Source organism: Pungitius pungitius, chromosome 21 (genome assembly GCF_949316345.1).
Source record: "Pungitius pungitius chromosome 21, fPunPun2.1, whole genome shotgun sequence".
Classification (NCBI taxonomy): Eukaryota; Metazoa; Chordata; class Actinopteri; order Perciformes; family Gasterosteidae; genus Pungitius; species Pungitius pungitius.
Genome location: NC_084920.1, coordinates 7,209,265 through 7,353,443, shown reverse-complemented (window position 1 = coordinate 7,353,443; position 144,179 = coordinate 7,209,265). Strand labels below are relative to the sequence as shown.

Genomic DNA, 144,179 nt, shown 5'->3' with positions numbered 1-144,179 from the left:
TTACTTTCAAAGCTTTTGCAGAAGGAGAAAACAGCTAAAACGGACTGTATGAAGATTGCTTTAGCTTACACTGTTTCTATCAAGCAAATGACCTTTTTTCATCACTTTCATTACGGTATGAAGGATTAGGTATAGTTTTAGAACCTGACTCACTCAACTACGTTTTGACCATTATTGTTACTTTCAAAGCTTTCGCAGAAGGAGAAAACAGCTATAACGGACTCTAATGAAGAATACATTAGCTTACACTGTTTCTATCAAGCATATTACCTTTTTTCTTCATTTTCATTACGGTATGAAGGAATAGATATAGTTTTAGAACCTGATTCACTCAACTACGTTGTGACCATTATTGTTACTTTCAAAGCTTTTGCAGAAGGAGAAAACAGCTAAAACGGACTGTATGAAGAATGTTTTAGCTTACACTGTTTCTTTTAAACAAATGACCTTTTTTCATCACTTTCATTACGGTATGAAGGAATAGGTATAGTTTTAGAACCTGATTCACTCAACTACGTTGTGACCATTATTGTTACTTTCAAAGCTTTTGCAGAAGGAGAAAACAGCTAAAACGGACTGTATGAAGAATGTTTTAGCTTACACTGTTTCTTTTAAACAAATGACCTTTTTTCATCACTTTCATTACGGTATGAAGGAATAGGTATAGTTTTAGAACCTGAATCACTCAACTACGTTGTGACCATTATTGTTACTTTCAAAGCTTTTGCAGAAGAAGGATACATCTAAAACGGACTCTAATGAAGAATACAGTAGCTTACACTGTTTCTATCAAGCATATTACCTTTTTTCTTCATTTTCATTATGGTATAATGGATTAGGTATAGTTGTAGAATCTGACTCACACAACTACGTTTTGACCATTATTGTTACTTTCAAAGCTTTCGCAGAAGGAGAAAACAGCTAAAACGGACTGTATGAAGATTGCTTTAGCTTACACTGTTTCTATCAAGCAAATGAACTCTTTCATCATTTTCATTATTGTATGAAGGATTAGGTATAGTTTTAGAACCTGACTCACTCAACTACGTTTTGACCATTATTGTTACTTTCAAAGCTTTCGCAGAAGGAGAAAACAGCTATAACGGACTCTAATGAAGAATACATTAGCTTACACTGTTTCTATCAAGCAAATGACCTTTTTTCATCACTTTCATTACGGTATGAAGGATTAGGTATAGTTTTAGAACCTGACTCACTCAACTACGTTTTGACCATTATTGTTATTTTCAAAGCTTTTGCAGAAGGAGAAAACAGCTAAAACGGACTGTATGAAGAATGTTTTAGCTTACACTGTTTCTTTTAAACAAATGACCTTTTTTCATCACTTTCATTACGGTATGAAGGAATAGGTATAGTTTTAGAACCTGATTCACTCAACTACGTTTTGACCATTATTGTTACTTTCAAAGCTTTCGCAGAAGGAGAAAACAGCTAAAACGGACTCTAATGAAGAATACATTAGCTTACACTGTTTCTATCAAGCATATTACCTTTTTTCTTCATTTTCATTACGGTATGAAGGAATAGGTATAGTTTTAGAACCTGATTGACTCAACTACGTTTTGACCATTAATGTTACTTTCAAAGCTTTTGCAGAAGGAGAAAACAGCTAAAACGGACTGTATGAAGATTGCTTTAGCTTACACTGTTTCTATCAAGCAAATGACCTTTTTTCATCACTTTCATTACGGTATGAAGGATTAGGTATAGTTTTAGAACCTGATTGACTCAACTACGTTTTGACCATTAATGTTACTTTCAAAGCTTTTGCAGAATGAGAAAACAGCTAAAAAGGACTGTATGAAGTTTGCTTTAGCTTACACTGTTTCTATCAAGCAAATGAACTCTTTCATCATTTTCATTATTGTATGAAGGATTAGGTATAGTTTTAGAACCTGACTCACTCAACTACGTTTTGACCATTATTGTTACTTTCAAAGCTTTCGCAGAAGGAGAAAACAGCTATAACGGACTCTAATGAAGAATACATTAGCTTACACTGTTTCTATCAAGCAAATGACCTTTTTTCATCACTTTCATTACGGTATGAAGGATTAGGTATAGTTTTAGAACCTGACTCACTCAACTACGTTTTGACCATTAATGTTACTTTCAAAGCTTTTGCAGAAGGAGAAAACAGCTAAAACGGACTGTATGAAGATTGCTTTAGCTTACACTGTTTCTATCAAGCAAATGACCTTTTTTCATCACTTTCATTACGGTATGAAGGATTAGGTATAGTTTTAGAACCTGATTTACTCAACTACGTTTTGACCATTAATGTTACTTTCAAAGCTTTTGCAGAAGGAGAAAACAGCTAAAACGGACTGTATGAAGATTGCTTTAGCTTACACTGTTTCTTTTAAACAAATGACCTTTTTTCATCACTTTCATTACGGTATGAAGGAATAGGTATAGTTTTAGAACCTGATTCACTCAACTACGTTGTGACCATTATTGTTACTTTCAAAGCTTTTGCAGAAGGAGAAAACAGCTAAAACGGACTGTATGAAGAATGTTTTAGCTTACACTGTTTCTTTTAAACAAATGACCTTTTTTCATCACTTTCATTACGGTATGAAGGAATAGGTATAGTTTTAGAACCTGATTCACTCAACTACGTTGTGACCATTATTGTTACTTTCAAAGCTTTTGCAGAAGAAGGATACATCTAAAACGGACTCTAATGAAGAATACAGTAGCTTACACTGTTTCTATCAAGCATATTACCTTTTTTCTTCATTTTCATTATGGTATAATGGATTAGGTATAGTTGTAGAATCTGACTCACACAACTACGTTTTGACCATTATTGTTACTTTCAAAGCTTTCGCAGAAGGAGAAAACAGCTAAAACGGACTGTATGAAGATTGCTTTAGCTTACACTGTTTCTATCAAGCAAATGAACTCTTTCATCATTTTCATTATTGTATGAAGGATTAGGTATAGTTTTAGAACCTGACTCACTCAACTACGTTTTGACCATTATTGTTACTTTCAAAGCTTTCGCAGAAGGAGAAAACAGCTATAACGGACTCTAATGAAGAATACATTAGCTTACACTGTTTCTATCAAGCAAATGACCTTTTTTCATCACTTTCATTACGGTATGAAGGATTAGGTATAGTTTTAGAACCTGACTCACTCAACTACGTTTTGACCATTATTGTTATTTTCAAAGCTTTTGCAGAAGGAGAAAACAGCTAAAACGGACTGTATGAAGAATGTTTTAGCTTACACTGTTTCTTTTAAACAAATGACCTTTTTTCATCACTTTCATTACGGTATGAAGGAATAGGTATAGTTTTAGAACCTGATTCACTCAACTACGTTTTGACCATTATTGTTACTTTCAAAGCTTTCGCAGAAGGAGAAAACAGCTAAAACGGACTCTAATGAAGAATACATTAGCTTACACTGTTTCTATCAAGCATATTACCTTTTTTCTTCATTTTCATTACGGTATGAAGGAATAGGTATAGTTTTAGAACCTGATTGACTCAACTACGTTTTGACCATTAATGTTACTTTCAAAGCTTTTGCAGAAGGAGAAAACAGCTAAAACGGACTGTATGAAGATTGCTTTAGCTTACACTGTTTCTATCAAGCAAATGACCTTTTTTCATCACTTTCATTACGGTATGAAGGATTAGGTATAGTTTTAGAACCTGATTGACTCAACTACGTTTTGACCATTAATGTTACTTTCAAAGCTTTTGCAGAATGAGAAAACAGCTAAAAAGGACTGTATGAAGTTTGCTTTAGCTTACACTGTTTCTATCAAGCAAATGAACTCTTTCATCATTTTCATTATTGTATGAAGGATTAGGTATAGTTTTAGAACCTGACTCACTCAACTACGTTTTGACCATTATTGTTACTTTCAAAGCTTTCGCAGAAGGAGAAAACAGCTATAACGGACTCTAATGAAGAATACATTAGCTTACACTGTTTCTATCAAGCAAATGACCTTTTTTCATCACTTTCATTACGGTATGAAGGATTAGGTATAGTTTTAGAACCTGACTCACTCAACTACGTTTTGACCATTAATGTTACTTTCAAAGCTTTTGCAGAAGGAGAAAACAGCTAAAACGGACTGTATGAAGATTGCTTTAGCTTACACTGTTTCTATCAAGCAAATGACCTTTTTTCATCACTTTCATTACGGTATGAAGGATTAGGTATAGTTTTAGAACCTGATTTACTCAACTACGTTTTGACCATTAATGTTACTTTCAAAGCTTTTGCAGAAGGAGAAAACAGCTAAAACGGACTGTATGAAGATTGCTTTAGCTTACACTGTTTCTTTTAAACAAATGACCTTTTTTCATCACTTTCATTACGGTATGAAGGAATAGGTATAGTTTTAGAACCTGATTCACTCAACTACGTTGTGACCATTATTGTTACTTTCAAAGCTTTTGCAGAAGGAGAAAACAGCTAAAACGGACTGTATGAAGAATGTTTTAGCTTACACTGTTTCTTTTAAACAAATGACCTTTTTTCATCACTTTCATTACGGTATGAAGGAATAGGTATAGTTTTAGAACCTGATTCACTCAACTACGTTGTGACCATTATTGTTACTTTCAAAGCTTTTGCAGAAGAAGGATACATCTAAAACGGACTCTAATGAAGAATACAGTAGCTTACACTGTTTCTATCAAGCATATTACCTTTTTTCTTCATTTTCATTATGGTATAATGGATTAGGTATAGTTGTAGAATCTGACTCACACAACTACGTTTTGACCATTATTGTTACTTTCAAAGCTTTCGCAGAAGGAGAAAACAGCTAAAACGGACTGTATGAAGATTGCTTTAGCTTACACTGTTTCTATCAAGCAAATTACCTTGACCATTATTGTTAGTTTTAAAGCTTTCGCAGAAGGAGAAAACAGCTAAAACGGACTGTATGAAGAATACATTAGCTTACACTGTTTCTATCAAGCATATTACCTTTTTTCTTCATTTTCATTACGGTATGAAGGAATAGGTATAGTTTTAGAACCTGATTCACTCAACTACGTTGTGACCATTATTGATATTTTCAAAGCTTTTGCAGAAGGAGAAAACAGCTAAAAAGGACTGTATGAAGTTTGCTTTAGCTTACACTGTTTCTATCAAGCAAATGACCTCTTTCATCATTTTCATTATTGTATGAAGGATTAGGTATAGTTTTAGAACCTGACTCACTCAACTACGTTTTGACCATTATTGTTACTTTCAAAGCTTTCGCAGAAGGAGAAAACAGCTAAAACGGACTCTAATGAAGAATACATTAGCTTACACTGTTTCTATCAAGCATATTACCTTTTTTCTTCATTTTCATTACGGTATGAAGGAATAGGTATAGTTTTAGAACCTGATTGACTCAACTACGTTTTGACCATTAATGTTACTTTCAAAGCTTTTGCAGAAGGAGAAAACAGCTAAAACGGACTGTATGAAGATTGCTTTAGCTTACACTGTTTCTATCAAGCAAATGACCTTTTTTCATCACTTTCATTACGGTATGAAGGATTAGGTATAGTTTTAGAACCTGATTGACTCAACTACGTTTTGACCATTAATGTTACTTTCAAAGCTTTTGCAGAATGAGAAAACAGCTAAAAAGGACTGTATGAAGTTTGCTTTAGCTTACACTGTTTCTATCAAGCAAATGAACTCTTTCATCATTTTCATTATTGTATGAAGGATTAGGTATAGTTTTAGAACCTGACTCACTCAACTACGTTTTGACCATTATTGTTACTTTCAAAGCTTTCGCAGAAGGAGAAAACAGCTATAACGGACTCTAATGAAGAATACATTAGCTTACACTGTTTCTATCAAGCAAATGACCTTTTTTCATCACTTTCATTACGGTATGAAGGATTAGGTATAGTTTTAGAACCTGACTCACTCAACTACGTTTTGACCATTATTGTTATTTTCAAAGCTTTTGCAGAAGGAGAAAACAGCTAAAACGGACTGTATGAAGAATGTTTTAGCTTACACTGTTTCTTTTAAACAAATGACCTTTTTTCATCACTTTCATTACGGTATGAAGGAATAGGTATAGTTTTAGAACCTGATTCACTCAACTACGTTGTGACCATTATTGTTACTTTCAAAGCTTTTGCAGAAGGAGAAAACAGCTAAAACGGACTGTATGAAGAATACATTAGCTTACACTGTTTCTATCAAGCATATTACCTTTTTTCTTCATTTTCATTACGGTATGAAGGAATAGGTATAGTTTTAGAACCTGATTCACTCAACTACGTTGTGACCATTATTGTTATTTTCAAAGCTTTTGCAGAAGGAGAAAACAGCTAAAAAGGACTGTATGAAGTTTGCTTTAGCTTACACTGTTTCTATCAAGCAAATGACCTCTTTCATCATTTTCATTATTGTATGAAGGATTAGGTATAGTTTTAGAACCTGACTCACTCAACTACGTTTTGACCATTATTGTTACTTTCAAAGCTTTCGCAGAAGGAGAAAACAGCTAAAACGGACTCTAATGAAGAATACATTAGCTTACACTGTTTCTATCAAGCATATTACCTTTTTTCTTCATTTTCATTACGGTATGAAGGAATAGGTATAGTTTTAGAACCTGATTGACTCAACTACGTTTTGACCATTAATGTTACTTTCAAAGCTTTTGCAGAAGGAGAAAACAGCTAAAACGGACTGTATGAAGATTGCTTTAGCTTACACTGTTTCTATCAAGCAAATGACCTTTTTTCATCACTTTCATTACGGTATGAAGGATTAGGTATAGTTTTAGAACCTGATTTACTCAACTACGTTTTGACCATTAATGTTACTTTCAAAGCTTTTGCAGAAGGAGAAAACAGCTAAAACGGACTGTATGAAGATTGCTTTAGCTTACACTGTTTCTTTTAAACAAATGACCTTTTTTCATCACTTTCATTACGGTATGAAGGAATAGGTATAGTTTTAGAACCTAATTCACTCAACTACGTTGTGACCATTATTGTTACTTTCAAAGCTTTTGCAGAAGGAGAAAACAGCTAAAACGGACTGTATGAAGAATGTTTTAGCTTACACTGTTTCTTTTAAACAAATGACCTTTTTTCATCACTTTCATTACGGTATGAAGGAATAGGTATAGTTTTAGAACCTGATTCACTCAACTACGTTGTGACCATTATTGTTACTTTCAAAGCTTTTGCAGAAGAAGGATACATCTAAAACGGACTCTAATGAAGAATACAGTAGCTTACACTGTTTCTATCAAGCATATTACCTTTTTTCTTCATTTTCATTATGGTATAATGGATTAGGTATAGTTGTAGAATCTGACTCACACAACTACGTTTTGACCATTATTGTTACTTTCAAAGCTTTCGCAGAAGGAGAAAACAGCTAAAACGGACTGTATGAAGATTGCTTTAGCTTACACTGTTTCTATCAAGCAAATTACCTTGACCATTATTGTTAGTTTTAAAGCTTTCGCAGAAGGAGAAAACAGCTAAAACGGACTGTATGAAGAATACATTAGCTTACACTGTTTCTATCAAGCATATTACCTTTTTTCTTCATTTTCATTACGGTATGAAGGAATAGGTATAGTTTTAGAACCTGATTCACTCAACTACGTTGTGACCATTATTGATATTTTCAAAGCTTTTGCAGAAGGAGAAAACAGCTAAAAAGGACTGTATGAAGTTTGCTTTAGCTTACACTGTTTCTATCAAGCAAATGACCTCTTTCATCATTTTCATTATTGTATGAAGGATTAGGTATAGTTTTAGAACCTGACTCACTCAACTACGTTTTGACCATTATTGTTACTTTCAAAGCTTTCGCAGAAGGAGAAAACAGCTAAAACGGACTCTAATGAAGAATACATTAGCTTACACTGTTTCTATCAAGCATATTACCTTTTTTCTTCATTTTCATTACGGTATGAAGGAATAGGTATAGTTTTAGAACCTGATTGACTCAACTACGTTTTGACCATTAATGTTACTTTCAAAGCTTTTGCAGAAGGAGAAAACAGCTAAAACGGACTGTATGAAGATTGCTTTAGCTTACACTGTTTCTATCAAGCAAATGACCTTTTTTCATCACTTTCATTACGGTATGAAGGATTAGGTATAGTTTTAGAACCTGATTTACTCAACTACGTTTTGACCATTAATGTTACTTTCAAAGCTTTTGCAGAAGGAGAAAACAGCTAAAACGGACTGTATGAAGATTGCTTTAGCTTACACTGTTTCTTTTAAACAAATGACCTTTTTTCATCACTTTCATTACGGTATGAAGGAATAGGTATAGTTTTAGAACCTGATTCACTCAACTACGTTGTGACCATTATTGTTACTTTCAAAGCTTTTGCAGAAGGAGAAAACAGCTAAAACGGACTGTATGAAGAATGTTTTAGCTTACACTGTTTCTTTTAAACAAATGACCTTTTTTCATCACTTTCATTACGGTATGAAGGAATAGGTATAGTTTTAGAACCTGACTCACTCAACTACGTTTTGACCATTATTGTTACTTTCAAAGCTTTCGCAGAAGGAGAAAACAGCTATAACGGACTCTAATGAAGAATACATTAGCTTACACTGTTTCTATCAAGCATATTACCTTTTTTCTTCATTTTCATTACGGTATGAAGGAATAGATATAGTTTTAGAACCTGATTCACTCAACTACGTTGTGACCATTATTGTTACTTTCAAAGCTTTTGCAGAAGGAGAAAACAGCTAAAACGGACTGTATGAAGAATGTTTTAGCTTACACTGTTTCTTTTAAACAAATGACCTTTTTTCATCACTTTCATTACGGTATGAAGGAATAGGTATAGTTTTAGAACCTGATTCACTCAACTACGTTGTGACCATTATTGTTACTTTCAAAGCTTTTGCAGAAGAAGGATACATCTAAAACGGACTCTAATGAAGAATACAGTAGCTTACACTGTTTCTATCAAGCATATTACCTTTTTTCTTCATTTTCATTATGGTATAATGGATTAGGTATAGTTGTAGAATCTGACTCACACAACTACGTTTTGACCATTATTGTTACTTTCAACGCTTTCGCAGAAGGAGAAAACAGCTAAAACGGACTGTATGAAGATTGCTTTAGCTTACACTGTTTCTATCAAGCAAATGAACTCTTTCATCATTTTCATTATTGTATGAAGGATTAGGTATAGTTTTAGAACCTGACTCACTCAACTACGTTTTGACCATTATTGTTACTTTCAAAGCTTTCGCAGAAGGAGAAAACAGCTATAACGGACTCTAATGAAGAATACATTAGCTTACACTGTTTCTATCAAGCAAATGACCTTTTTTCATCACTTTCATTACGGTATGAAGGATTAGGTATAGTTTTAGAACCTGACTCACTCAACTACGTTTTGACCATTATTGTTATTTTCAAAGCTTTTGCAGAAGGAGAAAACAGCTAAAACGGACTGTATGAAGAATGTTTTAGCTTACACTGTTTCTTTTAAACAAATGACCTTTTTTCATCACTTTCATTACGGTATGAAGGAATAGGTATAGTTTTAGAACCTGATTCACTCAACTACGTTTTGACCATTAATGTTACTTTCAAAGCTTTTGCAGAAGGAGAAAACAGCTAAAACGGACTGTATGAAGATTGCTTTAGCTTACACTGTTTCTATCAAGCAAATGACCTTTTTTCATCACTTTCATTACGGTATGAAGGATTAGGTATAGTTTTAGAACCTGATTGACTCAACTACGTTTTGACCATTAATGTTACTTTCAAAGCTTTTGCAGAATGAGAAAACAGCTAAAAAGGACTGTATGAAGTTTGCTTTAGCTTACACTGTTTCTATCAAGCAAATGAACTCTTTCATCATTTTCATTATTGTATGAAGGATTAGGTATAGTTTTAGAACCTGACTCACTCAACTACGTTTTGACCATTATTGTTACTTTCAAAGCTTTCGCAGAAGGAGAAAACAGCTATAACGGACTCTAATGAAGAATACATTAGCTTACACTGTTTCTATCAAGCAAATGACCTTTTTTCATCACTTTCATTACGGTATGAAGGATTAGGTATAGTTTTAGAACCTGACTCACTCAACTACGTTTTGACCATTATTGTTATTTTCAAAGCTTTTGCAGAAGGAGAAAACAGCTAAAACGGACTGTATGAAGAATGTTTTAGCTTACACTGTTTCTTTTAAACAAATGACCTTTTTTCATCACTTTCATTACGGTATGAAGGAATAGGTATAGTTTTAGAACCTGATTCACTCAACTACGTTGTGACCATTATTGTTACTTTCAAAGCTTTTGCAGAAGGAGAAAACAGCTAAAACGGACTGTATGAAGAATACATTAGCTTACACTGTTTCTATCAAGCATATTACCTTTTTTCTTCATTTTCATTACGGTATGAAGGAATAGGTATAGTTTTAGAACCTGATTCACTCAACTACGTTGTGACCATTATTGTTATTTTCAAAGCTTTTGCAGAAGGAGAAAACAGCTAAAAAGGACTGTATGAAGTTTGCTTTAGCTTACACTGTTTCTATCAAGCAAATGACCTCTTTCATCATTTTCATTATTGTATGAAGGATTAGGTATAGTTTTAGAACCTGACTCACTCAACTACGTTTTGACCATTATTGTTACTTTCAAAGCTTTCGCAGAAGGAGAAAACAGCTAAAACGGACTCTAATGAAGAATACATTAGCTTACACTGTTTCTATCAAGCATATTACCTTTTTTCTTCATTTTCATTACGGTATGAAGGAATAGGTATAGTTTTAGAACCTGATTGACTCAACTACGTTTTGACCATTAATGTTACTTTCAAAGCTTTTGCAGAAGGAGAAAACAGCTAAAACGGACTGTATGAAGATTGCTTTAGCTTACACTGTTTCTTTTAAACAAATGACCTTTTTTCATCACTTTCATTACGGTATGAAGGAATAGGTATAGTTTTAGAACCTAATTCACTCAACTACGTTGTGACCATTATTGTTACTTTCAAAGCTTTTGCAGAAGGAGAAAACAGCTAAAACGGACTGTATGAAGAATGTTTTAGCTTACACTGTTTCTTTTAAACAAATGACCTTTTTTCATCACTTTCATTACGGTATGAAGGAATAGGTATAGTTTTAGAACCTGATTCACTCAACTACGTTGTGACCATTATTGTTACTTTCAAAGCTTTTGCAGAAGAAGGATACATCTAAAACGGACTCTAATGAAGAATACAGTAGCTTACACTGTTTCTATCAAGCATATTACCTTTTTTCTTCATTTTCATTATGGTATAATGGATTAGGTATAGTTGTAGAATCTGACTCACACAACTACGTTTTGACCATTATTGTTACTTTCAAAGCTTTCGCAGAAGGAGAAAACAGCTAAAACGGACTGTATGAAGATTGCTTTAGCTTACACTGTTTCTATCAAGCAAATTACCTTGACCATTATTGTTAGTTTTAAAGCTTTCGCAGAAGGAGAAAACAGCTAAAACGGACTGTATGAAGAATACATTAGCTTACACTGTTTCTATCAAGCATATTACCTTTTTTCTTCATTTTCATTACGGTATGAAGGAATAGGTATAGTTTTAGAACCTGATTCACTCAACTACGTTGTGACCATTATTGATATTTTCAAAGCTTTTGCAGAAGGAGAAAACAGCTAAAAAGGACTGTATGAAGTTTGCTTTAGCTTACACTGTTTCTATCAAGCAAATGACCTCTTTCATCATTTTCATTATTGTATGAAGGATTAGGTATAGTTTTAGAACCTGACTCACTCAACTACGTTTTGACCATTATTGTTACTTTCAAAGCTTTCGCAGAAGGAGAAAACAGCTAAAACGGACTCTAATGAAGAATACATTAGCTTACACTGTTTCTATCAAGCATATTACCTTTTTTCTTCATTTTCATTACGGTATGAAGGAATAGGTATAGTTTTAGAACCTGATTGACTCAACTACGTTTTGACCATTAATGTTACTTTCAAAGCTTTTGCAGAAGGAGAAAACAGCTAAAACGGACTGTATGAAGATTGCTTTAGCTTACACTGTTTCTATCAAGCAAATGACCTTTTTTCATCACTTTCATTACGGTATGAAGGATTAGGTATAGTTTTAGAACCTGATTTACTCAACTACGTTTTGACCATTAATGTTACTTTCAAAGCTTTTGCAGAAGGAGAAAACAGCTAAAACGGACTGTATGAAGATTGCTTTAGCTTACACTGTTTCTTTTAAACAAATGACCTTTTTTCATCACTTTCATTACGGTATGAAGGAATAGGTATAGTTTTAGAACCTGATTCACTCAACTACGTTGTGACCATTATTGTTACTTTCAAAGCTTTTGCAGAAGGAGAAAACAGCTAAAACGGACTGTATGAAGAATGTTTTAGCTTACACTGTTTCTTTTAAACAAATGACCTTTTTTCATCACTTTCATTACGGTATGAAGGAATAGGTATAGTTTTAGAACCTGACTCACTCAACTACGTTTTGACCATTATTGTTACTTTCAAAGCTTTCGCAGAAGGAGAAAACAGCTATAACGGACTCTAATGAAGAATACATTAGCTTACACTGTTTCTATCAAGCATATTACCTTTTTTCTTCATTTTCATTACGGTATGAAGGAATAGATATAGTTTTAGAACCTGATTCACTCAACTACGTTGTGACCATTATTGTTACTTTCAAAGCTTTTGCAGAAGGAGAAAACAGCTAAAACGGACTGTATGAAGAATGTTTTAGCTTACACTGTTTCTTTTAAACAAATGACCTTTTTTCATCACTTTCATTACGGTATGAAGGAATAGGTATAGTTTTAGAACCTGATTCACTCAACTACGTTGTGACCATTATTGTTACTTTCAAAGCTTTTGCAGAAGAAGGATACATCTAAAACGGACTCTAATGAAGAATACAGTAGCTTACACTGTTTCTATCAAGCATATTACCTTTTTTCTTCATTTTCATTATGGTATAATGGATTAGGTATAGTTGTAGAATCTGACTCACACAACTACGTTTTGACCATTATTGTTACTTTCAACGCTTTCGCAGAAGGAGAAAACAGCTAAAACGGACTGTATGAAGATTGCTTTAGCTTACACTGTTTCTATCAAGCAAATGAACTCTTTCATCATTTTCATTATTGTATGAAGGATTAGGTATAGTTTTAGAACCTGACTCACTCAACTACGTTTTGACCATTATTGTTACTTTCAAAGCTTTCGCAGAAGGAGAAAACAGCTATAACGGACTCTAATGAAGAATACATTAGCTTACACTGTTTCTATCAAGCAAATGACCTTTTTTCATCACTTTCATTACGGTATGAAGGATTAGGTATAGTTTTAGAACCTGACTCACTCAACTACGTTTTGACCATTATTGTTATTTTCAAAGCTTTTGCAGAAGGAGAAAACAGCTAAAACGGACTGTATGAAGAATGTTTTAGCTTACACTGTTTCTTTTAAACAAATGACCTTTTTTCATCACTTTCATTACGGTATGAAGGAATAGGTATAGTTTTAGAACCTGATTCACTCAACTACGTTTTGACCATTATTGTTACTTTCAAAGCTTTCGCAGAAGGAGAAAACAGCTAAAACGGACTCTAATGAAGAATACATTAGCTTACACTGTTTCTATCAAGCATATTACCTTTTTTCTTCATTTTCATTACGGTATGAAGGAATAGGTATAGTTTTAGAACCTGATTGACTCAACTACGTTTTGACCATTAATGTTACTTTCAAAGCTTTTGCAGAAGGAGAAAACAGCTAAAACGGACTGTATGAAGATTGCTTTAGCTTACACTGTTTCTATCAAGCAAATGACCTTTTTTCATCACTTTCATTACGGTATGAAGGATTAGGTATAGTTTTAGAACCTGATTGACTCAACTACGTTTTGACCATTAATGTTACTTTCAAAGCTTTTGCAGAAGGAGAAAACAGCTAAAAAGGACTGTATGAAGTTTGCTTTAGCTTACACTGTTTCTATCAAGCAAATGAACTCTTTCATCATTTTCATTATTGTATGAAGGATTAGGTATAGTTTTAGAACCTGACTCACTCAACTACGTTTTGACCATTATTGTTACTTTCAAAGCTTTCGCAGAAGGAGAAAACAGCTATAACGGACTCTAATGAAGAATACATTAGCTTACACTGTTTCTATCAAGCAAATGACCTTTTTTCATCACTTTCATTACGGTATGAAGGATTAGGTATAGTTTTAGAACCTGACTCACTCAACTACGTTTTGACCATTATTGTTATTTTCAAAGCTTTTGCAGAAGGAGAAAACAGCTAAAACGGACTGTATGAAGAATACATTAGCTTACACTGTTTCTATTAAGCATATTACCTTTTTTCTTCATTTTCATTACGGTATGAAGGAATAGGTATAGTTTTAGAACCTGATTCACTCAACTACGTTGTGACCATTATTGTTATTTTCAAAGCTTTTGCAGAAGGAGAAAACAGCTAAAAAGGACTGTATGAAGTTTGCTTTAGCTTACACTGTTTCTATCAAGCAAATGACCTCTTTCATCATTTTCATTATTGTATGAAGGATTAGGTATAGTTTTAGAACCTGACTCACTCAACTACGTTTTGACCATTATTGTTACTTTCAAAGCTTTCGCAGAAGGAGAAAACAGCTAAAACGGACTCTAATGAAGAATACATTAGCTTACACTGTTTCTATCAAGCATATTACCTTTTTTCTTCATTTTCATTACGGTATGAAGGATTAGGTATAGTTTTAGAACCTGATTTACTCAACTACGTTTTGACCATTATTGTTATTTTCAAAGCTTTTGCAGAAGGAGAAAACAGCTAAAAAGGACTGTATGAAGTTTGCTTTAGCTTACACTGTTTCTATCAAGCAAATGACCTCTTTCATCATTTTCATTATTGTATGAAGGATTAGGTATAGTTTTAGAACCTGACTCACTCAACTACGTTTTGACCATTAATGTTACTTTCAAAGCTTTTGCAGAAGGAGAAAACAGCTAAAACGGACTGTATGAAGATTGCTTTAGCTTACACTGTTTCTATCAAGCAAATGACCTTTTTTCATCACTTTCATTACGGTATGAAGGATTAGGTATAGTTTTAGAACCTGATTTACTCAACTACGTTTTGACCATTAATGTTACTTTCAAAGCTTTTGCAGAAGGAGAAAACAGCTAAAACGGACTGTATGAAGATTGCTTTAGCTTACACTGTTTCTTTTAAACAAATGACCTTTTTTCATCACTTTCATTACGGTATGAAGGAATAGGTATAGTTCTAGAACCTGACTCACTCAACTACGTTTTGACCATTATTGTTACTTTCAAAGCTTTCGCAGAAGGAGAAAACAGCTATAACGGACTCTAATGAAGAATACATTAGCTTACACTGTTTCTATCAAGCATATTACCTTTTTTCTTCATTTTCATTACGGTATGAAGGAATAGATATAGTTTTAGAACCTGATTCACTCAACTACGTTGTGACCATTATTGTTACTTTCAAAGCTTTTGCAGAAGGAGAAAACAGCTAAAACGGACTGTATGAAGAATGTTTTAGCTTACACTGTTTCTTTTAAACAAATGACCTTTTTTCATCACTTTCATTACGGTATGAAGGAATAGGTATAGTTTTAGAACCTGATTCACTCAACTACGTTGTGACCATTATTGTTACTTTCAAAGCTTTTGCAGAAGAAGGATACATCTAAAACGGACTCTAATGAAGAATACAGTAGCTTACACTGTTTCTATCAAGCATATTACCTTTTTTCTTCATTTTCATTATGGTATAATGGATTAGGTATAGTTGTAGAATCTGACTCACACAACTACGTTTTGACCATTATTGTTACTTTCAAAGCTTTCGCAGAAGGAGAAAACAGCTAAAACGGACTGTATGAAGATTGCTTTAGCTTACACTGTTTCTATCAAGCAAATGAACTCTTTCATCATTTTCATTATTGTATGAAGGATTAGGTATAGTTTTAGAACCTGATTGACTCAACTACGTTTTGACCATTAATGTTACTTTCAAAGCTTTTGCAGAAGGAGAAAACAGCTAAAAAGGACTGTATGAAGTTTGCTTTAGCTTACACTGTTTCTATCAAGCAAATGAACTCTTTCATCATTTTCATTATTGTATGAAGGATTAGGTATAGTTTTAGAACCTGACTCACTCAACTACGTTTTGACCATTATTGTTACTTTCAAAGCTTTCGCAGAAGGAGAAAACAGCTATAACGGACTCTAATGAAGAATACATTAGCTTACACTGTTTCTATCAAGCAAATGACCTTTTTTCATCACTTTCATTACGGTATGAAGGATTAGGTATAGTTTTAGAACCTGACTCACTCAACTACGTTTTGACCATTATTGTTATTTTCAAAGCTTTTGCAGAAGGAGAAAACAGCTAAAACGGACTGTATGAAGAATGTTTTAGCTTACACTGTTTCTTTTAAACAAATGACCTTTTTTCATCACTTTCATTACGGTATGAAGGAATAGGTATAGTTTTAGAACCTGATTCACTCAACTACGTTTTGACCATTATTGTTACTTTCAAAGCTTTCGCAGAAGGAGAAAACAGCTAAAACGGACTCTAATGAAGAATACATTAGCTTACACTGTTTCTATCAAGCATATTACCTTTTTTCTTCATTTTCATTACGGTATGAAGGAATAGGTATAGTTTTAGAACCTGATTGACTCAACTACGTTTTGACCATTAATGTTACTTTCAAAGCTTTTGCAGAAGGAGAAAACAGCTAAAACGGACTGTATGAAGATTGCTTTAGCTTACACTGTTTCTATCAAGCAAATGACCTTTTTTCATCACTTTCATTACGGTATGAAGGATTAGGTATAGTTTTAGAACCTGATTGACTCAACTACGTTTTGACCATTAATGTTACTTTCAAAGCTTTTGCAGAAGGAGAAAACAGCTAAAAAGGACTGTATGAAGTTTGCTTTAGCTTACACTGTTTCTATCAAGCAAATGAACTCTTTCATCATTTTCATTATTGTATGAAGGATTAGGTATAGTTTTAGAACCTGACTCACTCAACTACGTTTTGACCATTATTGTTACTTTCAAAGCTTTCGCAGAAGGAGAAAACAGCTATAACGGACTCTAATGAAGAATACATTAGCTTACACTGTTTCTATCAAGCAAATGACCTTTTTTCATCACTTTCATTACGGTATGAAGGATTAGGTATAGTTTTAGAACCTGACTCACTCAACTACGTTTTGACCATTATTGTTATTTTCAAAGCTTTTGCAGAAGGAGAAAACAGCTAAAACGGACTGTATGAAGAATACATTAGCTTACACTGTTTCTATCAAGCATATTACCTTTTTTCTTCATTTTCATTACGGTATGAAGGAATAGGTATAGTTTTAGAACCTGATTCACTCAACTACGTTGTGACCATTATTGTTATTTTCAAAGCTTTTGCAGAAGGAGAAAACAGCTAAAAAGGACTGTATGAAGTTTGCTTTAGCTTACACTGTTTCTATCAAGCAAATGACCTCTTTCATCATTTTCATTATTGTATGAAGGATTAGGTATAGTTTTAGAACCTGACTCACTCAACTACGTTTTGACCATTATTGTTACTTTCAAAGCTTTCGCAGAAGGAGAAAACAGCTAAAACGGACTCTAATGAAGAATACATTAGCTTACACTGTTTCTATCAAGCATATTACCTTTTTTCTTCATTTTCATTACGGTATGAAGGAATAGGTATAGTTTTAGAACCTGATTGACTCAACTACGTTTTGACCATTAATGTTACTTTCAAAGCTTTTGCAGAAGGAGAAAACAGCTAAAACGGACTGTATGAAGATTGCTTTAGCTTACACTGTTTCTATCAAGCAAATGACCTTTTTTCATCACTTTCATTACGGTATGAAGGATTAGGTATAGTTTTAGAACCTGATTTACTCAACTACGTTTTGACCATTAATGTTACTTTCAAAGCTTTTGCAGAAGGAGAAAACAGCTAAAACGGACTGTATGAAGATTGCTTTAGCTTACACTGTTTCTTTTAAACAAATGACCTTTTTTCATCACTTTCATTACGGTATGAAGGAATAGGTATAGTTTTAGAACCTGATTCACTCAACTACGTTGTGACCATTATTGTTACTTTCAAAGCTTTTGCAGAAGAAGGATACATCTAAAACAGACTCTAATGAAGAATACATTAGCTTACACTGTTTCTATCAAGCATATTACCTTTTTTCTTCATTCTCATTATGGTATAATGGAGTAGGTATAGTTGTAGAATCTGACTCACAAAACTACGTTTTGACCATTATTGTTATTTTCAAAGCTTTTGCAGAAGGAGAAAACAGCTAAAAAGGACTGTATGAAGTTTGCTTTAGCTTACACTGTTTCTATCAAGCAAATGACCTCTTTCATCATTTTCATTATTGTATGAAGGATTAGGTATAGTTTTAGAACCTGACTCACTCAACTACGTTTTGACCATTATTGTTATTTTCAAAGCTTTTGCAGACGGAGAAAACAGCTAAAAAGGACTGTATGAAGATTGCTTTAGCTTACACTGTTTCTATCAGGCAAATTACCTTGACCATTATTGTTAGTTTTAAAGCTTTCGCAGAAGGAGAAAACAGCTAAAACGGACTGTATGAAGAATGTTTTAGCTTACACTGTTTCTATCAGGCAAATTACCTTGACCATTATTGTTAGTTTCAAAGCTTTCGCAGAAGGAGAAAACAGCTAAAACGGACTCTAATGAAGAATACATTAGCTTACACTGTTTCTATCAAGCATATTACCTTTTTTCTTCATTGTCATTACGGTATGAAGGAATGGGTATAGTTTTAGAACCTGATTCACTCAACTACGTTGTGACCATTATTGTTACTTTCAAAGCTTTTGCAGAAGGAGAAAACAGCTAAAACGGACTGTATGAAGAATGTTTTAGCTTACACTGTTTCTTTTAAACAAATGACCTTTTTTCATCACTTTCATTACGGTATGAAGGAATAGGTATAGTTTTAGAACCTGATTCACTCAACTACGTTGTGACCATTATTGTTACTTTCAAAGCTTTTGCAGAAGGAGAAAACAGCTAAAACGGACTGTATGAAGATGGCTTTAGCTTACACTGTTTCTATCAAGCAAATGACCTTTTTTCATCACTTTCATTACGGTATGAAGGAATAGGTATAGTTTTAGAACCTGATTCACTCAACTACGTGACCATTATTGTTACTTTCAAAGCTTTTGCAGAAGAAGGATACATCTAAAACGGACTCTAATGAAGAATACATTAGCTTACACTGTTTCTATCAAGCATATTACCTTTTTTCTTCATTTTCATTATGGTATAATGGATTAGGTATAGTTGTAGAATCTGACTCACAAAACTACGTTTTGACCATTATTGTTATTTTCAAAGCTTTTGCAGAAGGAGAAAACAGCTAAAAAGGACTGTATGAAGATTGCTTTAGCTTACACTGTTTCTATCAAGCAAATTACCTTGACCATTATTGTTAGTTTTAAAGCTTTCGCAGAAGGAGAAAACAGCTAAAACGGACTGTATGAAGAATGTTTTAGCTTACACTGTTTCTATCAAGCAAATGACCTTTTTTCATCACTTTCATTACGGTATGAAGGATTAGGTATAGTTTTAGAACCTGATTGACTCAACTACGTTTTGACCATTAATGTTACTTTCAAAGCTTTTGCAGAAGGAGAAAACAGCTAAAACGGACTGTATGAAGATTGCTTTAGCTTACACTGTTTCTATCAAGCAAATGACCTCTTTCATCATTTTCATTATTGTATGAAGGATTAGGTATAGTTTTAGAACCTGACTCACTCAACTACGTTGTGACCATTATTGTTACTTTCAAAGCTTTTGCAGAAGGAGAAAACAGCTAAAACGGACTGTATGAAGAATGTTTTAGCTTACACTGTTTCTTTTAAACAAATGACCTTTTTTCATCACTTTCATTACGGTATGAAGGAATAGGTATAGTTTTAGAACCTGATTCACTCAACTACGTTGTGACCATTATTGTTACTTTCAAAGCTTTTGCAGAAGAAGGATACATCTAAAACAGACTCTAATGAAGAATACATTAGCTTACACTGTTTCTATCAAGCATATTACCTTTTTTCTTCATTCTCATTATGGTATAATGGAGTAGGTATAGTTGTAGAATCTGACTCACAAAACTACGTTTTGACCATTATTGTTATTTTCAAAGCTTTTGCAGAAGGAGAAAACAGCTAAAAAGGACTGTATGAAGTTTGCTTTAGCTTACACTGTTTCTATCAAGCAAATGACCTCTTTCATCATTTTCATTATTGTATGAAGGATTAGGTATAGTTTTAGAACCTGACTCACTCAACTACGTTTTGACCATTATTGTTATTTTCAAAGCTTTTGCAGACGGAGAAAACAGCTAAAAAGGACTGTATGAAGATTGCTTTAGCTTACACTGTTTCTATCAGGCAAATTACCTTGACCATTATTGTTAGTTTTAAAGCTTTCGCAGAAGGAGAAAACAGCTAAAACGGACTGTATGAAGAATGTTTTAGCTTACACTGTTTCTATCAAGCAAATGACCTTTTTTCATCACTTTCATTACGGTATGAAGGATTAGGTATAGTTTTAGAACCTGATTGACTCAACTACGTTTTGACCATTATTGTTACTTTCAAAGCTTTCGCAGAAGGAGAAAACAGCTAAAACGGACTCTAATGAAGAATACATTAGCTTACACTGTTTCTATCAAGCATATTACCTTTTTTCTTCATTGTCATTACGGTATGAAGGAATGGGTATAGTTTTAGAACCTGATTCACTCAACTACGTTGTGACCATTATTGTTACTTTCAAAGCTTTTGCAGAAGGAGAAAACAGCTAAAACGGACTGTATGAAGAATGTTTTAGCTTACACTGTTTCTTTTAAACAAATGACCTTTTTTCATCACTTTCATTACGGTATGAAGGAATAGGTATAGTTTTAGAACCTGATTCACTCAACTACGTTGTGACCATTATTGTTACTTTCAAAGCTTTTGCAGAAGGAGAAAACAGCTAAAACGGACTGTATGAAGATGGCTTTAGCTTACACTGTTTCTATCAAGCAAATGACCTTTTTTCATCACTTTCATTACGGTATGAAGGATTAGGTATAGTTTTAGAACCTGATTGACTCAACTACGTTTTGACCATTAATGTTACTTTCAAAGCTTTTGCAGAAGGAGAAAACAGCTAAAACGGACTGTATGAAGATTGCTTTAGCTTACACTGTTTCTATCAAGCAAATGACCTTTTTTCATCACTTTCATTACGGTATGAAGGATTAGGTATAGTTTTAGAACCTGATTGACTCAACTACGTTTTGACCATTATTGTTACTTTCAAAGCTTTCGCAGAAGGAGAAAACAGCTAAAACGGACTCTAATGAAGAATACATTAGCTTACACTGTTTCTATCAAGCATATTACCTTTTTTCTTCATTTTCATTACGGTATGAAGGAATAGGTATAGTTTTAGAACCTGATTCACTCAACTACGTTGTGACCATTATTGTTACTTTCAAAGCTTTTGCAGAAGGAGAAAACAGCTAAAAAGGACTGTATGAAGATTGCTTTAGCTTACACTGTTTCTATCAAGCAAATTACCTTGACCATTATTGTTAGTTTTAAAGCTTTCGCAGAAGGAGAAAACAGCTAAAACGGACTGTATGAAGAATGTTTTAGCTTACACTGTTTCTATCAAGCAAATGACCTTTTTTCATCACTTTCATTACGGTATGAAGGATTAGGTATAGTTTTAGAACCTGATTGACTCAACTACGTTTTGACCATTAATGTTACTTTCAAAGCTTTTGCAGAAGGAGAAAACAGCTAAAACGGACTGTATGAAGATTGCTTTAGCTTACACTGTTTCTATCAAGCAAATGACCTCTTTCATCATTTTCATTATTGTATGAAGGATTAGGTATAGTTTTAGAACCTGACTCACTCAACTACGTTGTGACCATTATTGTTACTTTCAAAGCTTTTGCAGAAGGAGAAAACAGCTAAAACGGACTGTATGAAGAATGTTTTAGCTTACACTGTTTCTTTTAAACAAATGACCTTTTTTCATCACTTTCATTACGGTATGAAGGAATAGGTATAGTTTTAGAACCTGATTCACTCAACTACGTTGTGACCATTATTGTTACTTTCAAAGCTTTTGCAGAAGAAGGATACATCTAAAACAGACTCTAATGAAGAATACATTAGCTTACACTGTTTCTATCAAGCATATTACCTTTTTTCTTTATTCTCATTATGGTATAATGGAGTAGGTATAGTTGTAGAATCTGACTCACAAAACTACGTTTTGACCATTATTGTTATTTTCAAAGCTTTTGCAGAAGGAGAAAACAGCTAAAAAGGACTGTATGAAGTTTGCTTTAGCTTACACTGTTTCTATCAAGCAAATGACCTCTTTCATCATTTTCATTATTGTATGAAGGATTAGGTATAGTTTTAGAACCTGACTCACTCAACTACGTTTTGACCATTATTGTTATTTTCAAAGCTTTTGCAGACGGAGAAAACAGCTAAAAAGGACTGTATGAAGATTGCTTTAGCTTACACTGTTTCTATCAGGCAAATTACCTTGACCATTATTGTTAGTTTTAAAGCTTTCGCAGAAGGAGAAAACAGCTAAAACGGACTGTATGAAGAATGTTTTAGCTTACACTGTTTCTATCAAGCAAATGACCTTTTTTCATCACTTTCATTACGGTATGAAGGATTAGGTATAGTTTTAGAACCTGATTGACTCAACTACGTTTTGACCATTATTGTTACTTTCAAAGCTTTCGCAGAAGGAGAAAACAGCTAAAACGGACTCTAATGAAGAATACATTAGCTTACACTGTTTCTATCAAGCATATTACCTTTTTTCTTCATTTTCATTACGGTATGAAGGAATGGGTATAGTTTTAGAACCTGATTCACTCAACTACGTTGTGACCATTATTGTTACTTTCAAAGCTTTTGCAGAAGGAGAAAACAGCTAAAACGGACTGTATGAAGAATGTTTTAGCTTACACTGTTTCTTTTAAACAAATGACCTTTTTTCATCACTTTCATTACGGTATGAAGGAATAGGTATAGTTTTAGAACCTGATTCACTCAACTACGTTGTGACCATTATTGTTACTTTCAAAGCTTTTGCAGAAGGAGAAAACAGCTAAAACGGACTGTATGAAGATTGCTTTAGCTTACACTGTTTCTATCAAGCAAATGACCTTTTTTCATCACTTTCATTACGGTATGAAGGATTAGGTATAGTTTTAGAACCTGATTGACTCAACTACGTTTTGACCATTAATGTTACTTTCAAAGCTTTTGCAGAAGGAGAAAACAGCTAAAACGGACTGTATGAAGATTGCTTTAGCTTACACTGTTTCTATCAAGCAAATGACCTTTTTTCATCACTTTCATTACGGTATGAAGGATTAGGTATAGTTTTAGAACCTGATTGACTCAACTACGTTTTGACCATTATTGTTACTTTCAAAGCTTTCGCAGAAGGAGAAAACAGCTAAAACGGACTCTAATGAAGAATACATTAGCTTACACTGTTTCTATCAAGCATATTACCTTTTTTCTTCATTTTCATTACGGTATGAAGGAATAGGTATAGTTTTAGAACCTGATTCACTCAACTACGTTGTGACCATTATTGTTACTTTCAAAGCTTTTGCAGAAGAAGGATACATCTAAAACGGACTCTAATGAAGAATACATTAGCTTACACTGTTTCTATCAAGCATATTACCTTTTTTCTTCATTCTCATTATGGTATAATGGCGTAGGTATAGTTGTAGAATCTGACTCACAAAACTACGTTTTGACCATTATTGTTATTTTCAAAGCTTTTGCAGAAGGAGAAAACAGCTAAAAAGGACTGTATGAAGTTTGCTTTAGCTTACACTGTTTCTATCAAGCAAATGACCTCTTTCATCATTTTCATTATTGTATGAAGGATTAGGTATAGTTTTAGAACCTGACTCACTCAACTACGTTTTGACCATTATTGTTATTTTCAAAGCTTTTGCAGACGGAGAAAACAGCTAAAACGGACTGTATGAAGAATGTTTTAGCTTACACTGTTTCTATCAAGCAAATGACCTTTTTTCATCACTTTCATTACGGTATGAAGGATTAGGTATAGTTTTAGAACCTGATTGACTCAACTACGTTTTGACCATTATTGTTACTTTCAAAGCTTTCGCAGAAGGAGAAAACAGCTAAAACGGACTCTAATGAAGAATACATTAGCTTACACTGTTTCTATCAAGCATATTACCTTTTTTCTTCATTTTCATTATGGTATAATGGATTAGGTATAGTTGTAGAACCTGATTCACTCAACTACGTGTGACCATTATTGTTACTTTCAAAGCTTTCGCAGAAGGAGAAAACAGCTTAAACGGACTGTATGAAGAATGTTTTAGCTTACACTGTTTCTTTCAAACAAATGACCTCTTTCATCACTTTCATTACGGTATGAAGGAATAGGTATAGTTTTAGAACCTGATTCACTCAACTACGTGACCATTATTGTTACTTTCAAAGCTTTTGCAGAAGAAGGATACATCTAAAACGGACTCTAATGAAGAATACATTAGCTTACACTGTTTCTATCAAGCATATTACCTTTTTTCTTCATTTTCATTATGGTATAATGGATTAGGTATAGTTGTAGAATCTGACTCACAAAACTACGTTTTGACCATTATTGTTATTTTCAAAGCTTTTGCAGAAGGAGAAAACAGCTAAAAAGGACTGTATGAAGATTGCTTTAGCTTACACTGTTTCTATCAAGCAAATTACCTTGACCATTATTGTTAGTTTTAAAGCTTTCGCAGAAGGAGAAAACAGCTAAAACGGACTGTATGAAGAATGTTTTAGCTTACACTGTTTCTATCAAGCAAATGACCTTTTTTCATCACTTTCATTACGGTATGAAGGATTAGGTATAGTTTTAGAACCTGATTGACTCAACTACGTTTTGACCATTATTGTTACTTTCAAAGCTTTCGCAGAAGGAGAAAACAGCTAAAACGGACTCTAATGAAGAATACATTAGCTTACACTGTTTCTATCAAGCATATTACCTTTTTTCTTCAATTTCATTACGGTATGAAGGAATGGGTATAGTTTTAGAACCTGATTCACTCAACTACGTTGTGACCATTATTGTTACTTTCAAAGCTTTTGCAGAAGGAGAAAACAGCTAAAACGGACTGTATGAAGATTGCTTTAGCTTACACTGTTTCTATCAAGCAAATGACCTCTTTCATCATTTTCATTATTGTATGAAGGATTAGGTATAGTTTTAGAACCTGACTCACTCAACTACGTTGTGACCATTATTGTTACTTTCAAAGCTTTTGCAGAAGGAGAAAACAGCTAAAACGGACTGTATGAAGAATGTTTTAGCTTACACTGTTTCTTTTAAACAAATGACCTTTTTTCATCACTTTCATTACGGTATGAAGGAATAGGTATAGTTTTAGAACCTGATTCACTCAACTACGTTGTGACCATTATTGTTACTTTCAAAGCTTTTGCAGAAGAAGGATACATCTAAAACAGACTCTAATGAAGAATACATTAGCTTACACTGTTTCTATCAAGCATATTACCTTTTTTCTTCATTCTCATTATGGTATAATGGAGTAGGTATAGTTGTAGAATCTGACTCACAAAACTACGTTTTGACCATTATTGTTATTTTCAAAGCTTTTGCAGAAGGAGAAAACAGCTAAAAAGGACTGTATGAAGTTTGCTTTAGCTTACACTGTTTCTATCAAGCAAATGACCTCTTTCATCATTTTCATTATTGTATGAAGGATTAGGTATAGTTTTAGAACCTGACTCACTCAACTACGTTTTGACCATTATTGTTATTTTCAAAGCTTTTGCAGACGGAGAAAACAGCTAAAACGGACTGTATGAAGAATGTTTTAGCTTACACTGTTTCTATCAAGCAAATGACCTTTTTTCATCACTTTCATTACGGTATGAAGGATTAGGTATAGTTTTAGAACCTGATTGACTCAACTACGTTTTGACCATTATTGTTACTTTCAAAGCTTTCGCAGAAGGAGAAAACAGCTAAAACGGACTCTAATGAAGAATACATTAGCTTACACTGTTTCTATCAAGCATATTACCTTTTTTCTTCATTTTCATTATGGTATAATGGATTAGGTATAGTTGTAGAACCTGATTCACTCAACTACGTGTGACCATTATTGTTACTTTCAAAGCTTTCGCAGAAGGAGAAAACAGCTTAAACGGACTGTATGAAGAATGTTTTAGCTTACACTGTTTCTTTCAAACAAATGACCTCTTTCATCACTTTCATTACGGTATGAAGGAATAGGTATAGTTTTAGAACCTGATTCACTCAACTACGTGACCATTATTGTTACTTTCAAAGCTTTTGCAGAAGAAGGATACATCTAAAACGGACTCTAATGAAGAATACATTAGCTTACACTGTTTCTATCAAGCATATTACCTTTTTTCTTCATTTTCATTATGGTATAATGGATTAGGTATAGTTGTAGAATCTGACTCACAAAACTACGTTTTGACCATTATTGTTATTTTCAAAGCTTTTGCAGAAGGAGAAAACAGCTAAAAAGGACTGTATGAAGATTGCTTTAGCTTACACTGTTTCTATCAAGCAAATTACCTTGACCATTATTGTTAGTTTTAAAGCTTTCGCAGAAGGAGAAAACAGCTAAAACGGACTGTATGAAGAATGTTTTAGCTTACACTGTTTCTATCAAGCAAATGACCTTTTTTCATCACTTTCATTACGGTATGAAGGATTAGGTATAGTTTTAGAACCTGATTGACTCAACTACGTTTTGACCATTATTGTTACTTTCAAAGCTTTCGCAGAAGGAGAAAACAGCTAAAACGGACTCTAATGAAGAATACATTAGCTTACACTGTTTCTATCAAGCATATTACCTTTTTTCTTCAATTTCATTACGGTATGAAGGAATGGGTATAGTTTTAGAACCTGATTCACTCAACTACGTTGTGACCATTATTGTTACTTTCAAAGCTTTTGCAGAAGGAGAAAACAGCTAAAACGGACTGTATGAAGATTGCTTTAGCTTACACTGTTTCTATCAAGCAAATGACCTCTTTCATCATTTTCATTATTGTATGAAGGATTAGGTATAGTTTTAGAACCTGACTCACTCAACTACGTTGTGACCATTATTGTTACTTTCAAAGCTTTTGCAGAAGGAGAAAACAGCTAAAACGGACTGTATGAAGAATGTTTTAGCTTACACTGTTTCTTTTAAACAAATGACCTTTTTTCATCACTTTCATTACGGTATGAAGGAATAGGTATAGTTTTAGAACCTGATTCACTCAACTACGTTGTGACCATTATTGTTACTTTCAAAGCTTTTGCAGAAGAAGGATACATCTAAAACAGACTCTAATGAAGAATACATTAGCTTACACTGTTTCTATCAAGCATATTACCTTTTTTCTTCATTCTCATTATGGTATAATGGAGTAGGTATAGTTGTAGAATCTGACTCACAAAACTACGTTTTGACCATTATTGTTATTTTCAAAGCTTTTGCAGAAGGAGAAAACAGCTAAAAAGGACTGTATGAAGTTTGCTTTAGCTTACACTGTTTCTATCAAGCAAATGACCTCTTTCATCATTTTCATTATTGTATGAAGGATTAGGTATAGTTTTAGAACCTGACTCACTCAACTACGTTTTGACCATTATTGTTATTTTCAAAGCTTTTGCAGACGGAGAAAACAGCTAAAAAGGACTGTATGAAGATTGCTTTAGCTTACACTGTTTCTATCAGGCAAATTACCTTGACCATTATTGTTAGTTTTAAAGCTTTCGCAGAAGGAGAAAACAGCTAAAACGGACTGTATGAAGAATGTTTTAGCTTACACTGTTTCTATCAAGCAAATGACCTTTTTTCATCACTTTCATTACGGTATGAAGGATTAGGTATAGTTTTAGAACCTGATTGACTCAACTACGTTTTGACCATTATTGTTACTTTCAAAGCTTTCGCAGAAGGAGAAAACAGCTAAAACGGACTCTAATGAAGAATACATTAGCTTACACTGTTTCTATCAAGCATATTACCTTTTTTCTTCATTTTCATTACGGTATGAAGGAATGGGTATAGTTTTAGAACCTGATTCACTCAACTACGTTGTGACCATTATTGTTACTTTCAAAGCTTTTGCAGAAGGAGAAAACAGCTAAAACGGACTGTATGAAGAATGTTTTAGCTTACACTGTTTCTTTTAAACAAATGACCTTTTTTCATCACTTTCATTACGGTATGAAGGAATAGGTATAGTTTTAGAACCTGATTCACTCAACTACGTTGTGACCATTATTGTTACTTTCAAAGCTTTTGCAGAAGGAGAAAACAGCTAAAACGGACTGTATGAAGATTGCTTTAGCTTACACTGTTTCTATCAAGCAAATGACCTTTTTTCATCACTTTCATTACGGTATGAAGGATTAGGTATAGTTTTAGAACCTGATTGACTCAACTACGTTTTGACCATTAATGTTACTTTCAAAGCTTTTGCAGAAGGAGAAAACAGCTAAAACGGACTGTATGAAGATTGCTTTAGCTTACACTGTTTCTATCAAGCAAATGACCTTTTTTCATCACTTTCATTACGGTATGAAGGATTAGGTATAGTTTTAGAACCTGATTGACTCAACTACGTTTTGACCATTATTGTTACTTTCAAAGCTTTCGCAGAAGGAGAAAACAGCTAAAACGGACTCTAATGAAGAATACATTAGCTTACACTGTTTCTATCAAGCATATTACCTTTTTTCTTCATTTTCATTACGGTATGAAGGAATAGGTATAGTTTTAGAACCTGATTCACTCAACTACGTTGTGACCATTATTGTTACTTTCAAAGCTTTTGCAGAAGAAGGATACATCTAAAACGGACTCTAATGAAGAATACATTAGCTTACACTGTTTCTATCAAGCATATTACCTTTTTTCTTCATTCTCATTATGGTATAATGGCGTAGGTATAGTTGTAGAATCTGACTCACAAAACTACGTTTTGACCATTATTGTTATTTTCAAAGCTTTTGCAGAAGGAGAAAACAGCTAAAAAGGACTGTATGAAGTTTGCTTTAGCTTACACTGTTTCTATCAAGCAAATGACCTCTTTCATCATTTTCATTATTGTATGAAGGATTAGGTATAGTTTTAGAACCTGACTCACTCAACTACGTTTTGACCATTATTGTTATTTTCAAAGCTTTTGCAGACGGAGAAAACAGCTAAAACGGACTGTATGAAGAATGTTTTAGCTTACACTGTTTCTATCAAGCAAATGACCTTTTTTCATCACTTTCATTACGGTATGAAGGATTAGGTATAGTTTTAGAACCTGATTGACTCAACTACGTTTTGACCATTATTGTTACTTTCAAAGCTTTCGCAGAAGGAGAAAACAGCTAAAACGGACTCTAATGAAGAATACATTAGCTTACACTGTTTCTATCAAGCATATTACCTTTTTTCTTCATTTTCATTATGGTATAATGGATTAGGTATAGTTGTAGAACCTGATTCACTCAACTACGTGTGACCATTATTGTTACTTTCAAAGCTTTCGCAGAAGGAGAAAACAGCTTAAACGGACTGTATGAAGAATGTTTTAGCTTACACTGTTTCTTTCAAACAAATGACCTCTTTCATCACTTTCATTACGGTATGAAGGAATAGGTATAGTTTTAGAACCTGATTCACTCAACTACGTGACCATTATTGTTACTTTCAAAGCTTTTGCAGAAGAAGGATACATCTAAAACGGACTCTAATGAAGAATACATTAGCTTACACTGTTTCTATCAAGCATATTACCTTTTTTCTTCATTTTCATTATGGTATAATGGATTAGGTATAGTTGTAGAATCTGACTCACAAAACTACGTTTTGACCATTATTGTTATTTTCAAAGCTTTTGCAGAAGGAGAAAACAGCTAAAAAGGACTGTATGAAGATTGCTTTAGCTTACACTGTTTCTATCAAGCAAATTACCTTGACCATTATTGTTAGTTTTAAAGCTTTCGCAGAAGGAGAAAACAGCTAAAACGGACTGTATGAAGAATGTTTTAGCTTACACTGTTTCTATCAAGCAAATGACCTTTTTTCATCACTTTCATTACGGTATGAAGGATTAGGTATAGTTTTAGAACCTGATTGACTCAACTACGTTTTGACCATTATTGTTACTTTCAAAGCTTTCGCAGAAGGAGAAAACAGCTAAAACGGACTCTAATGAAGAATACATTAGCTTACACTGTTTCTATCAAGCATATTACCTTTTTTCTTCAATTTCATTACGGTATGAAGGAATGGGTATAGTTTTAGAACCTGATTCACTCAACTACGTTGTGACCATTATTGTTACTTTCAAAGCTTTTGCAGAAGGAGAAAACAGCTAAAACGGACTGTATGAAGATTGCTTTAGCTTACACTGTTTCTATCAAGCAAATGACCTCTTTCATCATTTTCATTATTGTATGAAGGATTAGGTATAGTTTTAGAACCTGACTCACTCAACTACGTTGTGACCATTATTGTTACTTTCAAAGCTTTTGCAGAAGGAGAAAACAGCTAAAACGGACTGTATGAAGAATGTTTTAGCTTACACTGTTTCTTTTAAACAAATGACCTTTTTTCATCACTTTCATTACGGTATGAAGGAATAGGTATAGTTTTAGAACCTGATTCACTCAACTACGTTGTGACCATTATTGTTACTTTCAAAGCTTTTGCAGAAGAAGGATACATCTAAAACAGACTCTAATGAAGAATACATTAGCTTACACTGTTTCTATCAAGCATATTACCTTTTTTCTTCATTCTCATTATGGTATAATGGAGTAGGTATAGTTGTAGAATCTGACTCACAAAACTACGTTTTGACCATTATTGTTATTTTCAAAGCTTTTGCAGAAGGAGAAAACAGCTAAAAAGGACTGTATGAAGTTTGCTTTAGCTTACACTGTTTCTATCAAGCAAATGACCTCTTTCATCATTTTCATTATTGTATGAAGGATTAGGTATAGTTTTAGAACCTGACTCACTCAACTACGTTTTTAACATTATTGTTATTTTCAAAGCTTTTGCAGACGGAGAAAACAGCTAAAACGGACTGTATGAAGAATGTTTTAGCTTACACTGTTTCTATCAAGCAAATGACCTTTTTTCATCACTTTCATTACGGTATGAAGGATTAGGTATAGTTTTAGAACCTGATTGACTCAACTACGTTTTGACCATTATTGTTACTTTCAAAGCTTTCGCAGAAGGAGAAAACAGCTAAAACGGACTCTAATGAAGAATACATTAGCTTACACTGTTTCTATCAAGCATATTACCTTTTTTCTTCATTTTCATTATGGTATAATGGATTAGGTATAGTTGTAGAACCTGATTCACTCAACTACGTGTGACCATTATTGTTACTTTCAAAGCTTTCGCAGAAGGAGAAAACAGCTTAAACGGACTGTATGAAGAATGTTTTAGCTTACACTGTTTCTTTCAAACAAATGACCTCTTTCATCACTTTCATTACGGTATGAAGGAATAGGTATAGTTTTAGAACCTGATTCACTCAACTACGTGACCATTATTGTTACTTTCAAAGCTTTTGCAGAAGAAGGATACATCTAAAACGGACTCTAATGAAGAATACATTAGCTTACACTGTTTCTATCAAGCATATTACCTTTTTTCTTCATTTTCATTATGGTATAATGGATTAGGTATAGTTGTAGAATCTGACTCACAAAACTACGTTTTGACCATTATTGTTATTTTCAAAGCTTTTGCAGAAGGAGAAAACAGCTAAAAAGGACTGTATGAAGATTGCTTTAGCTTACACTGTTTCTATCAAGCAAATTACCTTGACCATTATTGTTAGTTTTAAAGCTTTCGCAGAAGGAGAAAACAGCTAAAACGGACTGTATGAAGAATGTTTTAGCTTACACTGTTTCTATCAAGCAAATGACCTTTTTTCATCACTTTCATTACGGTATGAAGGATTAGGTATAGTTTTAGAACCTGATTGACTCAACTACGTTTTGACCATTATTGTTACTTTCAAAGCTTTCGCAGAAGGAGAAAACAGCTAAAACGGACTCTAATGAAGAATACATTAGCTTACACTGTTTCTATCAAGCATATTACCTTTTTTCTTCAATTTCATTACGGTATGAAGGAATGGGTATAGTTTTAGAACCTGATTCACTCAACTACGTTGTGACCATTATTGTTACTTTCAAAGCTTTTGCAGAAGGAGAAAACAGCTAAAACGGACTGTATGAAGATTGCTTTAGCTTACACTGTTTCTATCAAGCAAATGACCTCTTTCATCATTTTCATTATTGTATGAAGGATTAGGTATAGTTTTAGAACCTGACTCACTCAACTACGTTGTGACCATTATTGTTACTTTCAAAGCTTTTGCAGAAGGAGAAAACAGCTAAAACGGACTGTATGAAGAATGTTTTAGCTTACACTGTTTCTTTTAAACAAATGACCTTTTTTCATCACTTTCATTACGGTATGAAGGAATAGGTATAGTTTTAGAACCTGATTCACTCAACTACGTTGTGACCATTATTGTTACTTTCAAAGCTTTTGCAGAAGAAGGATACATCTAAAACAGACTCTAATGAAGAATACATTAGCTTACACTGTTTCTATCAAGCATATTACCTTTTTTCTTCATTCTCATTATGGTATAATGGAGTAGGTATAGTTGTAGAATCTGACTCACAAAACTACGTTTTGACCATTATTGTTATTTTCAAAGCTTTTGCAGAAGGAGAAAACAGCTAAAAAGGACTGTATGAAGTTTGCTTTAGCTTACACTGTTTCTATCAAGCAAATGACCTCTTTCATCATTTTCATTATTGTATGAAGGATTAGGTATAGTTTTAGAACCTGACTCACTCAACTACGTTTTGACCATTATTGTTATTTTCAAAGCTTTTGCAGACGGAGAAAACAGCTAAAAAGGACTGTATGAAGATTGCTTTAGCTTACACTGTTTCTATCAGGCAAATTACCTTGACCATTATTGTTAGTTTTAAAGCTTTCGCAGAAGGAGAAAACAGCTAAAACGGACTGTATGAAGAATGTTTTAGCTTACACTGTTTCTATCAAGCAAATGACCTTTTTTCATCACTTTCATTACGGTATGAAGGATTAGGTATAGTTTTAGAACCTGATTGACTCAACTACGTTTTGACCATTATTGTTACTTTCAAAGCTTTCGCAGAAGGAGAAAACAGCTAAAACGGACTCTAATGAAGAATACATTAGCTTACACTGTTTCTATCAAGCATATTACCTTTTTTCTTCATTTTCATTACGGTATGAAGGAATGGGTATAGTTTTAGAACCTGATTCACTCAACTACGTTGTGACCATTATTGTTACTTTCAAAGCTTTTGCAGAAGGAGAAAACAGCTAAAACGGACTGTATGAAGAATGTTTTAGCTTACACTGTTTCTTTTAAACAAATGACCTTTTTTCATCACTTTCATTACGGTATGAAGGAATAGGTATAGTTTTAGAACCTGATTCACTCAACTACGTTGTGACCATTATTGTTACTTTCAAAGCTTTTGCAGAAGAAGGATACATCTAAAACGGACTCTAATGAAGAATACATTAGCTTACACTGTTTCTATCAAGCATATTACCTTTTTTCTTCATTCTCATTATGGTATAATGGCGTAGGTATAGTTGTAGAATCTGACTCACAAAACTACGTTTTGACCATTATTGTTATTTTCAAAGCTTTTGCAGAAGGAGAAAACAGCTAAAACGGACTGTATGAAGTTTGCTTTAGCTTACACTGTTTCTATCAAGCAAATGACCTCTTTCATCATTTTCATTATTGTATGAAGGATTAGGTATAGTTTTAGAACCTGACTCACTCAACTACGTTTTGACCATTATTGTTATTTTCAAAGCTTTTGCAGACGGAGAAAACAGCTAAAACGGACTGTATGAAGAATGTTTTAGCTTACACTGTTTCTATCAAGCAAATGACCTTTTTTCATCACTTTCATTACGGTATGAAGGAATAGGTATAGTTTTAGAACCTGATTCACTCAACTACGTTTTGACCATTATTGTTACTTTCAAAGCTTTCGCAGAAGGAGAAAACAGCTAAAACGGACTGTATGAAGATTGATTTAGCAAATTACCTTTTTTCTTCATTTTCATTATGGTATGAAGGAATAGGTATAGTTTTAGAACCTGATTCACTTAACTACGTTGTGACCATCATTGTTACTTTCAAAGCTTTTGCAGAAGGGGAAAACAGTTAAAACGGACTGTATGAAGAATGCTTTAGCTTACACTGTTTCTATCAAGCAAATTACCTTGACCATTATTGTTACTTTCAAAGTTTTTGCAGAAGGAGAAAACGGCTAAAACGGACTGTATGAAGATTGCTTTAGCTTACACTGTTTCTATCAAGCAAATGACTTAGAATGCTTTAGCTTACACTGTTTCTATCAAGCAAATTACCTTTTTTCTTCATTTTCATTATGGTATAATGGATTAGGTATAGTTTTAGAACCTGATTCACTCAACTACGTTGTGACCATTATTGTTACTTTCAAAGCTTTCGTAGAAGAAGGAAACATCTAAAACGGACTCTAATGAAGAATACATTAGCTTACACTGTTTCTATCAAGCAAATTACCTTGACCATTATTGTTACTTTCAAAGCTTTTGCAGAAGGAGAAAACGGCTAAAACGGACTGTATGAAGAATGCTTTAGCTTACACTGTTTCTATCAAGCAAATTACCTTTTTTCTTCATTTTCATTATGGTATAATGGATTAGGTATAGTTTTAGAACCTGATTCACTCAACTACGTTGTGACCATTATTGTTACTTTCAAAGCTTTTGCAGAAGGAGAAAACAGCTTAAACGGACTGTATGAAGAATGTTTTAGCTTACACTGTTTCTATCAAGCAAATGACCTTTTTTCATCACTTTCATTACGGTATGAAGGAATAGGTATAGTTTTAGAACCTGATTCACTCAACTACGTTTTGACCATTATTGTTACTTTCAAAGCTTTCGCAGAAGGAGAAAACAGCTAAAACGGACTGTATGAAGATTGATTTAGCAAATTACCTTTTTTCTTCATTTTCATTATGGTATGAAGGAATAGGTATAGTTTTAGAACCTGATTCACTTAACTACGTTGTGACCATCATTGTTACTTTCAAAGCTTTTGCAGAAGAAGGATACATCTAAAACGGACTCTAATGAAGAATACATTAGCTTACACTGTTTCTATCAAGCATATTACCTTTTTTCTTCATTTTCATTATGGTATAATGGATTAGGTATAGTTGTAGAATCTGACTCACAAAACTACGTTTTGACCATTATTGTTATTTTCAAAGCTTTTGCAGAAGGAGAAAACAGCTAAAAAGGACTGTATGAAGATTGCTTTAGCTTACACTGTTTCTATCAAGCAAATTACCTTGACCATTATTGTTAGTTTTAAAGCTTTCGCAGAAGGAGAAAACAGCTAAAACGGACTGTATGAAGAATGTTTTAGCTTACACTGTTTCTATCAAGCAAATGACCTTTTTTCATCACTTTCATTACGGTATGAAGGATTAGGTATAGTTTTAGAACCTGATTGACTCAACTACGTTTTGACCATTATTGTTACTTTTAAAGCTTTCGCAGAAGGAGAAAACAGCTAAAACGGACTCTAATGAAGAATACATTAGCTTACACTGTTTCTATCAAGCATATTACCTTTTTTCTTCATTTTCATTACGGTATGAAGGACCATTATTGTTACTTTCAAAGCTTTTGCAGAAGAAGGATACATCTAAAACGGACTCTAATGAAGAATACATTAGCTTACACTGTTTCTATCAAGCATATTACCTTTTTTCTTCATTTTCATTATGGTATAATGGATTAGGTATAGTTGTAGAATCTGACTCACAAAACTACGTTTTGACCATTATTGTTATTTTCAAAGCTTTTGCAGAAGGAGAAAACAGCTAAAAAGGACTGTATGAAGATTGCTTTAGCTTACACTGTTTCTATCAAGCAAATTACCTTGACCATTATTGTTAGTTTTAAAGCTTTCGCAGAAGGAGAAAACAGCTAAAACGGACTGTATGAAGAATGTTTTAGCTTACACTGTTTCTATCAAGCAAATGACCTTTTTTCATCACTTTCATTACGGTATGAAGGATTAGGTATAGTTTTAGAACCTGATTGACTCAACTACGTTTTGACCATTATTGTTACTTTCAAAGCTTTCGCAGAAGGAGAAAACAGCTAAAACGGACTCTAATGAAGAATACATTAGCTTACACTGTTTCTATCAAGCATATTACCTTTTTTCTTCATTTTCATTACGGTATGAAGGAATGGGTATAGTTTTAGAACCTGATTCACTCAACTACGTTGTGACCATTATTGTTACTTTCAAAGCTTTTGCAGAAGGAGAAAACAGCTAAAACGGACTGTATGAAGAATGTTTTAGCTTACACTGTTTCTTTTAAACAAATGACCTTTTTTCATCACTTTCATTACGGTATGAAGGATTAGGTATAGTTTTAGAACCTGATTGACTCAACTACGTTTTGACCATTATTGTTACTTTCAAAGCTTTCGCAGAAGGAGAAAACAGCTAAAACGGACTCTAATGAAGAATACATTAGCTTACACTGTTTCTATCAAGCATATTACCTTTTTTCTTCATTTTCATTATGGTATAATGGATTAGGTATAGTTGTAGAACCTGATTCACTCAACTACGTGTGACCATTATTGTTACTTTCAAAGCTTTCGCAGAAGGAGAAAACAGCTTAAACGGACTGTATGAAGAATGTTTTAGCTTACACTGTTTCTTTCAAACAAATGACCTCTTTCATCACTTTCATTACGGTATGAAGGAATAGGTATAGTTTTAGAACCTGATTCACTCAACTACGTGACCATTATTGTTACTTTCAAAGCTTTTGCAGAAGAAGGATACATCTAAAACGGACTCTAATGAAGAATACATTAGCTTACACTGTTTCTATCAAGCATATTACCTTTTTTCTTCATTTTCATTATGGTATAATGGATTAGGTATAGTTGTAGAATCTGACTCACAAAACTACGTTTTGACCATTATTGTTATTTTCAAAGCTTTTGCAGAAGGAGAAAACAGCTAAAAAGGACTGTATGAAGATTGCTTTAGCTTACACTGTTTCTATCAAGCAAATTACCTTGACCATTATTGTTAGTTTTAAAGCTTTCGCAGAAGGAGAAAACAGCTAAAACGGACTGTATGAAGAATGTTTTAGCTTACACTGTTTCTATCAAGCAAATGACCTTTTTTCATCACTTTCATTACGGTATGAAGGATTAGGTATAGTTTTAGAACCTGATTGACTCAACTACGTTTTGACCATTATTGTTACTTTCAAAGCTTTCGCAGAAGGAGAAAACAGCTAAAACGGACTCTAATGAAGAATACATTAGCTTACACTGTTTCTATCAAGCATATTACCTTTTTTCTTCAATTTCATTACGGTATGAAGGAATGGGTATAGTTTTAGAACCTGATTCACTCAACTACGTTGTGACCATTATTGTTACTTTCAAAGCTTTTGCAGAAGGAGAAAACAGCTAAAACGGACTGTATGAAGATTGCTTTAGCTTACACTGTTTCTATCAAGCAAATGACCTCTTTCATCATTTTCATTATTGTATGAAGGATTAGGTATAGTTTTAGAACCTGACTCACTCAACTACGTTGTGACCATTATTGTTACTTTCAAAGCTTTTGCAGAAGGAGAAAACAGCTAAAACGGACTGTATGAAGAATGTTTTAGCTTACACTGTTTCTTTTAAACAAATGACCTTTTTTCATCACTTTCATTACGGTAGGAAAGGAATAGGTATAGTTTTAGAACCTGATTCACTCAACTACGTTGTGACCATTATTGTTACTTTCAAAGCTTTTGCAGAAGAAGGATACATCTAAAACAGACTCTAATGAAGAATACATTAGCTTACACTGTTTCTATCAAGCATATTACCTTTTTTCTTCATTCTCATTATGGTATAATGGAGTAGGTATAGTTGTAGAATCTGACTCACAAAACTACGTTTTGACCATTATTGTTATTTTCAAAGCTTTTGCAGAAGGAGAAAACAGCTAAAAAGGACTGTATGAAGTTTGCTTTAGCTTACACTGTTTCTATCAAGCAAATGACCTCTTTCATCATTTTCATTATTGTATGAAGGATTAGGTATAGTTTTAGAACCTGACTCACTCAACTACGTTTTGACCATTATTGTTATTTTCAAAGCTTTTGCAGACGGAGAAAACAGCTAAAAAGGACTGTATGAAGATTGCTTTAGCTTACACTGTTTCTATCAGGCAAATTACCTTGACCATTATTGTTAGTTTTAAAGCTTTCGCAGAAGGAGAAAACAGCTAAAACGGACTGTATGAAGAATGTTTTAGCTTACACTGTTTCTATCAAGCAAATGACCTTTTTTCATCACTTTCATTACGGTATGAAGGATTAGGTATAGTTTTAGAACCTGATTGACTCAACTACGTTTTGACCATTATTGTTACTTTCAAAGCTTTCGCAGAAGGAGAAAACAGCTAAAACGGACTCTAATGAAGAATACATTAGCTTACACTGTTTCTATCAAGCATATTACCTTTTTTCTTCATTTTCATTACGGTATGAAGGAATGGGTATAGTTTTAGAACCTGATTCACTCAACTACGTTGTGACCATTATTGTTACTTTCAAAGCTTTTGCAGAAGGAGAAAACAGCTAAAACGGACTGTATGAAGAATGTTTTAGCTTACACTGTTTCTTTTAAACAAATGACCTTTTTTCATCACTTTCATTACGGTATGAAGGAATAGGTATAGTTTTAGAACCTGATTCACTCAACTACGTTGTGACCATTATTGTTACTTTCAAAGCTTTTGCAGAAGAAGGATACATCTAAAACGGACTCTAATGAAGAATACATTAGCTTACACTGTTTCTATCAAGCATATTACCTTTTTTCTTCATTCTCATTATGGTATAATGGCGTAGGTATAGTTGTAGAATCTGACTCACAAAACTACGTTTTGACCATTATTGTTATTTTCAAAGCTTTTGCAGAAGGAGAAAACAGCTAAAAGGGACTGTATGAAGTTTGCTTTAGCTTACACTGTTTCTATCAAGCAAATGACCTCTTTCATCATTTTCATTATTGTATGAAGGATTAGGTATAGTTTTAGAACCTGACTCACTCAACTACGTTTTGACCATTATTGTTATTTTCAAAGCTTTTGCAGACGGAGAAAACAGCTAAAACGGACTGTATGAAGAATGTTTTAGCTTACACTGTTTCTATCAAGCAAATGACCTTTTTTCATCACTTTCATTACGGTATGAAGGATTAGGTATAGTTTTAGAACCTGATTCACTCAACTACGTTTTGACCATTATTGTTACTTTCAAAGCTTTCGCAGAAGGAGAAAACAGCTAAAACGGACTGTATGAAGATTGATTTAGCAAATTACCTTTTTTCTTCATTTTCATTATGGTATGAAGGAATAGGTATAGTTTTAGAACCTGATTCACTTAACTACGTTGTGACCATCATTGTTACTTTCAAAGCTTTTGCAGAAGGGGAAAACAGTTAAAACGGACTGTATGAAGAATGCTTTAGCTTACACTGTTTCTATCAAGCAAATTACCTTGACCATTATTGTTACTTTCAAAGTTTTTGCAGAAGGAGAAAACGGCTAAAACGGACTGTATGAAGATTGCTTTAGCTTACACTGTTTCTATCAAGCAAATGACTTAGAATGCTTTAGCTTACACTGTTTCTATCAAGCAAATTACCTTTTTTCTTCATTTTCATTATGGTATAATGGATTAGGTATAGTTTTAGAACCTGATTCACTCAACTACGTTGTGACCATTATTGTTACTTTCAAAGCTTTCGTAGAAGAAGGAAACATCTAAAACGGACTCTAATGAAGAATACATTAGCTTACACTGTTTCTATCAAGCAAATTACCTTGACCATTATTGTTACTTTCAAAGCTTTTGCAGAAGGAGAAAACGGCTAAAACGGACTGTATGAAGAATGCTTTAGCTTACACTGTTTCTATCAAGCAAATTACCTTTTTTCTTCATTTTCATTATGGTATAATGGATTAGGTATAGTTTTAGAACCTGATTCACTCAACTACGTTGTGACCATTATTGTTACTTTCAAAGCTTTTGCAGAAGGAGAAAACAGCTTAAACGGACTGTATGAAGAATGTTTTAGCTTACACTGTTTCTTTCAAACAAATGACCTCTTTCATCACTTTCATTACGGTATGAAGGAATAGGTATAGTTTTAGAACCTGATTCACTCAACTACGTGACCATTATTGTTACTTTCAAAGCTTTTGCAGAAGAAGGATACATCTAAAACGGACTCTAATGAAGAATACATTAGCTTACACTGTTTCTATCAAGCATATTACCTTTTTTCTTCATTTTCATTATGGTATAATGGATTAGGTATAGTTGTAGAATCTGACTCACAAAACTACGTTTTGACCATTATTGTTATTTTCAAAGCTTTTGCAGAAGGAGAAAACAGCTAAAAAGGACTGTATGAAGATTGCTTTAGCTTACACTGTTTCTATCAAGCAAATTACCTTGACCATTATTGTTAGTTTTAAAGCTTTCGCAGAAGGAGAAAACAGCTAAAACGGACTGTATGAAGAATGTTTTAGCTTACACTGTTTCTATCAAGCAAATGACCTTTTTTCATCACTTTCATTACGGTATGAAGGATTAGGTATAGTTTTAGAACCTGATTGACTCAACTACGTTTTGACCATTATTGTTACTTTTAAAGCTTTCGCAGAAGGAGAAAACAGCTAAAACGGACTCTAATGAAGAATACATTAGCTTACACTGTTTCTATCAAGCATATTACCTTTTTTCTTCATTTTCATTACGGTATGAAGGACCATTATTGTTACTTTCAAAGCTTTTGCAGAAGAAGGATACATCTAAAACGGACTCTAATGAAGAATACATTAGCTTACACTGTTTCTATCAAGCATATTACCTTTTTTCTTCATTTTCATTATGGTATAATGGATTAGGTATAGTTGTAGAATCTGACTCACAAAACTACGTTTTGACCATTATTGTTATTTTCAAAGCTTTTGCAGAAGGAGAAAACAGCTAAAAAGGACTGTATGAAGATTGCTTTAGCTTACACTGTTTCTATCAAGCAAATTACCTTGACCATTATTGTTAGTTTTAAAGCTTTCGCAGAAGGAGAAAACAGCTAAAACGGACTGTATGAAGAATGTTTTAGCTTACACTGTTTCTATCAAGCAAATGACCTTTTTTCATCACTTTCATTACGGTATGAAGGATTAGGTATAGTTTTAGAACCTGATTGACTCAACTACGTTTTGACCATTAATGTTACTTTCAAAGCTTTTGCAGAAGGAGAAAACAGCTAAAACGGACTGTATGAAGATTGCTTTAGCTTACACTGTTTCTATCAAGCAAATGACCTCTTTCATCATTTTCATTATTGTATGAAGGATTAGGTATAGTTTTAGAACCTGACTCACTCAACTACGTTGTGACCATTATTGTTACTTTCAAAGCTTTTGCAGAAGGAGAAAACAGCTAAAACGGACTGTATGAAGAATGTTTTAGCTTACACTGTTTCTTTTAAACAAATGACCTTTTTTCATCACTTTCATTACGGTATGAAGGAATAGGTATAGTTTTAGAACCTGATTCACTCAACTACGTTGTGACCATTATTGTTACTTTCAAAGCTTTTGCAGAAGAAGGATACATCTAAAACAGACTCTAATGAAGAATACATTAGCTTACACTGTTTCTATCAAGCATATTACCTTTTTTCTTCATTCTCATTATGGTATAATGGAGTAGGTATAGTTGTAGAATCTGACTCACAAAACTACGTTTTGACCATTATTGTTATTTTCAAAGCTTTTGCAGAAGGAGAAAACAGCTAAAAAGGACTGTATGAAGTTTGCTTTAGCTTACACTGTTTCTATCAAGCAAATGACCTCTTTCATCATTTTCATTATTGTATGAAGGATTAGGTATAGTTTTAGAACCTGACTCACTCAACTACGTTTTGACCATTATTGTTATTTTCAAAGCTTTTGCAGACGGAGAAAACAGCTAAAAAGGACTGTATGAAGATTGCTTTAGCTTACACTGTTTCTATCAGGCAAATTACCTTGACCATTATTGTTAGTTTTAAAGCTTTCGCAGAAGGAGAAAACAGCTAAAACGGACTCTAATGAAGAATACATTAGCTTACACTGTTTCTATCAAGCATATTACCTTTTTTCTTCATTTTCATTACGGTATGAAGGAATGGGTATAGTTTTAGAACCTGATTCACTCAACTACGTTGTGACCATTATTGTTACTTTCAAAGCTTTTGCAGAAGGAGAAAACAGCTAAAACGGACTGTATGAAGAATGTTTTAGCTTACACTGTTTCTTTTAAACAAATGACCTTTTTTCATCACTTTCATTACGGTATGAAGGAATAGGTATAGTTTTAGAACCTGATTCACTCAACTACGTTGTGACCATTATTGTTACTTTCAAAGCTTTTGCAGAAGAAGGATACATCTAAAACGGACTCTAATGAAGAATACATTAGCTTACACTGTTTCTATCAAGCATATTACCTTTTTTCTTCATTCTCATTATGGTATAATGGCGTAGGTATAGTTGTAGAATCTGACTCACAAAACTACGTTTTGACCATTATTGTTATTTTCAAAGCTTTTGCAGAAGGAGAAAACAGCTAAAAAGGACTGTATGAAGTTTGCTTTAGCTTACACTGTTTCTATCAAGCAAATGACCTCTTTCATCATTTTCATTATTGTATGAAGGATTAGGTATAGTTTTAGAACCTGACTCACTCAACTACGTTTTGACCATTATTGTTATTTTCAAAGCTTTTGCAGACGGAGAAAACAGCTAAAACGGACTGTATGAAGAATGTTTTAGCTTACACTGTTTCTATCAAGCAAATGACCTTTTTTCATCACTTTCATTACGGTATGAAGGAATAGGTATAGTTTTAGAACCTGATTCACTCAACTACGTTTTGACCATTATTGTTACTTTCAAAGCTTACGCAGAAGGAGAAAACAGCTAAAACGGACTGTATGAAGATTGATTTAGCAAATTACCTTTTTTCTTCATTTTCATTATGGTATGAAGGAATAGGTATAGTTTTAGAACCTGATTCACTTAACTACGTTGTGACCATCATTGTTACTTTCAAAGCTTTTGCAGAAGGGGAAAACAGTTAAAACGGACTGTATGAAGAATGCTTTAGCTTACACTGTTTCTATCAAGCAAATTACCTTGACCATTATTGTTACTTTCAAAGCTTTTGCAGAAGGAGAAAACGGCTAAAACGGACTGTATGAAGATTGCTTTAGCTTACACTGTTTCTATCAAGCAAATGACTTAGAATGCTTTAGCTTACACTGTTTCTATCAAGCAAATTACCTTTTTTCTTCATTTTCATTATGGTATAATGGATTAGGTATAGTTTTAGAACCTGATTCACTCAACTACGTTGTGACCATTATTGTTACTTTCAAAGCTTTCGTAGAAGAAGGAAACATCTAAAACGGACTCTAATGAAGAATACATTAGCTTACACTGTTTCTATCAAGCAAATTACCTTGACCATTATTGTTACTTTCAAAGCTTTTGCAGAAGGAGAAAACGGCTAAAACGGACTGTATGAAGAATGCTTTAGCTTACACTGTTTCTATCAAGCAAATTACCTTTTTTCTTCATTTTCATTATGGTATAATGGATTAGGTATAGTTTTAGAACCTGATTCACTCAACTACGTTGTGACCATTATTGTTACTTTCAAAGCTTTCGTAGAAGAAGGAAACATCTAAAACGGACTCTAATGAAGAATACATTAGCTTACACTGTTTCTATCAAGCAAATTACCTTTTTTCTTCATTTTCATTATGGTATAATGGATTAGGTATAGTTTTAGAACCTGATTCACTCAACTACGTTGTGACCATTATTGTTACTTTCAAAGTTTTTGCAGAAGCAGAAAAAAGCTAAAACGGACTGTATGAAGAATGCTTTAGCTTACACTGTTTCTATCAAGCAAATTACCTTGACCTTTATTGTTAGTTTTAAAGCTTTTGCAGAAGGAGAAAACAGCTAAAACGGACTCTAATGAAGAATACATTAGCTTACACTGTTTCTATCAAGCATATTACCTTTTTTCTTCATTTTCATTACGGTATGAAGGACCATTATTGTTACTTTCAAAGCTTTTGCAGAAGAAGGATACATCTAAAACGGACTCTAATGAAGAATACATTAGCTTACACTGTTTCTATCAAGCATATTACCTTTTTTCTTCATTTTCATTATGGTATAATGGATTAGGTATAGTTGTAGAATCTGACTCACAAAACTACGTTTTGACCATTATTGTTATTTTCAAAGCTTTCGCAGAAGGAGAAAACAGCTAAAACGGACTGTATGAAGAATGTTTTAGCTTACACTGTTTCTATCAAGCAAATGACCTTTTTTCATCACTTTCATTACGGTATGAAGGATTAGGTATAGTTTTAGAACCTGATTGACTCAACTACGTTTTGACCATTAATGTTACTTTCAAAGCTTTTGCAGAAGGAGAAAACAGCTAAAACGGACTGTATGAAGATTGCTTTAGCTTACACTGTTTCTATCAAGCAAATGACCTCTTTCATCATTTTCATTATTGTATGAAGGATTAGGTATAGTTTTAGAACCTGACTCACTCAACTACGTTGTGACCATTATTGTTACTTTCAAAGCTTTTGCAGAAGGAGAAAACAGCTAAAACGGACTGTATGAAGAATGTTTTAGCTTACACTGTTTCTTTTAAACAAATGACCTTTTTTCATCACTTTCATTACGGTATGAAGGAATAGGTATAGTTTTAGAACCTGATTCACTCAACTACGTTGTGACCATTATTGTTACTTTCAAAGCTTTTGCAGAAGAAGGATACATCTAAAACAGACTCTAATGAAGAATACATTAGCTTACACTGTTTCTATCAAGCATATTACCTTTTTTCTTCATTCTCATTATGGTATAATGGAGTAGGTATAGTTGTACAATCTGACTCACAAAACTACGTTTTGACCATTATTGTTATTTTCAAAGCTTTTGCAGAAGGAGAAAACAGCTAAAAAGGACTGTATGAAGTTTGCTTTAGCTTACACTGTTTCTATCAAGCAAATGACCTCTTTCATCATTTTCATTATTGTATGAAGGATTAGGTATAGTTTTAGAACCTGACTCACTCAACTACGTTTTGACCATTATTGTTATTTTCAAAGCTTTTGCAGACGGAGAAAACAGCTAAAAAGGACTGTATGAAGATTGCTTTAGCTTACACTGTTTCTATCAGGCAAATTACCTTGACCATTATTGTTAGTTTTAAAGCTTTCGCAGAAGGAGAAAACAGCTAAAACGGACTGTATGAAGAATGTTTTAGCTTACACTGTTTCTATCAAGCAAATGACCTTTTTTCATCACTTTCATTACGGTATGAAGGATTAGGTATAGTTTTAGAACCTGATTGACTCAACTACGTTTTGACCATTATTGTTACTTTCAAAGCTTTCGCAGAAGGAGAAAACAGCTAAAACGGACTCTAATGAAGAATACATTAGCTTACACTGTTTCTATCAAGCATATTACCTTTTTTCTTCATTTTCATTACGGTATGAAGGAATGGGTATAGTTTTAGAACCTGATTCACTCAACTACGTTGTGACCATTATTGTTACTTTCAAAGCTTTTGCAGAAGGAGAAAACAGCTAAAACGGACTGTATGAAGAATGTTTTAGCTTACACTGTTTCTTTTAAACAAATGACCTTTTTTCATCACTTTCATTACGGTATGAAGGAATAGGTATAGTTTTAGAACCTGATTCACTCAACTACGTTGTGACCATTATTGTTACTTTCAAAGCTTTTGCAGAAGAAGGATACATCTAAAACGGACTCTAATGAAGAATACATTAGCTTACACTGTTTCTATCAAGCATATTACCTTTTTTCTTCATTCTCATTATGGTATAATGGCGTAGGTATAGTTGTAGAATCTGACTCACAAAACTACGTTTTGACCATTATTGTTATTTTCAAAGCTTTTGCAGAAGGAGAAAACAGCTAAAAAGGACTGTATGAAGTTTCCTTTAGCTTACACTGTTTCTATCAAGCAAATGACCTCTTTCATCATTTTCATTATTGTATGAAGGATTAGGTATAGTTTTAGAACCTGACTCACTCAACTACGTTTTGACCATTATTGTTATTTTCAAAGCTTTTGCAGACGGAGAAAACAGCTAAAACGGACTGTATGAAGAATGTTTTAGCTTACACTGTTTCTATCAAGCAAATGACCTTTTTTCATCACTTTCATTACGGTATGAAGGAATAGGTATAGTTTTAGAACCTGATTCACTCAACTACGTTTTGACCATTATTGTTACTTTCAAAGCTTACGCAGAAGGAGAAAACAGCTAAAACGGACTGTATGAAGATTGATTTAGCAAATTACCTTTTTTCTTCATTTTCATTATGGTATGAAGGAATAGGTATAGTTTTAGAACCTGATTCACTTAACTACGTTGTGACCATCATTGTTACTTTCAAAGCTTTTGCAGAAGGGGAAAACAGTTAAAACGGACTGTATGAAGAATGCTTTAGCTTACACTGTTTCTATCAAGCAAATTACCTTGACCATTATTGTTACTTTCAAAGCTTTTGCAGAAGGAGAAAACGGCTAAAACGGACTGTATGAAGATTGCTTTAGCTTACACTGTTTCTATCAAGCAAATGACTTAGAATGCTTTAGCTTACACTGTTTCTATCAAGCAAATTACCTTTTTTCTTCATTTTCATTATGGTATAATGGATTAGGTATAGTTTTAGAACCTGATTCACTCAACTACGTTGTGACCATTATTGTTACTTTCAAAGCTTTCGTAGAAGAAGGAAACATCTAAAACGGACTCTAATGAAGAATACATTAGCTTACACTGTTTCTATCAAGCAAATTACCTTGACCATTATTGTTACTTTCAAAGCTTTTGCAGAAGGAGAAAACGGCTAAAACGGACTGTATGAAGAATGCTTTAGCTTACACTGTTTCTATCAAGCAAATTACCTTTTTTCTTCATTTTCATTATGGTATAATGGATTAGGTATAGTTTTAGAACCTGATTCACTCAACTACGTTGTGACCATTATTGTTACTTTCAAAGCTTTCGTAGAAGAAGGAAACATCTAAAACGGACTCTAATGAAGAATACATTAGCTTACACTGTTTCTATCAAGCAAATTACCTTTTTTCTTCATTTTCATTATGGTATAATGGATTAGGTATAGTTTTAGAACCTGATTCACTCAACTACGTTGTGACCATTATTGTTACTTTCAAAGTTTTTGCAGAAGCAGAAAAAAGCTAAAACGGACTGTATGAAGAATGCTTTAGCTTACACTGTTTCTATCAAGCAAATTACCTTGACCTTTATTGTTAGTTTTAAAGCTTTTGCAGAAGGAGAAAACAGCTAAAACGGACTGTATGAAGATTGCTTTAGCAAATGACCTTTTTTCATCATTTTTATTATGGAATGAAGGAATAGGTATAGTTTTAGAACCTGATTAACTCATCTACGTTTTGACCATTATTGTTACTTTCAAAGCTTTAGCAGAAGGAGAAGACAGCTAAAACGGACTGTATGAAGATTGCTTTAGCTTACACTGTTTCTATCAAGCAAATGACCTCTTTCATCATTTTCATTATTGTATGAAGGAATAGGTATAGTTTTAGATCCTGATTGACTCAACTACGTTTTGACCATTATTGTTACTTGCAAAGCTTTCGCAGAAGAAGGAAACATCTAAAACGGACTCTAATGAAGAATACATTAGCTTACAAGCAAATTACCTTGACCATTATTGTTAGTTTTAAAGTTTTTGCAGAAGGAGAAAACAGCTAAAACGGACTGTATGAAGAATGTTTTAGCTTACACTGTTTCCTTCAAACAAATGACCTTGTAAAAGCTGAGTTACTATAGGGGGGAACGTAATGACCCACAGACACTTGTTCACCGTTGGAAATAGTTTTTATTGTTATTTCTCCGGCTTGCTCTCGCCCCCACTCTCCCCTCACTCGCTCCAGTCTCTCTTAAATAGACAGGGAAGCATTTATTCAATTGTTCTCAGCTGGAGGTTCATTACCTCCAGCTGTCACCATTCCCCGAGCCACTCCCCCTCTCTCCCCCTCTGCAGCCGAGCCGAAACCACGCCCGCCACCACATACCCCCACCGCCCGACTTAGGCCGGGGAGCCGTCCGGCCTAGCTTACTCCCCCCCCCCTCCCTCCAGAGGGCGAGAGAGGAAGTCCGCCACGACCATCTGCGTCCCCGGCCTATGGACCACCTTGAAGTTAAAGGGCTGCATGGCCAGATACCACCGAGTGATCCGGGCGTTAGTATCCTTCATGCGGTGGAGCCATTGGAGCGGGGCGTGGTCCGAACAGAGGGTGAATGGGCGTCCCAGGAGGTAGTAGCGCAGGGAGTCCACCGCCCACCGGATGGCCAGGCACTCCTTCTCCACCGTGCTGTACCTGGCCTCCCTCTCTGACAGCTTCCGGCTGATGTAAACCACGGGGCGGTCGACCCCCCCCACCTCCTGGGACAAAACGGCCCCCAGCCCTCTGTCCGATGCGTCGGTCCGCAGGACAAAAGGGAGAGAAAAGTTAGGTGTGTGGAGGAGCGGCTCCCCACAGAGAGTCTGCTTCACAGTCTCAAACGCCCGCTGGCACTGCTCCGACCACTGGACCGGATCTGACGCACCTTTCCGGGTCAGGTCGGTCAAGGGGCTGGTGAGGTCCGCAAAGCCGGCGATGAACCGTCTGTAGTAACCTGCCAGCCCCAAAAACCGCCTCACCTCTTTTTTTGTCTTGGGGCGTGGGCAGGCCGCAATAGCTGCCGTCTTGTCCACCTGAGGGCGCACCTGCCCCCCCCCCAAGTGGTACCCCAGATACCGTACCTCCCTCCGTCCAACTGCACACTTCCCCGGGTTGGCGGTGAGCCCGGCCCGCCTCAGCGACGCCAGCACCGCGTCCACCCGCCGCACATGCTCCGCCCAGGTGGTGCTGTGGATGATTACATCGTCCAGGTACGCAGCTGCATATGCGGCGTGCGGACGCAGCACCCTGTCCATGAGGCGCTGGAATGTGGCCGGGGCACCGAACAAGCCAAAGGGAAGCATGGTAAATTGGTACAAACCATACGGAGTGGAGAAAGCCGTTTTCTCTTTGGACTCTGACGACAGGGGAATCTGCCAGTAGCCCTTAGTCAAATCCAGGGTCGTAAAGAAACGTGCAGTGCCCAGCCGGTCCAGGAGTTCGTCGACCCGGGGCATTGGGTAGGCATCGAATCGTGATACGTCATTCACCTTGCGATAGTCCACGCAGAACCGCACGGCCCCATCTTTCTTGGCCACCAGAACGATGGGGCTGCACCAGGCGCTGTTGGACTCTATTACTCCCATCTCCAACATAGCCGCCAATTCTTCCCGAACCACTTTTCTTTTGTGTTCGGGCAGTCTGTAGGGTCGTGACCTCACAGTAACACCCGGGGGAGTCTCGATTCTGTGCATTATCAGGTCGGTCCGGCCTGGCAGGGGGGAGAACACATCAGCAAACCGCTTCTGCAACTGGGCCACGTCTGCCCTCTGGTCCTCAGAGAGCCGGGCCTCACACGGGAGCGGGGTGGGATTGACCGCTTTTGGCACCTCCGGCCCCAGGTCCTCTCTTTCAGATACTGTGGAAATCAGAGAAACAGACTCCGCCTCCCTCCAGGCTTTCAGGAGGTTCAGGTGGTATATTTGTGTAGCACCGCCCCTGTCAGACCGCACCACCTCATAATCGACATCCCCCATCCGGCGTGTGACCTCGAAGGGCCCTTGCCACTTAGCCAGGAGTTTTGAGTTGGAAGAAGGAAGTAATACAAGTACCTTTTCTCCCGGTGTGAATTCTCGCAGCCTAGCTCCTCTGTCGTACAGCCGTTGTTGTCGTTCCTGGGCCTGGAGCAAATTCTCCCGTGACATCCTACCCAGTGTGTGGAGCTTCGCTCTCAGGTCCAGGACGTACTGGATCTCGTTCTTACCGGGGCTCGGACCTTCCTCCCAGCTTTCTTTAATAAGGTCCAGCACCCCTCTTGGTGATCTGCCAAACAAAAGTTCAAAGGGAGAAAACCCTGTGGAGGCCTGGGGGACCTCCCGGACTGCAAACAACAGAGGATCAAGCCATTGGTCCCAATTACGTTCATCTTCGCTAATAAATTTACGGATCATAGACTTCAGCGTCCTATTCATACGTTCCACCAACCCGTCAGTCTGGGGATGGTAAACGCTTGTGCGGACCGACTTAATGCCTAGTAACCCGTAAAGTTCTCTCAGTGTGCGCGACATGAACGAGGTGCCCTGGTCTGTTAGAATCTCTTTCGGGATTCCAACCCGGGAGATGACCTGAAACTGAGCCTGCGCGACGCTCTTTGCAGAGATATAGCGCAATGGCACTGCCTCCGGATATCGTGTTGCGTAATCCATGAGGACCAACACAAAGCGATATCCGCGTGAGCTCCGGTAAAATGGCCCGATTAAATCCATGCCGATTCGCTCGAACGGAACCTCCACCAAAGGCAGAGGCCGCAACGGGGCCCTCGGAATGGCTGGTGAATTGACTAACTGACATTCCGGGCAGGACGCACACCAGCGGCGCGCGTCGCCCCGGATGCCTGGCCAATAAAATCGGGTCATTATCCGGTCTAGTGTCTTCCCGTATCCCATGTGACCCGCCATCGGATTATAGTGAGCCGCCTGGAAAATCATTTCCCGGCGGCTTTTCGGCACCAGCAACTGGGTGTTTTCCTCCCCCGTCCGAGTGTCACGACTCACTCTATACAGGCTCTGATGGATCATAGACTGCGAACAGCCCGAATCAATCATCGCCTGGCGTATACCCCCCTGGATTCTTACCGGAACGCGGTACGTCGCTCCCGGGCCGGGGGAGGGTGCTGGGGCGCCGGCAACCCGGATCACCTGCCCCACCTCCATCAGCGGGCAATCTCTCCGGAGGTGTCCCGGCTGCCCGCACCTCCAGCACGCCTGCCCTGGCGTTTGAGACACTCCCCGTGGGTTGGGAATGGCGCCGCCGTCTGCTGCTGTCCGTGGGTAGTATGCCGGGGGGAACGCGGCCCGTCGCGGGGCCGGTGTGGGTCGCTCCGCTGGCCCCGGCTGTCTTCCTCCCCCGCTGGGATGCACCGCCAGATGGTCCTCGGCCAGGGTAACCGCTGCCTCCACGGTCGGGGGTCGGTGACACTGCACCCACGCCGCCGTCCGTTCCGGGAGCCCCGCCATAAGCTGCTCCAACACCACCTTTTCCATTACTCCCTGCGCCCCACCCGGCCCGTTCGGGAGCAACCATCTGGCCGCGGCGTCCTGGAGCCGCTGTCCGTATGAAAACGGCCTGTCCTCCGGCCCCAGCCTGGCCTCGCGAAACCGGCGGCGGTGGTCCTCCGGGAGCAGTCCCAGCCTGTCTACCACGGCCTTCCGGATGGCCGCATACTCCCGTCGTGCCGCCGGTGGGAGTCCCATGGCCGCCGTCTGCGCATCCCCCGTCAGGAGCGGTAACAGCCGCACCGGCCACTCGTCCTCCGGCCAGCCTCCGCCGTCGCCTCGAAGGCCTCCAGGTATGTCTGGACGTCATCCTCCGTTGTCAGCCGGTGGAGTGTCAGCCCGGCCAACGCCGCCATCCCAGGCGCCGGCGGGGGTGCGGCGGGCCGCCCCACGAGCTGCTCCAACGCCTGGGCTTGTCTCCCCACTTGGGCTTGGAGCGCCCCCAGGAACTGACGGTTGGCCTCCGCCTGGTCGCGCTGGATTGCCGCCAGCTCCCTGATCATCCGGCCCAGTGCCATAAACGGCTGGGTCGGTATCTCCTGCGTGTTGTCGTCCGGCAGGGAAGCATTTATTCAATTGTTCTCAGCTGGAGGTTCATTACCTCCAGCTGTCACCATTCCCCGAGCCACTCCCCCTCTCTCCCCCTCTGCAGCCGAGCCGAAACCACGCCCGCCACCACAGACCTTTTTTCATCACTATCATTACAGTATGAAGGAATAGGTATAGTTTTAGAACCTCATTCACTCAACTACGTTTTGACCATTATTGTTACTTTCAAAGCTTTTGCAGAAGGAGAAAACAGCTAAAACGGACTGTATGAAGAATGCTTTAGCTTAAACTGTTTCTGTCAGGAGACGAGGGTGGAGGTTGAAGGGAGGCAGGACTCAAGCGCAGGATCTTCCAAAACAAGTGCTCTTTATTCCAAAAAAAACAAAACCGGGGAAAAACGTGCACCAACGAGAACTTGACATATGACAATGACGCGACAAGGGACAACAGGCACACGGGGCTTAAATACACAAGGGAGGTGCAGGTGATTGGACACAGGTGGAAACACTCAGGCAATCACAGGACAAGGCAGGAAATGAAGTTAACCCAAGACCACAAGGAAAATGAAACTTCAAACTAAAACAGGAAGAGAGACCAAACCGTGACAGAACCCCCCCCTCAAGGACCGAATTCCAGACGGTCCTAAAGAGGAGCAGAACCGGAGAAAATCAGACAAGGGGAGGGAGGGTGGGGACCCGACGATCCTGGACCGCGCGCGGAACTCCGAGTGATGGGGGCCATGTGTCTGGTCCTTCGGGGGCCGGCCGGAACGGCGGCCGGGACCTCAGGGTCTCGGGGGGTCTGGCGGGGCGGCGGCCGGGCCTCAGGGTCTCGGGGGGCCGGGCGGGGCGGCGGCCGTGCCTCAGGGTCTCGGGGGGGCGGCCGCAACGGCGACCGGGCCTCAGTGTCTCGGGGAGCGCCGGGCGGTGAGAGCTTTTGCAGAAGGAGAAAACAGTTAAAACGGACTGTATGAAGAATGCTTTAGCTTACACTGTTTCTATCAAGCAAATTACCTTTTTTCTTCATTTTCATTATAGTATGAAGGAATAGGTATAGTTTTAGAACCTGATTCACTCAACTACGTTGTGACCATCATTGTTACTTTCAAAGCTTTTGCAGAAGGGGAAAACAGTTAAAACGGACTGTATGAAGAATGCTTTAGCTTACACTGTTTCTATCAAGCAAATGACCTCTTTCATCATTTTCATTATTGTATGAAGGATTAGGTATAGTTTTAGAACCTGATTCACTCAACTACGTTGTGACCATTATTGTTACTTTCAAAGCTTTTGCAGAAGAAGTATACATCTAAAACGGACTCTAATGAAGAATACATTAGCTTACACTGTTTCTATCAAGCAAATTACCTTAACCATTATTGTTACTTTCAAAGCTTTTGCAGAAGGAGAAAACAGCTAAAACGGACTGTATGAAGATTGCTTTAGCTTACACTGTTTCTATCAAGCAAATGACCTTTCATCATTTTCATTATTGTATGAAGGATTAGGTATAGTTTTAGAACCTGACTCACTCTACTAAGTTTTGACCATTATTGTTACTTTCAAAGCTTTTGCAGAAGGGGAAAACAGTTAAAACGGACTCTAATGAAGAATACATTAGCTTACACTGTTTCTATCAAGCAAATTACCTTTTTTCTTCATTTTCATTATGGTATAATGGATTAGGTATAGTTTTAGAACTGTCACACCGCCGTGAAATTGTCTGTTGTTTTACTCTGTTGGGCATTTTGTCTTGTCATTTACGGTTTTATTTTGAAATAATAACTCCTCTCGTTTCAGGTCACTTACCCTTCCTCATGTGTCACCAGTCTGATTGTCTTCCCTGATTCCTGATTGTGTCCACCTGTTCCCCATTCCCCTCCATGTGTATTAATAGTCTGTGTCTCCCTTTGTCCTGTGCCAGTGTGTTCGTCATTACCCATGAGTTCTACCTCGTTCTGCCACGTCACAGGTTCCTTTTTGTTGTTTATTCAGGATCTTCGATCGGCCCAGTGCCTTCACCTCCACGCAGGTTGTTTTTGGTTTTGCTTAAGTTTTGTATACCTAGGTTAGATGCAACATTAATCTTTCATAGTTCTTTGTTTTTCCTCCAGGAGTGATTTAGGTTTTGGGACGTTGCCTCCGTCTAAAGAGTGCGTTTGTTATTTTGATAAGATTAAAAGTTTTTTTGTTTTCCTCTATAAGGAGTGATTTTGTTTTTGAGACATTGCCTCCGTCAATAGAGTGCGTTTGTTATTTTGATAAATTTAAAAGCCTATTTGTTTTCCTCCTAGAGCGGAGTGATTTTGTTTTTTGATAGTTTTATAGCCACACTTCTTCCTGGTTTATTTTATCGGAAGAAGTGTGACCTAGGATAATTTCATAGCCCGCCTTAGACTCTGTCTGGAGGACCTTTGCTGCGTAAATAAAGATCTCCTTTCCTACCTGAGAACCCTGCGCCTGCTTCCTATTTTCCTCCCGGGCGTGACAGTACACACTGGCCAGTATGGAAGCAGCAGGGGAGGACCTTCTCGCGCAGGCCCCAGCCTCTCAGGGGGAGCGCCTCTTCCAGCAGGAAGAGCAGATGACTTCACTGAGCCAGGGACTCAGAGGCCTGGCCCGTAGTCAGGAGGACTTTAAGGATGCTGTTTTTGACCAGATAGGGGGTCTCGCGGGTCAGCTTCAGCAGCTTCTCAGAGGTTCTGAGAGGAGGGACCCGGCACCTCCTGCACCTGAACCTTCGCCCCCTCCCACCTTCCCCTACGCAGGAGCTGGGGTTCGGCTGGCACCTCCCGAGCGATATACGGGAGACCATGGACAATGTAAGGCATTTCTCATAGACTGTGACATGCATTTTGAACTCTCGCCTCAACACTTCCCCACAGATCGAGCCAAGGTGGCTTACGTAATCTCCCACCTGTCGGGAAGGGCGAAGGCGTGGGCCGTCGCAGAATGGGAAAGCGGATCCTCAATCTGCGACTCCATTCAGGATTTTAAAGAAGGGCTCCGAAAAACTTTTGATCCGGTCACAACAGAGCGAGAACGGGCAAGAGAGCTGAGTGGGCTGAAGCAGACAAGAGAATCCGTCTGTGATTACGCCATTCGCTTCAGGACTTTGGCGGTGCAGAGCGGCTGGAATACCACAGCGCTTTATGACGTCTTTCTTAAAGGATTGGCTGCGCCCATCCAAGAGCGATTGCTGCCTCTGGACCTTCCTCCAGACCTGGACTCCCTCATCGCCCTCGCTATCCGAACGGATAATCGGCTCCTGGAATTTAGGGCTCTCCAGGGACAACGCCTGGAAGCTCCACATCGCTCACAGCACTACCCCGCCTCCTCCGGGTGGGCTCCCGGCCGGGCGCCACCAGATCAGCGCCGGTCTTCTTCCCCGGCTGGCGGAGACGAACCTATGCAGCTGGGTGGTGCTCGGCTCACCCCGGAAGAACGGCAGCGCCGATTGAGGGAAGGTCGGTGTTTCTACTGCGGGGAGCTCGGCCACCTGGTAGCCGCATGTACGGCCAAGACGCCGTGGTTAGGCAACCAACCCACGGCTCCAGGCTCATCGACACGGGTTTTGACCTCCATTAAGGTACAACACAACACCACAGTCATGACGTTGGATGTTTTAATTGACTCAGGGGCTGACGAGAGCTTAATGGACTGGGGACTAGCAAACAGACTGGGGTTAAAGACAAAGACTCTCGCACGTCCCATCAGGGCTAGTGCTTTAAGTGGGGAAGCATTATTCACCATCACACATGTCACTGAGCCTGCTGTACTTTCCATAGACAATCACACAGAACTGATGAATTTTTTTTGTTTCACTCACCGACAAGCACCCTAGTACTGGGATTCCCATGGCTTGTTCGCCACAACCCCCACTTAGACTGGCCTACGGGCAAGATCATGGGATGGGGAAAAGACTGTGAAGGGAAGTGTTTGCGGGAGAAGCCTCACCGACCCATCACCACTGTAATAAACACTGTTTCTGCTCACCCCATCACAGAGCCCCAGTACCCAGATCTGACCTCCGTTCCCCCCTGCTACCATCATCTCAAGGAGGTCTTTAATAAAACAAAGGCCACGTCTCTCCCTCCACATTGACCGTATGACTGCGCCATCGAGCTCATCCCCGGCTCCACCATTCCTAAGGGTCGCTTGTATTCTGTGTCGGGACCCGAACGTCAGGCGATGACGGAGTACATTGATGCATCTCTGAAATCGGGGCTCATCCGGCCGTCATCGTCACCTGCGGGTGCCGGGTTCTTTTTTGTAAAAAAAAAGGATGGGTCTTTGAGCCCATGTATAGACTATAGTCCACTTAACGACATCACAATAAAGAATCGCTACCCACTTCCCTTGATGACCTCTGTTTTTGATCAGCTCCAGCAGGCCACAGTCTTCACAAAACTGGACTTGCGCAACGCGTACCATCTGGTCCGAATCAGAGAGGGAGACGAGTGGAAGACTGGGTTCAATACACCGAGCGGTCATTATGAATACTTAGTCATGCCTTTCGGCCTCACCAATGCTCCTGCCGTATTCCAAGCCATGATTAACGATGTCCTCAGAGATTTTCTTGACCACTTTGTTTATGTTTACCTCGACGACATTTTAATCTACTCACCAGATCTAGACACACACAGACGCCATGTACACCAAGTCCTTGAACGTCTTCTCTGCAATCACCTGTATGTGAAAGCAGAGAAGAGTGAGTTTCATGCCGACACCATCTCCTTCCTGGGTTTTATCGTAGCCCCTGGAAGAGTCCAGATGGATCCGGCTAAAGTCCGGCTAAAGGTTCAGCAATTCCTGGGGTTTGCAATTCAGCAATTCCTGGGGTTCAGCAATTCCTGGGGTTTGCTAACTTTTACAGGCGGTTTATCAGAGGCTTCAGCGCGATAGCTGGTCCCCTTCACGCCCTGACATCCCCCCAGGGGCGGTTCAACTGGTCCCCAGATGCAGAGGAGGTGTTTCAGAACCTCAAGTGTCGCTTCACCTCGGCGCCCATCCTTACTCTGCCAGACCCACAGCGCCAGTTCGTGGTAGAGGTTGACGCTTCCAATGAGGGGATCGGGGCCGTCTTATCGCAACGGTCAGCGGCCGATGGCAAGATGCACCCCTGCGCCTTCTTGTCCCGGCGACTAAACTCTGCACAGCGGAATTATGACGTGGGCAACCGGGAGCTGCTAGCGGTCAAGATGGCCTTGGAGGAGTGGAGACATTGGCTGGAGGGGGCACAACATCCGTTTATCGTGTGGACAGACCATAGGAACCTCGAGTACATCAAACAAGCGAAGAGACTAAATTCACGCCAGGCCAGGTGGGCATTGTTTTTCAACCGCTTTTGCTTCACCTTGTCTTACAGGCCGGGGTCCCGGAATGTTAAACCAGATGCCCTGTCACGCATCTACGACCCGGAACCAGTGGCCAAAAAACCAGAACCCATCCTTCCACGGAACTTTGTGGTTGGAACAGTTTCCTGGCCGATAGAACAAGTGGTGAAGCGTGCGAATGGAGGGGCACCTCCACCTCGTGGGTGCCCAGAGCATTGTTTGTTTGTTCCAGTGGAATTACGCCCAACGTGATTCGGTGGGCCCACACCTCGCTGCTCACCTGTCATCCAGGAGTCCGGAGAACAATGTTCGCCATATCTCAGCGGTTCTGGTGGCCATCCATGGAATCAGGGGTCCCGGGCGTGACAAGAACCTGATTCACTCAACTACGTTGTGATCATAATTGTTACTTTCAAAGCTTTTGCAGAAAGAGAAAACCGTTAAAACGGACTGTATGAAGAATGCTTTAGCTTACACTGTTTCTTTCAAGCAAATTACCTTTTTTCATCATTTTCATTGTGGTATGAAGGAATGGGTATAGTTTTAGAACGTCTCTCGGTTACGTATGTAACCTTCGTTCCCTGAGGGGAACGAGACGCTGCGTAAAACGCTGTGGGAACGCCCCTGCGTGACCGCGTCATGAAGCACGTGTGAAAGTTCAACCAATGGCGAGCTGGGACGCCGGACCAGGGCGCTACAAAGGGACCCGAAGGGCAGGACCATTAATCTCTGAAAAGGCCGAATCGAGTGCAACGGGCAGGCCGAGAGTATGGCAGAACGTTTACGCACTACTCGGGCCGGCCAGAACGGGGCTACTAACAGTAGGCTGACTGCGTCCTGACGGACCCTATCCAGAACCCCTAGTGGCTGGCCTAGTCTAGCCTGCTGAACAGCAGAGAGGATCGAAACTACCCGAGTGGGGGACAGGTGTGCCCGCATCGTGGTCGAATCCCAAATTACACCCAGGAAGGTGGTCCTACGTGCTGGGGACAGCACGCTTTTCCTGGTGTTGAGTCTCGGCCCCAGACGGTTGATATGGGCGAGCACAACATCACGGTGTTGGGCCGCCAGGCGCTCGGAGGGCGCTAAATCAACCAGTCGTTCAAGTAGTTCAAATACGGATGCCCTGGAGACGCAATGGCGCCAGAGCTGCATCCACGCATTTAGTGAACGTACGGGGCGAGAGGGCTAGGCCAAAAGGAAGGACCTTATATTGGTAAGCTTTATCCCCAAAAAGCGAACCTCAGGAACTTCCTGTGTCGAGGGAGGATGGGAATATGAAAGTAAGCGTCCTGGAGATCCACCGTGACAAACCAGTCCTCGGACCTGATTTGTGCCGCGATCTGTTTGAGAGTGAGCATTTTGAAGCTCAACTTCGCAACAGCGCGGTTCAAACGGCGTCCAGAACAGATCCAGAATGGGACGCAAACACCCATCCTTCTTTGGAACGATGAAGTAACGGCTATAATAGCCTGACTCTCTGTCTGGGGGGAGAACTCGTTCTACGGCTCCCTTCCGCAGCAGGGTCTGTACTTCCTGTTCCAACACCACAGCCTGCTGGGGGTCTACCACCGTAGGTAGTACGCCCCGAAATCGAGGCGGCCGCCACCTACACTGGATGGCGTAGCCGACATCGATTGTGTGCAGGACCCATTGAGATACGTTGGGGAGGGCTCGCCACTCACCCAAAAAGTTTCTCAGGGGCTCCGGCCCCTCGGGCCGGTCTCTGGAAGTCCCGGGTCTACAGACACCGCGCCCTGTAACAGTGTACTGTTACTGTGTAGACAGCGGCGGCGGGCCTCAGACCAGTCTGGCCGCGAGAGAACCTTGTCCGAGCGTGCCGTGCTGCGGCCCGGCCATGACGGGGGGGTGCGCGCAGCGCGACGCTCTCCTGCTGCACCAGGTGGTGAGAGTTCGTCGACGGCCGGGGCCGCCCTCGAGCAGCTCTGCGGACGTGGCGTCGTCGGGGAACGAAAGAATCGAGCGCCTCCGCCTGCCACCTCTCGGCGCGGAGTTTATCCACCACATCCCCAATGGCACCTCCGAAGAGGGTAGTGGGGGAGAGAGGGGCATCCAGGAGGAAGGACTCGTCCTTCTCCTGCAGTGCGGAGTGGCTCAGCCAAAGGTGCCGCTCCGTAGCCACCATGGCTGCCATGGAGCGGCCGACGGACTTCGCCGTCTCTTTGGTGGCTCGTAACGCGAGGTCAGCCGTGTGCCTCAGCTCACTCACTGCCTCCAGCGTTAGCTCCATCCCCTCGGCCACGTAGGCCAGCAGCTCTGTCTGATACGCTTGGATAAGCGCCATCATGTGCAGGCAGCACGCCGCTTGCCCCGCCGCAAAGTAAGCCCTGCCCACCAGAACCGAGGTAGTCCTCGAAGGCTTGGTGGGCAGTACCGGTGTCGTCAACGACACGTCCGCTCGCCAGGGCCCCCTCCGCGGCCGGCATCCTTCCGTAGCCATGTCGCTTAGCCTCAGCTAAAGACGAGTACAATGCCGTATGCGGGTTGTACACGCGAGCAGACACTGTCCTACTCCAGGACGCCGACACCTCAGTGTGGACGTCTGGGAAGAATGGCAGGCACCGGCGTGGAGGCACTCTGCGGGAATGTAAAAACCGCTCCTGCAGTCTACCGGGAGCAGACGGCTGCTGCTCACCCGCCGGCCAGCTGATATGTAATCTGTCAGCGGCTCGGGTGAGGACCTCCAACAATTCTTTTGCGGCAGCGGGGGAATGAGTCGCCTCGGCGTCAGCCTCCGCTGCCTCCACGCTCACCACGTCCAGCTCCTCGGAGCCAGAAAAACGTGAGAGCGGCATCTCGTCCGGGGTGGAGGAAGCCGCTGAGCGTGCCTCCGCCTCCGGAAACGTGCGCCTGGATCCCACGGTGAAGGGCCAGGGAAAAGGCATCAGCCGTCCCGGAATCCTCCGTTAGATCCATTTGTGATCCCCAGGAAGGCAACCGGCACTAGATGAAGGCACAGAGATGAATGGTCCTGCCCTTCGCGTCCCTTTGTAGTGCCCTGGTCCGGCGTCCCAGCTCGCCATTGGTTGAATTTTCACACGTGCTTCATGACGCGGTCACGCAAGGGCGTTCCCACAGCGTTTTACGCAGCTCGAGTTCCCTGATAGGGAACAGCATTTTCTCTGTACCTGTTTGAAATGTACTCTTTCCGTTTTTGCCTGAAGTCAGCATTGTCTCTTATACTATTTTTTCCTGGCGGCGGCGTCCCGGAGCCGCTGCCCGTAGGCGAACGGCCTGCCTCCCCACCTGGGCCTGGAGTGCCCCCAGGAACTGCCGGTTAGCCTCGGCTTGGTCCCGCTGGATCGCCGCTGTTGTATCTTGCTTACTCTTATAATAAGCGGACTGTGCTAGTGAACATTAAAAGTTCTTGAAACGTATATCACGCCTCGTCTGCTTATTATAAGAGTAAGCAAGATACAACATGGTGTCAGAAGTGGCCGTGAGCAGCTAATGAAGATTGAAGACGGGAGAACGACGAGAAAAAAAAAAAAAAACTCCGGTCGCGTGAGGTAACGTGCTAACAAGTCAACATGCTAAGAGAGTTTGCTACGTCGTGTGATGGCTACAAGTGGCAGTGGAAGTGAAGCGGGAGACGAAGGACAGATCGAACGTGTAGAAGAGGATCTTGTGCCTGAAGCAGAGGACAACCGGCAACGCGAGAGGGCTGGGGAAGTCCCTGTACCCCGACGTTCAGTAATGGAGAGGCTAAGTCCACCTACTTCCATGCAACTGACTGGTAATCTTGCTGATAACTGGAAGCGTTTTAAGCAACGATTCAATATATATTTAGCAGCAAGTGGAGCAGGGGCTGATGATGAAAAACTGAAAGCCCACATTCTTTTGCATGTTATGGGAGAAGATGCCTTGGACATATATAATAGCTTTCAGTTGGATGAAGCTAATATGACCTTAGCAGAACTAATGATGAAGTTTGAAGACTACTTTGTGCCTAGCCAGAACGTGACGTTTGAGAGGTACAAGTTTTTCACCCATGACCAGAAGCAAGGAATGCATTTTGATCAGTACTTAGCAGAGCTTCACACATTAAGCAAAACATGTGAATTTGGCACCCTGAGAGATTCGCTAGTGAGAGACAGGATTGTTTGTGGCACAGTGGATAATGCACTCAGAGAGAGACTGCTCAGAGAGGGTGGACTTACACTGTAAAAGTGTGTCACTATGTGCAGAGCAGCAGAAACCACTCGAGCACAAGCTAAAGAGCTTCGGAGAGGTGAAACTACAGTGCATGCTGTACATAAAGAACTGAGAAATAAGAAAACATTTACTAAACAAAAAGACCAGAAAGAGAAATCTGCAGAATTCAGATGTGGTAAATGTGGAGGCAGCCACAAGCCAAAGTCATGTCCTGCATATGGAAAATCCTGTAACAACTGTGGAAGGAACAATCACTATGCAAAATGTTGCAAGTCAGCTTTTAAGCAGAAGGTTCACGCAGTTGGTGAGGAAGAAGAGGATGATGAGGAGTTCCTTGTGGATGTGGTGCAGGCTCGTACAGATGAAAAAGAGGAATGGACTGTGCCAATAGAAGTGAACAAGACGGTAATACCATTCAAGTTAGATACAGGTGCCCATGTAAACCTGTTATCTTATGAGGATTACAAGACATTGGGAGTGAAAAGCAAAATTCATCCAATAAAAACAAAAGTGACAGGATACACTGGAGAAAGGGTTCCTGTTAAAGGCGGATGCATCGCAACCTTCAAATACAGAGACCAGCAGATAAGAGCATTGCTAATGATCGTGGATACGAGTGCACAACCAATCCTGGGACTCAAGGCATGTTCAAAGCTCAACCTGGTCAAAAGAGTGTTTGTAGTGACATCATCAGAAACTGCCAATGATCATGACTCACTGATGGAGGAGTATAAAGACTGCTTCGAAGGACTTGGATGTCTACCTGGAGAACACAAAATATGCATAGACAAAAGTGTGTCTCCTGTTGTGCATCCTTGTAGGAAAGTTCCTTTTGCACTGCGTGGAAAGCTGAAAGAGGAACTAGCGCGCATGGAAAAACTAAAGGTCATCAAGAAAATAGATGAGCCAACTGAATGGGTCAGCTCGCTGGTTGTAGTACAAAAGAAAACCGGTGCTCTGAGAACGTGCTTGGACCCAAGAGACTTAAACAAAGCGATAAAAAGAGAGCACTTTAAGTTACCAACCAGAGAAGAAATCATGGCGCAGTTTGCTGGAGCTAAATGGTTCAGCAAACTGGATGCTTCATCAGGTTTCTGGCAGCTGAGGCTGGACGAGGAGAGTTCGAAGCTGTGCACATTCAACACACCTGAGGGCAGATACAGGTTTCTTCGTCTGCCGTATGGTATTCTGTCAGCGCCTGAAGTCTACCATAAGACTATTCATATGATCTTCGAGCACATACCAGGAGTAGAGACAATGATGGATGACGTCATAGTCTGGGGGTCGACTCGAGAAGAACACGACGAAAGACTGAGACAAGTGCTAGACAAGACAAGGGAAGTGAATCTGAAGCTTAACAAAGACAAATGTGAGTTTGGAGTGAAAACACTTACCTTTGTGGGAGATGTTGTCAGTGAAGAGGGGGTGAAGCCCGACCCGAGAAAAACGTCAGCAATCAACAACATGGAAAGACCAAACAACAAAGACGAGGTCAGACATTTTCTGGGAATGGTCACCTATCTGGCTAAATTTGTCCCTCAGCTGTCGCGCAGTCAGCACCTCTCAGGAGTCTTCTTGAACAGAAGAATGAGTGGATCTGGTCCCATGAGCAGGAACAATGTTTTGTGAAACTGAAAGAGACTCTGACACAAGAGCCCGTGTTAAAGTTTTATGACCCAGAGAAGAAAACGAGGATTTCAGCAGATGCGTCACAGTACGGCTTAGGAGCGGTGCTGCTGCAGGAATACGATGAGCAGTGGCTACCTGTTGCTTATGCATCCAGAGCCTTGACAAGCGCTGAGTCCAGGTATGCTCAAATCGAGAAGGAGCTGTTAGCGAGCATGTATGCATGTGAACGTTTTCACCAATATGTCTACGGTCAAGCTTTTGAAGTGGAAACGGACCATAAACCTCTGGTGTCCATCATATCCAAACCTCTGAATGACTGTCCTGTACGGATACAGCGCATGCTAATCAGGCTGCAAAAATATGACATACACATGACATACACACAAGGGAAATACATGTACACCGCCGACACCTTGTCTAGAGCAGTGGATAAGGGGGAGCGTGCGGACAGCGAAGACACTGCAGAAATCCAGGCGTATGTGGATATGATTGTGCTGAATCTGCCGGTAACAGCTGACAGAACAGAACAAATACGCAGAGAGACAAATGCAGATGAAACGATGACAGAACTCAAACGCACAATACAAACAGGATACACGAAGGCCATCTCGGAGAAGTCAAGTGTAAACGGCGGGCAAGAGAAGTAATGTACTGGCCGAGAATCAATCAAGATATCAGCCAGACAACAGCGTCGTGTGAGCTATGTCGCATCTACAGGCCAAAACAACAAGCTGAGCCGCTGATGACTAATCCAGTGCCCCACAGACCGTACTACAAGGTTGGTACTGATCTATTTGACTGTGATGGAAAGAGTTACATAGTGGTCACCGACTACTTTTCAAATTATCCAGAAGTTGGAGCGCTGCAGTCAACATCAAGCAAAGCAGTCATCAGCTACCTCAAGACTGTCTTTGCCAGGCATGGAGTGCCATGTGAACTGTTTTCAGACAATGGGCCCCAGTTTTCCAGCTGTGAGTTTGCTGCCTTTGCCAGGGAATGGGGGTTTCAACACTCAACATCGAGTCCAACTTATCCAAAATCCAACGGCTTGGCAGAAAGCTCAGTGAAAACAGTAAAAAACCTGATGAGGAAAGCACAGGACAGAGATGACTTTCAGAAGAGCTTACTGATCTATAGGAGTGCACCTCTACAGAACGGACTGTCACCAGCTCAAATGCTGATGGGTAGACGCATTCGCTCTAACCTACCAATAACTGAGGATTTGCTTACGCCAAAGAACGCACACAAAGTCAGAAAAATAAAAGAGGAACAAAAAGCAAAGCAAAAACAGCTGTATGATCGAACGGCCAAACACCTGCCAAAGCTGAGTCCTGGAGACCTGGTGCGTCTCAGGGACGTCTCTGCAGGCACATGGGGACAAAAGGGACAGGTGGAGGAGGAAGTTGCTCCACGCTCCTACAGGATCCAGACGGAGAATGGAGTGTCTCTGAGGAGGAACCGCACAGATCTGCAACTTCAAGCGACTGAACAGGACAGTATAGTTCAAGAGACAGTTCAGGAGGATACAACGGAATCTACTGAGCTATCGGACAGTGGTCTGACAGCGACGTCTGCGTCAACGACTGAGGCGACACCTTTCAGATTGCTGAAATCGCCGGCTGCTGAAAGACAGGCTAGACCTAGGAGACATATTCAGCCACCTATGAGGTTGATCGAGAGTTGCTAGGCTATCTCTAGTTTGTTTTGATTGAAAGGAAGGAAAAAGCAATGTGTACCTTTTAAGTTTGTCTTGTTCGGAAAAAAAAAAAAAAAAAAAGAAAAAGGAAGTTGCAATTGTAGTAGTTGTTTACAGGTATAGTTCATATGTTACATTACGGCACCTAAAGCTGGCTATGTTTTTACAGGGGTAAATATTCTCATTGTAAGGGGAAAGATGATAAGTGTTAAGTTATTTATTCATGTAGCATTACAGCGGACTGTGCTAGTGAACATATGTTCACTAGCACAGTCCGCTGTAATGCTACCCCGGTTCTGCCGCGCTCCGCTCTGCGCATGTCCCCCAACCAGACCAGGGAATGCTGGGTGATGGAGTTCCCCACCTCAACAGCAACCAGTAACATCTAGTAACATCACAGCCGGAACCTCTCCGATCATCTGGCCCAGTGCCAGCACAGGTTGGGCCGTCAAAATTGGGGATGTTCTAAGACTCATTGTGAAGATTTCCTATAGATTTGGTGAGGACAGGCCTTATACTTTTGAAGTTATAGGTCTTTCCTTTCAGGCCACACCCCTTACAAATTTCATTGGTCCATAACTTTATTGAAAAATTAGATATCAACATTCTTTCAATAACTTTTGATGGCATTGATCCATGGAGACATCTTTACCTCTGCACTACTCTCAGGACCACCTGCTCCTTCAGTAGTTGTTGCACAGTGAGTGTCATTGGAACGCTGCCAGCGCAGGCTCTGAGCTTGTGACCTCTTACTTTTCCTTGGCATTGTTGTCGTTTCAAAAACCACAAATGTTGTACAAAACCAAGATATTAAATGAAATTTTGTAAAATATGACCTTTAACGAACCAGGATTTGAAGATGGATTAAACCGGTTTGCTGCGATTAAACAAAAACTAATAATGCTAATATGAATGAATAAACTGTTTAGGGTTACACTTTTCAAAACATGAATAAATAACTTAACACTTAAAGATATTAGTGTTTGTTACACAAATGTTTTGAACGTCAAATTCAGTGACAGCAACCTCAAGGATATTCTGGATTCTTTTGAGGTTTTAATCTAAAACCAAATTATCCAGTTGTTTGCCTTATTACAATATATGAGGCTCTGGACAAAGCACTTCTAAGATTTAAATACTGTAATCAGGTCTCAGTATGTCTATGTGAATCGCAGGGAAACGAGACGCTGTCTATGTTAATGAAGTAACATGTACTAAAGTGACCGATTGTATTTAATATGCTTAGATATTGCTTACCGAAACCTTGATTTATCTGTGAAAATAAATATTCAATGTAAAAACTGAAGTTTACCACAAACACACAACTTGGAACTGGTTAATTATACTGAAAGGCGCAGTCAGATTTCAAATGGCTCAATTTACTTGTAGAAATGATCCTAATACTTTATTAAGCTATTGTTTATATTCGGGAGCAGATGTTATGGGAGTGTGATGGCTGATGAATGCTTCTGAAGAACGTTTGATCAGCAGGAAACCACCACACCTGATGAATCCAATTCAGTATTAACAGGTTAAACAACAAAACACTGATATACACTGTAGGGTGTGGGTCGGTATGGCTCCGGACACAGGCGCTCGACACCAGGGTGGTGGGTTACAATATTTTATTATTTTTATTGGTTTGCTCCTGCCCACTGGAACACGCCGCTCGCTCGGTCGGTCTCTTTACCCGCTCGCTCGCCTTACTGCCTTCTTAAGTCGGGAGGAGACGCACACACACACATGTCAATCATTAATCACAATCAAATCAATCGTTCTCACCTGGCACTGTTCCCCGAGCCACTCCCCCTCTCTCCCACCTGCAGCCGAGCTGAAACCACGCCCGCTACCACATACACAATGTAAGTTTATAAGAAAAATATGTTTAATTAGGTATAATGCATGTAGCAGAATGAGGTTTCCTTGTACATAGACTAATCAAGTTAACAACAGTGTTAAGTGTGAAAATATATCGGCTCACCAAGTAAACCTCTTAAGTACAAACTAACAGAAGTCCACAGCAACAGAGATCAGGAGCAAATAACACTTCTCTGTAATATAGATTTGTAATAGTTCCTATGTATATTGACCAGAGTGCAGTTGTCTTAAATTATGTTAATTCCTCGCACTTTTGTAAATGGTTTATCAGGAAATCTACCAGATTAGATTATAAAGTGTAATTTCTTTTCACAATCCAATTCTTTGTATCAAAGTGTAGTTCAATTACAACAAAAATATTTGTGCTTGTGTTTTTTCAGCTTCTGAATTAACTTTTCAATTCTTTCTTTAGGCCAATTTTGTTAATCTCATTAGTAGTAAATTTCAAATGCTTTGTCAAATTAGTAAAAAGAGTAATAGCGTTGTATAAATATATGAGTTGATAGGAGATGGAAAGAGGTGAGAGTGAGAGAAGAGAATCTCTCAGATCATTCAAAAAGGTAGATCAGGTACCAATAACCCGGGTGAGAGTGTTCAGAGAAGAGACAGAGAGCGTGAGAGTGGAGACTCTCAGAGTTCTGTTCAGACAGACAGATATCAATGACCTTAGGTAACCAAAAATTGGGTTTCAGAGTTCAGGTTTCAAAATTCAGGTTTCAAAATATCAGAGTTCAGTATACAGATAGAGTGGGATACAAAGATAGAGTTTCCAAAATCAAAGACAGAGAGGTAGATTTGACAGGAAAGCTAGAGTAATCATATTGTAGACAGAGTGGATACAAGGTATAGGATAGACAGAGAGCCAATGGGATAGAGGAGAGATGCTGGACAACAGGACACCTGCAAGACACACAAAAAAAACATCCGTTAGACAATCTTTATATATATATAAAATAAATAATTCTTCTGGTAAATGTTGACAAAGGGACATCAAAACTGTAGCAGGCTAAAGCTGTTGGTTGTACATCAAGAACTGTCAACGATGATTCCTGAGCCGATGGGGGGCTCCCGTGACAGGGGATGCTGTAGGTGCCCACAGCAAATTTGTCTCAGGGTAAACCCCTGAGACAAATTTATGATTTTGGGCTCCAAAGAATTGATTGAAAATATTTTTTTACGCTCTGACTGTGAACCAAGCACAACCTGTAACATAATACAGTGTTCTTCCCTACTTTTATAACATTATATATGTTAAAAATATGTCACCAGAGTAGCAACAGCCCTCAAATCTCTGGAGAAGACACAGCTGACAAAGCCGGGCTACGCTGCTAACGTACGCGCCGAAAATAAAACCAAGAGGTTGAGTAACACACACATGCTGCTCACACAGGCAATGCAGCTCGGCCATCGGTGATTCATTACAACTTCACTAAATGTTTTAAGAAAGTACATTCAGTTGGCAATCATATGTGAAAACTTACTGTAAAATATCCGAGAAGTCACCAACACTTGTAGGCGAGAGAGTAGACTGTTGGAGAGAGGAAAGAGGAGGCAGAAGGTATGAGAACTAAATGAGGGTTTTCAAGACTATTATTTTGATGGGAAGGCATTCTAAACTGGAAACCAATAAAAGATCAGTTTACTTACAGTAATATCTGAATGAATGTGTGAGCTTACACTTTAGAGTCACCAAAGAGTCACCAGCCGCAATAGTCTTTCTAGATAGAAAAAAGAATTTGGGAGGAGTAAGGAGGGTGACGGATGAACAGAGGGTGAGAAAAGGTAGATATTTTCAGTTCAGTTTATTTAACATGCAAGTACTTTCAAGTGAAACAATGCATTTCTTTATTGATAATTTCTGTCTCAGTGAAAAGTCAGTTTTCCCCAAAGTTAAAATATATATTGCAGTGTGGCAGTTTTGTGGCAACCCTGACTTATGTCAACAAGACAACATTATATTCTTTCCATATGTGTTAATGCCTCTTAGGGACTTAAATGGCTCCATAGTATGGTACATACAGTCAGAGCCGGAGAATTAGTTTGGTAGCAGCAAAGTATGAAATTAAAGAAAGAAATGTATAACTCTAATTCCACCTTCTCAAACGTAATATTTATATTAATTAACCACTTTATTCCTTAATAAAAATAAACTTAGCCCATTTCAAACAAAAATGAACTATTCAAATTATAAAGAAACAAAAATATACCAACAACTTCAAAAATGATGTGGCAGCCATCCATAGAATACAATGTAAATGTTTTTTAATAAATTGAAAATATCTACGCATGTTATTTGCAGTGTAGTTATGTGGTCTATTAGATATTTGTTGCATTATTTATAACTTACCACACACAATGCAGATAAGGAGGATGCTCTGTTGTCTAAGAGAGGAAACAATATGACTGACATTAAGAAGGTTCAACTTTGAGCCTTTAAACAAAACACCTTAGGAAATGATATATTACATACTGTGGGATGTGGGGTTCTCTGTGTGTGTCTTCTTGTATTTACTTTTTAGCTTGTAGAATAGATGTCCGCTTGTAGGACAGATGGCGTGACCGGATCGGTCCTTATAAGGCAGACAATGTGAATGGTGGAAGAGAGAACACAGGAAAAATTAAGATAAAATATTATCTGAGATAAAACACCTGCGACCGAAGGGAGAGCCAGTTTGAACCCATTTTCAGGGCAAGGCCGAAGGCTGCAGGAGAGAGTACCAGACACTCATTGTTCGGGGAAGGCATTTGTTACAGAAGGATGAACTGGGTTGAACCAACGTTCAAGGGCACCAGAGGGATTAAAACAGGTCAGTGTCAGAAGGCAGGCGGACTTTGGAAGGGATTTGCTTGCGATGCGTATTTCATTGTCTCCAGATATATCTGCGGAGAATTGCTCATGTACAACTTTTTCTCTTCTAAATAAATGTTAAACTTTTTAACTAATTTCCTGTAGTGGATTCTTCTATCAACCAACTCGGGTGGATAAGGAATATCCTAACAATACATAGAGAAGTAGATTACTGCTGTTCCATATTACCGAAATAATGAGGAATAAAGTGTAATTCAATCTCAGTCATATTAACGTAATGTTGTTGTGGACAATGTTTTTATGACCTTAAAAGAAATAGACTACATACATACAGCTGGTAAATAAACATATGGCGGAAAAACTAAATTAACCTGTTCTTATAAAGTCAATCATTAGCTTGAACTGGTCTCCAGCAGTCTACCACAGCCAATAAAGTTGACGTTTTACATAGATTTGCATTTTACATGTCCCAGGTTGGTAATATAATTATGTCAATTTATTGAGTTAACGTGATAAACTAACGTTAGTTAATTATGTTTCTCAAAAGCAACAAACTACTTTAAATGGAATTGACATCGGATTTGTTAATAGAAGAGTGAAATAGTCCCGTGGTTACCACATGCTAAAAGTAGCATTACGGTTAGAGAGGACGTGGCAATTTCATCAGTTGGCTGACTAGTTTGCCAGCGAGCAAAGTAACGCTAACCAGCTAACTCATAACTAATGCCTGGCAAACTAGTCAACTCAAACTGATAAAACCATTGCAATTTTAACCAATCTCCAATTAAATTTATTTGAATTATTATATTATTGTATTATAAAACGGGTAGATTAAATCCAGCGTTCTGATTGGTTGAGAGTGAGTCATGGGGTGTACATTATTGAGCTGAATAAGAATGTGCGAGATATTGGAAGGAGACCCAATGTTGTTTACATTAGACCTTCGGGGACTATTTTCTCTAGGCTACTGAAATGCGATTCACAACCATTTAGTGCTGAAGCTATTAAGCTACTTACTATTTATAATTTTGCTGGTATCTGCATCATAGCATAAGCAATAAGGTTTTGAGCAGTACTTTATCTTCAATAATGTAAAGCCTATTGCACCTTTTTGCTCAATGTTGCAAATGAATTAAAATCGCCTCCTTCCTCGTAATAAACTATGACACAAATAGAAATATTTCCCTTACGGCACACAAACGAACCCGTGACTTTGAAACGTTAAACTACGTAGACATAGAGGCTAACGGAGACTAGCCATATTAACTGAAACGATAGTTAGATAAATAAGTAACCCAAATAACCAGTTAATGCCAGTTCAACACATAGCTTAATACTGTTAACGTTACATATTTTTGTCTTCGTCATACTAATGTGTGGCTAACGTAGCGGCTAGGCAAGTGTTATCCACGAGTTGGCGTTGTCATACGGAGGGAATATTTCACGCTTTCATTAGCGTACAAATAGTGCACGGGTTACAAACGGATTACACCATTCAAACTATGAGCCCGGGGCTTAGTGGTACTTACCGGTCAAGACTTCAGAGGAAATTGACGGAGATCCGTTGAATGTGACGGAGATCTGTTGAATGTGACGTAGAATTTGATTGATGCATTCAGGAACATTCGGAAAGTCATAAATCCGGGTATCGATAGAAAACTGTGCCACACAAACCTCAAAGCTTAATTCATCAGCTATCTTAATGCATTTTATTTAATCCATAGTTGTCCTTTAAGAGCATTCGTATCATCAACAAGATACTGTAAAATAAGCTGATAAATTGACAAAAAGATATGGTCTTGATTAGGTAATGTTTTCCTAAGTCATTATATGAATTCAATGATATTTAGTTATTTTTAGTAAATAATTCGTGACATGTTTTGTTAATATCACTATCAACACTATTAACTTGCTATCACCCGCTGATCAACAACTGAATACGCAAAAAAAGAATGTTAGAGTTGTAATTGTGGTACTTGTGGTACTAGTACTAGCAGTAGAAGAAGTAACTACTAGTTTCACTAGTATTTGAAAGCAATTGTGGGGTACCTATTATTGAGGTAGAGATAATAATTGAGGCTTTTATGTTGAAATAATGGAATTGGGTGGGGGGGGGGTCTGGGAAACAGAATGTTATTCAAACCAAATGGACTTGGTAAAATAGATTTGTACAGCGCTCTTCTAGTCTTCTGACCACTCAAAGCGCCTTAACACTACATAACATCATTCACCCATTCACACAGTGGCACCTTCCCAACCAGTAACTAACATTCACACACTGTAGTCACAGCTAGAGGAACAATGCTGGGATCAAGTGTCTTGCCCAAGGACACATTGACATGCAGGTTAGCCGGGCCTGGGATCAGACGGCCAACCCTCTGATTGGAGGACGGCCGCGCTCCGCACTCACCCACAGTCGCCCTAAGCTAAGAAAACTAAAGTTATTAATTGATGGGCCACAAACATTACAGTAAGAATTCCCTCCATGGGGGTTGAAATACTAGTAGTACTAGTAATATTAGTAGTAGGGCTGTCAAATGATTAAAAATTTTAATCAAATTAATCAGAATTTTCAGTGGATTAATCATGATTAATCACCTGAATCCTAACAATTTTTTTTTTCTGAAATGCATAATAAAGATAAATAACAAGACACAGATACATAATTATCATTATTATTATCATAATTATTATTTTTTACATAAATACATGTTATTGATATTTGATTTTTTAATTCATTCCAGAAAATAATCAAATCAATGTTATTTGATAAGTTAGACTGATTTCCCTGCATGGCTCTAGAAGGGTCTCGAGCCTCTACAGTTTATCCCACTCTGCTGTGAGTTTGTGCTCCTGATGGTTCAGGGCTGCGATGACCAGACATGACCAGACATGTCAACCCTCCCGATGTTTTTTAAAGCCCCTCCCGAAAATCTCCCGGACCGACCTTTCTCCCGATTTCCACCCGAACAACAATATTGCTGCACCACCCGTCACTGGGCGCGCCGTTTCAGACCGAACAATGAAATTGAAATGATGAGAGAAGGTGGAGAGAAGGAGGTCATGTCAGGCTGCACTAATCAGCTAATTAGGATCAGCTGTGAGTCACAGAAAGAGCCCCAGCTCGTTGTCGCGGCAACGGAGCAGCTGCACTTAGCTCACAGAGAGTTACTGAGAACCCACACCTCAAACAAATGCTTCCTGGAGCAAAACTATTTGGAGTAGCCAAAAAATAATTACATTTTGAGCGACACAAGACTCTACCGAACGTTTGAGTGTAGTTTTTATGTCTTTATGTCTTTTAAAACTGCTCTACCAACAGTTTACAAAACATGGACCCTCTCTTGTCTTCCGACTTTGCCCGCACTCTAGCGCTCACTCTAAATTCGAAAAGGACCCCAAAACTAGTGAAACATAATGAGTGATTATGAAAAAACTATAATAGATATCAACAAGCTGTTTTTTTTAGGAAATTGTTAAGACTTGTTTCAACATTTTAAAGTTTAAATGGTGTCTCTAGCTGAAAGATTGGAAAAGCTGAAAAAGTTGAAATTTGAACAAGTTTTAAAAGGATTTGAAAATTTAATCCATTGGAAACCATGTTTTAATTTATATTAATTCAAATATAAGAGCTGAAAAGCTGAAAAGTCATAGCACCCCTCTCCTGAAGGAGCTGAACATTTTAATATTTGAATGGTCTTAATAGCTGAAAGTGTGAAGGAGTTGAAAGGTGCGGCGGAAGAAATAGAATAAGAACTAGAAAATGCATTTCCTGCAGAAAATGCGTTGGAATGCAGAAAGCTGAAATTAATTTCAAAAAGTTGCTTAAAGTACAGAAATGAAACAAGCTGAAATTATTCCAAACATTGCTGAACGAATAGAAAAAGCTAAAAATACATTTAAAAATTGCTGAAATTACAGAAATGAGAAAAGCTGAAATCAACTTGAAACAATTGCAAAAAAACTGAAATGGGAGAATTTTCTATGAATTCGAAATCACAGAAATAATAAAAGCTGAAATTATTTCTAAACATTGCTGAAAGAATAGAAAAAGCTGAAATACATTTAAAAATTGCTGTGTTGTTCTATGTTAACTTTTTGTAAAATGGATGTATAATCAGTTTAATCAATTCAATCAGTTATGACAAATCCATGTAATCGTGCAGTCTGTGTTCAATGTCCAATCAATACATGTTTTGATCCCTGATTACTGATTCAATTTTCAATCAATAAATGTTTGTCACAATTCTCGACTTTTCTTTTAAAGTCTTCAAAATCCCCGTGTAGCCTCGGATAGTGCTATTATTTGATTACTGTGTGGATGTTAAAAAGCCTTTAATTTTTGCCCACAAATGATAATTTACTCCTCGCGTGTTTCAGCATTAACTCTGATCATTTGTAGCCGGCATCGTGTGACGTCTGCCTTTGTTAGAGCGCTCTGTTTAGGACAGTTCTAATCAGTCTGTCGCTTCCACTCTGCCGCAACTCTCCCCATAGCAACCAGAGCCCCGCACACACAAGCAGCCGCTACGTCACACATAAACAAATGACTCTGTATCCAGTCAGCTGACGCTACCGGCAGCTAGCTTTCGTCGGCTAGCGCTACTATCGCGCTAGCTTTGCGGTGGCTGACAAGTTATGTCAGCAAGCGCAAACAAGTTGTACGAAGCTACTGCTGCTCTTGTATTTAGCCAGCTAGCCTACGTGGATAACCGTCACTCTGTCTGTCTGTCTGTCTGTCTGTCTGTCTGTCTGTCTGTCACTATTAGCTACGGAAATGGACGAGGGTCTCTGTTAGCTGTCCCTTTCCCGAGTACTGAAAGCAGCGCTTTACGCAGTGGCTGTTTAGCACAACAATGTCAAATATATACCTGTGTATGAACATCTATCTATCTATCTATCTATATCTATCTATATAGATATAGATATAGATAAATGCACACGTGTTATCTATCTATCGATTATTATCTATCTGATGGATACAACTCTGTGTATCCGGAACATATATATGTACATAACATCCGACTATTTTTATAATAAATGATAACACCAAATATGAAATGATAATCGTGTCCATAAATATTCAAAATAATAATTACTGAACTATAAAAGAGAGCAAAGAGAACAAAAACTTTGTTTCATGAGCACAAAACTCGCAAACGAGTTTTCCTGGACGAAGGGCTCGCGGACATGACGAGGCGGCGCGTGGACCTTCTAGAACATTGTCGGAGCCGCAGCGGCGCGAAAAATCCACTGCTGTCCATCCTGAACCGAGAAAGGTAGGTCACTTTGGTCCCTTAAAGATTCGATAAAAACGAGAGGCAAAAAAGCCGTGCTCTTTGAACCCCCTGCTTTGTATAACGTCAAACTTGGTCAAATAAATCAAAATAATATTAAAATGATATTAATTGAGAGGCTCGTGTAAAGACGTAACAGGTAGTTTAAATTTGAGAAGGCTGAAATGTTCGCCTTCAAGGGCTAGCATAAAACAGCACTCAGTTAATAGTAGGTAGCCTGTCTACATTCGATAAATACATACACCTGTTTAAAAATGAATGAAGACAGAAAATCTGCAAATGTCCATTTAGAAAAGACTTGCTGTGACTTTGACTATTTGTCTTTATTCATTTCAGAATGGCGTTAAGAAAAGTTCTTTCGTCGAAGCCCCAAACCCCTTACTTTAAGCCCCCGGCAATACACATTTGTGTGGTTGCACTGAAGGACCAGCATAGGGTCACGAGGTGGGACTTCCAGGACGGCAGAGCGGTGGCGGCCGTCACAAAAGCTAATGCCGTCATGGCCATCAGCGACGGGCACTCCGTGGCCAAAGTGACCCTGTATGAAGACCTGAAGGCCCAAGTTCAAGAGGGTGCTTCCTACGTGGTTCGTGGCTATAACCTGAGGGGCAATTCCCCTCCATATGCCTTTAATGTCTCAAGGGAGACAGAATTCTTTCGAAGCAGCGCCCTCGTCATCGACGAGAAATTACAAAACGAGGCCTTGAGGCTGATCAATCCTCGCTCGCCCCTGACCCCCCTCAGCACCTGCAGGGAATCTGCTGGTCTGGTCACGGTGGAAGGGGAGGTGGTCGAGGTAAGTAACTTTCCGTTTAACGGGACTGCGATATATATAGCCAATGTAGGTTGTTGCTGTAAAATTAAGAGTGTAAGTCCGCCGGACTGCAGCTATGAGAACATTAACACCCAAATCCACTGTGTTCAGGTGTCTGAGCTGAAGGAGGTGGTGGTGGCGAGGGACCGCGTGCCACTGCAAAACATCACGTTGAAGCAGGTGGGCTTTTTAATGAATGCCTATAGGTCACTTTGCATATTGTCAGCACAGTAATACACTATGTCATTCACAGGGGGAAACAAAGGTGCCCGTGTCCCTCTGGAGGGAAACCGCCCTCCACTGCTGTGAGATCGGGAACGTCCTGAGAGTGTCCCACCTGAGAGGGTCGGAGTCCAATTATGGATTCCGGCTCCAAACAACGGTGGAGTCAGCAATTGAGGTATGCCTACTAGGCTTTTTTTCTGCTTTTTCTTCATGTGTTAGTTACCTTGTTACGGTTATCCTCATCATCACAATAAATATGATAATGCATCAATTCAACAATGTATTTACGAAGCATGAAGCTGCATCAGATATTTTGTTGCGTATGCTATCAGTTTAATAGAACGTTTGTATGCTTGTGACCAAATACCTGCATGTCTTTCGCCAGGCGGTCAGTTCCACGGCAGCGGAGGAGGTTGGAGTTTACGGGGCAACACCGGCACGCGGGGCTCCCGGAAGCCTAAAAGTGCTCCTGGAGGACGACAGGACGCTGTTCATCGAGGAGAGCAAGTGGCTGCCAATAGCTGCCATAATGGAAGCGCCACCCTTACCGGTCAAAATAACCGTTAAAGGCAACACCATTGTCGCCATTGAAGCCATGCGGAAGGAGGAGTAGCTGTTTGAGTTTCTTTTTGTTGTTGCTGTTTTTGCTGTTGTTTTAATGTGTTCATTAGGAATCGGTTCTCCGTTGTTCAAATTACCTTTCACATTGTATAGGATGTTATTAATCAATTTGCCAAAGTTCATGTGTTCTGTTTTTGTTCTATGTTAACCTTTTGTAAAATGGATGTATAATCAGTTTAATCAATTCAATCAGTTTAATCAATTCAATCAGTTTATTCAATTCAATCAGTTATGACAAATCCATGTAATCGTGCAGTCTGTGTTCAATGTCCAATCAATACATGTTTTAATCTCTGATTACTGATTCAATTTTCAATCAATAAATGTTTGTCACAATTCTCGACTTTTCTTTTAAAGTCTTCAAAATCCCCGTGTAGCCACGGATAGTGCTATTATTTGATTACTGTGTGGATGTTAAAAAGCCTTTAATTTTTGCCCACAAATGATAATTTACTCCTCGCGTGTTTCAGCATTAACTCTGATCATTTGTAGCCGGCATCGTGTGACGTCTGCCTTTGTTAGAGCGCTCTGTTTAGGACAGTTCTAATCAGTCTGTCGCTTCCACTCTGCCGCAACTCTCCCCATAGCAACCAGAGCCCCGCACACACAAGCAGCCGCTACGTCACACATAAACAAATGACTCTGTATCCAGTCAGCTGACGCTACCGGCAGCTAGCTTTCGTCGGCTAGCGCTACTATCGCGCTAGCTTTGCGGTGGCTGACAAGTTATGTCAGCAAGCGCAAACAAGTTGTACGAAGCTACTGCTGCTCTTGTATTTAGCCAGCTAGCCTACGTGGATAACCGTCACTCTGTCTGTCTGTCTGTCTGTCTGTCTGTCTGTCTGTCTGTCACTATTAGCTACGGAAATGGACGAGGGTCTCTGTTAGCTGTCCCTTTCCCGAGTACTGAAAGCAGCGCTTTACGCAGTGGCTGTTTAGCACAACAATGTCAAATATATACCTGTGTATGAACATCTATCTATCTATCTATCTATATCTATCTATATAGATATAGATATAGATAAATGCACACGTGTTATCTATCTATCGATTATTATCTATCTGATGGATACAACTCTGTGTATCCGGAACAATATATGTACATAACATCCGACTATTTTTATAATAAATGATAACACCAAATATGAAATGATAATCGTGTCCATAAATATTCAAAATAATAATTACTGAACTATAAAAGAGAGCAAAGAGAACAAAAACTTTGTTTCATGAGCACAAAACTCGCAAACGAGTTTTCCTGGACGAAGGGCTCGCGGACATGACGAGGCGGCGCGTGGACCTTCTAGAACATTGTCGGAGCCGCAGCGGCGCGAAAAATCCACTGCTGTCCATCCTGAACCGAGAAAGGTAGGTCACTTTGGTCCCTTAAAGATTCGATAAAAACGAGAGGCAAAAAAGCCGTGCTCTTTGAACCCCCTGCTTTGTATAACGTCAAACTTGGTCAAATAAATCAAAATAATATTAAAATGATATTAATTGAGAGGCTCGTGTAAAGACGTAACAGGTAGTTTAAATTTGAGAAGGCTGAAATGTTCGCCTTCAAGGGCTAGCATAAAACAGCACTCAGTTAATAGTAGGTAGCCTGTCTACATTCGATAAATACATACACCTGTTTAAAAATGAATGAAGACAGAAAATCTGCAAATGTCCATTTAGAAAAGACTTGCTGTGACTTTGACTATTTGTCTTTATTCATTTCAGAATGGCGTTAAGAAAAGTTCTTTCGTCGAAGCCCCAAACCCCTTACTTTAAGCCCCCGGCAATACACATTTGTGTGGTTGCACTGAAGGACCAGCATAGGGTCACGAGGTGGGACTTCCAGGACGGCAGAGCGGTGGCGGCCGTCACAAAAGCTAATGCCGTCATGGCCATCAGCGACGGGCACTCCGTGGCCAAAGTGACCCTGTATGAAGACCTGAAGGCCCAAGTTCAAGAGGGTGCTTCCTACGTGGTTCGTGGCTATAACCTGAGGGGCAATTCCCCTCCATATGCCTTTAATGTCTCAAGGGAGACAGAATTCTTTCGAAGCAGCGCCCTCGTCATCGACGAGAAATTACAAAACGAGGCCTTGAGGCTGATCAATCCTCGCTCGCCCCTGACCCCCCTCAGCACCTGCAGGGAATCTGCTGGTCTGGTCACGGTGGAAGGGGAGGTGGTCGAGGTAAGTAACTTTCCGTTTAACGGGACTGCGATATATATAGCCAATGTAGGTTGTTGCTGTAAAATTAAGAGTGTAAGTCCGCCGGACTGCAGCTATGAGAACATTAACACCCAAATCCACTGTGTTCAGGTGTCTGAGCTGAAGGAGGTGGTGGTGGCGAGGGACCGCGTGCCACTGCAAAACATCACGTTGAAGCAGGTGGGCTTTTTAATGAATGCCTATAGGTCACTTTGCATATTGTCAGCACAGTAATACACTATGTCATTCACAGGGGGAAACAAAGGTGCCCGTGTCCCTCTGGAGGGAAACCGCCCTCCACTGCTGTGAGATCGGGAACGTCCTGAGAGTGTCCCACCTGAGAGGGTCGGAGTCCAATTATGGATTCCGGCTCCAAACAACGGTGGAGTCAGCAATTGAGGTATGCCTACTAGGCTTTTTTTCTGCTTTTTCTTCATGTGTTAGTTACCTTGTTACGGTTATCCTCATCATCACAATAAATATGATAATGCATCAATTCAACAATGTATTTACGAAGCATGAAGCTGCATCAGATATTTTGTTGCGTATGCTATCAGTTTAATAGAACGTTTGTATGCTTGTGACCAAATACCTGCATGTCTTTCGCCAGGCGGTCAGTTCCACGGCAGCGGAGGAGGTTGGAGTTTACGGGGCAACACCGGCACGCGGGGCTCCCGGAAGCCTAAAAGTGCTCCTGGAGGACGACAGGACGCTGTTCATCGAGGAGAGCAAGTGGCTGCCAATAGCTGCCATAATGGAAGCGCCACCCTTACCGGTCAAAATAACCGTTAAAGGCAACACCATTGTCGCCATTGAAGCCATGCGGAAGGAGGAGTAGCTGTTTGAGTTTCTTTTTGTTGTTGCTGTTTTTGCTGTTGTTTTAATGTGTTCATTAGGAATCGGTTCTCCGTTGTTCAAATTACCTTTCACATTGTATAGGATGTTATTAATCAATTTGCCAAAGTTCATGTGTTCTGTTTTTGTTCTATGTTAACCTTTTGTAAAATGGATGTATAATCAGTTTAATCAATTCAATCAGTTTAATCAATTCAATCAGTTTATTCAATTCAATCAGTTATGACAAATCCATGTAATCGTGCAGTCTGTGTTCAATGTCCAATCAATACATGTTTTAATCTCTGATTACTGATTCAATTTTCAATCAATAAATGTTTGTCACAATTCTCGACTTTTCTTTTAAAGTCTTCAAAATCCCCGTGTAGCCACGGATAGTGCTATTATTTGATTACTGTGTGGATGTTAAAAAGCCTTTAATTTTTGCCCACAAATGATAATTTACTCCTCGCGTGTTTCAGCATTAACTCTGATCATTTGTAGCCGGCATCGTGTGACGTCTGCCTTTGTTAGAGCGCTCTGTTTAGGACAGTTCTAATCAGTCTGTCGCTTCCACTCTGCCGCAACTCTCCCCATAGCAACCAGAGCCCCGCACACACAAGCAGCCGCTACGTCACACATAAACAAATGACTCTGTATCCAGTCAGCTGACGCTACCGGCAGCTAGCTTTCGTCGGCTAGCGCTACTATCGCGCTGACAAGTTATGTCAGCAAGCGCAAACAAGTTGTACGAAGCTACTGCTGCTCTTGTATTTAGCCAGCTAGCCTACGTGGATAACCGTCACTCTGTCTGTCTGTCTGTCTGTCTGTCTGTCTGTCTGTCTGTCACTATTAGCTACGGAAATGGACGAGGGTCTCTGTTAGCTGTCCCTTTCCCGAGTACTGAAAGCAGCGCTTTACGCAGTGGCTGTTTAGCACAACAATGTCAAATATATACCTGTGTATGAACATCTATCTATCTATCTATCTATATCTATCTATATAGATATAGATATAGATAAATGCACACGTGTTATCTATCTATCGATTATTATCTATCTGATGGATACAACTCTGTGTATCCGGAACAATATATGTACATAACATCCGACTATTTTTATAATAAATGATAACACCAAATATGAAATGATAATCGTGTCCATAAATATTCAAAATAATAATTACTGAACTATAAAAGAGAGCAAAGAGAACAAAAACTTTGTTTCATGAGCACAAAACTCGCAAACGAGTTTTCCTGGACGAAGGGCTCGCGGACATGACGAGGCGGCGCGTGGACCTTCTAGAACATTGTCGGAGCCGCAGCGGCGCGAAAAATCCACTGCTGTCCATCCTGAACCGAGAAAGGTAGGTCACTTTGGTCCCTTAAAGATTCGATAAAAACGAGAGGCAAAAAAGCCGTGCTCTTTGAACCCCCTGCTTTGTATAACGTCAAACTTGGTCAAATAAATCAAAATAATATTAAAATGATATTAATTGAGAGGCTCGTGTAAAGACGTAACAGGTAGTTTAAATTTGAGAAGGCTGAAATGTTCGCCTTCAAGGGCTAGCATAAAACAGCACTCAGTTAATAGTAGGTAGCCTGTCTACATTCGATAAATACATACACCTGTTTAAAAATGAATGAAGACAGAAAATCTGCAAATGTCCATTTAGAAAAGACTTGCTGTGACTTTGACTATTTGTCTTTATTCATTTCAGAATGGCGTTAAGAAAAGTTCTTTCGTCGAAGCCCCAAACCCCTTACTTTAAGCCCCCGGCAATACACATTTGTGTGGTTGCACTGAAGGACCAGCATAGGGTCACGAGGTGGGACTTCCAGGACGGCAGAGCGGTGGCGGCCGTCACAAAAGCTAATGCCGTCATGGCCATCAGCGACGGGCACTCCGTGGCCAAAGTGACCCTGTATGAAGACCTGAAGGCCCAAGTTCAAGAGGGTGCTTCCTACGTGGTTCGTGGCTATAACCTGAGGGGCAATTCCCCTCCATATGCCTTTAATGTCTCAAGGGAGACAGAATTCTTTCGAAGCAGCGCCCTCGTCATCGACGAGAAATTACAAAACGAGGCCTTGAGGCTGATCAATCCTCGCTCGCCCCTGACCCCCCTCAGCACCTGCAGGGAATCTGCTGGTCTGGTCACGGTGGAAGGGGAGGTGGTCGAGGTAAGTAACTTTCCGTTTAACGGGACTGCGATATATATAGCCAATGTAGGTTGTTGCTGTAAAATTAAGAGTGTAAGTCCGCCGGACTGCAGCTATGAGAACATTAACACCCAAATCCACTGTGTTCAGGTGTCTGAGCTGAAGGAGGTGGTGGTGGCGAGGGACCGCGTGCCACTGCAAAACATCACGTTGAAGCAGGTGGGCTTTTTAATGAATGCCTATAGGTCACTTTGCATATTGTCAGCACAGTAATACACTATGTCATTCACAGGGGGAAACAAAGGTGCCCGTGTCCCTCTGGAGGGAAACCGCCCTCCACTGCTGTGAGATCGGGAACGTCCTGAGAGTGTCCCACCTGAGAGGGTCGGAGTCCAATTATGGATTCCGGCTCCAAACAACGGTGGAGTCAGCAATTGAGGTATGCCTACTAGGCTTTTTTTCTGCTTTTTCTTCATGTGTTAGTTACCTTGTTACGGTTATCCTCATCATCACAATAAATATGATAATGCATCAATTCAACAATGTATTTACGAAGCATGAAGCTGCATCAGATATTTTGTTGCGTATGCTATCAGTTTAATAGAACGTTTGTATGCTTGTGACCAAATACCTGCATGTCTTTCGCCAGGCGGTCAGTTCCACGGCAGCGGAGGAGGTTGGAGTTTACGGGGCAACACCGGCACGCGGGGCTCCCGGAAGCCTAAAAGTGCTCCTGGAGGACGACAGGACGCTGTTCATCGAGGAGAGCAAGTGGCTGCCAATAGCTGCCATAATGGAAGCGCCACCCTTACCGGTCAAAATAACCGTTAAAGGCAACACCATTGTCGCCATTGAAGCCATGCGGAAGGAGGAGTAGCTGTTTGAGTTTCTTTTTGTTGTTGCTGTTTTTGCTGTTGTTTTAATGTGTTCATTAGGAATCGGTTCTCCGTTGTTCAAATTACCTTTCACATTGTATAGGATGTTATTAATCAATTTGCCAAAGTTCATGTGTTCTGTTTTTGTTCTATGTTAACCTTTTGTAAAATGGATGTATAATCAGTTTAATCAATTCAATCAGTTTAATCAATTCAATCAGTTTATTCAATTCAATCAGTTATGACAAATCCATGTAATCGTGCAGTCTGTGTTCAATGTCCAATCAATACATGTTTTAATCTCTGATTACTGATTCAATTTTCAATCAATAAATGTTTGTCACAATTCTCGACTTTTCTTTTAAAGTCTTCAAAATCCCCGTGTAGCCACGGATAGTGCTATTATTTGATTACTGTGTGGATGTTAAAAAGCCTTTAATTTTTGCCCACAAATGATAATTTACTCCTCGCGTGTTTCAGCATTAACTCTGATCATTTGTAGCCGGCATCGTGTGACGTCTGCCTTTGTTAGAGCGCTCTGTTTAGGACAGTTCTAATCAGTCTGTCGCTTCCACTCTGCCGCAACTCTCCCCATAGCAACCAGAGCCCCGCACACACAAGCAGCCGCTACGTCACACATAAACAAATGACTCTGTATCCAGTCAGCTGACGCTACCGGCAGCTAGCTTTCGTCGGCTAGCGCTACTATCGCGCTAGCTTTGCGGTGGCTGACAAGTTATGTCAGCAAGCGCAAACAAGTTGTACGAAGCTACTGCTGCTCTTGTATTTAGCCAGCTAGCCTACGTGGATAACCGTCACTCTGTCTGTCTGTCTGTCTGTCTGTCTGTCTGTCTGTCTGTCACTATTAGCTACGGAAATGGACGAGGGTCTCTGTTAGCTGTCCCTTTCCCGAGTACTGAAAGCAGCGCTTTACGCAGTGGCTGTTTAGCACAACAATGTCAAATATATACCTGTGTATGAACATCTATCTATCTATCTATCTATATCTATCTATATAGATATAGATATAGATAAATGCACACGTGTTATCTATCTATCGATTATTATCTATCTGATGGATACAACTCTGTGTATCCGGAACAATATATGTACATAACATCCGACTATTTTTATAATAAATGATAACACCAAATATGAAATGATAATCGTGTCCATAAATATTCAAAATAATAATTACTGAACTATAAAAGAGAGCAAAGAGAACAAAAACTTTGTTTCATGAGCACAAAACTCGCAAACGAGTTTTCCTGGACGAAGGGCTCGCGGACATGACGAGGCGGCGCGTGGACCTTCTAGAACATTGTCGGAGCCGCAGCGGCGCGAAAAATCCACTGCTGTCCATCCTGAACCGAGAAAGGTAGGTCACTTTGGTCCCTTAAAGATTCGATAAAAACGAGAGGCAAAAAAGCCGTGCTCTTTGAACCCCCTGCTTTGTATAACGTCAAACTTGGTCAAATAAATCAAAATAATATTAAAATGATATTAATTGAGAGGCTCGTGTAAAGACGTAACAGGTAGTTTAAATTTGAGAAGGCTGAAATGTTCGCCTTCAAGGGCTAGCATAAAACAGCACTCAGTTAATAGTAGGTAGCCTGTCTACATTCGATAAATACATACACCTGTTTAAAAATGAATGAAGACAGAAAATCTGCAAATGTCCATTTAGAAAAGACTTGCTGTGACTTTGACTATTTGTCTTTATTCATTTCAGAATGGCGTTAAGAAAAGTTCTTTCGTCGAAGCCCCAAACCCCTTACTTTAAGCCCCCGGCAATACACATTTGTGTGGTTGCACTGAAGGACCAGCATAGGGTCACGAGGTGGGACTTCCAGGACGGCAGAGCGGTGGCGGCCGTCACAAAAGCTAATGCCGTCATGGCCATCAGCGACGGGCACTCCGTGGCCAAAGTGACCCTGTATGAAGACCTGAAGGCCCAAGTTCAAGAGGGTGCTTCCTACGTGGTTCGTGGCTATAACCTGAGGGGCAATTCCCCTCCATATGCCTTTAATGTCTCAAGGGAGACAGAATTCTTTCGAAGCAGCGCCCTCGTCATCGACGAGAAATTACAAAACGAGGCCTTGAGGCTGATCAATCCTCGCTCGCCCCTGACCCCCCTCAGCACCTGCAGGGAATCTGCTGGTCTGGTCACGGTGGAAGGGGAGGTGGTCGAGGTAAGTAACTTTCCGTTTAACGGGACTGCGATATATATAGCCAATGTAGGTTGTTGCTGTAAAATTAAGAGTGTAAGTCCGCCGGACTGCAGCTATGAGAACATTAACACCCAAATCCACTGTGTTCAGGTGTCTGAGCTGAAGGAGGTGGTGGTGGCGAGGGACCGCGTGCCACTGCAAAACATCACGTTGAAGCAGGTGGGCTTTTTAATGAATGCCTATAGGTCACTTTGCATATTGTCAGCACAGTAATACACTATGTCATTCACAGGGGGAAACAAAGGTGCCCGTGTCCCTCTGGAGGGAAACCGCCCTCCACTGCTGTGAGATCGGGAACGTCCTGAGAGTGTCCCACCTGAGAGGGTCGGAGTCCAATTATGGATTCCGGCTCCAAACAACGGTGGAGTCAGCAATTGAGGTATGCCTACTAGGCTTTTTTTCTGCTTTTTCTTCATGTGTTAGTTACCTTGTTACGGTTATCCTCATCATCACAATAAATATGATAATGCATCAATTCAACAATGTATTTACGAAGCATGAAGCTGCATCAGATATTTTGTTGCGTATGCTATCAGTTTAATAGAACGTTTGTATGCTTGTGACCAAATACCTGCATGTCTTTCGCCAGGCGGTCAGTTCCACGGCAGCGGAGGAGGTTGGAGTTTACGGGGCAACACCGGCACGCGGGGCTCCCGGAAGCCTAAAAGTGCTCCTGGAGGACGACAGGACGCTGTTCATCGAGGAGAGCAAGTGGCTGCCAATAGCTGCCATAATGGAAGCGCCACCCTTACCGGTCAAAATAACCGTTAAAGGCAACACCATTGTCGCCATTGAAGCCATGCGGAAGGAGGAGTAGCTGTTTGAGTTTCTTTTTGTTGTTGCTGTTTTTGCTGTTGTTTTAATGTGTTCATTAGGAATCGGTTCTCCGTTGTTCAAATTACCTTTCACATTGTATAGGATGTTATTAATCAATTTGCCAAAGTTCATGTGTTCTGTTTTTGTTCTATGTTAACCTTTTGTAAAATGGATGTATAATCAGTTTAATCAATTCAATCAGTTTAATCAATTCAATCAGTTTATTCAATTCAATCAGTTATGACAAATCCATGTAATCGTGCAGTCTGTGTTCAATGTCCAATCAATACATGTTTTAATCTCTGATTACTGATTCAATTTTCAATCAATAAATGTTTGTCACAATTCTCGACTTTTCTTTTAAAGTCTTCAAAATCCCCGTGTAGCCACGGATAGTGCTATTATTTGATTACTGTGTGGATGTTAAAAAGCCTTTAATTTTTGCCCACAAATGATAATTTACTCCTCGCGTGTTTCAGCATTAACTCTGATCATTTGTAGCCGGCATCGTGTGACGTCTGCCTTTGTTAGAGCGCTCTGTTTAGGACAGTTCTAATCAGTCTGTCGCTTCCACTCTGCCGCAACTCTCCCCATAGCAACCAGAGCCCCGCACACACAAGCAGCCGCTACGTCACACATAAACAAATGACTCTGTATCCAGTCAGCTGACGCTACCGGCAGCTAGCTTTCGTCGGCTAGCGCTACTATCGCGCTAGCTTTGCGGTGGCTGACAAGTTATGTCAGCAAGCGCAAACAAGTTGTACGAAGCTACTGCTGCTCTTGTATTTAGCCAGCTAGCCTACGTGGATAACCGTCACTCTGTCTGTCTGTCTGTCTGTCTGTCTGTCTGTCTGTCTGTCACTATTAGCTACGGAAATGGACGAGGGTCTCTGTTAGCTGTCCCTTTCCCGAGTACTGAAAGCAGCGCTTTACGCAGTGGCTGTTTAGCACAACAATGTCAAATATATACCTGTGTATGAACATCTATCTATCTATCTATCTATATCTATCTATATAGATATAGATATAGATAAATGCACACGTGTTATCTATCTATCGATTATTATCTATCTGATGGATACAACTCTGTGTATCCGGAACAATATATGTACATAACATCCGACTATTTTTATAATAAATGATAACACCAAATATGAAATGATAATCGTGTCCATAAATATTCAAAATAATAATTACTGAACTATAAAAGAGAGCAAAGAGAACAAAAACTTTGTTTCATGAGCACAAAACTCGCAAACGAGTTTTCCTGGACGAAGGGCTCGCGGACATGACGAGGCGGCGCGTGGACCTTCTAGAACATTGTCGGAGCCGCAGCGGCGCGAAAAATCCACTGCTGTCCATCCTGAACCGAGAAAGGTAGGTCACTTTGGTCCCTTAAAGATTCGATAAAAACGAGAGGCAAAAAAGCCGTGCTCTTTGAACCCCCTGCTTTGTATAACGTCAAACTTGGTCAAATAAATCAAAATAATATTAAAATGATATTATTGAGAGGCTCGTGTAAAGACGTAACAGGTAGTTTAAATTTGAGAAGGCTGAAATGTTCGCCTTCAAGGGCTAGCATAAAACAGCACTCAGTTAATAGTAGGTAGCCTGTCTACATTCGATAAATACATACACCTGTTTAAAAATGAATGAAGACAGAAAATCTGCAAATGTCCATTTAGAAAAGACTTGCTGTGACTTTGACTATTTGTCTTTATTCATTTCAGAATGGCGTTAAGAAAAGTTCTTTCGTCGAAGCCCCAAACCCCTTACTTTAAGCCCCCGGCAATACACATTTGTGTGGTTGCACTGAAGGACCAGCATAGGGTCACGAGGTGGGACTTCCAGGACGGCAGAGCGGTGGCGGCCGTCACAAAAGCTAATGCCGTCATGGCCATCAGCGACGGGCACTCCGTGGCCAAAGTGACCCTGTATGAAGACCTGAAGGCCCAAGTTCAAGAGGGTGCTTCCTACGTGGTTCGTGGCTATAACCTGAGGGGCAATTCCCCTCCATATGCCTTTAATGTCTCAAGGGAGACAGAATTCTTTCGAAGCAGCGCCCTCGTCATCGACGAGAAATTACAAAACGAGGCCTTGAGGCTGATCAATCCTCGCTCGCCCCTGACCCCCCTCAGCACCTGCAGGGAATCTGCTGGTCTGGTCACGGTGGAAGGGGAGGTGGTCGAGGTAAGTAACTTTCCGTTTAACGGGACTGCGATATATATAGCCAATGTAGGTTGTTGCTGTAAAATTAAGAGTGTAAGTCCGCCGGACTGCAGCTATGAGAACATTAACACCCAAATCCACTGTGTTCAGGTGTCTGAGCTGAAGGAGGTGGTGGTGGCGAGGGACCGCGTGCCACTGCAAAACATCACGTTGAAGCAGGTGGGCTTTTTAATGAATGCCTATAGGTCACTTTGCATATTGTCAGCACAGTAATACACTATGTCATTCACAGGGGGAAACAAAGGTGCCCGTGTCCCTCTGGAGGGAAACCGCCCTCCACTGCTGTGAGATCGGGAACGTCCTGAGAGTGTCCCACCTGAGAGGGTCGGAGTCCAATTATGGATTCCGGCTCCAAACAACGGTGGAGTCAGCAATTGAGGTATGCCTACTAGGCTTTTTTTCTGCTTTTTCTTCATGTGTTAGTTACCTTGTTACGGTTATCCTCATCATCACAATAAATATGATAATGCATCAATTCAACAATGTATTTACGAAGCATGAAGCTGCATCAGATATTTTGTTGCGTATGCTATCAGTTTAATAGAACGTTTGTATGCTTGTGACCAAATACCTGCATGTCTTTCGCCAGGCGGTCAGTTCCACGGCAGCGGAGGAGGTTGGAGTTTACGGGGCAACACCGGCACGCGGGGCTCCCGGAAGCCTAAAAGTGCTCCTGGAGGACGACAGGACGCTGTTCATCGAGGAGAGCAAGTGGCTGCCAATAGCTGCCATAATGGAAGCGCCACCCTTACCGGTCAAAATAACCGTTAAAGGCAACACCATTGTCGCCATTGAAGCCATGCGGAAGGAGGAGTAGCTGTTTGAGTTTCTTTTTGTTGTTGCTGTTTTTGCTGTTGTTTTAATGTGTTCATTAGGAATCGGTTCTCCGTTGTTCAAATTACCTTTCACATTGTATAGGATGTTATTAATCAATTTGCCAAAGTTCATGTGTTCTGTTTTTGTTCTATGTTAACCTTTTGTAAAATGGATGTATAATCAGTTTAATCAATTCAATCAGTTTAATCAATTCAATCAGTTTATTCAATTCAATCAGTTATGACAAATCCATGTAATCGTGCAGTCTGTGTTCAATGTCCAATCAATACATGTTTTAATCTCTGATTACTGATTCAATTTTCAATCAATAAATGTTTGTCACAATTCTCGACTTTTCTTTTAAAGTCTTCAAAATCCCCGTGTAGCCACGGATAGTGCTATTATTTGATTACTGTGTGGATGTTAAAAAGCCTTTAATTTTTGCCCACAAATGATAATTTACTCCTCGCGTGTTTCAGCATTAACTCTGATCATTTGTAGCCGGCATCGTGTGACGTCTGCCTTTGTTAGAGCGCTCTGTTTAGGACAGTTCTAATCAGTCTGTCGCTTCCACTCTGCCGCAACTCTCCCCATAGCAACCAGAGCCCCGCACACACAAGCAGCCGCTACGTCACACATAAACAAATGACTCTGTATCCAGTCAGCTGACGCTACCGGCAGCTAGCTTTCGTCGGCTAGCGCTACTATCGCGCTAGCTTTGCGGTGGCTGACAAGTTATGTCAGCAAGCGCAAACAAGTTGTACGAAGCTACTGCTGCTCTTGTATTTAGCCAGCTAGCCTACGTGGATAACCGTCACTCTGTCTGTCTGTCTGTCTGTCTGTCTCTCACTATTAGCTACGGAAATGGACGAGGGTCTCTGTTAGCTGTCCCCTTCCCGAGTACTGAAAGCAGCGCTTTACGCAGTGGCTGTTTAGCACAACAATGTCAAATATATACCTGTGTATGAACATCTATCTATCTATATAGATAGATAGATAGATATAGATATAGATAAATGCACACGTGTTATCTATCTATCGATTATTATCTATCTGATGGATACAACTCTGTGTATCCGGAACATATATACAGTATGTACATAACATTTGACTATATTTACAATAAATGATAACACAAAATATTCCATTTCCAATGGTTTGCAGTATTCTTTATTTCAAACACAGGCTTTTTACATTGTTACCAGACCTAGGTTAATACTCACAGAAGTTCAAGTCTTTATGTTCCAGTAGCCCGGACTGATACGTCTGGTCCAAATTGTCATTTAAACTATCCCAACGCTAAGCTCAGTTTACTGAGGCTCACCAAAACACTTCCACTTCCTTATTTTGATGGAACATTTGGTTAGAATCACTACTCAAGGTTAGAACATGAGCATGATAGGATTTGCTTCAAATTAAATATTTTTACAAAACTCTTTGAACCAAGTTATTTTCAAGCCAATTTGGAAGATTTAGCTTGGATTACCCATTTTGATAATTTAACACTGGGTTTGAATACTCATCTTTACAGTAGAGTTTAGGTTACCCTAAGGATTGGTATATGCCTGTGAAGAACCTCCTATGTACCTACCAGCTGAAACCCCATAATAATGACTCATTTAATACAAATATGGAATTTCTTAAGGTTAATTTGTTCATATACACGTAGCAATTGCAATAACACATTTCCACTATTCATCTTGCATATATCTGTTAGAATATTGACTGAAGAGGGATGGATGACATAAATGAATAAATACAATCAACAAAAAAAAAGTGATGAAACAAAGAAAACATACATTGTTAGATCAAATGAAACAAACAAAATAGACAGGTGTCCTGTAGTTTTTAGAGATAACCATACTTTTCTTGAATTTGTTTTGTACGCTGTAAAGACCTGTAGTATTGTGACCTTTGACCTGAACCACTACACCAGTTATTATGTCATTGCTTAGTGCAAGGATAGTGTTTCTATAGCAACATGGAGGAGGAGAGGCCTTAAAGACAAAAACAGGAGAAGCTTCATTCATGTAGTTAAAAATGTAAATAGCACATGCAAGTAGTAAGACTACCAGAGATATATTTTAAAAAGGATATATTAACAAATTGTTACCGTTACTGCTGGTTTAGGAAGGAGCTTAATGCTTCACAAAATTGGGGCTGTGACAGTGATCACTGACTGAAGACTCATCTGCAGCTGTTTCATTGCAGTTGCACACATGATCTCTTGCTTAAGAACCAACTGTTAGTCTCTGCTGAACGGACCAGTGGGCACCAATGGATGCACAAATGGAGACAGGGGGGTAGGAGGACAATGCTGGTCCTGAAAAAAGTAAACAGGAAGTTATTGTTATCAACTGAAGATTGAAACTAAACATTAAATAATTACATAGACAAAATACCTTGAACTCGGGCTGCAGGGCAGAACAACTTGTATCGCCAGTGCAACTGAATACGCTGCATGATCTTCATTTGTGTGTTTAGCCCTTTCTGCAGTCCTGAGTGTCTTCATTGTGAAGTGGAGAAATCACAGAGGAGAAGGAGCTGAAGGAAGAGGTGGATATAAATTACAATGTTATTTAAGATGTAAAGTTAGTGTTAATACATGTAGTGTTAGTGTTAATGCATTTATATAGAATGAATACATGAATGAAAACACAATTAAAAGAGAACATTAGGAGGCACATATCAAATAACAAAACAATACCTTATTATCTGTTGTGAAAAAAACTCGAAACTGACAGAGAGAACACGTGTCTCTGTGGTCCAGCCGTGAGGTGTCCACTGACAGTTAAGATAGTGCTCCAACATCTGCTCTGTGGTGGCATGATGTCTTGTTCGGTATGAGCTGATCCAGAATCTCAGAGTCAGAGAAAAAGTGAGGCAAAGACCAGCAGGTGTTTTCTCATCCTGTGCTTTAAAGATGACTCGGACAGCCAGGAAGTAAAATGTGTCTCTATGAGGTCTAATGGTGTTAGACAGTTCAGTTGGTGCTGCAGTCTTTGGCATGTCTTAGATGCTGTAAACTGATCCACCCATTGAGGAAGGAGATGAGGACAAAACTGGAAGGTGTCTTTACAGAGGACACAGGAGGATTGTGTCTCCCATCTATTACAAAGGAAACTTAACATTAGAGGACATGTGAGAACTGTGTCTCCTGTCCATCAAAAAGGAAAATTAACATTATAAAGGACACATAAGAACTATGTCACCTGCCCATCAGAAAGGAAACTTAACATTATGAAGGACACATAAGAACGGTGTCTCCTGTACACCAGAAAGGAAACTTAACATTATGAAGGACACATAAGAACGGTGTCTCCTGTACACCAGAAAGGAAACTTAACATTATGAAGGACACATAAGAACGGTGTCTCCTGTACACCAGAAAGGAAACTTAACATTATGAAGGACACATAAGAACGGTGTCTCCTGTACACCAGAAAGGAAACTTAACACTACGGAAGACACAGAAGGACATTGTCTGATGTCCATTACAAAGGAAACTTAACATTACACAGAACACAGGATAAATAAAATGACATTAATGGGGATAGAAGTGTGGGGATTCAGCTGGTAGGTACATCAGAAAGTATGTGTTACATCTAGAACACATACTTTCTGATGTGCGTCTGCTACACTAAATGTCAGCAGCTGTGTACAATGCCGTGTACAGCATTTTACATTGTACACGGCTGCTGAAAGATTTTTGGCCTGTGCATTTATCAACCCTGATCCAAACCCACCCTGATAAATGCACAGGCCAAAATGTGTTAGAAATATAGATAAAAACAACATGATTACCTGGAAAACTATATGACCCATAATGTTTCCCATATTGTGAACACTTAAAATTACTCATTCTACTAACTAATTAACATGCAACCACATATTTTGACCAGATGATTAAGTTTTCTTTACATTGACAGTTGCATGAACCAAGACTAATAACATTTTATTTAATTTTTTTTAAATCCATGATTCTCAATGGATTTTGGACTTACCTGACAATTTTAAGACCTGTTGGAGGAATGTGGACAGAAAACGTGATTATGACAAGTGATATTTTTTACTGTACAAGAATAAAGGCCCTGCTGTGGCTGAGAAAATAAAAATGGCTGCACAGAGGATGCCCCTCTTCTGAATAATTTTGGAGAATAGTATTAAATCAATGTATATAAATATTAGTTTAAATTAAGTCACAGGGACATTACTTTTTTCTTTAAAACTCAGCTGATACCTTCATGGACCATTAGAGGACATGACACAATAGACAGGGTTGTGATAACTGTAATAAGTTCTCATCACACCAGAGTGGAGACAGTGTTGTGGTTGTGAGATGAAAATGAGGTCCAGCAGTGTGTTCTTATCGGTGGTTGCATTAGTGATGACTTGTGCATATCCTCTGGACTGGAAGAGCTCAAGGATTGGCTTACCAGTGTTGGAGAAGAGATTCTCATTGAAATCCCCACAGACAATGATGGGCTGACAGTCCATGATCTCCAATGAGTCCAGAAGGTTCCCCAGGTTGGACAAGAATGATCTCACACTGTAGTCTGGAGGTCTGTACACAGCTGCAATCAGGGCACTCGCTGGGGCTTCTACCTTCAGAGCCACAAACTCAAGATCGGTTACATTATGTACGTACTGTTTCTCACGCACTTGAATGTGGTTTTTCACATAAACAGCCACTCCACCACCACCTCTGTTGGCTATTTGTGGAACATTTGTGTAAGACAGGTGTCTGTTGCGTTTGAACATGTTGTAGCCCTCTAAATGAAGACTCTCTGCAACAAAGGAGCCTTGAAGGTGAGTTTCTGTGAGACACAAAACATCTGCAAGACACAGTTCATGATGGCTCCTGATGTCATTGATGTGAGATGGCAAACCTTCAGTGTTATGGTGAACAATGGTCAGAGTGTCTCGTCTGCTCAATGTCTGTGTCATACAAAGAAGAGGCATCATGTCGTCCAAGTTGACTTGTCTCATGGTCTCGAGTGCTCCAGTGATTTCTCGGTTGGCATAGATTTTACTCTCATCCAAATCCAGCATGTGCAATCCACTGAGAGAGGTCACTCTACTGATAGCTACATAAGCCATGCCAGGTTCAAAAATATGTTTCAGTGACACTACAGCTGATGTCCTTGTCATACCCTGAACCTTGTGTATGGTACAGGCAAAGGCAAGTCTAACAGGAAACTGTCTGCGTACCACTCCTTTCTGTTTCAGATTATCCTCTGCTCTCTCTATGTACACCACATCATCAGGGCCGCCTGGTGCTCTATTACGGTAATTCGTTCCAGCAGTTTGATCATCCATCTTAAGGCCGAGCATAGTGACATGTGCAACACCACTCTGTTCTGAGGTTATCACCCTGACTAGTGTAGCAAACGACCCATTCACCAATCCCTGAGACACGTCTATGTTTCTGGTGAGCATGACTCGAGCACCTTCAGCTAGGTTTAGTGTATCTGGTAACTCATTTCTGGTTCCTTTGTATGGTTGGGCTTGTCGAGCCATTCTTCCAGTGCGTGGGTCTTTCTTGTAGTCATCTGCATCGATCTTGGTGATATTAGAATGGAGCAGAGCTAATGTTACTGAGTTGTGTGAATCAACCTGTTTATTAGTTGCAAAGATGTGCAGGACATCAGGTGGACAAAGTGATGGTTCAGTGATGGTCTGTGACAACAAGGCTCTGTCTGCTTTAGACAACTCATCTGACTTTCCTTTCACACGGATCCGATTCAACATCTCTGCAAAGGCAACATCATCCTTCTGCCGCATAATCTCAGTAAGGGTGATTGTCTGAAAGTGTTCCTGCCATAGGTCAATCTCACAGGGCTCGTACACACAGAGGGTCTTGGACTGTCGAACTGGTGGCAGCTGATAAAAGTCTCCAACCGCTATTACTGACATTCCTCCAAAGGGTTTGGGACTGCCTTTGATCTGTTTCAGTCTTGCATCCACATAAGCAAACAGGGGCTTTGACACCATGGAAACTTCATCAATGATGAAGATTTCAGCATTTAAAAGTTCTGATCGGACCTCATCCAGTTGGTTACCAAGTCCTTGAAATGGAGGTTTCAGACTTCGTGGAAGCTTGAGCAGAGAGTGCAGTGTTGATCCTGATATATTATAGGCTGCAGTTCCAGTGAAAGCTGTCAGCAGGACCGTAGGGTTTGATATGTCCACCTCCTCAGAATGGCTGGGCACTTTGCACAGTATCTTAGATGCTTCTGAGTAGATGCATTTAATCAGATGTGACTTTCCTGTTCCTGCACCACCATTGATGTAAAAGAAAAACTGCTCAGGGTTTAGGCCACAGACACGCTTTACGCACCAGTCTCTAACTGCATAGAATACACATGCTTGTTTCTGGTTCAGGTTCTGATACATCTGTCGTAGCAGTGCGGGGTCAAAGGCAGGAGGCTCTCTGATGGCTCGAGCTTCTGTTGCAGCATCAGCCTGATTACTGTATTCTGGAACATTTTCTTGAACACTTTCATGATCTGGCTCTCTTGCCTCCAGTTCTTCGATACATTCCAACCTCTCCACTTCAGATTCGGGAGCCAGATTGCACCATTCATCAATAACTCCTCTGTTCTGTTCAAATTCTTCAACTGCATTCTCAATCTCCTCACTATTTTTCTCATATTTGTCTTTGTTTCGTTTCACAATGTGTTGGACATACTCAGCATAGTCAGAACCTGGTAGTTGGACGCAACCATTTTTATAGAAGGACTCATATGTGGGAAAATGGGGTCTTTTGAGTTCCATGTCTGATCGGTGAGGAATGTACAATTTCAGTAATGTGCCATAAAACTTCTCTGGATATTTTTCCTGTGAGCAGCGGTAAAATCTGATGATAGCAGGCTTATCGTTTTTACGCTTTTGCACAAATCCCATCTCATTGAGGAGGGGCAACACATCTTTTCCTTTTTTCTGCTGGCCATAGACAATCCTGCAAGTAGCTGCGAAATCAGCCAAACACATCTGCTCAAACTCTGGTGTTTCTGGTCTGGCTTTGTATTTGTCAGTCAAAGATGTCATCCACACATTTACACTTTCTAATGTTGTGTTCTCCAGGTAAGACATGGGGCGACTCATTTTCAGTGCGTTGTCATCCGTAGGTACGAATATGACACCACGTGAACACTTCTTCATGTTTATTCCACATGCTCGAGTCACACACTCCTGGGCACTGACCTCTCTCTTTTTAGAGTATGCCTGCATGATTTCCCTCATTTCATCACATTCATTGACGTGGTCTCTGGTGGAGTTTTCAATGACTGTTTTAAGGTACTCAGAAAGTCCAGATTCCTTTTTGGTGATGTAGCTGGTGAGATACATGATGCACGAATATGCATTGAGAATATAACTGACATCAATGTTGGCATCCCAGGCTTTAAGTAGATGTGGATTATATCCATTTACCCAGCAGTCTTTTGGCTCACGTTTCAGGATCACCGCACTGGATTTGTTAATCACATTGAGGCATCCTTCATACTCTTGGAGTGTTAAGTTGCATTTAGCGAGGAGCTGCTGCAAACTGAGTGAGGCAGTTTCAGGTTCATTCAGCAACAAGTTCAGTGGTTGGAGCTTGGACTTTGCTATTTGCAGTTGCAGTGGAGCAACGCCCTCACCAGGTCTCGATATCATTGTCTTACTGGAAGGTGGTTTAGGAAAACCAAATCTGCAACCCGAGCTGGGACTTCTGAAACATGTCCTTGAGTGTTTTTTGCTGTGAATTTGCACCTCTGTGACCTTCTTGTGTAGTTCAGGTTGTCTGCGTGGATCAGGTAGCTGAGCTGTGATGTATTTGGAAACAAAAGCTGACACAGTCTGATCATCATCCTCCTCAAACACAGGCGCACCATCTACCCATATGAGACAGTGAATGTGTGGGCTTCCTCTGTGCTGAAACTCAACTCGATAAAAGTAGTCAACAACTTTGCCAAGAGGCTGTGCAGGAGATAAGAGCAGATCTCTGAATAAGGCCTCAACACGCTTATCAAACATGCGCATTGTTGTCACTGGATTGCTTCTCAGAATATCACACTTTGCTGACCAGTCAAGCCCTTCAAAATTCACCTCCTCGCCTTGCTGTCTTTTTATTGCTTCAATCACTTCAGGCCAACGCATCTCAGCAGCAGAAAATGTACAAAAGAATGTAGGAGTTCCCAACTGTCTGATCATGGCAAAAAGGTCTCGTGTGGTTTTCTCCCAGTAGGCTGGTGTTCCTCTCAGCCTCATCTCTGATAGTGATGTCCTGATATTGTGGATGAATGCGTTTGAGTTTATGCAGCGCCTGCACTAGTTTAGACCAAGTGACCGTCTGGAACAGCTGATGACCTCTGTAACACAATCGTCTCTTCAGCTTTACTCTCATCACTTGAGACTCACTTCTCAGTCTGGGTAACGCTTCCACTGTTTCCTGCACCTCAGACGGGACACAAACCACATTGCCATGTATCGCTCTCTGTCGTCCTTTGGGAAGAGGAATGATCTTTGCAAACGCTATGCACTTGGCTATGAGATGTCTCTCCAATATGTTGAGGTCACACAGTTCAGGTGGAATGTCAGCGAGCTCCAAGTTGTTGGCTACAGCGAGTGTTGGCATGACTCCATCTTTAAGATGATTGTGGCAGGTGTGACAGATCCACTCTTCCTTTCTCTCATCAGGCACATTGCACTGTTGTTCATCTCTGCACTCATCATCACACACATGGACGTACTTTCCTGTCAGGCATGATGCTACTATGTCTGAATTTCGTACATAGTTTAACCTCTTACAGGGTCTTACTTGGTTTGGAAATGATGCTTTGTGACAGACGGTGCAAACATAAGTGGGACCGAACTTTATTTGTGATCTGAAAACAGATATGGCCTCTTTGATTACACTGTTGTCACTTTCTTCTGTTGGTTTATTTATCCCTCTGTATTTCCTTTTTACTTTCATGGCACATTTCATGTTCTGCATACTCCGATATGTAGGATTGTTTTTATATCTGTCTTTCATCCGTTGTTTCATTAGTTGTTTGTGTCTCAGTCTGAATGCCTGGTCATGGGCATAACGCTGAATAATATGAGATCTCTTCTTTTGTCTAAAATCAAGGCTGTCTCTATAAAAAGCAGTGTAGTACAGTTTTCTTCCCTTTCTAAACTCAGCATTGTCTCTGTAGCGGCCAGTAAAGTGCTGTTTTTGTTTCTCTCTAAATTCTGGATTATTTCTGTAACGAGAGACCAAGATTTGTTTTTGTTTCTCTCTAAATTCTGGATTATTTCTGTAACGAGAGACCAAGATTTGTTTTTGTTTCTCTCTAAATTCTGGATTATTTCTGTAACGAGAGACAAAGATTTCTTTTCGTTTCTCTCTAAATTGAGGATTATTTCTGTAACGAGAGGCAAAGATTTGTTTTTGTTTCTCTCTAAATTGAAGATTATTTCTGTAACGAGAGACCAAGATTTGTTTTTGTTTCTCTCTAAATTCAGGATTATTTCTGTAACGAGAGACAAAGATTTGTTTTTGTTTCTCTCTAAATTCAGGATTATTTCTGTAACGAGAGACAAAGATTTGTTTTTGTTTCTCTCTAAATTCAGGATTATTTCTGTAACGAGAGACAAAGATTTGTTTTTGTTTCTCTCTAAATTCAGGATTATTTCTGTAATGAGAGACAAAGATTTGTTTTTTTTTCTGTCTAAAATCAGCATTTTCTCTGTACCTCTTTGAAATGTACTCTTTCCGTTTTTGCTTGAAGTCAACGTTGTCTCTCGTATTATTACTTTTCTTTTGTCTAAATTCCGGATTATTCTGGTATTGCCTTTTTGCATGAGATATTTTTTCTGCTTTATATGCTTTATTTGAAGCATACCGTTCCCTTTCTTTTCTTTTCTTAATCTCTTTTCTTCGTTGAGTTTTCTCTGAGGTCATTAGTCTGCTCTTCATTTTTCTCCTTTTGTTTTTATTACACTTTGTCAGTTTACATGAGATTCCCTCTAATAGAATATCGGATAAATCACTGACAACAGTCATTTCTACTGAAGAAGAAATATTTGGTTCATTGAGCAAAGCGTCATGTGATGGAAGCAAAGTGGCTTGACTTGACAGTTGTGGTTCATTCGGGGCATCAGGGAATATGACCTCTTGTGGTCTCGCCGATGATGTAAAGATGATGTCACTGGACTCTGCGGTCAATATGTTGTCAGAGAGATCACTGAGAACAGGGTTTATCACTTGAGCAGGTGATTCTGATTCATTGTGAGGAGCATCATGTGCTGTGATGAAGACCTCTGGTTGTTTTACAGCTGGAGTGTGAGGAGTCATTTCAGGTGAACTTGTCTGATCAGTGGCTGTGTTTCTCTTATGAGGAGGTGAGTTTGATTCATCCACAGGGACAGCTGTAGGTCTGCAGTCTGTGTTTGGGAGACCATTGTTCAGGTTGACTGTGTTCATGTTGTAGAACTCCACAGGCTTCAACTCATAGGTACATGAGGACTGTGTTTCCATCATTCTGTGGGACTTCTTGAGCCTGTCAATCATGTCACTGAGACGTGAGAATGTCACCATGATAGCAGTACCTGGTGTGCGTGAACCGGCTGGTAGGGGCAAACCTCTGGCTGTTCTGGAGTGTGGGTCAAAGAAACCATATCTGCCTGACTTGGTTCTGAATACTGCGATACACAAGAGTCTCATCAACAGCAGAGCGTACTTCACATCTGATAACAAGCAGCTGAGTCCTGACTCCAGGTCCAGGAAGCTATCCACAGCTCCAGGTAAAGGTTCTCCTAATGTGCCGTACCTTGAAAGCTGAGTCATGTTGACATAGTGTGTAGCGCTGCGTGCAGGAACTTCATCAGTGAGCTCATCGGTGGTCAGATAGATGTGATTAGTGACTTGTTTCCTGGTCTCTCTATACATGGTGTTACCTTTATCCAAAACATGGTCCAGGTCTGCTCTTGTGATGTTTTCATTCTCATGAAGGAATGAAAGAAAGGTCAGTGAGTTACAGGTGCACTGCCGATTTCTGGATCTGCCGTATCTGATGGAAGCCTGGCTGTGGGATGCACGCACATGTTGTTCAGAAGGCTGATCTCCAGGGTCTACACACTCTGCATTAGAAGGTCCTGCTACACATGGATCATCACAGTTTGTTCCTCTTTCTCCAGCATCTGATACCTGTGGTTCACATGACTCATTACTTTGACCTAGAAGGTTCACCTGCATGACATTAGAAGGTCCTGCTACACATGGATCATCACTGTGCTTTCCTCTTTTCACAACATCTGCATAAGATAGCGGTGGTGGACATGAAGCGTCAGGCTGACCTTCCTGTTCCACACGTTTACACTCTGCAGACATCTTTACCTCTGCACTGCTCTCAGGCCCAACGCATACTGCTCCTTCAGTAGTTGTTGCACAGTGAGTGTCATTGGACCGCTGCCAGCGCAGGCTCTGAGCTTGTGACCTCTTACTTTTCCTTGGCATTGTTGTCGTTTCAAAAACCACAAATGTTGTACAAAACCAAGATATTAAATGAAATTTAGTAAAATATGACCTTTAACGAACCAGGATTTGAAGATGGATTAAACCGGTTTGCTGCGATTAAACAAAAACTAATAATGCTAATATGAATGAAAAATAAACTGTTTGGGGTTACACTTTTCAAAACATGAATAAATAACCTAACACTTAAAGAGATCAATATATTAGTGTTACACAAATGTTTTGAACGTCAAATTCAGTGACAGCAACCTCAAGGATATTCCGGATTCTTTTGAGGTTTTAATCTAAAACCAAATTATCCAATTGTTTGCCTTATTACAATATATGAGGCTCTGGACAAAGCACTTCTAAGATTTAAATACTGCAATCGGGTCTCAGTATGTCTGCCTATGTTAATGAAGTACCATGTACTAAAGTGACCGATTGTATTTAATATGCAATAGATATTGCTTACCGAAACCTTGATTTATCTGTGAAAATAAATATTCAATGTAAAAACTGAAGTTTACCACAAACACACAACTTGGAACTGGTTAATTAAACTGAAAGGCGCGGTCAGATTCAAATGGCTCAATTTACTTGTAGAAATGATCCTAATACTTTACTAAGCTATTGTTTATATTCAGGAGCAGATGTTATAGGAGTGTGAGATGGCTGATGAATGCTTCTGAAGAACGTTGGATCAGCAGGAAACAGCCACACCTGATGAATCCAATTCAGTATTAACAGGTTAAACAACAAAACACTGATATACACAATGTAAGTTTATAAGAAAAATATGTTTAATTAGGTATAATGCATGTAGCAGTATGAGGTTTCCTTGTACGTAGACTAATCAAGTTAACAACAGTGTTAAGTGTGAAAATATATCGGTTCACCAAGAAAACCTCTTAAGTACAAACCAACAGAAGTCCACAGCAACAGAGATCAGGAGCAAATAACGCTTCTCTGTAATATAGATTTGTAATAGTTCTATGTATATTGACCAGAGTGCAGTTGTCTTAAATTATGTTTATTCCTTGCACTTTTGTAAATAGTATACCAGGAAATCTACCAGACTAGATTATAAAGTGTAATTTCTTTTCACAATCCAATTATCCAATTCTTTGTATCAAAGTGTAGTTCAATTACAACAAAAATATTTGTGCTTGTGTTTTTTTAGCTTCTGAATTAACTTTTCAATTCTTTCTTTAGGCCAATTTTGTTAATCTCATTAATAGTAAATTTCAAATGCTTTGTCAAATTAGTAAAAAGAGTAATAGCGTTGTATAAATATATGAGTTGATAGGAGATGGAAAGAGGTGAGAGTGAGAGAAGAGAATCTCTCAGATCATTCAAAAAGGTAGATCAGGTACCAATAACCCGGGTGAGAGTGTTCAGAGGAGAGACAGAGAGCGTGAGAGTGGAGACTCTCAGAGTTCTGTTCAGACAGACAGGTATCAATGACCTTAGGCAACCAAAAATTGGGTTTCAGAGTTCAGGTTTCAAAATTCAAGTTTCAAAATTCAGGTTTCAAAATATCAGTTCAGTATACAGATAGAGTGGGATAGAAGAGGGATACAAAGATAGAGTTTCCAAAATCAAAGACAGAGAGGTAGATTTGACAGGAAAGCTAGAGTAATCATATTGTAGACAGAGTGGATACAAGGTATAGGATAGACAGAGAGCCAATGGGATAGAAGAGAGATGCTGGACAACAGGACACCTGCAAGACACACAAAAAAACATCCGTTAGACAATCTTTATATATATATATATATATATATATATATATAAAATAATAAATAATGCTGGCAGGCACTTATTATATTGAGTGTTGATTTAAATCAATAATGGACTATTCTCCTGGTAAATGTTGACAAAGGGACATCAAAACTGTAGCAAGTTAAAGCTGTTGGTTGTACATCGAGAACTGTCAACGATGATTCCTGAGCCGATGGTGGGCTTCCGTGACAGGGGATGCTGTAGGTGCACACATTGTAAACCCCTGAGACAAATTTATGATTTTGGGCTTAAAAGAATTGATTGAAAATATTTTGTTATGCTCTGACTGTGAACCAAGCACAACCTGTAACATAATACAGTGATCTCCCCTACTATTATAACATTATATATGTTAAAAATATGTCACCAGAGTAGCAACAGCCCTCAAATCTCTGGAGAAGACACAGCTGACAAAGCCGGGCTACGCTGCTAACGTACGCGCCGAATATAAAACCAAGAGGTTGAGCAACACACACATGCTGCTCATACAAACAATGCTGCTCGGCCATCTGTGATTCATTACAACTTCACTAAATGTTTTAAGAAAGTACATTCAGTTGTCAGTCATATCTGAAAACTTACTGTAAAATGTGTCCGAGGAGTCACCAACACTAGTAGGCTGCAGTTAGAGACAGGAAAGAGGAGGCAGAAAGAATGAGAACTAAATGAGGGTTTTCAAGACTATTATTATGATGGGATGGTATTCTAAACTGGAAACCAATAAAAGATCAGTTTACTTACAGTAATATCTGAATGAATGTGTGAGCTTACACTTTAGAGTCACCAGCCGCAATAGTCTTCCGTTCTAGATAGAAAAGAGAAGTTGGGAGGAGTAAGAGGAGGGTGACGGATGAAGAGAGGTTGAGAAAAGGTAGATATTTTTAGTTCAGTTTATTTAACATGCAAGTACTTTCAAGTGAAACAATGCATTTCTTTATTGATCATTTCTGTCTCATTGAAAAGTCGCAGTTTTCACCAAAGTTAAAATATATATTGCAGTGTCGCGGTTTTGTGGCAATACTGACTGACGTCAACAAGACAACATTATATATTCTTTCCATATGTGTTAATGCCTCTTAGGGACTGAAATGGCTCTATAGTATGGTACATACAGTCAGAGCCGGGGCAATTAGTTTGGTAGCTGCAAAGTATGAAATTAAAGAAAGAAATGTAAAACTCTAATTCCACCTTCTCAATATTTATATTTATTAATCACTTTATTCCTTAAAAAAATAAAGACATTTGAGGAAATTATCTTGCAATATATCTGGACGATTAAAAACCCATCCCATTTCAAACAAAAATGAACTATTCAAATTATAAAGAAACAAAAATATACCAACAACTTCAAAAATGATGTGGCAGCCATCCATAAAATACGATGCAAATGTTGAATAAATTGAAAATATCTACGTCATTTGCAGTATAGTTATGTAGTCTATTAGATATTTCTGTTGCATTATTTTTAACTTACCACACACAATGCAGATAAGGAGGATGCTCTGTTGTCTAAGAGAGGAAACAATATGACAAACTGACATTAAGAAGGTTCTATCTTTCAGCCTTTAAACAAAACACCTTAGAAAATGATATATTACATACATAGAGAAGTAGATAACTGCTGTTCCATATTACCGACATAATGAGGAATGAAGTGTAATTCAATCTCAGTCATATATTAAGGTAATGTTGTTGTGGACAACGTTTTTATGACCTTAAAAGAAATAGACTACATACATACAGCTGGTAAATAAACATATGGCGGAAAAACGCATCAACTAAATTAACTTGTTCTTATAAAGTCAAGCATTAGCTTGAACTGGTCTCCAGCAGTCTACCACAGCCAATAAAGTTGACGTTTTACATAGATTTGCATTTTACATGTCCCAGCTTGGTAATATGTAATGTCAATTTATTGAGTTGACGTGATAAACTAACGTTAGTTAATTATGTTTCTCAAAAGCAACAAACTACTTTAAATGGAATTGACATCGGATTTGTTAATAGAAGAGTGAAACAGTCCCGTGGTTACCACATGCTAACTTCTACGTAATGGTAAAAGTAGCATTACGGTTAGAGCGGACGTGGCAATTTCATCAGTTGGCTGACTAGTTTGGCAGCGAGCAAAGTAACGCTAACCAGCTAACTCATAACTAATGCCTGGCAAACTAGTCAACTCAAACTGATAAAATCATTGCTATTTTAACCAATCTCCAATTAACTTTACTTGAATTATTATATTATAAAACGGGTAGAATAGATTCAGCGTTCTAATTGGTTGAGAGTGAGTCATGGGGTGTACATTATTGAGCTCTGTACAGTTCTTGTTCACATGGACCAGCGTTCCATATCACTGCGCACTCAAAGTAACAGATTACCGTTAGATTTTGCGCGACCGTTAGGTAATATTTCAATTTTTAGCTCGGTGGCGATCGCAGAAAAAAGACCGGAAACAGTACGAATGATTTCGGCCAGTGCGAGCTTTCGCAACCGGTGTGAATGAATAAGAATGTGCGAGATATTGCAAGGAGACCCAATGTTGTTTACATACACCTTCGGGGACTATTTTCTCTAGGCTACTGAAATGCGATACACAACCATTTAGTGCTGAAGCTATTTACTTACTATTTATAATTTCGCTGGTATCTGCATCATAGCATAAGCAATAAGGTTTTGAGCAGTACTTTATCTTCAATAATGTAAAGCCTATCGCACCTTTTTCCTCAATGTTGCAAATGAATTAAAATCGCCTCCTTCCTCGTAATAAACTATGACACAAATAGAAATATTTCCCTTATGGCACACAAACGAACCCGTGACTTTTAAACGTTAAACTACGTAAACATAGAGGCTAACGGAGACTAGCCATATTAACTGAAATGATAGTTAGATAAATAAGTAACCCAACTAACCAGTTGATGCCAGTTCAACACATAGCTTAATCCTGTTAACGTTACATATTTTTTGTCTTCGTCATACTAATGTGTGGCTAACGTAGCGGCTAGGCAAGTGTTAGCCACGAGTTGGCGTTGTCATACGGAGGGAATATTTCACGCTTTTATTAGCGTACAAATAGTGCACGGGTTACAAACGGACCGCAACGCCGTTTCACAACTATATAACTGTCATTACACCATCCAAACTATGAGCCCGGGGCTTAGTGGTACTTACCGGTCAAGACTTCAGAGGAAATTGACGGAGATCCGTTGAATGTGACGTGGAATTTGATAGATGCATTCAGGAACATTCGGAAAGTCATAAATCCGGGTATCGATAGAAAACTGTGCCACACAAACCTCATAGCTTAATTCATCAGCTATCTTAATTCATTTTATTAAATCCATAGATGTCCTTTAAGATCATTTGTATCATCACCAAGATACTGTAAAACAAGCTGATAAATTGACAAAAAGATATGGTCTTGATTAGGTAATGTTTTCCTAATGCATTATATGAATTCACTAATGTTTTTTTTAGTACATAATCCGTGACATGTTTTGTTAATATCACCATCAACACTATTAACCTGCTATCACCCGCTGAACAACTAAATACGCAAAAAAGAAGAATGTTATAGTTGTAATTGTGGTACTTGTGGTACTAGTGGTACTAGCAGTAGAAGAAGTAAGTACTAGTTTCACTAGTATTTGAAAGCAATTGTGGTGTACCTATTGTTGAGGCACAGATAATCATTGAGGCTTTTATTTTGAAATAATGGAATTGGGTGGGGGGGGGTTTGGGAGACAGAATGTTTGTTATTCAAAGCAAATGGACTTGGTAAAATAGATTTGTACAGCGCTCTTCTAGTCTTCTGACCACTCAAAGCACCTTAACACTACATAACATCATTCATCCATTCACACACCAATGACAGGACCTACCATACACAGTGGCACCTGCCCAACCAGTAACTAACATTCACACACACTCGTCGTCACAGCTAGAGGAACAATGCTGGGATCAAGTGTCTTGCCCAAGGACACATTGACATGCAGGTTAGCCGGGCCTGGGATCAGACCGCCAACCCTCTGATTGGAGGACGGCCGCCCGCGCTCCCCACTCACCCACAGTCGCCCTAAGCTAATAAAACTAAAGTTATTAATTGATGGGCCTCAAACATTACAGTAAGAATTCCCTCCATGGGGGTTGAAATACTAGTAGTACTAGTAATATTAGTAGAAGTAAAAGTCATTTTAGTAATACTACCAGTTGAAATACTAGAAGTACTAGAAATATTAGTAGTGGTTGTAGTACTATTTGAAAGAGCAATACGTATTTAACAAAACAGCTTCATCCTAAGCTTCATGGCTAAATTAGATAATCATTGCAGCTTTTATTTTGAAATGATGGTATTGGGGGAGTGGGTGAGTAGGTGCAGGGGTTGAGAGACAGTATATATTATTTAATAGGCCTCATCAAACATTACAGTAAGAATTCCCTCCATTGGGTTGAAATACTAGTAGTAAAAGTATTTTAGTAATAATACCAGTTGAAATACTAGAAGTACTAGACATTCTAGTAGTGGTTGTAGTACTATTTGAAAGAGCAATACGTATTTAACAAAACAGCTTCATCCTAAGCTTCATGGCTAAATTAGATAATCATTGCAGCTTTTATTTTGAAATGATGGTATTGGGGGAGTGGGTGAGTAGGTGCAGGGGTTGAGAGACAGTATATATTATTTAATAGGCCTCATCAAACATTACAGTAAGAATTCCCTCCATTGGGTTGAAATACTAGTAGTAAAAGTATTTTAGTAATAATACCAGTTGAAATACTAGAAGTACTACTAGAAGTACTAGACATTCTAGTAGTGGTTGTAGTACTATTTGAAAGAGCAATACGTATTTAACAAAACAGCTTCATCCTAAGCTTCATGGCTAAATTAGATAATCATTGCAGCTTTTATTTTGAAATGATGGTATTGGGGGAGTGGGTGAGTAGGTGCAGGGGTTGAGAGACAGTATATATTATTTAATAGGCCTCATCAAACATTACAGTAAGAATTCCCTCCATTGGGTTGAAATACTAGTAGTAAAAGTATTTTAGTAATAATACCAGTTGAAATACTAGAAGTACTACTAGAAGTACTAGACATTCTAGTAGTGGTTGTAGTACTATTTGAAAGCGCAATAAGTATTCAACGAAACAGCTGAATCCTAAGCTTTATGTTTAAATAACATAATCACTGCAGCTTTTTATTTTGAAATGATGGTATTGGGTGAGTGGGTGGCGGGGTGGGGGGTTGAGAGACAGTATATATTATTTAATAGGCCTCATCAAACATTACAGTAAGAATTCCCTCCATTGGGTTGAAATACTAGTAGTAAAAGTATTTTAGTAATAATACCAGTTTAAATACTAGAAGTACTACTAGAAGTACTAGAAATATTAGTAGTGGTTGTAGTACTATTTGAAAGCGCAATAAGTATTCAACGAAACAGCTGTATCATAAGCTTCATGTTTAAATTACAGATAATCATTGCAGCTTTTATTTTGAAATGATGGTATTGGGTGAGTGGGTGGGGGGGTTGAGAGACAGTATATATTATTTAATAGGCCTCATCAAACATTACAGTAAGAACTCCCTCCATGGGGGTTTGAAATGATGAGAGAAGGTGGAGAGAAGGAGGTCATGTCAGGCTGCACTAATCAGCTAATGAGGATCAGCTGTGAGTCACAGAAAGAGCCCCAGCTCGTTGGCGCGGCAACGGAGCAAGGTGCACTTAGCTCACAGACAGTTACCGAGAACCCACACCTCAAACAAATGCTTCCTGGAGCAAAACTATTTGGAGTAGCCAAAAAATAATTACATTTTGAGCGACACAAGACTCTACCGAACGTTTGAGTGTAGTTTTTATGTCTTTATGTCTTTTAAAACTGCTCTACCAACAGTTTACAAAACATGGACCCTCTCTTGTCTTCCGACTTTGCCCGCACTCTAGCGCTCACTCTAAATTCGAAAAGGACCCCAAAACTAGTGAAACATAATGAGTGGTTATGAAAAAACTATAATAGATATCAACAAGCTGTTTTTTTTAGGAAATTGTTAAGACTTGTGTCAACATTTTAAAGTTTAAATGGTGTCTCTAGCTGAAAGATTGGAAAAGCTGAAAAAGTTGAAAGTTGAAGAAGTTTTGAAAGGATTTGAAAATTGAATCCATTAGGAAACCATGCTAAAAAGGTTGAAGATATTAATTTATATTAATTCAATTATAAGAGCTAAAAAGCTGAAAAGTCATAGCACCCCTCCCCTGAATGAGCTGAACATTTTAATATTTGAATGGTCTTAATAGCTGAAAGTGTGAAGGAGTTGAAAGGTGCGGCGGAAGAAATAGAAGAATAATAATATGAAGAAGATGAATAAGGCGGAATAAAGATTAGAAGAACAATACTTGGAATGCTTGAAGCATTCCAACTAATAAAGATTAGAAGAACAATACTTGGAATGCTTGAAGCATTCCAACTAATTAGGATCAGCTGTGAGTCACAGAAAGAGCCCCAGCTCGTTGGCGCGGCAACGCAGCAGCTGCACTTAGCTCACAGAGAGTTACTGAGAACCCACACGTCAAACAAATGCTTCCTGGAGCAAAACTATTTGGAGTAGCCAAAAAATAATGACATTTTGAGAGACACAAGACTCTACCGAACGTTTGAGTGTAGTTTTTATGTCTCTATGTGTTTTAAAACTGCTCTACCAGCAGTTTACAAAACATGGACCTTCTTTTGTTGTCTGACTTTCTCCTCACTGTAAATTCAAAAAGAACCCCAAAACTAGTGAAACATAATTAGTGATTATGAAAAAAGTATAATAGATATCAACAAGCTGTTTTTTTAATAAAATTGTTAAGACTTGTCAACATTTTAAAGTTTAAATGGTGTCTCTAGCTGAAAGATTAAAAAAGCTGAAAAAGTTGAAAGTTGAAGAAGTTTTGAAAGGATTTGAAAATGTAATCCATTAGGAAACCATGTTAAAAAGGTTGAAGATATTAATTTATATTAATTCAATTATAAGAGCTAAAAAGCTGAAAAGTCATAGCACCCCTCCCCTGAATGAGCTGAACATTTTAATATTTGAATGGTCTTAATAGCTGAAAGTGTGAAGGAGTTGAAAGGTGCGGCGGAAGAAATAGTAGAATAAGGCGGAACTAGAAAATGCATTTCCTGCTGAAAATGCGTTGGAATGCAGAAAGCTGAAATTAATTTCAAAAAGTTGCTTAAAGTACAGAAATGAAACAAGCTGAAATTATTCTTAACATTGCTGAAAGAATGGAAAAAGCTGAAATACATTTAAAAATGGCTGAAAATACAGAAATGAGAAAAGCTGAAATCAACTTGAAACAATTGCAAAAAAACAAAAATGGGAGAAGCTTCTATGAATTTGAAAACACAGAAATAAAAGCTGAAATTAATTTAAACGTTGCTGAAATAATAGAAATAGGAAAAGCTGAGAATTAAAAAATACATTCTCTGTAGTAATATACGGTTTGGTACTAGTTATAAATCTAAACTCTGTCCTCAAACAGACGTAACCGGTGAACAACATCAGTCTCTGACACCACATTAAAACGTATGAAGACTCGTATAGTCTAGTTATGTAGCAGGTCGAACCAACCATATAGAAAGTTATATTCAATGTATGATTTAATTGGAGTTTAGAACAATTATTTCATACTGATACATATCCCCTTGTTCATGACCATGCTTTAACAGGGAAACACCAGTCTTACTCAAGGGGGAGTTATTCTAACTGAAGGGGGCTCAGTAACCAGAACAAAACAAATAAATTCCCTGTAACAACGTACATTCATTCCACTGCGTGGTAATGTCATTAGCAACATATAGCCATAGATGCAGTAAACGACAGGCCAAGCTTAACACTGTACTGTAACACTGAATGCAGCAAACATGTAATCACAGCATTCAAAACTACCCATAACGTAGACGTAAAAAAAGGAGCCACGATCAGCTGATCACGTTGCTGTTCATGGACAAGGTGGATTCACGTGTGGCAGGATATTACTCACGTCGGGTAGTGGCGTGGGAGAGGGAGGGAGAGAAAGCATGCGTGCTGCTGGCACATCACGGGCTGTAGAGGTGAGGCGGCTGGCCGTCGTTATTCGCTGGCGCGGTGAAGCCTTCAGCGTTGGAGACGAGCTAATAAAGTTCCTAAAGTCAGCTAAACACTTAACTAGCGGCTAACATCCTACCGTTGCGCTTCCTCAATCACAGGTGTACTTCCCGGGCTCCGCCAGCAGCTTAATAACAACACCGAAGGAACGTCACGCCCCCGGTTTAAGTCCAGCATACGGGGAGTAGCCTCGTTAGCAGTTTAGCTAGCTAGCGCTCATCTCTCTCCCATGTTTGAAATACCTAACCGTCCTGCCTCCACATTACTTAAGGTCCGCTCGTCCGGGGTCCCCCGTAACTTTCGACGTGCTTATTAACCGACGGACCTTCTTGCGGTCCGCGAAAAGTTTATTAATAGTATCACACGGTGTAAGAAAATAAACTCACGTGGCTGCCTCTCAATCACCAAAAGAACAACGTCACGCCCCTCCCCCGTAACTTTTGACGTGCTTATTAACCTACGGACCTTCTTGCGGACCGTGAAAAGGTTATTAATAGTATCACTCGCGTAAGAAAATAAACTCACGTGCCTGCAGCTCAATCACCGAACAACGTCACGCCCCTCCCCCGTAACTTTTGACGTGCTTATTAACCTACGGACCTTCTTGCGATCCATGAAAAGGTTATTAATAGTATCACTCGCGTAAGAAAATAAACTCACGTGCCTGCAGCTTAATGACAACACCGAAGGAACAACGTCACACCCCAGCAGAAGGGGAGTAGCCTCGTTAGCAGTATAACTAGCTAGCACGTATCGCTCTCCCATGTCCCAAATATCTAACCGTCCTGCCTGCACATTACTTACGCTCTGCTCATCCCGGGTCACCGTCCCCACTCACGACACGCACGTCCATGTCATTCTTCCTCGACACGGACCCTGAATTTAACTTGAAGCTAAATTTGCGATTAGCAGACGCATCTGCCATCGTATCCGCCATTGCTCATCGCTCTTAGTCTCTCCCTCGTCCCGCCCCCTCCGCTCTCTCCGTTCGCCTGCACACAACTTCCTGGTCAATGATTGGCCGGACCTATGGCCAAGTTCAGGGGCGCTATTGGGTGTGGAACTTCAGATTGACATCCCAAAGTAATCTCAGGGGCTGTATATAAAGAAACATGTCCGTATTGTTATTTTTTTCCATGACTGTACGAACCCTGGTTGAAAGAATAGCTGTGTCACGTGACGACACTAATCAGCCGTTATGGTTCAGCTGGGTGAGACCAACTGACAGAGTGGAGTATCCATGGCGACGGAGAAGCTGCTCACAGACAGGCAGTGATTTACAGAAAACCCACACCTCAAACAAATGCTTCCTGGAGCAAAACTATTTGGAGTAGCCAAAAAATAATGACATTTTGAGAGACACAAGACTCTACCGAACGTTTGAGTGTAGTTTTTATGTCTCTATGTGTTTTAAAACTGCTCTACCAGCAGTTTACAAAACATGGACCCTCTCTTGTCTTCCGACTTTGTCTGCACTCTAGCGCCCACTCTAAATTCAAAAAGGACCCCAAAACTAATGAAACATAATTAGTGATTATGAAAAAAGTAAAATAGATATCAACAAGCTGTTTTTTTTATATAATTGGTAAGACTTGTGTCACCATTTTAAAGTTCAAATGGTGTCTCTAGCTGAAAGATTGGAAGAGCTGAAAAAGTTGAAAGTTGAACAAGTTTTGAGAGGATTTGAAAATTTATTCCATTGGAAACCATGTTAAAAAGGTTGATGTTTTTAATTTATATTAATTCAATTATAAGAGCTAAAAAGCTGAAAAGTCATAGCACCCCTCTCCTGAAGGAGCTGAACATTTTAATATTTGAATGGTCTTAATAGCTGAAAGTGTGAAGGAGTTGAAAGGTGCGGCGGAAGAAATAGAATAAGCGTGTTGAATAAGTTGAATAAAGAAAAGAAGAACAATACTTGGAATGCTTGAAGCATTCCAACTAATAAGTTGATTAAAGATTCGAAGAACAATACTTGGAATGCTTGAAGCATTCCAACTAATAAAGATTAGGATAACAATACTTGGAATGCATAACTGCATTCCAACAATAAGGCGGAATAAAGATTAGAAGAACAATACTTGGAATGCTTGAAGCATTCCAACTAATAAGGCGGAATAAAGATTAGAAGAACAATACTTGGAATGCTTGAAGCATTCCAACTAATAAGAAGATGAATAAGGCGGAATAAAGATTAGAAGAACAATACTTGGAATGCTTGAAGCATTCCAACTAATAAGAAGATGAATAAGGCGGAATAAAGATTAGAAGAACAATACTTGGAATGCTTGAAGCATTCCAACTAATAAATGCTTAAATTACTTCTAAACATTGCTGAATCTTTTTCATTCAAACTAAATGAACTTGGTTAATGGACTTGTACACCGCTTTTCTAGTCTTCTGACTGCTCAAAGCGCTTTAATACTAGATGACATCTCTCACCCATTAATACACTGATGACACAACCTACCATACACAGTGGCACCTGCCCGTGTGCACAGAATAAACAAGACAGGAGAAGACCCTGGCAACAAGTCAAAATAAAATATAAAAACATTTTGCATGGTTGGTGAGTGCCTCAAAAGTTTGCAAATAGTGTAGAAATTACTGAGAGCTTCGTGGCGCTCCCATCAAAAACGCCCCTGGATACTTCCGGATAAGTTAACCGTCATGTTTTGATGACGTCATAGAGATGCGCGGTTTTGTAAAATAAAGATGGACGCATACAGCGCCAATGACTAATATAAGTACTGCTTGTTTCACTTGGACAATTAAATGTTAGTGGACACACAAATACTACAGCCCCCATCTCGATTACAATTGTTCACTCCTCAGTGCGCAGTTTCGCCCACCAGCGGACCCCCTCCTCCCCCCTAACCCCGGCTGGTCCACCGTAACTTTTGACGTGAAGGACCTTCTTGCGGTCCGCAATGAAGGTTATTAATAGTATATTAACTTGACGCTTTGTTGCGTAAAATAAAGACCAAACGATCTCCTGTCATTCGCGTAAGAAAACAAACTCACGTGTCTGCAGCTCAATCACCAAAAGAACAACGTCACGCCCCTCCCCCGTAACTTTTGACGTGCTAATTTACCTACGGACCTTCTTGCGGTCCGCGAAAAGGTTATTAATAGTATCACTCGCGTAAGAAAATAAACTCACGTGCCTGCAGCTTAATGACTACACCGAATGAACAACGTCACACCCCCGCTTTAAGTTTCCAGAGGGGAGTAGCCTCGTTAGCAGTTTAGCTAGCTAGCACTCTAGCACTTATCGCTCTCACATGTTTGAAATATCTCGTCCGGGGTCTCCGTCCCAACTCACGACACGCACGTCCATACGTACCGTTATCTAACCACGGTTAAACCTGCACGTCCATACGTACCGTTATCTAACCACGGTTAAACCTGCACGTCCCTGAGCTACGTCTTTATGGCCATTGATCAACAGCTGGTCGCTAATTAGCTCACAGCGAAGAGAGCGATGTCTCTATGTGTTTTAAAACTGCTCAAACAGCCGTTTACAAAAAGTGTACCGGCTGTGTTTTTTTTTTTTAAATGTCGGCAGATTTGTATGGAAGCTTATGGGGCTCGGGGCAGACTTTGTCTCACAATCGGGCTCCTCACGCAAAAAGTAAATGACTCTGAGATTTCAAACTTATACGAGTCCAACCAGCACAAGCACGGCTAATGTTTTCTTTTTAAATGAAGGCTGAAAAGTGAATATTGTGGCCGTAAAGATAAAAGTGCCTCTTTTTTTTTTACTGAATCCTGACACGGCGCTCACTCTAAATCGCGGGACAATCCGGAAAACTCCACTCTAAATTCGAAAGAAACCCCAAAACTAATGAAACATAATTAGTGATTATGAAAAAACTATAATAGATATCAACAAGCTGTTTTTTATGAAATTGTTAAGACTTGTGTCAACATTTTAAAGCTTAAATGGTGTCTCTAGCTGAAAGATTGGAAAAGCTGAAAAAGTTGAAAGTTGAACAAGTTTTGAGAGGATTTGAAAATGTAATCCATTGGAAACCATGTTAAAAAGTTTGATGTTTTTAATTTATATTAATTCAATTATAAGAGCTAAAAAGCTGAAAAGTCATAGCACACCTCTCCTGAAGGAGCTGAACATTTTAATATTTGAATGGTCTTAATAGCTGAAAGTGTGAAGGAGTTGAAACGTGCGGCGGAAGAAATAGAAGAAGAAGAACTAGAAAATGCATTTCCTGCTGAAAATGCGTTGGAATGCAGAAAGCTGAAATTAATTTCAAAAAGTTGCTTAAAGTACAGAAATGAAACAAGCTGGAATTATTAAAAACATTGCTGAAAGAATGGAAAAAGCTGAAATACATTTAAAAATGGCTGAAAATACAGAAATGAGAAAAGCTGAAATGAACTTGAAACAATTGCAAAAAAACTGAAATGGGAGAAGCTTCTATGAATTTGAAATCACAGAAATAAAAGCTGAAATCAATTTCAAAAGGTTGCTTAAAATGCAACAAGCTGAAATTATTCTAAACATTGCTGAAAGAATAGAAAAAGCTGAAATACATAAATGAGAAAAGCTGAAATGAACATGAAAGAATTTCAAAAAAACAGAAATGGGAGAAGCTTCTATGAATTTGAAATCACAGAAATAAAAAAAGCTGGAATTAATTTAAAAAAGTTGCTTAAAATGCAACATGCTGAAATTATTCTAAACATTGCTGAAATAGAAAAGGCTGAAATACATTTAAAAATAGCTGAAAAGCTGAAATGAACTTGAAAGAATTGCAAAAAAAAAACAGAAATGGGAGAAGCTTCTATGAATTTGAAAACACAGAAATAATAAAAGCTGAGAATTAAAAAATACATTTTTTGTAGTAATATAATGTTTAGTACTATAGTTGTAATTGTTGTACTAGTGGTACTAGTTTCACTAGTATTTGAAAGCAATTGTGGTGTACCCATTGTTGAGGTACAGATAATCATTGAGGCTTTTATTTTGAAATAATGGAACTGGTGTGGGGTGGTTTGGGAGACAGAATGTTTGTTATTCAAAGCAAATGGACTTGGTAAAATAGATTTGTACAGCGCTCTTCTAGTCTTCTGACCACTCAAAGCACCTTAACACTACATAACATCATTCACCCATTCACACACCAATGACAGGACCTACCATACACAGTGGCACCTGCCCAACCAGTAACTAACATTCACACACTGTAGTCACAGCTAGAGGAACAATGCTGGGATCAAGCGTCTTGCCCAAGGACACATTGACTTGCAGGTGAGCCGGGCCTGGGATCAGACCGCCAACCCTCTGATTGGAGGACGGCCGCCCGCGCTTCCCACTCACCCACAGTCGCCCTAAGCTAATAAAACTAAAGTTATTAATTGATGGGCCTCAAACATTACAGTAAGAAATCCCTCCATTGGGGTTGAAATACTTGTAGTACTAGTAAAAGTCATTTTAGTAATAATACCAGCTGAAATACTAGAAGTACTACTGGAAGTACTAGAAATATTAGTAGTGGTTGTAGTACTATTTGAAAGAGCAATACGAATTCAACAAAACAGCTTCATCCTAAGCTTCATGGCTAAATTACAGATAATCATTGCAGCTTTTATTTTGAAATGATGGTATTGGGTGAGTGGGTGGGGGGGTTGAGAGACAGTATATATTATTTAATAGGCCTCATCAAACATTACAGTAAGAATTCCCTCCATGGGGATTGAAGTACTAGTAGTACTAGTAATTTTAGTAGTAGTAAAAGTCATTTAGTAATAATACCAGTTGAAATACTAGAAATATTAGTAGTGGTTGTAGTACTATTTGAAAGAGCAATACGAATTCAACAAAACAGCTTCATCCTAAGCTTCATGGCTAAATGACAGATAATCATTGCAGCTTTTATTTTGAAATGATGGTATTGGGTGAGTGGGTGGGGGGGTTGAGAGACAGTATATATTATTTAATAGGCCTCATCAAACATTACAGTAAGAATTCCCTCCATTGGGGTTGAAATACTAGTAGTACTAGTAATATTAGTAGTAGTAAAAGTCATTTTAGTAATACCAGTTGAAATACTAGAGGTACTACTAGAAATACTAGAAATATTAGTAGTGGTTGTAGTACTATTTGAAAGCGCAATAAGTATTCAACGAAACAGCTGAATCCTAAGCTTCATGTTTAAATAACATAATCATTGCAGCTTTTATTTTGAAATGATGGTATTGGGTGAGTGGGTGGGGGGGTGGGGGGGGGTTGAGAGACAGTATATATTATTTAATAGGCATCATCAAACATTACAGTAAGAATTCCCTCCATTGGGTTGAAATACTAGTAATATTAGGGTGAATCTCATTTCTCTGTCTTACCCCTTCCCCTTCCCCTACCCCTTCGTCTGTGTCTTCCCCTTGCCCCTCGATACCGAGAGAAAGGGGGTAGGGGTGAGAACGTTCCCCTAAGAAATGAGACACCACTCGATAACTGGTTGCGTCATCATCCCTTGCCGCTAGCTGGCTGCTACGTCAACAGAGGCGACAAGTGTTGACATAAACGAAGATGCCGTCGTCTCAGGTCGTGATATCGATTGCCTGGGCTCTCTTTATCTTTGCAAGCTTGGGTGCCATCAGTCAAAGACATAGAAGAAGACGATTGTTTCTCAGACGAATACGACTGCTCACGGATCAAGTCATGGTACGTATGTTTTCATTGTATTTAACGGAGGCGCTGGCGGCGACACCATAGCTCAGCAAAACATTAGCAACCGGCTAACATTAGCTAACGTATGTTGTTGTAGCTATGATCTGAGGAAAACGCATGCATTTTTATTTATCAACGATATGGTTTGATTAAAATAATTTATTTTTTGTCCGTGCGGAGGCGATTCCATTTTATTTATCTATGGCACATGCATTTTTTTTTATATTCAGCCTAATGCTATCCAATGATTTGTTTGCATTATTTAGGTTTTCTATTCTTATGTTAGATCAATAACAAAATCAATAGATTTTTTGATAACACTTTACAATAAGGTCTCATTTATTAATGAATGAACTAACATGAACTAACAGAGAGCAATAGACTTTGTTATTGTTAGTTAATAAAATATGTGTGTTCATGTTAGTTCAGAGTGCATTAACTAATGTTAACATAACAACTTTGGATCTTAAAAATGTATATTGGTTATCGGCTTTCAAATGTAAAGAATTATCGGTATCAACCAAAATGTTCATATCGGTGCATCCCTATTTTTTATCCATGTATGTGTTAATTTTGTGATGTGGTTTCAATATCATGTACCCATGGTTTTTTTTGTTCCACCAGGCTGATCGTCCACCTATGTACTGCAGAGTTGATGCGACTGTGCCCATCTTGCGCTTATGGTTTGATGAAGAAGCTGAAATAAAGCAGGACCTACGCCTGACCAGGACAGCCATGAACAGCCTGCAGAGGCTTCTAGACAGGAATCAAGATCATGGCTGGGGAAATCAACTAGAGGTCCTCATATACCTATTGGTTGGCACACGGACTCTCCTACCGGGTGGTGGCAAAAGTTTTCAATGTCCCCAGGCCAACAGTATTTCGAGTAATACACAAGGTGGCACAGAATATTTGGAACAATTTAAACAAAGCTATTTCCTTCCCACATGACCTGCAAGCTGTGGGTCAAGGATTTGTGGCTCTATCGGGGACCCCTGCATTCCACAACGTTGTAGGGGCGATAGATGGCACACACATTCGGATTAAACCACCAGTACTACATCGTCTAGACTACCTTAACTACAAAGGCTTTTACTCCATCAATATGCAGGCCATATGTGATGCAGAAGGAAGGTTCCTGGACATCTTCGTGGGTTACCCTGGGTCAGTCCATGACACGCGTGTGATGAAAAACAGCTCCTTTTACACATCTGGACGTTACCCCCCGCCAGGATACATTATTCTGGGTGATGGTGGGTACCCCTGCCTCCAGACCCCAATATGCCTGCTCACACCATACAAAGAGCCAGTACGTGGACGAGTGCAACAACGCTTCAATTACCGCCAATCAAAGGCACGCAGCATAATTGAGCGTGCCTTTGGGGTAATGAAAACAAGGTGGAGGTCAACTCTGTTCCGGGCACTGGAAGTCAAACCTACCTTTGCACCCCAGGTTATTGCTTCATGTGCATTCTTACACAATGTGTGCTTGGACAATGGAGACACACTGGATCCTGACGAGGATATTGCCAGGGATGATCTTGACCCCCATCCTCCCCATGAACCAATGGCACTCAACGAAGCCTCAGGGAATGCTGCACGCGACGCACTGGCTGCCCAAGTTTCCGGGGATGTGCAGGCCACATGAAGAGACATGTTGCACTGTTGATTTTCCTTCATGAGAATTATATGTAATATATTTAAGAATTTTTATAGTATTTTAATATTGTTCTTCTGTTTTGCCCCAATTTCTAATCTGTTGGCATTCATGTGTTTGTATTGTTGTATAAATGTTATTGTTACATATTTTCTTATTGCACTTTTATTTTATTTTTAACAATAGCCTGAGAACTAAGAAAGGAAGTTTTTAATGATGATTAGGCATGTTCTTACCTTGGTATTATTTTTTGTTCCAGAAGTGGAGTGAGTTGTAGTGGGATTTCTACAATTGTTCGCAATAAATCTTTTAAAACACACTATTATGGTGACTATGCTTCGGATTTCCGTAAAATTTATCCACGAAAAGCCTTTTTATAAGAACCACATTTATTGCTCAACAGCAGTAAATATTACAACATGTAAATATAACAATAATACATATTCAAATATAAATTATATAAACTCTTAAAACATTATATATGTAAACAGTTGTGCAATTGAACAGGTAATTATTTTCACATCTTTTCAATCATTCTTTCAAAGAGGTCTAAAAACCTCTGTGACTTCACCTCACTCTCTTCATGGCGCCTTTGCTCCTGAAGGGCCTCCTCGATCATGAACTCCATAATAGGATTGGACCTCCTCCTAGATGTGGTGGCACTTGTTGCTGCTGGGGTACTGGTTCCTGTGTCAGGGGTCCAGGATGCTGCTGTGGTGGAGAGCTCTGAGGTAGAGGGCTCCACAATATCCTAAAGAAACAAGGCAAATCGTGTTACTTTTAAGAAATTTTCAGCAAATATCTCCTCATGAAATTTAAAGAGAAAGTTTACGAATCTGATGTTAGTGGAATTCACGAAAGTACTGAATTACATGGTAAATGATTAGCCTCACCATGAGGATTGTCATGGGATCCTCTGCTGGTTGGAATGATGCCACCACCACAGGGGGGTCCATCGCAGGCCGGGCACCCAAAACCTCATGCATGTCTCCATAGTACTGCCATGTAGCAACTGTGACCTCACCCTGGTCTGTCCCTGAGCCGGTTTTTGGAGTCCTCAATTCCTGACAGTCACACACACACACACACACAATAAACAACTGGTTAGTTGATACATTCATTAGGAAATTAGAAATTATTTTAAACTTGATATCATATACCTTGTATTTTTGTTTTAAATTCTCCCATTTTTTGGAAGCCTGCTGTCCAGTCACCTTGCCCTCTAGGCCAATCTCTTTCACAAATTTCCTGCATCACAACCGACAGCTCAAACTTTCAGCATTTTAAGCACAACACAGAAATAAAAATTCAGAAAAACAGAACGCAAGACTATGATTGAACGATTAATTACTCACTCCCATTGTTGTTTGGCCATTGTTTTGGACTTCATGAAGTCTTTTTCATTCTCTGCCCTGAAGCGGATGAGCCGCCGAGTCTCCTCAGGTGTCCCTGAGGGAAAAGGAAAATATACGTTACCGTTACCTTGCTAGGTGAATCTCGTAGTAAGCTAGCTCTACCAATATTAACGTCCAATATTTAAATCAGTCAAAATAGTAATGTCAAGCAAATTCACTTCACACTGATTTCACCTAAAAACCACAATATGAATTGTCATATAGATAGCTCAGCTCGACAAATAGCGCATAGCTGCTAGCTAGCGGTTTACTACCGATTCAAAACAAAAACATTACAATTAAAACCACTTGAACATTTTATTAAAAGGATCATAAAACACGAGTGTCATAATTATAATATCAATTAAACCGCTGAAAATACTTACATTTGTGCGACTCCTTCACAGTTCGACGTTCAGCCATGCCGGCACTTTTGAGAAATTCCTACGTTGTTAAGTTACCCCTCTGTTTCAAGTGTGGTCCTCCGCAAACTTCGTTTCAAGGGCTATGTAGCCCTACGCCTTGGCCCTAGCCCTTAATCAAAATGAGAATCGAGACACCACTTCCCCTCACATGAACGCGCAAAACCGAGGGGGAGGGGTAAGGGGAAGGGGTAAGACAGAGAAATGAGATTCACCCTTAGTAGTAGTAAAAGTCATTTAGTAATAATACCAGTTGAAATACTAGATGTACTACTAGAAGTACTAGAAATATTAGTAGTGGTTGTAGTACTATTTGAAAGCGCAATAAGTATTCAACGAAACAGCTGAACCCTAAGCTTCATGGCTAAATTACAGATAATCATTGCAGCTTTTATTTTGAAATGATGGTATTGGGTAAGGGGGTGGGGGGGTTGAGAGACAGAATATATTAGAAGGCCTCATCAAACATTACAGTAAGAACTCCCTCCATGGCGGTTTGAAATGATGAGAGAAGGTGGAGAGAAGGAGGTCATGTCAGGCTGCACTAATCAGCTAATTAGGATCAGCTGTGAGTCACAGAAAGAGCCCCAGCTCGTTGTCGCGGCAACGGAGCAGCTGCACTTAGCTCACAGACAGTTACTGAGAACCCACACCTCAAACAAATGCTTCCTGGAGCAAAACTATTTGGAGTAGCCAAAAAATAATGACATTTTGAGAGACACAAGACTCTACCGAACGTTTGAGTGTAGTTTTTATGTCTCTATGTGTTTTAAAACTGCTCTACCAGCAGTTTACAAAACATGGACCCTCTCTTGTCTTCCGACTTTGTCTGCACTCTAGCGCCCACTCTAAATTCAAAAAGGACCCCAAAACTAATGAAACATAATTAATAAACTAAATAGAAAATGCATTTCCTGCTGAAAATGCGTTGGAATGCAAAAAGCTGAAATTAATTTCAAAAAGTTGCTTAAAGTACAGAAATGAAACAAGCTGAAATTATTCTAAACTGAGAATAGAAAAGGCTGAAATACATTTAAAAATGGCTGAAAATACAGAAATTAGAAAAGCTGAAATGAACTTGAAACAATTGCAAAAAAACTGAAATGGGAGAAGCTTCTATGAATTTGAAATCACAGAAATAATAAAAGCTGAAATTAATTTCAAAAAGTTGCTTAAAATGCAACACGCTGAAATTATTCTAAACATTGCTGAAAGAATAGAAAAAGCTGAAATACATAAATGAGAAAAGCTGAAATGAACTTGAAAGAATATAAAAAAACAGAAATGGGAGAAGCTTCTATGAATTTGAAATCACAGAAATAATAAAAGCTGAAATTAATTTCAAAAAGTTGCTTAAAATGCAGCAAGCTCAAATTATTCTAAACATTGCTGAAATAGAAAAGGCTGAAATACATTTAAAAATTGCTGAAAATACAGAAATGAGAAAAGCTGAAATGAACTTGAAAGAATCGGAAAAAACAGAAATGGGGGAAGCTTCTATGAATTTGACAAAATACAGAACTAATAAATGCTTAAATTACTTCTAAACATTGCTGAATCTTTTTCATTCAAACTAAATGAACTTGGTAAATGGACTTGTACACCGCTTTGCTAGTCTTCTGACTACTCAAAGCGCTTTAATACTAGATGACATCTCTCACCCATTAATACACTGATGACACAACCTACCATACACATTGGCACCTGCCCATGTGCACAGAATAAACAAGACAGGAGAAGATCCTGGCAACAAGTCAAAATAAACCATTTTGCATGGTTGGTGAGTGCCTCAAAAGTTTGCAAATAGTGTAGAAATTACTGAGAGCTTCGTGGCGGTCCCATCAAAAACGCCCCTGGATACTTCCGGATAAGTTAACCGTCATGTTTTGATGACGTCATAGAGATGCGCGGTTTTGTGAAATAAAATGGACGCATACAGCCCCAATGACTAATACAAGTACTACGTGTTTCATTTGGACAATTAAATGTTAGTAGACACACACAAATACTACAGCCCCCATCTCGATTACAATTGTTCACTCCTCAGTGCGCAGTTTCGCCCACCAGCGGACCCCCTCCTCCCCCCTAACCCCGGCTGGTCCACCTTAACTTTTGACGTGACGGACCTTCTTGCGGTCCGCGATGAAGGTTATTAATAGTATATTAAGTTGACGCTTTGTTGCGTAAAATAAAGACCAAACGATCTCCTGTCATTCGCGTAAGAAAACAAACTCACGTGTCTGCAGCTCAATCACCGAAGGAACAACGTCACGCCACTCCCCGTAACTTTTGACGTGCTTATTAACCGACGGACCTTCTTGCGGTCCGATGAAGGTTATTAGTATATTAAGTTGACGCTTTGTTGCGTAAAATAAAGACCAAACGATCTCCTGTCATTCGCGTAAGAAAACAAACTCACGTGTCTGCAGCTCAATCACCGAAGGAACAACGTCACGCCACTCCCTGTAACTTTTGACGTGCTTATTAACCGACGGACCTTCTTGCGGTCCGATGAAGGTTATTAGTATATTAAGTTGACGCTTTGTTGCGTAAAATAAAGACCAAACGATCTCCTGTCATTCGCGTAAGAAAACAAATTCACGTATCTGCAGCTCAATCGCCGAAAGAACAACGTCACGCCCCTCCCCCGTAACTTTTGACGTGCTTATTAACCGACGGACCTTCTTGTGGTCCGCGAAAAGGTTATTAATAGTATCACTCGCGTAAGAAAATAAACTCACGTGCCTGCAGCTTAATGACAACACCGAAGGAACAACGTCACACCCACGGTTTAAGTCTCCAGCGGGGAGTAGCCTCGTTAGCAGTTTAGCTAGTGTAAGCTATTATTGCACTCCTGTTCCGGTGTAAGTTATTTTATTGTGAAGGAGGAGAGGAAGTAGAGGAAGGGTGCAGTGTTGTGAGGAAAAAGTGACGAGAAATAAAGTTGCGGCCGGCGTGGCGCAGAACCGGAGCCGTGTTGTTTTTTTTTTATTAAACCAAGTATAGGCGTACCATAACCCTCGGCTACATTGGTGGCAGCGGTGGGATTACCTTCCTGCTAGTAGAGAAAATAAAACCCATCGTCAGATAAGTGTGAAAACCCGTTCATCGACGTGAGCGCCAGCTAGCTAATGTTAGCCACTGCTAACACGCAGTTTGTTCAAAGACGGTACAGTGACGCCAGCGCGAGGTGAAGACTCAGCACGGCGTAGGAGCGGGGACATCTCGTGGTACATCGTAAGCACAGACAGTAGAAAAATAAAAGAAGAAGCAGACAAAATGTGGAAATGTGAGGAGGACCCGCTGGGTTACAACGTGCGGCGCGGAGACCGGCCGTTCACCAGCAACGTCAAGATCGAGCTGCCGGCCCCCTTTGCTGGGGAGGAAAATCAAAGTTTTCCCTGCTGGGCCAGACAGTATGAGGTAGCTGTGAAGGCGCTGGTAGGAGGCAATGCAGGTGACTATGATTATGAACTGGCTAGGATCTTGCCGACGCGGCTGACCAAGGCTGCCTTCCTTCTGTGGGATAGCCTGCCAGCGGCCGTACAGAACGAATATTCTGCAGTAAAGGAGAAATTGCAGGAGGCTTTTGGACAAAGACATTTCTTGGATCGCTTCAGAGCGAACCTTTCTGCACGTGTTCGTGCTCCAGGGGAGAGTTTGGAAGTGTATGCAGCGGATATAAGCAAACTAGTTCAAGAGGCATTCCCAGGCTATGGTGAAATAGCTCACAGAGAAGAAAAATTCCGCAGATTTCTGGCGGGTCTTGATCCGGTTCTGAGAGCTAAATGTCACGAACAGGGAGCTACAGAGGTGTCTGATGCTCTGGTCATAGCTGGCCGTTGTGAAATGGCCAGAGAGACTCTTAAGATGGACTATGTCAACACCCAAGTAAGCCAGCCCCTTTCCGGGAACGTTACTGCAACAGTGGTACAGTCCGTCTCTGATGGAGGTGGCATGTACAGGACGATAAACAGAGTTACTGAAGAACTGAGTGAAATGAGGATGGAAATGAGGAAGATGGCAGAGGAAAACGATCGACTGAGATCCAGAAAGGACGAGTGGCGGACCAATCCCTCAGTGCGTGGAGGTCAGTGTGGGTGTATGTGCGGTGAGCAGGGCTGCCAGTCACGTCGCCTGCGGGGTGAACAGAGAGGACGTTCCCCTGACCATGCTTGGCGGGGACGTGAAGCGGAAAGAGGTCCCAGGGAAAACCAGGATTATCGGGCGCCTCACGAGAATAGAGCCATCTCTCCAACCTGGAGGGGCCCTAGATCCCCCAGGGGCCCCTTTAATGAGGAAACACAGAGGAAGAGAGGAGTGCGTTTTCTCTCGCCCAGAAGAGAGGACCCAACTGATCGGTCGGGAAACGGATGCTAGCTGATGTCGCGGGCCCGACACCAGCTATCTCACTAAGTGGCTCAGCCAGTAATGCAACAGTACAAAATGAGAGAAAGCGACAAAGTACCTCGTATGTGAGGGGGAGCATTGAAGGTACTGAAATCAACATATTGGTGGATTCAGGGGCCACCGAGTCGTTTATCAGTGCTGATTTTCGCATGTCAGTTCCAGCGCTGCGTGAGCGGCCCATAAATGCTGACTTTATTGCCGCACGTGCTGTGAATGGCCAGATGCTCGACACCTTGGGAAGCATAACCACCACCCTACACCTGGGTAATGAATCCTGGCAGCATGTATTCTACGTACTTCGTGGATCTACACAAACCGCGCTGCTGGGCTTGGACTTTCTTGTTGCTAATCATGCCCTTTTGGACTTTTCTCGTGGCAGATTGCAGTTATGGGACATTGAAATTCCTCTTTTGAGCTGCATAGACTTGATTCCGGAGTGTTGTAATGTCTCAATCGCAACTGCCATGACATTGCCACCCCTCAGCGAGATGCTGGTGCCAGTGTGTGTGTCCCCAGCCGGGTCCACTGAACAGCTGCCTGACTTCGTGGGCTACTTAGTGCCAAACCTCCGGAGTAAAAGTGGATGTGTCGTTGCTCACACAGTGACTTCGGTGAAGGAGGGGATCACTACTGCTCGGGTGTTGAATCCTACAGATGAGGACATGATCCTAAGAAAGGGCATGCACTTAGGGGAGTTTTTTTCTGTGAACGAGTCAGAGCTGGTGTCACTCCCTCGAATTCCGGCGGAGCCTGTGTCCATAAATTCAGTCACAGACAGATCTTTTGTGTCTCTTGAAGAGTCTCCGGCTAGTCAGCAGCAGAAGGCACAACTGGTTGCAGTGTTGGCTGAACACCAGGAGATATTTAGCACATCCAGAGGAGTGCCCGGCAAATGTACTCTTCTTCAACATCGCATCAAAACTGAGAATCATCCTCCCTTACGACAGCGCGCCTACCGGACGTCGCCAGAAAAGAGAAGGGAGATAGACCGGCAGGTGGCAGCCTTGTTGGCTGATGGGGTGATTGAAGAAAGCTGCAGCCCTTGGGCTTCGCCTGTGGTACTCGTAAAAAAAAAGAATGGTGACTGGAGATTTTGTATTGACTACCGTCGCTTGAACGGTGTGACAGTAAAAGATTGTCATCCTCTTCCCAGAGTGGATGACACGTTGGATGCGTTAGCAGGCTCCCGGTGGTTCAGCACATTAGATTTCTCTAATGGCTACTGGCAGGTTGAAGTTGCTGAGGACGACAGAGAGAAAACAGCCTTCACCACAGGCAGGGGCCTCTACCAATGGCGGTCAATGCCTATGGGCCTCACCAACTCACCTGCAACGTTTCAACGGATGATGGAGCTGGTGCTGAGAGGACTGCCGTGGCAGGTGTGTATGGTGTATCTTGATGATGTGCTGATATACAGCCCCACCTTTGAGGACCATCTCTCCAGTCTGCGTGAAGTTTTCTCCAGGATCCAAGCAGCAGGTCTTAAACTAAACCCTAAAAAGTGTCATCTAGCCCAAGATCATGTGGTGTTTCTGGGGCATGTGGTTTCTCGCCACGGCCTCCAGCCAGACCCTCGAAACACTGATAAAGTACGAACGTGGCCCACCCCACGGAATCCCACAGAAGTGAGAGCATTTGTGGGTTTATGTTCGTACTATAGACGTTTTGTGAAGGACTTTTCTAGGTGTGCAGCCCCTCTGCACCACCTGACGTGCAAAGGCACGCCATTCCAATGGACCGCGGACTGTGAGGAGGCTTTTGAGTATCTTAAAGGGGTGCTCTCAGGGGCCCCGATTGTCACTATGCCAGACTTCAACACTCCCTTTAAGGTCTATACAGATGCGTCCATGGAAGCAGTGGGGGCCGTGTTGGCGCAAGACAGAGAAGGACTGGAGAGAGTGGTGGTGTATGCTAGTCAGTCACTCACCCCCACCGAAAGGCGTTGGTCCACATTCGACAGAGAACTGTGGGCTATTGTGTGGGCTGTACGCCAATTCAGACATTACATCGGAGCAGCTGCCTTCACAGTGATAACCGATCATAAACCTCTGTTGGGCCTCCGCGGCATGTCCATTGACAAAGATCCCACTGGGAGAAGAGCAAGGTGGATATTGGAGCTGGATCCTTTCAACTGGGTCATTCAACACAAGGATGGTAAAAAACATACCAATGCTGATGCCCTCTCACGGCGGCCACAGCATCCGGAGTTCGATACGGGGAATGGCGACTCACCAGAGGTCATCACACTCGTGAATGCTGTTGGCTCAGACAGGGGGACAGGGACTCCTCAAACCGACAGTCAGTTGACACAGCCATCTGCGCTGGACCTCCCGACCTCTGAGCTCACCATAGGGGGGCAGCCGTTGGAAGCAGAGAAGGAGACGAATGATCTGTCTTTCATCCATTCCCTGTCACATGATGGAACTGGACTGAAAGAGCTGCAAAAAGCCGATCTTGATATTGCTACAGTGTTGAGTTGGGGGGATTCGCGACCGCCTCGGGGGCAGATGAGAGGGAGCTCTAGGTGGCTGCGGAAGTTGTGGACTGAATTTCCTCGGCTCTCTATGGTGGATGGCCTTCTCTGCCGGAGAGTGAATTCCTCCCTCACAGGGGGGGCTCAGTATCAGGTGGTCGTGCCATCATCGCTTGTACCGGATGTGCTAAAGCACCTTCATGGTGGTCCTGTGTCGGCGCATTTCTCTGCGGAACGAGTATGGGAACGAGCCAGGCTAACGTGTTACTGGCCCTCTATGTTCAAAGACATTCAACAGTGGTGCGAACAGTGTCGGCCATGTCAGACCCGCAGAGCTCCTGTGCCTAGGCACCGGGCCCCAATGGGCGGGTCCCAAGCAACTCGGCCATTCCAAAGAGTGGCAATGGATATCCTAGAGTTACCAGGGACAGTTAAGGGCAACAGGTATGTGCTGGTAGTAGAAGACTACTTCTCCAAGTTTGTGAACCTGTATGCTCTACCTAATCAGACAGCCCTATCGGTTGCACAGTGTCTGTTTGAGGATTACGTGCTGATTCACGGCATTCCTGAGATGGTTCACAGTGACCAGGGCCGGCAGTTTGAAGCGGGGGTTATTCAAAAACTGTGTCAACTTTTAGGGATTAAGAAAACACGCACCACGCCGTATAATCCCAAATCAGACGGAATGGTCGAAAGATTTAATCGGACTCTTATCGACCAACTGGCTAAGGCATTGCTTTCCTGCGGAGGTGATTGGGATGACTATTTGAAACAGGTAGCTTTTGCCTATAATACATCTGTTCATGCTTCCACAAACTACACCCCTTTCTTTTTAACCCACGGACGGGAAGCTCGTGTCCCGGTGGAGGTGTTGGTGCCGCCACAGAGGGGATGCATGGATTTGCCTATGTCTCATGCCGACTTTGCGACATCTCTGGCAGAAAGGCTGGAGATGGCTTTTTGTGGTGCCAGACAGTATGGTGCGGAAGCCCATGAAAACCAAAAACTGTACTATGATAGAAGTACACGTTACCAGCCATATCGGGAAGGGGATCTCGTGTGGCTGCATAATCCTACCGAGGACCGTCTGAAACTTGCTCCACACTGGAAGGGACCCTACAGAGTCCTGACTGTGTTGGACTCTCAAGAAGAACATGGACTCATCTATCGTATTGGCAGTCTGCTGGATCTCCATGGACCGGAGCAAGTGGTCCATTATGACAGATTGAAACCGTATACCTTGCCGCGGCCTGCTGGTGCTTCCAGTAGCTTCTCAGCTCTCCCTCACCAAGCACCTCCGCTGCAGGACGACGCGTCCCAGGAGGGCGGTGGAGGGGAGGAGCCTCGGGTTACTATTGGCATGGAGACTACATGGGTTACGGGCAACGGTAACCCACAACGGACTGTGACTCGTTCAAATAGAGCTGTGAAGCCGCCAGCATATTTAAGGGACTTTGTTACGTATCGCTAGCTGATGTTAATGTGATACAAGTGGAAATGTTTATTGCCATGTGTTCATTGCGGTAGCTGCACATGCAGTCCAAACACTATGGGGTATCAGCAATTTCTGGTATCCATTGAGATTAGTTTTGCATGTTTTCAGGAGGCTCTGCAGTGGGTGATGAATAATGTGTTATATTAGTTACTGTTAGATGTTGGGTTATAAAGACATGTTTGTCTGTTGTATGCAGCAGTTCAAATTTGGTTTAGAAACGGGGACGTTTCTTTATGGGGGTGGGGAGGTATGTAAGCTATTATTGCACTCCTGTTCCGGTGTAAGTTATTTTATTGTGAAGGAGGAGAGGAAGTAGAGGAAGGGTGCAGTGTTGTGAGGAAAAAGTGACGAGAAATAAAGTTGCGGCCGGCGTGGCGCAGAACCGGAGCCGTGTTGTTTTTTTTTATTAAACCAAGTATAGGCGTACCATAACCCTCGGCTACACTAGCTAGCACTCTAGCACTTATCGCTCTCACATGTTTGAAATATCTTACGGTCCAGCCTCCACATTACTTACGGTCTGCTCATCCCGGGTCTCCGTCCCAACTCACGACACGCACGTCCATACGTACAGTTATCTAACCACGGTTAAACCTGCACGTCCCTGAGCTACGTCTTTATGGCCATAGATCAACAGCTGGTCGCTAATTAGCTCACGGCGAAGAGAGTGAAGAGATTTAGACAAAATCCACACCTCAAACAAATGCTTCCTGGAGCAAAACTATATGGGGTAGCCAAAAAATAATGACATTTTGAGAGACCCAAGACCCTACCAAACGCATGAGTGTAGTTTTTATGTCTCTATGTGTTTTAAAACGGCTCAAACAGCCGTTTACAAAAAGTGTACCGGCTGTGTGTTTTTTTTTTAAAATGTCGCCAGATTTGTATGGAAGCTTATGGGGCTCGGGGCAGACTTTGTCTCACAATCAGGCTCCTCACGCAAAAAGTAAATAACTCTGAGATTCCAAACTTATACGAGTCCAACCAGCACAAGCACGGCTAATGTTTTTTTTTTAAATGAAGGCTGAAAAGTGAATATTGTGGCCGTAAAGATAAAAGTGCCTCTTTTTTTTTTACTGAATCCTGACACGGCGCTCACTCTAAATCGCGGGACAATCCGGAAAACTCCACTCTAAATTCGAAAGAAACCCCAAAACTAATGAAACATAATTAATGATTATGAAAAAAGTATAATAGATATCAACAAGCTGTTTTTTTAATGAAATTGTTAAGACTTGTGTCAACATTTTAAAGTTTAAATGGTGTCTCTAGCTGAAAGATTGGAAAAGCTGAAAAAGTTGAAAGTTGAAGAAGTTTTGAAAGGATTTGAAAATTTAATCCATTAGGAAACCATGTTAAAAAGGTTGAAGATATTAATTTATATTAATTCAATTATAAGAGCTAAAAAGCTGAAAAGTCATAGCACCCCTCCCCTGAATGAGCTGAACATTTTAATATTTGAATGGTCTTAATAGCTGAAAGTGTGAAGGAGTTGAAAGGTGCGGCGGAAGAAATAGTAGAATAAGGCGGAACTAGAAAATGCATTTCCTGCTGAAAATGCGTTGGAATGCAAAAAGCTGAAGTTAATTTCAAAAAGTTGCTTAAAGTACAGAAATGAAACAAGCTGAAATTATTCTAAATATTGCTGAAAGAATAGAAAAAGCTGAAATACATTTTAAAATGGCTGAAAATACAGAAATGAGTAAAGCTGAAATGAACTTGAAACAATTGCAAAAAAACTGAAATGGGAGAAGCTTCTATGAATTTGAAATCACAGAAATAATAAAAGCTGGAATTAATTTCAAAAAGTTGCTTAAAATGCAACAAGCTGAAATTATTCTAAACATTGCTGAAAGAATAGAAAAAGCTGAAATACATAAATGAGAAAAGCTGAAATGAACTTGAAAGAATATCAAAAAAACAGAAATGGGAGAAGCTTCTATGAATTTGATATCACAGAAATAATAAAAGCTGAAATTATTCTAAACATTGCTGAAATAAAAAAGGCTGAAATACATTTAAAAATTGCTAAAAATACAGAAATGAGAAAAGCTGAAACGAACTTGAAAGAATTGGAAAAAACAGAAATGGGGGAAGCTTCTATGAATTTGACAAAATACAGAACTAATAAAAGCTTAAATTACTTCTAAACATTGCTGAATCTTTTTCATTCAAACTTAATGAACTTGTACACCGCTTTGCTAGTCTTCTGACAACTCAAAGCGCTTTAATACTAGATGACATCTCTCACCCATTAATACACTGATGACACAACCTACCATACACAGTGGCACCTGCCCATGTGCACAGAATAAACAAGACAGGAGAAGATCCTGGCAACAAGTCAAAATAAAATATAAAAACATTTTGCATGGTTGGTGAGTGCCTCAAAAGTTTGCAAATAGTGTAGAAATTACTGAAAGCTTCGTGGCGGTGCCATCAAAAACGCTCCTGGATACTTCCGGATAAGTTAACCGTCATGTCTTGATGATGTCATAAAGATGCGCGGTTTTGTGAAATAAACATGGACGCATACAGCGCCAATGACTAATACAAGTACTACGTGTTTCACTTGGACAATTAAATGTTAGTGGACACACACAAATACTACAGCCCCCATCTCGATTACAATTGTTCACTCCTCAGTGCGCAGTTTCGCCCACCAGCGGACCCCCTCCTCCCCCCTAACCCCGGCTGGTCCACCGTAACTTTTGACGTGCTTATTAACTGACGGACCTTCTTGCGGTCCGATGAAGGTTATTAATAGTATATTAAGTTGACGCTTTGTTGCGTAAAATAAAGACCAAACGATCTCCTGTCATTCGCGTAAGAAAACAAACTCACGTATCTGCAGTTCAATCACCGAAGGAACAACGTCACGCCACTCCCCGTAACTTTTGACGTGCTTATTAACCTACGGACCTTCTTGCGGTCCGCGAAAAGGTTATTAATAGTATCACTCGCGTAAAAAAATAAACTCACGTGCCTGCAGCTTAATGACAACACCGAAGGAACAACGTCACAACCACGGTTTAAGTCTCCAGCGGGGAGTAGCCTCGTTAGCAGTTTAGCTAGCTAGCAATCTAGTACTTATGGCTCTCACATGTCTCAAATATCTTACGGTCCAGCCTCCACATTACTTACGGTCTGCTCATCCCGGGTCTCCGTCCCAACTCACGACACGCACGTCCACACGTACCGTTATCTAACCACGGTTAAACCTGCACGTCCCTGAGCTACGTCTTTATGGCCATAGATCAACAGCTGATCGCTAATTAGCTCACGGCGAAGAGAGTGAAGAGATTTAGACAAAATCCACACCTCAAACAAATGCTTCCTGGAGCAAAACTATTTGGAGTAGCCAAAAAATAATGACATTTTGAGAGACACAAGACTCTACCGAACGTTTGAGTGTAGTTTGTATGTCTCTATGTGTTTTAAAACTGCTCAAACAGCCGTTTACAAAAAGTGTACCGGCTGTGTTTTTTTTTTTTTAAATGTTGGCAGATTTGTATGGAAGCGTATGGGGCTCGGGGCAGACTTTGTCTCACAATCAGGCTCCTCACGCAAAAAGTAAATAACTCTGACATTCCAAACTTATACGAGTCCAACCAGCACAAGCACGGCTAATGTTTTCTTTTTAAATGAAGGCTGAAAAGTGAATATTGTGGCCGTAAAGATAAAAGTGCCTCTTTTTTTTTTACTGAATCCTCACACGGCGCTCACTCTAAATCGCGGGACAATCCGGAAAACTCCACTCTAAATTCGAAAGAAACCCCAAAACTAATGAAACATAATTAGTGTTTATGAAAAAACTATAATAGATATCAACAAGCTGTTTTTTTTATAAAATTGTTAAGACTTGTGTCAACATTTTAAAGTTTAAATGGTGTCTCTAGCTGAAAGATTGGAAAAGCTGAAAAAGTTGAAAGTTGAAGAAGTTTTGAAAGGATTTGAAAATTTAATCCATTAGGAAACCATGTTAAAAAGGTTGAAGATATTAATTTATATTAATTCAATTATAAGAGCTAAAAAGCTGAAAAGTCATAGCACCCCTCCCCTGAATGAGCTGAACATTTTAATATTTGAATGGTCTTAATAGCTGAAAGTGTGAAGGAGTTGAAAGGTGCGGCGGAAGAAATAGTAGAATAAGGCGGAATAAAGATTAGAAGAACAATACTTGGAATGCTTGAAGCATTCCAACTAATAAAGATTAGAAGAACAATACTTGGAATGCTTGAAGCATTCCAACTAATAAGTTGATTAAAGATTCGAAGAACAATACTTGGAATGCTTGAAGCATTCCAACTAACTAGAAAATGCATTTCCTGCTGAAAATGCGTTGGAATGCAAAAAGCTGAAAGTAATTTCAAAAAGTTGCTTAAAATGCAACAAGCTGAAATTATTTTAAACATTGCTGAAATAGAAAAGGCTGAAATACATTTAAAAATTGCTGAAAGTACAGAAATGAAAAAAGCTGAAATTATTTGTAAACATTGCTGAAACAATAGAAATAGGAAAAGCTGAAATGAATCTAAAAATTGCTAAAAATACAGAAATGAGAAAAGCTGAAATGAAATTGAAAGAATCACAAATATATACAGAAATAAATTTCAAAACGTTCAATTGCTTAAATAAAGCTCAAAGATAACAATAATATATATAAAATAAATTTCAGAAAAATATTGAAATTTCCAATGGCTTTGCTGAAAAAGTGTTACTGCCAAAAAGTCAAGACTTGAACACCAGAAAAACACAATAGTTGAATTTCAAAAAACAAGACATAGTCTCAATGCTGTAGCAAGTATAAAGCAGACAGTTACCTTATTTCAAACATTTTATTTACTTATATTTAGAATACAATTTTGTGAATCGACAATTTAAAAATAATGAACACAGTAATTAGTAATAGCATGTCAAAACTTACAGACATGTCCAATATATTGCTCGTGCAACAATATAAATCACTAGATTTTATAGAGGAAAAACTATTGTAAATATAAAAATGTCAATAAAGATTTTCTGTATGCATATACTGTATAAGTGGAAATGAAAACTGGTTGTGTCTTTTAATATTTAATTGTTGAAGTATGGTTGACTTGTTTATCAAATCAAAGCATTTATCTGAATTAAGTTCCAGTTAAATTGATTCATCATTTAGTGAACGCAAGTGAGTTAAAACAGAGAATTTGAAATAGAAAAAAAAAAACTTGTTGCAGATCCACACAGATCCCAAAACATGGTGCCTAAGAAGCAAATGTTTTAAAATAAATGTAAACCACAGAACACTGGGTTCCCATCCCTTTGATGAAACATTGGGTTAGAGTCACTTGTTGAATCAAGGTTATAATCTATAGAGAAGATTTGTTTTCCTATTAAATCTTTTGACAAGGCTCTTTGAACCGAGTCCTGTTTCAGCCAATTTGAAGATAATACATTTAGCTTGGATTTCTTAGTCTTACAATTTAACACTGGGCTTGAATATTCATCTTCTCTGTAGAGTTTGGGTTAACCTAAGGATGGGTATATACATGTGAATAACCCTGAGTATACCTACCAGCTGAAGCCCCATGAGAATGACTATTTAGGATACAAAAATGTAGTTTCTTCAAGGTTAATTAGTCTGTAGGCATGAGGCAATCAAAGAAAAAAAATCCATCCTTAATTTTCTCATATTTGTTAGAAAACTGACTGCAACAGGACTGATAACTAAATAAATACAATCAAATAAAAAAATGTGATGAAACATAAAGAAAAGACACATGGTTCGTTCAAATAAGGTAGAGACGAAAAAACAAAATAGACAAGTGTTCTGTAGTTTGAGTTAGTAGTGTATGCTGTAAATATCTGTAACATTGTGACCCTTGACCTTAACCACTGCTCCAGTTGTCACGTCAGGGCTTGGTGTGAGGATAGTGTTTCTATAGCAACATGGAGGATGAGAGGCCTTAAAGACAAAGAAAATGTAGTCATGTAAGTATAAATGTAAATGGCACATTCAAGTAGTAAAATCACCAGAGATTTCATGAGTACTTTGTTGTAGTCAAAGAGAGATATTTCTACCAAGGACGTGATAACAATTGTTACCTTTACATCTGGTTTAGGGAGGAGCTTGATGCTGCACTAAGGTGGGGCTGTCACTTGGAAAGTGATGACTGACTGATGACTAATCTGCAGCAGTTAAGAACCAACTGAGTTAATGTTGAACTGACCAGTGCACACCAAATGCACAAATGGAGCAGGGGGGTAGGAGGAAAGAGCTGGTCCTGACAAAAGAAAACAGTATGCTATTGTTATTAAGTAGACTGAAACTAAACTTTCTAAAAAGGTTTATAATTCACAATAATGAAATACCTTGAACTCAGCTGTAGGGCAGATCAACACATAAGTCCAGTGCAACTGAATACGCTGCATGATGTTCAGCTCATGCAGTGTGTTTCACCCAGAGATGCTCACAAGTCTCTGAGCTCGAGTCTGAGTCGAGTCACAGAGGAGGAAGACCTGAAGGAAGAAGTGGATATAAATTACAATGTTATTTAACATGTAAAATTATTGTTATTAAAAATATTGCAATCATACAAAATGAATACATGAATGGAAATAGAATTAAAACAAAACATTAGGAATTGCAGATAAAATAAGAAGACAATACCTTATCTGTTGTGAAGAAACCTCAACACTTGCAGGGAGAACACGTGTCTCTGTGGTCCAGCAGTGAGGTGTCCACGGATGATGAACTGTTAAGATGGTGCATCAACATCTGCTCTGTGGTGGAATGATGTCTTGGTCGGTATGAGCTGATCCAGAATCTCAGAGAAGTGAAGCAACGACATGCAGGTGTATTCTTGTCCAGTAAGTCAAATGTGTCCCGATGAGGTCTAAAGGTGATGGGTCCTCGGTTGATTGACAGTTAGTTGGTGCTGCACTCTTTGGCATGTCTTAGATGCTGTGAGCTGATCCTCACAGTGTGGAAGGAGGTGAGGTCAAGACTGGAAGATATTTTTTCAGACACACTGTCCATCAGAAAAGGAAACTGAACACTACGGAAGACACAGAAGGACATTGTCTCCTGTCCATCACAAAGGAAACTTAACACTACAGAGGGCACAGAAGGATATTGTCTCCTGTCCATCACAAAGGAAACTTAACACTACAGAGGACACAGAAGGACATTGTCTGATGTCCATTACAAAGGAAACTTAACATTACACAGAACACAGGATAAATAAAATGACATTAATGGGGATAGAAGTGTGGGGATTCAGCTGGTAGGTACATCAGAAAGTATGTGTTACATGTAGAACACATACTTTCTGATGTGCGTCTGCTACACTAAATGTCAGCAGCTGTGTACAATGCCGTATACAGCATTTTACATTGTACAAAGCTGCAGAAAGAGTTTTGGCCTGTGCATTTATCAACCCTGATCCAAACCCACCCTGATAAATGCACAGGCCAAAATGTGTTAGAAATATAGATAAAAGCAACATGGTTACCTGGAAAACTGTATGACCCATAATGTTTTCCAATAATGTGAACACTTAAAATTACTCATTCTACTAACCAATTATCATGCAACCAGATATTTTGACCAGATGATTACGTTTTTTTTACATTGACAGTTACATAAACCCAGACTGATAACAATATGGTATTTTTTTTTAAATCCATGATTCTCAGTGGATTTTGGACCTACTTGACAATTTTAAGACCTGTTGGAGGAATGTGGACAGAAAACATGATTGTGACAAGGGAAAATCTGTTTACTGTACAAGAATAAAGGCCCTGCTGTGGCTGAGAAGATAAATATGGCTGCACAGAGGATGCCCCTCTTCTGAATAATTGTGGACAATAGTATTAAATCATTGTATATAAATATTAGTTTAAATTAAGTCACGGGTACATTACTTTTTCTTTAAAACTCAGCTGATACCTTCATGGACCATTAGAGGACATGACACAGTAGACACGGTTGTGATAACTGTAATAAGTTCTCATCACACCAGAGTGGAGACAGTGTTGTGGTTGCGAGGTGAAAATGAGGTCCAGCAGTGTGGTCTTATCGGTGGTCGCAGCAGTGATGACTTGTGCATATCCTCTGGACTGGAAGAGCTCAAGGATTGGCTTACCAGTGTTGGAGAAGAGATTCTCGTTGAAATCCCCACAGACAATGATGGGCTGACAGTCCATGATCTCCAATGAGTCCAGAAGGTTCCCCAGGTTGGACAGGAATGATCTCACACTGTAGTCTGGAGGTCTGTACACAGCTGCAATCAGGGCACTCGCTGGGGCTTCTACCTTCAGAGCCACTAACTCAAGATCGGTTACATTATGTACGTACTGTTTCTCACGGACTTGAATGTGGCTTTTCACATAAACAGCAACTCCACCACCACCTCTGTTGGCTATTTGTGGAACATTTGTGTAGGACAGGTGTCTGTTGCGTTTGAACATGTTGTAGCCCTCTAAATGAAGACTCTCTGCAACAAAGGAGCCTTGAAGGTGAGTTTCTGTGAGACACAAAACATCTGCAAGACACAGTTCATGATGGCTCCTGATGTCATTGATGTGAGATGGCAAACCTTCCGTGTTATGGTGAACAATGGTCAGAGTGTCTCGTCTGCTCGATGTCTGTGTCATACGAAGAAGAGGCATCATGTCGTCCAAGTTGACTTGTCTCATGGTCTCGAGTGCTCCAGTGATTTCTGGATTGGCATAGATTTTACTCTCATCCAAATCCAGCATGTGCAGTCCACTGAGAGAGGTCACTCTACTGATAGCTACATAAGCCATGCCAGGTTCAAAAATGTGTTTTAGTGACACTACAGCTGATGTCCTTGTCATACCCTGAACCTTGTGTATGGTACAGGCAAAGGCAAGTCTAACAGGAAACTGTCTATTACGGTAGTTCCTTCCAGCAGTTTGATCATCCATCTTAAGGCCGAGCATAGTGACATGTGCAACACCACTCTGTTCTGAGGTTATCACCCTGACTAGTGTAGCAAACGAACCATTCACCAATCCCTGAGACACGTCTATATTTCTGGTGAGCATGACTCTAGCCCCTTCAGCTAGGTTTAGTGTATCTGGTAACTCATTTCTGTTTCCTTTGTATGGTTGGGCTTGTCGAGCCATTCTTCCAGTTCGTGGGTCTTTCTTGTAGTCATCTGCATCGATCTTGGTGATATTAGAATGGAGCAGAGCTAATGTTACTGAGTTGTGTGAATCAACCTGTTTATTAGTTGCAAAGATATGCAGGACATCAGGTGGACAAAGTGATGGTTCAGTGATGGTCTGCGACAACAAGGCTCTGTCTGCTTTGGACAACTCATCTGACTTTCCTTTCACACGGATCCGATTGAACATCTCTGCAAAGGCAACATCATCCTTCTGCCGCATAATCTCAGTCAAGGTGGTTGTCTGAAAGTGTTCCTGCCAAAGATCAATCTCACACGGCTCGTACACACAGAGGGTCTTGGACTGTCGAACTGGTGGCAGCTGATAAAAGTCTCCAACCGCTATTACTGACATTCCTCCAAAGGGTTTGGGACTACCTTTGATCTGTTTCAGTCTTGCATCCACATAAGCAAACAGGGGTTTGGACACCATGGATACTTCATCAATGACAAGGATTTCAGCATTTAAAAGTTCTGATCGGACCTCATCCAGTTGGTTACCAAGTCCTTGAAATGGAGCTTTCAGACTTCGTGGAAGCTTGAGCAGAGAGTGCAGTGTTAATCCTGATATATTAAAGGCTGCAGTTCCAGTGAAAGCTGTCAGCAGGACTGTGGGGTTTGATATGTCCACCTCCTCAGAATGGCTGGGCACTTTGCACAGTATCTTAGATGCTTCTGAGTAGATGCATTTAATCAGATGTGACTTTCCTGTTCCTGCACCACCATTGATGTAAAAGAAAAACTGCTCAGGGTTTAGGCCACAGACACGCTTTACGCACCAGTCTCTGACTGCATGGAATACACATGCTTGTTTCTGGTTCAGGTTCTGATACATCTGCCGTAGCAGTGTGGGGTCAAAGGCAGGAGGCTCTCTGATGGCTCGAGCTTCTATTGCAGCATCAGCCTGATTACTGTATTCTGGAACATTTTCTTGAACACTTTCATGATCTGGCTCTCTTGCCTCCAGTTCCTCGATACATTCCAACCTCTCCACTTCAGATTCTGGAGCCAGATTGCACCATTCATCAATCAGTCCTCTGTTCTGTTCAAATTCTTCGACTGCATTTTCAATCTCCTCACTGTTTTTTTCATACTTGTCTTTGTTTCGTTTCACAATGTGTTGGACATACTCAGCATAGTCAGAACCTGGTAGTTGGACGCAACCATTTTTATAGAAGGACTCGTATGTGGGTAAATGCGGCCTTTTCAGTTCCAAGTCTGATCGGTGAGGAATGTACAGTTTCAGTAATGTGCCATAAAACTTCTCTGGATATTTTTCCTGTGAGCAGCGGTAAAATCTGATGATAGCAGGCTTATCATTTTTACGTTTTTGCACAAAGCCCATCTCATTGAGGAGGGGGAACACATCTTTTCCTTTTTTTTGCTGGCCATAGACAATCCTGCAAGTAGCTGCAAAATCAGCCAAACACATCTGCTCAAACTCTGGTGTTTCTGGTCTGGCTTTGTACTTGTCAGTCAAAGATGTCATCCACACATTTACACTTTCTAATGTTGTGTTCTCCAGGTAAGACATGGGGCGACTCATTTTCAGTGCGTTGTCATCCGTAGGTACGAATATGACACCACGTGAACACTTCTTCATGTTTATTCCACATGCTCGAGTCACACACTCCTGAGCACTAACCTCTCTCTTTTTAGAGTATGCCTGCATGATTTCCCTCATTTCATCACATTCATTGACGTGGTCTCTGGTGGAGTTTTCAATGACTGTTTTGAGGTATTCAGAAAGTCCAGATTCTTTTTTGGTGATGTAGCTGGTGAGATACATGATGCATGAATATGCATTGAGAATATAACTGACATCAATATTGGCATCCCAGGCTTCAAGTAGATGTGGATTATATCCATTTACCCAGCAGTCTTTTGGCTCACGTTTCAGGATCACTGCACTGGATTTGTTGATAACATTGAGGCATCCTTCATACTCTTGGAGTGTTAAGTTGCATTCAGCGAGGAGCTGCTGCAAACTGAGTGAGGCAGTTTCAGGTTCATTCAGCAACAGGTTCAGTGGTTGGAGCTTGGACTTGGCTATTTGCAGTTGCAGTGGAGCAACGCCCTCACCAGGTCTCGATATCATTGTCTTACTGGAAGGTGGTTTAGGAAAACCAAATCTGCAACCCGAGCTGGGACTTCTGAAACATGTCCGTGAGTGTTTTTTGCTGTGAATTTGCACCTCTGTGACCTTCTTGTGTAGTTCAGGTTGTGTGCGTGGATCAGGTAGCTGAGCTGTGATGTATTTGGAAACAAAAGCTGACACAGTCTGATCATCATCCTCCTCAAACACAGGTGCACCTTCTACCCATATGAGACAGTGAATGTGTGGGCTTCCTCTGTGCTGAAACTCAACTCGGTAAAAGTAGTCAACAACTTTGCCAAGAGGCTGTGCGGGAGATAAGAGCAGATCTCTGAATAAGGCCTCAACACGCTTATCAAACATGCGCATTGTTGTCACTGGATTGCTTCTCAGAATGTCACACTTTGCTGACCAGTCAAGCCCTTCAAAATTCACCTCCTCACCTTGCTGTCGTTTTATTGCTTCAATCACTTCAGGCCAACGCATCTCAGCGGCAGAAAATGTACAAAAGAATGTGGGAGTTCCCAACTGTCTGATCATGGCAAAAAGGTCTCGTGTGGTTTTCTCCCAGTAGGCTGGTGTTCCTCTCAGCGGCTGCATGAATCTGACTGCATCTTTGTTCCTCACCAGTTTCTCTACCTCTCGTTTATTCTGCAGCATACCAGAAGTTATATTTCGTCCATCTCGAGTCATTGGCTTACCTTTCCTCAACTGTATTGTCATGCTGGATGTGGCCAAGTGTATTTCAGTCACAAACTGAGCAAAGAACAAACAGTTTGTGTCTCTGGCAAAACGATCATCAACACAGAAAAGCCTTTCTTTGAAATAACTGCTGGGTGTTACTTTCATACGTCTCCCTTCATCCAGTGTGTTTTGACCTGTAGGGAACTGCACAGGGAAAGCCATCGCCTCAAGTTTAGGAGTTTTAAAGAAACCAACAGGACTGTTATTTTCTGCAGGGGCAACCGAGTAGATTCCTTCACTGAAACATAAAATCTCCTCTGAAACATCACATGGCTGAAGACATGATTCTAGAGCAAAACCACCATTAGGCATGTCACCTTCCTGTTCTTCATCATCTCTTTGCTCCTCTGTTTGTTCACCATTACATGACAACATTTCAACATCCTGCTCTCCATCAAGCTCAGTTTCCGTCTCACACAGTGCACTTTTCTCACACATGTCAATTTCCTTTAAATCAGCATCATCATAGTCGTTCTCATCCATGGAGGCATCCTCATCATCATCCTCATCTTGAAGTGTTGGGTCACAAAGCTCAGCCTCATCTCTGATAGTGATGTCCTGATATTGTGGATGAATGCGTTTGAGTTCATGCAGCGCCTGCACTAGTTTAGACCAGGTGACCGTCTGGAACAGCTGATGACCTCTGTAACACAATCGTCTCTTCAGCTTTACTCTCATCACTTGAGACTCACTTCTCAGTCTGGGTAACGCTTCCACTGTTTCCTGCACCTCAGACGGGACACAAACCACGTTGCCATGTATCGCTCTCTGTCGTCCTTTGGGAAGAGGAATGATCTTTGCAAACGCAATGCACTTGGCTATGAGATGTCTCTCCAATATGTTGAGGTCACACAGTTCAGGTGGAATGTCAGCGAGCTCCAAGTTGTTGGCTACAGCGAGTGTTGGCATGACTCCATCTTTAAGATGATTGTGGCAAGTGTGACAGATCCACTCTTCCTTTCTCTCATTAGGCACATTGCACTGTTGTTCATCGCTGCACTCATCATCACACACATGGACGTACTTTCCTGTCAGGCATGATGCAACCACGTCTGGATTTCTTACATAGTTGTGGTGGCGGGCGTGGTTTTGGCTCGGCCGCAGAGGGAGAGAGAGGGGGAGCGGCTCGGGGAACAGTGCCAGGTGCAAACACTTGACAACCAGCTGGGGTGAATTAACGTGTGTCCTCTCGCCCCTATAATGACAGTGAGGCGGGCGAGCGAGGAGTGTGCCACCCCGAGCGAGCGAGCGAGCGGGATACCGGCGAATTGCAGCAGAGCACGAAATAAAAGCGTTTTGAAACCCGCCACCCTGAGGTCCTGTGCCTTGTCTGTAGCCCCCACGCACCCACGCCGTACAGTGGCGCCCAACTCGGCGGAGGATGACAGACGAGGGGCAGCAGGGCATGCCGACCCAACCACGCTCGCGCTGGGGCAAATGATGGGAGAGCTGGCGGCAATGCAGAGGGAACAAGCGGAGGCGAACCGGCAGTTTCTGGGGATGCTCCAGGCCCAGGTGGGGAGGCAGGCCCAGGCGCTGGAGCAATTGGTGGAGCGGTCGGGACCATCACCACCACCACCGGGACCATCAGCAATGGCAAGCCTGACCCTCCACCGCATGACGGCGGAGGACGACCCCCAGGCGTTCCTGGAAGCCTTCGAGGCAACGGCGGAGGCGTGCGGATGGCCGGGGGGGGAATGGGCCGTTAGGCTGCTCCCGCTGCTGACCGGGGAGGCGCAGACGGCCGCCATGGGGCTTCCCCCGGCGGCCCGGCGGGACTACCCAGCGGTGCGGAAGGCCGTGGTCGACCGGCTGGGACTGCTGCCCGAGGACCACAGGCGGCGATTCCGGAGCGCCAGGCTGGGACCGGAGGACCGACCCTTCGCCTACGGGCAGCGGCTCCGGGACGCGGCCGCCAGGTGGCTCCGGCCGAACGGGGAAGGAACGGCATCGGAGGTCGTGGAGAAGGTGGTGCTGGAACAGTTTGTGGAGGGGCTCCCGGCCCGCACGGCAGCGTGGGTCCGCTACCACCGCCCCCCGACGCTGGAGGCAGCCACCACCCTGGCCGAGGACCACCTGGCGGTGCACCCCAGCGGGCGGGGCGACCGGGAGGGCGCGCCGCCATCAATCCGAGGAGCAGCCACGCCACGGGGATGGAGCCAGCAGCCGACCGCGGGGCGGCCCATACCGGCCCCACGGCGGGCGCCGACGGCCCTACACCGGGACCCCCCGACCCCAGCAAGCCCCGGCACCCTTCCTGACCCGCCGGGAGGTTCTCAAACGTCAGGGCAGGAGTGCTGGAGGTGCGGGCAGCCCGGCCACCTGCGGAGGGAGTGCCCGCTGATGGAGGTGGGGCAGGTGATCCGGGTTGCCGGCGCTCCATCACCCTCCCCCGGCCCGGGAGCGACGTACCGCGTTCCGGTAAGAATCCAGGGGGGTACACGCCAGGCGATGGTGGATTCGGGCTGTTCGCAGTCCATGATACACCAGAGCCTGGTTCGGCCTGGGGCATTGGTAGAAGCGTCGCGGGTGAAAATTAGGTGTGTGCACGGGGATATTCACGAGTATCCTATAGTGTCCGTCGAACTTAGGTTCAGGGGGAGAAAATATAGGATAAAGGTTGCGGTTAGCTCCCACCTGACGCACCCCGTAATTTTGGGAACGGATTGGGAGGGATTTAACACGCTAATGGGGCAGGCTGCGGGGGTGCGTTCACGACCGACAGGGACATGCGGTATGTGTGCTGTGCTCAGCGGTGACGCGAGGTCGTCCGACGCCGCCGGGGGAGAGGGGGAACCGGCGGAGCCTCCGGAGGAAACTCCGGCGGTTCCCGAGTTCCGCTCCATGGAAGATTTTCCACTCGAGCAGTCTCGTGACGATACTCTACGCTCAGCCTACGACCAAGTGATAAGAATTGATGGTCATTTGGTGCGCCCTGACGCAGCACGGTCGTACCCGCACTTCTCATTGATTAGGGACAGACTGTATAGAGTGAGTCGTGACACTCGAACGGGGCAGGAAAACACCCAGTTGCTGGGGCCGAAAAGCCGCCGGGAAATGATTTTCCAGGCGGCTCACTATAATCCGATGGCGGGTCACATGGGATACGGGAAAACACTAGACCGGATAATGGCCCGATTTTATTGGCCAGGCATCCGGGCGGACGCGCGCCGCTGGTGTGCGTCCTGCCCGGAGTGTCAATTGGTTAATTCACCAGCCATACC

General features: G+C 40.3%; 7 protein-coding genes across 12 annotated transcripts; 5 read left to right on the top strand and 2 right to left on the bottom strand.

Moving 5' to 3' along the window:
• Positions 1-73,882: 73,882 nt before the first annotated feature.
• Positions 73,883-77,908, top strand: LOC134107890 (uncharacterized). 2 transcript variants are annotated; one of them, XM_062560150.1, is made up of 5 exons: positions 73,885-75,163; positions 75,518-75,977; positions 76,107-76,175; positions 76,249-76,395; positions 76,606-77,906. In XM_062560150.1, exons 1-5 carry the CDS (start codon positions 75,075-75,077, stop codon positions 76,831-76,833), a joined length of 993 nt encoding a protein of 330 aa, XP_062416134.1. In that variant the 5' UTR covers positions 73,885-75,074; the 3' UTR covers positions 76,834-77,906. The 2 variants fall into 2 exon arrangements, with proteins under 2 accessions (XP_062416133.1, XP_062416134.1); XM_062560149.1 differs by having other exon boundaries at positions 73,883-75,163; positions 75,518-76,175; positions 76,606-77,908.
• Positions 77,909-77,965: 57 nt separating this feature from the next.
• On the top strand, positions 77,966-80,585 carry LOC119208978 (uncharacterized). Of its 2 annotated transcripts, XM_037457842.2 has the most exons (5): positions 77,968-78,209; positions 78,564-79,023; positions 79,153-79,221; positions 79,295-79,441; positions 79,652-80,585. In XM_037457842.2, the coding sequence occupies exons 1-5, from the start codon at positions 78,121-78,123 to the stop codon at positions 79,877-79,879; spliced, it is 993 nt and encodes a 330-aa protein (XP_037313739.1). In that variant the 5' UTR covers positions 77,968-78,120; the 3' UTR covers positions 79,880-80,585. The 2 variants fall into 2 exon arrangements, with proteins under 2 accessions (XP_062416131.1, XP_037313739.1); XM_062560147.1 differs by having other exon boundaries at positions 77,966-78,209; positions 78,564-79,221.
• A 10-nt stretch (positions 80,586-80,595) lies between these two features.
• On the top strand, positions 80,596-83,985 carry LOC119208976 (uncharacterized). 2 transcript variants are annotated; one of them, XM_037457837.2, is made up of 5 exons: positions 80,596-81,240; positions 81,595-82,054; positions 82,184-82,252; positions 82,326-82,472; positions 82,683-83,983. In XM_037457837.2, exons 1-5 carry the CDS (start codon positions 81,152-81,154, stop codon positions 82,908-82,910), a joined length of 993 nt encoding a protein of 330 aa, XP_037313734.1. In that variant the 5' UTR covers positions 80,596-81,151; the 3' UTR covers positions 82,911-83,983. The 2 variants fall into 2 exon arrangements, with proteins under 2 accessions (XP_037313734.1, XP_062416132.1); XM_062560148.1 differs by having other exon boundaries at positions 81,595-82,252; positions 82,683-83,985.
• A 57-nt stretch (positions 83,986-84,042) lies between these two features.
• On the top strand, positions 84,043-87,031 carry LOC134107889 (uncharacterized). Of its 2 annotated transcripts, XM_062560146.1 has the most exons (5): positions 84,045-84,286; positions 84,641-85,100; positions 85,230-85,298; positions 85,372-85,518; positions 85,729-87,029. In XM_062560146.1, exons 1-5 carry the CDS (start codon positions 84,198-84,200, stop codon positions 85,954-85,956), a joined length of 993 nt encoding a protein of 330 aa, XP_062416130.1. In that variant the 5' UTR covers positions 84,045-84,197; the 3' UTR covers positions 85,957-87,029. The 2 variants fall into 2 exon arrangements, with proteins under 2 accessions (XP_062416129.1, XP_062416130.1); XM_062560145.1 differs by having other exon boundaries at positions 84,043-84,286; positions 84,641-85,298; positions 85,729-87,031.
• Positions 87,032-87,088: 57 nt separating this feature from the next.
• LOC119208979 (uncharacterized) lies at positions 87,089-90,037 on the top strand. 2 transcript variants are annotated; one of them, XM_062560152.1, is made up of 5 exons: positions 87,091-87,332; positions 87,686-88,145; positions 88,275-88,343; positions 88,417-88,563; positions 88,774-90,028. In XM_062560152.1, exons 1-5 carry the CDS (start codon positions 87,244-87,246, stop codon positions 88,999-89,001), a joined length of 993 nt encoding a protein of 330 aa, XP_062416136.1. In that variant the 5' UTR covers positions 87,091-87,243; the 3' UTR covers positions 89,002-90,028. The 2 variants fall into 2 exon arrangements, with proteins under 2 accessions (XP_062416135.1, XP_062416136.1); XM_062560151.1 differs by having other exon boundaries at positions 87,089-87,332; positions 87,686-88,343; positions 88,774-90,037.
• A 115-nt stretch (positions 90,038-90,152) lies between these two features.
• LOC119208981 (uncharacterized) lies at positions 90,153-97,164 on the bottom strand. Its single transcript, XM_062560144.1, has 3 exons — positions 91,708-97,164; positions 91,403-91,544; positions 90,153-91,323 (listed from the first exon to the last, which is right to left on the bottom strand). The coding sequence occupies exon 1, from the start codon at positions 97,140-97,142 to the stop codon at positions 93,243-93,245; it is 3,900 nt and encodes a 1,299-aa protein (XP_062416128.1). The 5' UTR covers positions 97,143-97,164; the 3' UTR covers positions 90,153-91,323; positions 91,403-91,544; positions 91,708-93,242.
• Positions 97,165-119,263: 22,099 nt separating this feature from the next.
• On the bottom strand, positions 119,264-120,782 carry LOC134107902 (uncharacterized). Its single transcript, XM_062560232.1, has 5 exons — positions 120,527-120,782; positions 120,102-120,195; positions 119,907-119,994; positions 119,640-119,810; positions 119,264-119,497 (listed from the first exon to the last, which is right to left on the bottom strand). Exons 1-5 carry the CDS (start codon positions 120,561-120,563, stop codon positions 119,264-119,266), a joined length of 624 nt encoding a protein of 207 aa, XP_062416216.1. The 5' UTR covers positions 120,564-120,782.
• Between the last annotated feature and the right edge of the window lie 23,397 nt (positions 120,783-144,179).

What these genes read in the sequence shown, in the direction of transcription:
- LOC119208978 (XM_062560147.1), top strand. Translation starts at nt 78,121, where the DNA reads ATGACGAGGCGGCGCGTGGACCTTCTAGAACATTGTCGGAGCCGCAGC. An exon ending in AAAACATCACGTTGAAGCAG is followed by an intron (nt 79,222 to 79,294) that starts GTGGGCTTTTTA and finishes TGTCATTCACAG; the next exon opens with GGGGAAACAAAGGTGCCCGT. An exon ending in CGGTGGAGTCAGCAATTGAG is followed by an intron (nt 79,442 to 79,651) that starts GTATGCCTACTA and finishes GTCTTTCGCCAG; the next exon opens with GCGGTCAGTTCCACGGCAGC.
- LOC119208976 (XM_062560148.1), top strand. Translation starts at nt 81,152, where the DNA reads ATGACGAGGCGGCGCGTGGACCTTCTAGAACATTGTCGGAGCCGCAGC. An exon ending in AAAACATCACGTTGAAGCAG is followed by an intron (nt 82,253 to 82,325) that starts GTGGGCTTTTTA and finishes TGTCATTCACAG; the next exon opens with GGGGAAACAAAGGTGCCCGT. An exon ending in CGGTGGAGTCAGCAATTGAG is followed by an intron (nt 82,473 to 82,682) that starts GTATGCCTACTA and finishes GTCTTTCGCCAG; the next exon opens with GCGGTCAGTTCCACGGCAGC.
- LOC134107889 (XM_062560145.1), top strand. Translation starts at nt 84,198, where the DNA reads ATGACGAGGCGGCGCGTGGACCTTCTAGAACATTGTCGGAGCCGCAGC. An exon ending in TCCATCCTGAACCGAGAAAG is followed by an intron (nt 84,287 to 84,640) that starts GTAGGTCACTTT and finishes TATTCATTTCAG; the next exon opens with AATGGCGTTAAGAAAAGTTC. An exon ending in CGGTGGAGTCAGCAATTGAG is followed by an intron (nt 85,519 to 85,728) that starts GTATGCCTACTA and finishes GTCTTTCGCCAG; the next exon opens with GCGGTCAGTTCCACGGCAGC.
- LOC134107890 (XM_062560149.1), top strand. Translation starts at nt 75,075, where the DNA reads ATGACGAGGCGGCGCGTGGACCTTCTAGAACATTGTCGGAGCCGCAGC. An exon ending in TCCATCCTGAACCGAGAAAG is followed by an intron (nt 75,164 to 75,517) that starts GTAGGTCACTTT and finishes TATTCATTTCAG; the next exon opens with AATGGCGTTAAGAAAAGTTC. An exon ending in AAAACATCACGTTGAAGCAG is followed by an intron (nt 76,176 to 76,248) that starts GTGGGCTTTTTA and finishes TGTCATTCACAG; the next exon opens with GGGGAAACAAAGGTGCCCGT.
- LOC119208979 (XM_062560151.1), top strand. Translation starts at nt 87,244, where the DNA reads ATGACGAGGCGGCGCGTGGACCTTCTAGAACATTGTCGGAGCCGCAGC. An exon ending in TCCATCCTGAACCGAGAAAG is followed by an intron (nt 87,333 to 87,685) that starts GTAGGTCACTTT and finishes TATTCATTTCAG; the next exon opens with AATGGCGTTAAGAAAAGTTC. An exon ending in AAAACATCACGTTGAAGCAG is followed by an intron (nt 88,344 to 88,416) that starts GTGGGCTTTTTA and finishes TGTCATTCACAG; the next exon opens with GGGGAAACAAAGGTGCCCGT.
- LOC134107902 (XM_062560232.1), bottom strand. Translation starts at nt 120,563, where the DNA reads ATGGCTGAACGTCGAACTGTGAAGGAGTCGCACAAAT. An exon ending in ATTTAAAACAAAAATACAAG is followed by an intron (nt 119,811 to 119,906) that starts GTATATGATATC and finishes TGTGACTGTCAG; the next exon opens with GAATTGAGGACTCCAAAAAC. An exon ending in ATCCCATGACAATCCTCATG is followed by an intron (nt 119,498 to 119,639) that starts GTGAGGCTAATC and finishes TTGTTTCTTTAG; the next exon opens with GATATTGTGGAGCCCTCTAC.
- LOC119208981 (XM_062560144.1), bottom strand. Translation starts at nt 97,142, where the DNA reads ATGCGTTGGCCTGAAGTGATTGAAGCAATAAAAAGACAGCAAGGCGAG.